At 35.8% G+C, this 110,000-nt stretch overlaps 4 protein-coding genes across 5 annotated transcripts; 2 read left to right on the forward strand and 2 right to left on the reverse strand.

The window, feature by feature from the left end:
- LOC144965067 (immediate early response 3-interacting protein 1-like) lies at window positions 1-4,384 on the reverse strand. Its single transcript, XM_078899965.1, has 3 exons — window positions 4,194-4,384; window positions 560-658; window positions 1-118 (listed from the first exon to the last, which is right to left on the reverse strand). Exons 1-3 carry the CDS (start codon window positions 4,282-4,284, stop codon window positions 63-65), a joined length of 246 nt encoding a protein of 81 aa, XP_078756091.1. The 5' UTR covers window positions 4,285-4,384; the 3' UTR covers window positions 1-62.
- Window positions 4,385-4,577: 193 nt separating this feature from the next.
- On the forward strand, window positions 4,578-17,836 carry LOC144965068 (uncharacterized). Of its 2 annotated transcripts, none has more exons than XM_078899966.1 (9): window positions 4,578-4,668; window positions 6,473-6,624; window positions 7,632-8,165; window positions 8,779-9,000; window positions 10,087-10,185; window positions 10,607-10,734; window positions 11,822-11,955; window positions 12,240-12,511; window positions 14,608-17,836. In XM_078899966.1, exons 2-9 carry the CDS (start codon window positions 6,534-6,536, stop codon window positions 15,744-15,746), a joined length of 2,619 nt encoding a protein of 872 aa, XP_078756092.1. In that variant the 5' UTR covers window positions 4,578-4,668; window positions 6,473-6,533; the 3' UTR covers window positions 15,747-17,836. The 2 variants fall into 2 exon arrangements, with proteins under 2 accessions (XP_078756092.1, XP_078756093.1); XM_078899967.1 differs by having other exon boundaries at window positions 4,637-4,813.
- A 15,480-nt stretch (window positions 17,837-33,316) lies between these two features.
- Window positions 33,317-69,700, reverse strand: LOC144965069 (uncharacterized). The gene is made up of 16 exons (XM_078899969.1): window positions 69,554-69,700; window positions 64,357-64,527; window positions 63,504-63,694; window positions 57,161-60,747; window positions 52,907-52,965; window positions 50,942-51,011; window positions 49,570-49,618; window positions 48,986-49,151; window positions 47,889-47,942; window positions 45,850-46,076; window positions 44,689-44,732; window positions 42,536-42,591; window positions 41,129-41,221; window positions 39,978-40,084; window positions 39,297-39,417; window positions 33,317-38,904 (listed from the first exon to the last, which is right to left on the reverse strand). The coding sequence occupies exons 2-16, from the start codon at window positions 64,516-64,518 to the stop codon at window positions 38,839-38,841; spliced, it is 5,052 nt and encodes a 1,683-aa protein (XP_078756095.1). The 5' UTR covers window positions 64,519-64,527; window positions 69,554-69,700; the 3' UTR covers window positions 33,317-38,838.
- A 273-nt stretch (window positions 69,701-69,973) lies between these two features.
- Window positions 69,974-94,460, forward strand: LOC144965070 (protein Abitram-like). Its single transcript, XM_078899970.1, has 5 exons — window positions 69,974-70,084; window positions 77,202-77,253; window positions 79,609-79,735; window positions 91,076-91,222; window positions 93,554-94,460. The coding sequence occupies exons 1-5, from the start codon at window positions 70,033-70,035 to the stop codon at window positions 93,710-93,712; spliced, it is 537 nt and encodes a 178-aa protein (XP_078756096.1). The 5' UTR covers window positions 69,974-70,032; the 3' UTR covers window positions 93,713-94,460.
- The last annotated feature ends 15,540 nt before the right edge of the window (window positions 94,461-110,000 follow it).

The raw sequence follows: 110,000 nt of genomic DNA on the forward strand, positions 1-110,000 counted from the left end.
GCATGATCCATTCCTATGTAATCAAATCACTCCATACAACGATGTCATCTCACGGCCATTCATCATCCAAATAAAAGTTTTAAACCTATCGTCACAATGTTCACGCCTATCAATGGAACTGAAAAGAAAAAAAAATACAAATAGAAAAGAGGTTAAGATGATAATATTTTATTTAAAACTAACCCTAACTTAAAATTTGAGCTTTTTTAAAGCGCAATATCCACTAAACATGCTCAAAGCACTTTACAAAGGGTCTGTGACCAATAGCAATACGTGACATGCAAAACGAGACATGAAGCATGTTAGGCGATATTACATATTTTTTCCGACAGAGACAAAGCTGTTAACCACCAGTTACTCATTTTACACCTGAGTACAGTGAGATAATGTAAGTAAAGAGCCTTTTCCAAGATCTGAAAGCGAGTGTCATACCACAAGACCACATAGCGGCACTTTGTCATACCAGAAGACCACATAGCTGCACAAAACCATCTACACCAATTCTATTACTATTACTACATATTTCAAACCAAATTCAAACAAAATACTCATTGCTTACATCTCATAACTGTTCGTATTGACCGGATCAAATTGAGAATCTGTGATTTCAAGCCAGGAGCCTCTCCAAATCCTTGGTGCTGATCAATACCCCATCCGACTGTTGGATAAAAATGAGGACACAAAATGTTTATTTTTTTTATTTTTTAAGGGTTTTACGGCACTTGCAACACATTTAGGTCATATCAGCGCCAGTAAAAAGGAAGAAAATAAGATAGTAAAAAGTTATAGAAATACAATTAAAGTGGCCAAGAAAAGAGAAGACAAAAGGGGAATTGGTTCAAATAGGAAACAGATGTAGATTCCAAGAGCACACTATCAAGGCACTTAGTTTGAGATTACCTAAAAGTCTCATCCAGACAAAAGCACAGGTCCCCACTAAGAGGAATACACTCAAATGTTTTACAAATCGTATATACTATAAAGAAAACATAATACAATGCATAACAGAGAGATGATTTACAAGGAAAAAAATATCATCTCCCAAAACAATAACTATGCATTTGACTGTTTCTCTCCCAGTCAAGGTATCCGGCCAGGGCCAGGACAAAACCAAGTAATCTCATTCCAAGACAAAGACAGACAGCTAGTTGGAAAACAGATATAGGGGGATAGAAGACACAGTATGTACCTCCCTGCCCACTATGGGAGGCAGGAACCCCACCCAGGGACACAAAATGAATCTTTGAAATACAAAACATTAGAACAATAAGCACAAAAAAGCTGTATGCTATAAAAACATCTTTGATTTATAAAAACAACCCCCCCCCCCCCAAAAAAAACAAAAAACAAAAAAAAAAACCAAAAAAAAACAAATATTATTATTTATCCCTGCTTCCCCCCCCCCCAAAAAAAAAAAAAAAAACAAAAAAAAAAACAAAACAAAACAAACTGAAATTAAGCAAACCATAAGCATGGCATGTGCTCAAAACGCTTTAACAAATAGGATGAGACATTCTGCCCATAAGTATTTATATTACAATTATCTTTTCAACCACGACAATGCTTTTACTGGCCACGTATCCATTATAATTTGAGAATGGTGAGAAAACATGAGTAAAGAGGTTCTCTAAGGACGTAACTTTTGAACCTTCTTTACTTGAGTTTTTATCACGCACAATATCCAAAAGATGTGTTCTACAAAGCCCTTTAAAAGTGGCCCAAAGTCAGCAGCAACATTGAATATGTAGGACGTGTCTGGTGCCTGTAAGTTAGGGAGTTGTTACATATTTTCAAAAAATAGAGACAGTACTGAGGGTACTCATTTATTCAAGTGTGATGAGAGAATGTGAGTAAAGAGCCTTTTCCAAGGACTCAAATTTGAACTGCACAGAGCTTTGAGGTGTCCACATGATTAGACCCTATAGGCACATCACCACAAAATTCACAAACCTGTCATAAAACTTTGACAAACTGATATAAAATATTGGTAGTGTTAAGTGCTCTGTAGAGTCTGAATAGCCGTAGTCTTTTGTTTCTAATTGTTGTATTTCGATATTTTAGTTCCTCTTGTATTGTATTGGTCTATTTATATAGTTTGGGATCTGAGCTGAATTGTTGGCTGACGGGTCATTGACAACATGCAGGTCTGATTCTGATATCTGATAAACCAAATTGTTATGGGCTCATTGTTGTAGTGTATTGTAAAACGGAAATGCTCTCAAACCAACACAAAATATTGTCAATTGCCATTATTACAACAATGTTAATATGGGCACATAATTGCAAATTGCGTTCGGCAATCAGACCTGATAATAGGCTTTTAATGAAATCGGGCCGAACGAGGGGCCGAACGCCGAACCCGAACGGATATAGCCTTCTCAAGTGACCATGAACGAGATCTGGATAGTGAAGACTCTCAAGCGGTATGCAGCATCGGATCTAAGGTCACGTGATAGAGGATAGCTGTTGGCTTCAGCTGACAAGAAACGGAGAAGGAAAGAATGGAGACTACCTCAGGCCTCCATCTACCATGTGTTAGGGGAGGGGCAAGGTCAGTGTCATTCAATAATTGTGCATGTGGCGCTCTATACGGAGAGAAAATTATAAATTGATTACGGGGGAAGGTGGGGAGAGGGGGGAGGGGGGGTTTGCCCCACAAACGACCGAGGTGTTGGGCTTCCGGTAGACCATGTTACGAAATCAAAGAGAAAAGGCCGCTGGTACTTGGATGGTGGAAATGGTTGGGGGGTAGTGACAATCAGCATGGGATGTATACATTAACATTAATAATATAGGTAATAGATGACCAGGGATGTGTCTTGTTTGTATATGTTTGTGTGTGTGTGTGTGTGTGTGTGCGCGCGCGTGTGTGTGAAAGGGATTACACAAAAACACCTTTCTCTGTAGCTTCCAAATGATTACGTATCCGATAAATTTGAAAACCACATTGTTTGAATCAGCTTGCAAAAAGGAGAACATTTATCTTTGTTTCACAAAAATAGGTTTAGAAATAAAAATTTTTTCTAGTAGATTGATTTAGAAAAAAATATTGCTCAATTTTTAAAAATTTAATGATAGTTTCTTTATTTTCCGGTCGATTTTCTTGATTTATATCTCATTTTTCAATTCTCAATGCGACCAGCACACTGATGTATCTTGTGTGATTCAAAAGCGTTGTTTGTTTTTTTAATATATATATATATATATATATATATATATATATATATATATATATATATATATATATATATATATATATATATATACTGAGAGTCCTGCCTCACTAATTTATTCCTGAGCATTGAGATGGTGACGCAACTATTACATACAAGACCTTGCAGTCGAGTCGGCAGGGGTTTTGGGTTACACAACCACTATTTACCCATCGGTCAGCGGTACTCTTTGATGTATACAACACTTACCGCCTTTACGAAAAGCCGCCTGCCCATAAATCAAGAGATGATCTCCTAACTGTTCACAAGCGAACTGTCAAACGAGCAATCGATGATTGGATAAGAATCTCAAGATCTCATATAATAAGGTAAGTTTTGGAGAGGTGATATCCCCCCACCTGTCATCGGACAGAACTTTCATTGCGTTATATCATATAAGCTCCGCCTCCTCTTTCTATTCCGGAGTGACGAGATTAGACGAGAGGACGCGAGAAAAAATTGAACACGTTATCGGTAAGTCGATTGGTCGTCCTGCTTCGGCGTGTAACTATAACTCGGTAATAATATGTGCACCCCTACTAGAAGTAGGTCTAGGTCATTACTTGAGGATTTGTAATTTACTACAGAAACAAAAATTGCAAGTATTACAAATTACAAACAAGTACAAGTACAAGAAAATAAATAGAATCAACACAGCCCCCCCCCCCCCCCCCCCCCAAAGAAAAACATAAAGAAAAAAAAATCAACAAAGAAACAAAAACAAAACAAAAACAGAATATCGAAGTATTAAACGACTGGACTAATAAAATTCAAATGGCATTATCATTTTTATGATTATTGTATTTTAACATTTGCAATTTACATCATCAACAATTGTCAGTTCAGTAATTAAATTAAAATGAAAAGGAAGAGCGAAAGTGAAACTAAACTGGACTAGGAAGATAAGAATCTGTTGTGGCTGTACTTAAAGTTAAATATATACATTGTACGAAAAAGTTCATATTTGTTTCAACACTCGACCTTTTGCGAGAAATCTTTCTTCGTGCAAGATACAAACAGCGTTTAGACATAAGATGACAGCTTCGATGAGAGAATAGAGACCGAACGCCATGTTGGCAACGGAAGTTATTGGTAGGCGTTACCCAGGAAGACTTGATAGACAGTTAAACGTAAACAAACGGTCTATGATTCTAAATGGAAAGAAAAATTGTCTGATGATATAAAGCTCAGTGAAACAAAAACATAAAAAGCTGAACAGTTGTTGAATATATCATCTTCTGAATTCTTGAAATATTTAACACATTTAAGAAAAGGCAATTTGCCGCAACGGTTTTATTAATTTCCGCACAATTTGTAACCTTTAATAAGTGCAAGATTAACTTTGTTAAGTGACTTAACGCATGCGCACTTTATGTATAATCAAATCCGGTTGTTTACCTTCTCGATTTTTTCCCTTTGCTGGCAGACAACACCAACGATTAATCATCATCATAAGGTTTAGTAACAGTAGCAAGTAGAATCTTACTCTTAGATCAAAATATGAAATTAGATGCATTTTGGAACGAGGATTCAGTAACGAAAATTTGCAAGTGCAGGACAAAAATACGTGAAATAATAATTGACTGTAATTGTAGGACCAAGTGTGTAGATATTCGATATATTTTTTTTTGTAAACAAACAAAAAAGTTGGCGAATAATAATAACAGCCAAAGTGCGGGGTTGTGTTGGCATCTCATGATTGCTAAGAGAGATTTTTTTTACACTTGGACTCAATTCAGTGGTCAAGTCTACCAAATGTTATAATCACAGGTCGCACATCGCATCTTCATTCAAGATCTTCTTTCTACTTATACTTATTCCTATCCCACTCCTTGACTTTGACTCCTTCACTTGTCTTCTTTTTGTTGCAGAGTTTAAATGTTCATGACATGGCTATGTCTAGGAAATGTGTTAATGTTAAGATTTAATATGATGGTAGAACCACTCCAATACATGTTTTGATGCCAGTTTTTAGTTATAAACACACAGGAAGTTTATTTATGGAGATTCTATATAACTCTATATATATAAAGAAAAGTTACATAATAAAATGTACAATACGATAATAATAATAATTTCACACTAGACTTCTATTTTTATTATGTTTATAATATTCAACAAATAACTTCTATTTTCTGAATATCTCTGCTATGTCAAATACATGCAGAACATCAATGAGCATATCATTATTTTCCAAATAATAATAACATGGCTGATAATTATCTGCTAGATACATATGAGATATGGGAATGATATTTATGCTCTTTTCAAGTCTTATATTTTGGAGCAGTATCCTGACGACTCAATGGTTTTTGGATACTTTCATCACTCCTCGTATACTTAAACGCTACCCAATATTTAAATTTGATGGTTTTCAAACTTGGTGTCCTAAGTTAAGTTATATTTTATTCTGGTTAGAGAAAACAACCAAATTGTTCATTTGTGGAGTCGATGTAAATATCTCAGTTTAGTTTTTGATTTGATGTAATTGAATGACTAAATAATAATTTGTTGTATTTTTTGTTGTTGTGGTTTTTAAATTCTTCATTACTGTTAGCATTAATAAGATGTTTTACTTATTTTCTTCGACTCTCCTTTATTATTTCTGTATAATCTTCTTCGAGTGATTTCCAAGGCCAGATATCACGGTTAATAGCTGCTGCTTTGATTTTAATTTATTTAATTATATGCTGACAATGCACGTGACAGAAGTACAAAATTCCCACTTTGCAGATGCAGTGACTGCAGTTCGATATATATTAAATTCTCTATTGTGGGAAGTTTATCCATTAAAATTTTAAAAAATTACGTCAGGGGTAGAAACTGCTGTAGAAATCACTTGCAAATATACTACTGTTTTATTCATTTCAGTACAAAAGCTTTACACAAATAGCATATAATCCATCTCTTTGAGCTGAAAAAACAGGAATAATCATGAAATTACCGTCTAAAATGACCTAATTATGTTGATTGCATTATTAAATGTCTTAATAAAACAAACTAACAAGGATTTTCTTTTCTCAGAATATCTACTATTTCACTTCACTGATTTGCAAAATAATTGATGATTTATTTTCTGACTAAGGAACTTTGCTTTTATGAATCATTCATTATCACTAATATTGAGAACTTCAGCTTTATCAGCTTGCATTTTATAAAAAAGATAACTTGTAAGTTGTTTCATTGGCTTTTGAAATATGATTATGTAAAGACCGGTATGATTAGGTTCGATAATATTTTTTGTTTCCTTTTGTTTTCAGTTTTGTTTTTCTTGTGGCATGAGTTGTGAAGCCTATATTCATCATCATCATCATCATCATCATGGCTGGCGAAAGGAGTCGGATGGTAATGCTGGAGGAATTCATGCAGAATACAGGCACTGACAGAGATAAAGCTATAAACATTCTGAACCGTATGTATCAACATCCAACATCTTTTGTACTTTGTCTCTCTCAGTAATTATTCTATCCATTTCCAAGTGTGTGTTTTTGTCCGTCATTATTTATGAAATTTGATGTAGAAGATTATGATCCTCTTCCTGACAATACTTTTGTAAAGCTGAAGAAATATATAAGCCAATTAACATATATGTTAATTGGCTTATGATACTGTGCTTGATTGTAGGGGGTGAGGAGGCTGACTGGATTAACATTGAGTTCTTGGGTTTGAATCTCAATTTAATTATCATTTTTTTTCCTTTCAAGAAACATAGTCCTTATTACATCTTGAAATATTGGCTGGTATAGATGGTATTGCTCTTGTTTTAAATATCATTTTATTTAGATTTTTTATTGAAACATTGTTAGTTGATATTCCTTTCCTCCAACATTAAACATGAGTTGTTGTACCAGTAGGGTCGCGGGTTTGAGCCCCCATCGCCGCCACAAAGTTTTTATTCTCTGTTGACTTCTGGCACTGTCCTACTCACTTCATTACATGTTATTATCAACATTAGTGCCTGCTCCACTCACTTTTCTGAATTAAAATTCACTCCAACTACGGGAGCATACTCAATGTCTCAATCGTTTCTATGTTATCTGTTTGTGTTGAGAATATTGGCTATTACGCTTAAATGCTGGCCAACTAACTTTTGTGTGTGTTTAACCCATGACCTCAAGAGGTCGGGGAGAGTGGCTCTAGATAGACTAGAGTTTGAAGCGACTTGTTTTGGGGTCGTGGATAGCTCATACGGTAGAGTCACAACCTCCCCGGCCAGGCAGAGTTGTCGTGCCAGTAAGGTTGCGGTTCAAGCCCCCATCGCCGCCGCAAAGTTTTTATTCTCTATTGTCTTCTGGCACTTTCCAACTCACTTCATTTCTTGTTATTATCAACATTAGTGCCTGCTCCACTCACTTTTCTAAACATGATGGTAATGTCTTTCCAAACTTTTATTCTGTTTATTTTTGTCTTCTATAAAAGGGAATCAATGGAACCTCATGAACAGTTACAGCGAAATCGAGAAGATGTGTGTATCCTCTGGTCATAGAAATATTCCTCACAGTCAGATTAGACAGCAGTCACAACCCGTGGCTCCAGCTGGTTACAGTGCCATTGAGACAGGGTTGGGCACTGCAGTCAATCTGGACAACAGAAAAAACCTGGCTCGTCAATCAAACATATCCATTCAACCCTCTCAAGTGTGTCTTCCTTCCAATACGTCTACCAGAGATGCTGCATCCAATTATGGAATTGAAAACTTGTCTGTAAAATTGCCTTACACCAAAAATTCTACCCTCGAGTCCAGACCCGTGCCTGCCTCAGCCTCCGTTGTAAGTCAGCAGTCTTCTCAGGTTAGAGGGACCGAATCGTCTGGCAACAACCAGTCCAGAGTGTCCGATCCTTCCCGGCTGTCGGTGACTGTACCTGGCAACAGCGGTCAGAATAAAGATGACAGGCATGAAGAAGAAGATGTCTTTGATGAAAATTTTGTTTCTAAGAAACAGTTTAATCCCAGTAAGTATAATTTTATTATTTTGTAGGTGATTCATAAAGTTACAAAAACACAAAGCCAGTTGCCCTTCTGAGCCATAAGGCCCATCGGGTATGGGTTTATTCTGTGCGGCTATGTGGTCTTGTTTGTATGACCCTTGCTTTCGGATCGGAAGGTCCATGGTTCGAGCATGGCTTGGCACATAGTTGAGTCCTTGGAAAAGGCTCTTTACTCACATTTTCTCACATACTTAGGTGTAAAATGAGTACGTGGCCATTAACAGCATTGTCTGTCAGAAAAAATTTATAATATGTCCTAACAGGCATAAAATTTCGTTCTGCATGTTACGTGTTGCTGTTGGCCAGGGACCCCCATTTAGTGGATATTGCGCTCTTGCGCTCTGTAGAAAAATCTGTGTCGTCTATCTGGAATTTAGTAATGTATTTATTGTTTTTTGTTATTGGCTGAAGACGGGTTTTGAGCCTGAAACATTCCGTGTTTGGTATTTTGTTCTTTTTTAAAGCTGTTATATTCATTTTTGTGAATATATGGCACATTTTGAAATTCAATGAGTATAGGAAATGCGTTGTATAAATGCGTATATATTCATTTTATTTCTATTCTGAACTATTCCAGGTCCAAGACTAAAAAGAGGTTTTTCAAACATCATAGAAAATGAGGATATCGTTTCAGAGGCCCGTCACAGCGTCCAGGCCGATATTCAGAAAGACAGTCATGACAATATGTATATACAAACTTTCATTCTTCCAAACCTGTCTCCGTATAAGGAGGGATTCCGGGCTTTTGTGCAGAAGGAACTCATTGAAACATCCACTCTTGTGTCTTTGGAACAAGCAGGTTATTTTATTGTTTTGTTTTCAATGTACAATTGTTAGACAATCTTATAAATTGATGGTTTTAACACTCTCCTTACCAACTATAGGAAAATAGTCACATTTTTTACGACACAACCAGCACTTTTATCATTCAGATTTCTTTTGTAAATCATACAATTTAAAGACAAATGTTTTATTATAGCTATAAAAACGTGACACTGTGTTGTAGAGTTCATTTTGCTGATCAATATTATGTATAGAGTGTATTTGTTGCTTTTCTGTTTGAGAAAAAAACAACTATTTTTGTGTTGGGTGGGTGTGAAATTTTGGGGAAAATTCTGAAAATTGTAGGTAAGGAAAGGGTTAAGGGCAGGTATGGCTATCCCATAATTCTTCAAAACTCTTATGTTTATGCTCAGTTTTATCTAAATTTTGGAAGTAAAATGAAAGTCATGGAAGCCATGTTTTATTTATCCCACGATGTCAGTGTATCGTGTTATATCTGGAAATTCGCGTGAGATTTATATAAAAGAAGTCTATCGTATTACAAAATAGCATCCAAGTAACTTTGTTAAAACCTTTTTATGATGTGGGATAGCTCACTTGTCTTTAAGAATAACCAAATACAATGAAATCCTTTGTGAAACAGTCAAGTGTTTGGTATTAGTTTTGGGAGATTAATTTTTTTCCCCTTGCAAATCATTTCTCTGTTATGTATTGTATGTTATGTTTTCTTTTTTGAATATATTCTGTAAAAATTTGAGTGTATTATGATTGGGATCCTGTTCTGGTGTCTGGATAAGACTTTTAGGTGATCTCAAACTAAGTACACCGATAATGTTCTCTTGGGATCTACATCTATTCCCTATTTGAACCAGTTCTCTTTGTCTTACCATTTTTTGGGTACCTTTACTTGTAATTTCAGAATTTGTTCTTCCTTTTTACTGGCGCTGAAATGACCTAAATGTGTCACAAGCACCCTATAACCCTTTAAAAGAAAAGCAAAAAAAAAAAAAAACCCCATGTGCTCATCATTGAGTTTGCACTGTAAGGAATAGACAAGTTTGCTAATTATTTTGTGTTGTTTTCAACTGCTCCTCATATTCAGGTCGTTTAAACTGGTGGGCTGAGATGCGAGTCAGTCAACGCTTGATGCCCATGGCCACATCGGGAGATGGGAACTGTTTATTACATGCTGCTTCTCTTGGTAAGAAACATAAAGACAATTTTGGGATCTCCAGAAGTGGAGTGGTCTGACAGTATTTTAAAAATAAAAGCCAATTAATGTCACTTAAAAAAAAAAAAGGTACAACCTTGAGCTTTTATATAGTGCAATATCCACTGACAGTGCTCAAAGTAGATTGTTGAAACTTATGTAGTTGTTGATACGTTTGACATTGAGTCTTCTTATTAATTTTTAAATGAAAAGAAGGATCAAGACTGCCCTGTAGTTTTTAAATTGATCGCTGTCTAAATTTTTATTTTTCAAGAGTGGAGTAGTTAGAGCTTCCTTGAAGCAGGCTGGAATGTCTGCATTCTCGATAGACCTATTTGCAATCAAAGTGGTAGCAGGTGGGACTTCCTTTACACAAGTTTTTCAAGAGCTACTTTTATATTTTTATTTGTAGCCATGTGGGGGATCCATGACAGACAGTTGATACTGAGGAAAGAGTTGAATGAGACACTCACCAGATCCAGGTATAAAGATGCTCTCTACAGAAGATGGCGTTACCAGCAGACCCTCGGGAATAAAGAGGTTGGATTTCAGATCTTACTTTCTTTTCAATATTTGAAACTGTGGCTTATATTTTAAGGAGAAATAAAAGTGTGACAATGAATGAATGAATGAAAATGGCTGTGCTGATCCTACGGACGCTTTCCATGAATGTGTGTCGGTCTGTTTCTAATATTCAGTTAGTAATTTGTTTCCATAAATGACAAGTATTAGTATTATATTAATAGGTAAAATATACGAGGCTGTCTCAAATAAACTTGAGCTTTATATTTAGTTATATTCGAGAATCGATTGTGCATGTGTGTGGTTGTTTGTGCATGTGTATATAGCCTAGATGAGTGTGGGACATGGGTTGTGTATGTGCATATGTCCACAATACTATAATTGTATTTTATATTGGCATCAATGTGAACCAGAATGAATTTCCATTTCTTTGGATAATAAAGTTTTATTATAATTATATAGTGCAATATTCAATAAACAAGGGGCCTTTAGTCAACAGCGACACTTGTAGGGCAAGACGTGATGTGTGTTAGGCCGAATTACAATTTTTTTCCAACTGAGACGGCCAGGTACTCATTTTACACCCGAGTACAGTGATTGAGTGTGATTAAAGAGTCTTTTCCAAGGACTCAATTATGCACCCTCTCAGAGTAGCACTCTAACCGAGGACCTTCCGATCTGAAGGCGAGTCTCATACCACAAGACCACATAGCCGCACAATAGAATTAAGAGGCTGTGCCTCGTTTTGTGCTGTTCCCTTATATATGAGTCACATTTACTCACTTTATCTTTCTCTCAGTCGAAATCAATCTGATAAAAAATGTTGATATGTGATATCATGATTGATTTATTTCATTGTAAACAGTTCAGTGTAAAGCTCACTTCTTTATTGACTGGGAAAGCAATAACAAACATGATAAAGTGTAAGATTGATGGTTAGTAATAACAGAACACCTCTGTTGCTGACAAAATTACATTTGACCTGAGATAACAACTCATGAGATAACTGCATAACAACTGCAATCTATTTAACATTTGAGATGTTGAAAACAATATAAAAAGAGATAAATAAATTAGCCTTTTTTTGTTTTTGGATTTCTTTCAGTCTGGCTTGGTGTTTAATGAGGCAGAATGGAGAGCAGAGTGGGACAATGTGCTTCGCCTTGCATCACCCCAGCCAAGGGGTGCACGTGACCCAAACCGACAAAATAATTGTTGTGATAGTCCTCTAACCAAGGGGTATGTGACAGTCATCCGTTTTTGTCTTGGTACTTTGACTAATTTTACCAAAATTTTACCAAATCATTTAAAATGAATTTCTTTCTTTCTTCATTTTCAGATGTTAATAAGGCGCTATATAATAATAATATATTATTATTAATAAGCGAAACTTTATCTTGTGTGGCAAATAAAATTATCATTATGGCATCAGGCCATTTTCTATTAGCATTTAACATACTCTGATATCTTCTTGCTGCAATGAGAATGTGTGACTGTTAATCTTCTTTGTTTTATTTACTCAGCTGTGAAGAGCCTGTGGTGTATGAAAGCCTTGAAGAATTCCATGTGTTTGTCCTGGCCCATGTTCTACAGCGGCCCATCATCGTAGTGGCTGACACCTTCCTCAAAAGCTCCAGCGGTGAAGCGTTGGCTCCTATTCCTTTTGCCGGGATTTATCTCCCCTTTGAAGTCCATCCATGCTACAGGTCTCCATTACTCCTTACCTACGATGCTGCCCATTTTTCTGCACTGGTTCCAGTGGAGCAGGACCCTCAGGCTTATCCACTTCTTCCTGGTGAGTTGGTGACCAGAATCGTTATCGCAAAGGCCTTTACCATACTGCATTTCGAGGAATCATTCCTGTTTTTTTCAGAGGGAATTCCCATGATCCCGTCCATTACTGTAAAATTCTGCAATATTAGAATATTACAATGTGGCACAGAAATGTTATCTGCCTTAGTTTTACAGGAGTGAACATGTTGTCAAGAGAATGTATTTTCTACAAGCAAAATTTCAAGGAAAGCTAAGCGTGCATCTAATGAGAGCTTGACATGTTGTAAACAATAATAGACATAATGTAAATAAAATAGCATCTTTCTTCAATATATATATATTTTTTCTTTATTGTTGAATTTCATTGTTGATTATAACTACCACATCTGTCACCTCATAGAGCATATTTACCCTAATTTACATTTTTAATAACAGTAATACTACTACTACTACTACTACCACTACTACTACTACTACTACTACTACTACTACTACTACTACTACTACTACTACTACTACTACTACTATTACTACTACTACTACTACTAATAATAATAATAGTAATTATAAATAGTAATAATGATAATGATAAGCATATTTCTATTTTAAAAGATAATTGTGTATTCTGATCTTTTAAATGTTGTTGATATGAGTATTTTAAAAAAATGATGTATATTGATTGCCATAAACTAGAGGTGCCTAAATGAGCCAATAAGATGGAGACAAAGATAAAGTGAGTAAATGTGACTCATATATAAGGGAACAACACAAAGCAAACGCCGTTTCGGCCTTTGACCTTCTTCAATTAATCACAAAATATGTTAAATGTATTAGATTGTCATAATAGTTAAAACATTATAGGTAAAAATTTACTCACTTTATCTTTCTCACCATATTGAATGCCATGTATATTGTGCACCTAGAGCTATATTTTATGGGACAGGTGCTGTATAAATAAATTTCATTATTATTATTATTAATATTATTATTATTATTATTATTATTATTATTATTATTATTATTATTATCATTATTATTATTATTATTATCATTATTATTATTATTATTATCAAAATCATCATCATCATCATTATTATTATTATTATTATTATTATTATTATTATTATTATTATTATTATTATTATTATTATTATCATTATTATTATTATTGTTATTATTATTTTTATCAATATTAACGACTCAACTCAAAAGATACATTGGTACAGCCTTTTTTTCAAGAATTGTTAGGATCATTCCTCTTTTACACCAGAAATTGAGATGCTCGGATTCGTTGACAACTTTCAAATCTTGTTTAAAGTTTTATCATTTTACGCCATAAGTTGCAATACTATTATCATATTTTGTTGTTGTTAAATTAAGTTCGTATCACTTTTCCATCAACAATTGTCTTACTGTAATATGTTTTGTTTTATATTACTGTAAAGCGCTTAGAGCCGTGACAACGGGGTAAAGCACTATATTAATGAAATTTATTATTATAATAGAAATTCCTTTATTTCGGTATCTTGATTTCCTCCTACCGACTTTTTAGGGTATGGGCCTCAGTTATCCTGAATATTTTCAGCTTACATCAAATCCAGACACGCTGACTAGTGGTTGGTGGGAGCGACTGTCAGAGTCTTTTTATTCCCATAATTTGTCCCTCTCTGGTGTCCTTGCATTAGAATGAAATAACTAGGATGACAGCTTTGGGTTCCAGCTGGGTCTTGATAGCTCAGTTGGTAGAGCACTTGCTTTACAATCTCAATCAATGGGACTGGTATTTTCAGGTATAAAGTACTTTACTTTTTGAGAGGCAAGTTCCTGTCCAAAGGGTATAAAACAATTTGTTATTGTACTTTACTAAGGCAAACTTTGGCTTCGTGGGCCTTTGAATGACCACATAGTGTAAAATGAGAATAAAAAGGTAACATTTTTTGGGGATCATCATGTTTTATATGTTAAGTGTCGCTATTGGCTTGATATCCATGCTAAGTGCTCATTAGCACATTTAGTGGATATAGGTATAAAAGCTTGCATATTTTTATTTACTTTTTTTTTTATCAGCAATTATGTAATTGCTAAAATCTATGTTTTGTTTTTGTCTTTTTTTTTCAGCTGCAATCCCCCTTGTGGATCCCCAACTTAAACTGCTGCCTCTCCACTTTTGCGTGGATCCGTTATCCAACATTAGCAAACACGCTCCTGTTGAGTTGACCCTGGAGGACAAGGTGAATCTGCTGAAAAAGATGCTGGATGTAGAAAAAATTCCATTGTATACCACAGATCTCAACGGTGATAGTGACATTGGCTCTTGTGGCTCGCACGAATCAGATGAAAGCGGCCCTAATTCACGAGATAAGGACAAAAAGAAAGATGATAAAAAGAAACAGGGACAGACCGTAGCCAAGCAATTTGGAAGTCTGGGAAAGACAGTTGGTAAAAAATTGAAACAGTTGGGTAAAGGAAATAGAGAAAAGCCAAGACGTCCCAGCATCACTCAGAGCACAGCAATAACGTCATTAGACCATTATAGTCCTCGTGATGTTGTTCTGGTTGCCCGGTTGTCTGAGAAGCGAGGAAAACAGCAGCAGGAAATGGTACAAAATTATCTGCAAGATGCCCAGGCTCGTTTTAAATTAGACCATGAGTTGAAAAGAAAAAGCGACATTGAATTACGGAGTAAAATAGCCCCTCATCCGGCTGCCGCATCGACCACCAATTGCAAAACCCCGGGCTGCCCGCTGATCGGAGTCCCTGAGGCTCATTTCTACTGTTCCCAATGCCATGCAGCTCGACAACGAGAAACTCAAGATTCTCACTTGGGCGTTGGTGTCAATCAGTACTCGTACAACACTTTTCCTGGTCGGGGCTGTCAGCAAAATTTGTCTCCCGATGAAATTTTCTGTTACGGCAACTCCAAATTTTACACGTCCAGTAATGAAGATGTAAACAATCCCAGTCAGCCAGGAAATTTGACCGTACCAAAATCTTTGGATTCGCAGACGTCTCGGTCGAGCGATAACATAAACAAAGTTAGAGGCCGATCTCCCTCTCCTGGCTATGATAATGTAGAGAATAGAAAAAGCAATGTAGTTTCTGTGAGCAATACATCAAGTGAAGAAACGAGAAAATGTACAACTGCTGGATGTGAGTTTTATGGAAGTCGTGCCTCAGACTACTTGTGTTCCAAATGTTATCAGAAAAAATACCAAGAAATCTTGAATCGAGCTACTCACCATTCAACAAATTTGTGATTGTATATTATCGATATATTATTAATATAAAATACTGTAGAATCTCTCTAAGCATCTTGGACCCTATTGATGAAACTTTATCCTGATTGATTAAACAAAAAAAATTCTGCAGGGTTCTGGTAGGTTGTTATATAAACTTGTCATTTATTACTTGATTATTGTTACAGTGAATGACATAATCAGTCGGATGGTGAAAAGGTTTGAACTGAGATATTTCCAAGTTTAGTTAGAAGGTCAATTTTTTAAATCAAAAGTGAGTTCTTGTCATAAATCATTAAATCAACCCTTTTTGTACATCTTCAGTAAATATTTTTACAGCTAGTCAAGTTGAAAAAGTATGAAATTTGAGAAAAGTTGCTGGATACCTTTTCCATACAGACCATAACTTCATGAAAATTTACTCAATTTACTTCAAATAAAGATTAAAATGCTCTGGGGAGCATATTCTTTCAAAAAATGCAAATCCAAAAATGTTCACCTTCCGACTGATTATGTCATGCACTGACACAAATGGCTATTAAAAAGAATTAATGACATAGTCATTTTAGCCAACAAGTCTTATTTTTAAATTTCCTTTAAAAAATTATTTATTGGCAATTTATTGTTTTTATAGCCAGGAGATTAAAAATCTAAAACAGCTAATTGTGTTGTAAGTTAAGATAAGTGAATCATAACATGTGAATTTTTTATTTGTCTTCTCATGTCCTGATGTTTTAAAAAGATGTGTTTCTCTAAAGGACATTGCGATCATTGAAGAGCATAGTAAAATTTCTATTTGCTCTGATTATGTTTCGGCTAATCAGGTTTGTTGTGGGTTTCAGTCAAGGAGATTCAACGATATCATATTATGCATATTGAATCTAAGTCCAGGTATAATCTGTTCAACATGAAATTTTTTTTTTTTTTTTTTTTATCGTTTGATTGAGTTGAGGACACAAAGATGACTTAATTCTTAGAAAATAACTTTGAGTTGACTAAAATCATTTTGTGCTGAACTGACTATAGTTACAGTCTTTACTAAACTTGCCTTCCAAACTTGTAGAGCCTGATGTGTCTATGTTTGTACTGTTTGATTTGCTATGATGAGCTTATCTGGCAGATAAAACATCGTGTTACCATTAGTATGACTAGCGGATTTGACTTCATAGATGTGATCACTTGTTGTGTCGATATTTTTATTTGTCAAATGATGAGTGATGAGTTCATTGATTCATATAACAGTGGATTCTGTTCAAAGCGTGCTGTCTCTGAGAGGGATGAAAAACACAGGCAAAATGCTTAATTTTTACATCTAAAACTTTTAAAATCCATACCGTCCCTGATGTTTAATATTAGTATTAGATCTGTAAAAATTCTGAAATGCCTCTCAATTGACTTTATCCATTGTAATTATAATGGATAGGTCATGGTATATCTTCTGTGCTATTTGAACCAATTCCCCTTTGTCTTACTTTTTCTTGGCTGCTTTAATTGTAATTCAAGAATTATTTTACTATCCAAATTTCTTCCTTTTTTACTTACTGGTGCTCCAAGTGCCGTAAAACCCATTAAAACAAACACGAACAAATTTATTGAAATTGATAGTCTATAGTCACTTTGATATGATGGAATGCCAGGTCGATGAATTCCCGTTTGATACAAATTGCAGGAAAGCCAAAAATATGCATTATCATATTTGTAACCCGTCAATTCAAAACGGTATCATGTCCGGGTGATTCAGAAAAAAAAATCTCAACATCGCCCGGGATTGATATCAGCTCTTTGTGTGTGAAGTGAGTGTTCTACCAACTGAGCTATCAGACCCACTCGAGTCTCGTACTTTTTTTTGGACATTCAATTTTTAGGAAATAACTAAATCAACCCGACTTAGAACTGTTTTGAGGCAGTGGGTCCTACCTGTGTTGTTGGAATGTATTTTGTTATTTTACATTGATTACTATAGAAATGTGTGATCTACAGAAATAATATGCACGATTTATCTTGTTATTTATTATGCATTGTCCTTTATCTTGTCATATCAGGTTTTGAATTTTTGTTTATCATTATTTATTTATTGTTTCATTTTCTTACATTGGTTTGTTTAACAAAAATTGATGCCATTAAAAAAAAAAAAATTTCATCCATCAGTGCTGATGGTTTTGCTCGGATTCTCAGAAATCCTTGATTTTGGAGTCGAAGGAGGAATTTACTCCTTAAAAATTACAATCAAATGTACTGGCAGTGAGAGACTTGAAGTGTGGTGGGACAAATAAGTGCAGTTTCCCCACTCTCCACAAGTTAGCTAGAGTATCAATGATAGTTTATCATCTCAATTGCTTTAAAAGTGGGGGTTAGTGCAGTAAAAATGGGGCTTTATGGCAATCGTTCAAAGTTTTCCTCCTTTTTTCACTTTTAGTTACTATCAGCACTGACCTCTGTATATCAATAGGGACATGTCTAAAACCTTAGGTTCTAGGGTTCAGAGCCAAAGTGGCTATTGTGCTGCTAGAAGCTGAGGTTTGTGAATAAGTAATGAACTAAAAAGAATACAACAGCTGAATTGAGGAAGGTTCTTTGAGTCTGAAATATTACAGATTTGATTAAGAAATTAAGGAGCAGGCACCAGTGTAAGATAAAGATCCAAACAAGTGTACATGAAAGGTACCAAAGCAAGAAAGAAAAATACAAGATAAAACAAAAAAACATCCCAAAAAACCAATATACCTCGACTGGGGATCGAACCTCAGACACAGGTTTTGAGTCTGAAATACTACATATTAAGCGTTTTGTTCTATTTTGTGTAAAGCTGTTATATTCATTTTTGTTTGTTACTTTTTATGGCAAAAAATCAGGGTACCTTTTCTCTTTCTTCTATTTGCTTGTCTATATCTGTAGTCCTTTCTTTATGGCATTGTGTTTTTTTTTTATTTTGTCATATTTGAAACTATTTAGTTTTGCCCGGGCTTTTTTTTTGGCTGAGAGGGAGACTGTCAAATGAATATGTTTTTAAAAAAAAATTTTTGTGTGGAGATTTTTCAGACGATAATTTCTTATCTTTTGATCTCATTCATTATTAAGGTTGCAATATAGCCACCATTTGTATGCATCCATATTTGAGTGGCGCCTTTTGACCTCCCATGGTGGGCAGAAGGTCAATTGCTGTGTCTTCTATCCCCCTATATCTAAATATCTGGGTTGCTTTCCGTCTTTGTCTTGGAATAGGATTACTTGGAAAACCAAGTAATCCCACTGGGTGGGGTTCCTACCTCCCATAGTGGGCAGGGAGGTACTTATTGTGTCTTCTATCCCCCTATATCTGTTTTCCAGCTTGCATTCTGTCTTTGTCTTGGAATGAGATTGCTTGGTTTTGTCCTGGCCCTGGTCGGGGTCCTGGCTGGGAGGGAAACAGTCGAATGCATAGTTATTGTTTTGGGAGATGATATTTTTTTCCTTGTAAATCATCTCTCTGTTATGTATTATTATATTTGTTCTAATTTATAATGTAAGCATTGGAGTGTATTCCTCTTAGTGGGGGCCGTGCTTGTGTCCGGATGAGACTTATTGGTGATCTCAAACTAAGAACATTGATGGTGTGCTCTTGGAATCTACATCTGATCCCTATTTGTTCCCAGTTCCCCTTTGTCTTACTTTTTCTTGAATGCTTAAATTGTAATTCTAGAACTTTTTACTGTCCCATTTTCTTCCTTTTTACTGGCGCTGATATAACCTAAATGTGTTGCAAGCGCCGTAAAACCCTTAAAAACAAACAACAAGTAATCCCATTGCCTTGGCCTTTGCCAGAGGTCCTTTGGTTGAGAAGGTGCTGGGGCTTCATGGTCTTTTTGGTAAGACCTGTAGGTCCCTGGTTGAGTCCTTTGAGAAAGCTCTTTACTCATTTTTAAAACTCATTACAAAAAAAATTATTATTATATATTGCGTATTTCATATATTAGTGCTTAAGGTTTTCCTCGGGTCTGCGGAAATCCGCGATTTTTGGGGTCATAGGAGGAAATTCCTCCTTTTAAAGATTACATTTTCCCCAAGCAATTGTACCGGCAGTGAAAGATTTATATATATATATATATATATATATATATATATATATATATTATATATATATATATATAATATTATAAAATAAATAAGAACACACATTGTTCTGCGACAGAATAATGTGTGTTCTTATTTGTTTTATATGCTCTAATCAATGTTATCGAGCACTCTCATACCTACAAGTACCCACCAACACTCATATATATACATATACACACATATTGCAAGTACCTTGAACTCCTTAAACCAAACAAATCTCATCAGAAGGTTGACACTGGTTGTACCCATAAATGAATTGAGATTAAAAAACTTTTTCCAAGAATGTCTTTTATAAGTATGTTATATTTTATTTTGTTTGCTATTTTTAGCGTATAATTTTGTAATTATCTTTGTTTCAAATATGCATTTGTACGTGTCATGAAATTTATATTCTGCTGTCAGTTCCATTATGTTATACACTAAATTTTTACACTGCTGATTTGTAGAGTTAACGTGACAAACAATCTCGATTGTTAACATATTACTGAATGGCTAAAATTGATTTGCTTTGAGTACATTGGATGAATAGAATTTTTAAAAGAAAGAGTTCTGGCTTGAACTTTGATATGCATTTTTAACATTCCAGATCAGTATTTAGCAAAACTGACACGATATTCAAAATGGTTATAGGGCAAAAGTGGTCAGCGGCTATACAGTAGAATCCATATAAAGCCAACACTTCTGGACCAGAAAGATTGGTTGAGTTTAGATCAAGGTTGAGTTTATCCATTATCAATGGAATTCACTTAGATAAGAAAAAAACAACCAAAAAAAAACCCACAGAAATTTTGGACCAACGAGAGATGTTGGCTTTAAGCAAAAGTTGACAGTAAGAGTGTTGACTTAATGCAGATTCCACTGTACTCTTTCAGTCTTTGAATGTTTACCCAGGGTCGGTAGGTTATTCTGTTTTATAAAGTTTTTCAAAATGTCATTCAGATGCGTTTTTTTTCCACTCTGATAAACGTCTTTCAATAAAAGATCATTAGTTCAAATAAAAAGGATTAACATGAAATTCTCTTACTCTTATCATGTGATGAACGAAAATGGGCTTTTTTCTTTTGTTTAAGAAGTTGGAACATGTGAAGACTACAGGAGAAAAAAGAGATACAACAAAGATAAAAAAAAGGAAACTGATATTAATCTCGAACCATTACAACGGAGAAGAAAGCGTGTCTAAGTAACAATATTTTGCAAAGGCCTAAACGATCAAGTTAAATTACCCCTCAGTGATATTCAACCAAATAAGAGGACGTCATCCAAATTTATGGTTCCCCACTCAAGAGTGGATGCCCACTTGTACTCGTTCATACCATCGACATTAAGACAGGGGAAAAGTCTCACATCTCCAATGAAAGAAAAATACTGAGGTCTGTGGAATCTTCAAAATTTGAAGTTACAGACTTAAAAGGAAAAAGAAGAAGATACATATGTCACTCTGACTGTGTTTTGAGAAAACTCAATTTTAAATTTTGGAAGTCTTTTATTCAGAATGGGATTGTTTTTGTCAAGGTTCAAGCCAGACGGTTATTTTTTGTTCATCATCCTTTATAACGCGTTTTAATGAACATTCAGTTATTCAGATGAACTGGTTTGAGAAACAACAAATGAAGTAAGTTCACATCACTGTCAAAAAGAGGAAAATCAAAAAAAACGGTGTCGATTTTCTTAAATTCAAGAGGTAGTTTTAAAAAATTTTTTGTTTGTTTTGTTTTTGATTTGGGATGCTATAACTATATGATTATAGTTATATTATGAATCCTGGGAAATAGCGTTATGTCTGAGAATCGAACCAATTTCCTGAATTCAAATTTACAATCTTATTTTTGCATATCTCATCTCATGTAGTTCCATATCTGAAGCAGACGTCGGAGGTCATCTTCCGCCAAGCTGATCTATCTCTTGCCAATTCTATTAAAGCAGCGCCACCTTTCTCAGCTTCATCTGTCCAAGTTCTTATCCCTTTCAAATACGTTATTCTTTGTCTTCCTCTTATTCTTTTTCCATTCATCTTTCCAGTCAAGGCGAGTATTTCCAAACCAGGGTGGCGGATAATGTGTCCTAAAAATTCCATTTGGCGTTTGATGATTTTTGTTATCAGTGATCTTTTTCTGTTTGCCATTTCTAAAATTTCTTCATTTCTTTCCTTTCCATCCATGACACCCTCATCATTCTTCTGTAAAACCACATTTCCACTGCCTCCAGTCTTTTAACCATGGTCTTGTTTATGGTCCAGCTCTCACAACCATATAGCAGCACAGACAGTACATAGCAATCCAGGACTTTGATTTTTGTTTTCATGCTAATATTCCTGTTTTTCATAATTGTATGCAGCTGGTTGAATGCATTCTTCGCCATACCTATTCTTTTCTTTATTTCACAATCTGATTTTCCATTGGATGTTACATTGAAGCCTAAATATTTGAAACATTCAACTTGTTGTATTGTTTGTCCTCTGCTTGTTATTACACAGGCTGGTGGGTTATTATTTTTAGATACCGTCATACATTCTGTTTTAGATATATTCAGTTCCAGTCCCATATTTTCACTACTCCTGACTACAACATCCAGTAATTCTTGTAGTTCATGTTCAGATTCTGCCAGTAGAACCGTATCATCTGCATACCTCAGATTTGTTACATTCTTTCCTCCAATACACACCCCCTTCTTATGTTCGATATCTCTTAATATCATTTCACTATAGAGGTTGAATAAATCTGGAGACAAAACACACCCCTGCCTAACTCCTCTTCTAATAGGTGTAAAACTGCTTAGTTCGTTGTCAACACGCATTGCTGCTTCTTGTTCCCAGTACAAATTCCGTAATATTCTTAAATCTTTACCATCAATGTCCAAGGATGATAGAATTTTGAATAGTTTTTCGTGTTGTACTTTATCAAAGGCTTTTGAATAGTCGATGAAACACATATACAGATCTTTATTTACTTCAATACATCTTTCCATCAGCATTGATAATGTGAATATTCCATTTCTGGTACCCTTGTCCTCAACAAAACCAAATTGCATATAGAAGGAATTAAATTGACGTCACTCAGCTCTTTGTTATTGTTTTTAGCCAGTCATTTTTATGAGTCAAGTTTTCACTAAATTTTATCAGTCAGACTATAAATGTTTCAAGTTTACACATAGTTATGCGTATTGGCTGGTTGATGTTGTGAGTATTTTACCTAAATGCTTAGCCTCAATAAACATTCTAGCTTATTTGAGGTCCTTGTCTATGATTAAGATGTTGATTTGCACAAGGAAATTAGTTAAATAAGTTTAGAAATTAAATTATTAGTAATTTTAGATTAGTAAATTATTAGAATTAGTTAACGTGCATTGAAGACGAATGTGAAAAGAAATAAACCTTTTTTTTTACTCATTTTGGTCAGGTAACTTTTATTTCATATCAAGATAGATTTAGATTTTAGAGGATTGCCAAAAGTCTTAACATGAGAGAACTGTAAAGAAATTTGTGTTCTTTTAAGTTAATGGTCGTCTTATGGGAGGCAGTGTGGCTCAACAGTATAGTCTTTGCTTCGTACCCAAAAGGTACTGAGTTCAATCACCTGCAGCTGCGTGGTGTGGCCTTAAGCTTGTCACCTCGCCCTAGCTCAATTTGCGGGGTTGCACTGCGGCTGACGCCTGGGTTATTCCCGTCTTCCCTTGGAATAGACTCTAGAGACAAATTTCCCCTATGGGATGAATAAAAGTAATTTAATTTAAATTGATTAATTAATTCATCAATATTTTGGGTTTAACATTTTTGACAAAAAGGGGGAAAGGTTTTTTTGTCAGTTTACAGCAATGTTGATTCAGAAATAGTGTGGAGCGGACACTTGTATTGATAATGATGAGAAGTATAGGGTATGGAGAAGTGCCAGATGAAAACAGAATAAAAAGTCACGTGTGGCTGGATAACTTAGTTGCCAGTGTGAATGCTCACTGTGTTCTCTCTCCCGGCTTGGCGGAGGGTGTCCTATCAATAGGATCCTGAGTTTGGCACTGACCCCATTATTTTTTATTCTCTGTTTTCATTTGGCACTTCTCCATATCCTATTTTTCTCATCATTAGAGAAATTGAATTGATTGTAACATTATGACGATTTATGCAAATGTTTTATTTTGTTTTTCGTTTAAAGCAATAGCATTCTTTTTATTTACCTTTATGTATGATTTCATTCTTATTTTTATTTATGATTTGACAAGTGAGCTATCGATATTACTTTGTTTACTCACCTGTCAATCAGGCATTGAATTATAAATCTAGTTTAAGTGTCCTTTTATGTTATGTATCAGTTCTTGACCTTCTCGAAGTGGGCCGAGGTCACTTATGCTTTGTCTTATATTCCCTTTTATCTGTAATCAAGGTTGCCAATTTGGGAGGCAAAAATTTACCAAACGTTTACATGATCGCATCCACAGACCACTATCTGAGCGTTGAACTCCAGCAAAAAGACATTTTGTACTTTTTTTCCGTTCAGCAGGATTAGAAAATATACTGAGATTTTTTTTTAACATACTGAATTCAGTAAATAAACTGAAAATTGTTTTCCCTTTTCATGTGGCTCTCTTCTTGGTCCTGGCGGGGATCCTTAGCTGTGAGAGAGACAGGAAAATATATTGTCTCTTTTTTTTTTCTTTCGAGAGATGATATTTTTTTCCTTGTAAATCATCTCTCGGTTATGTTTTATTATTATGGTTATTATTTTTTAATAGACCTATATTGGACTACTTTGTGTAAACCTTCATATCCTTCATATTGGGATCATTTTTTGTGCCTGGATGGGACTTTAAGGTAATGTCAAAATAGGCAAATTTGGTAGATTGCTGTTGGAATATTCTGTTCCCTATTTGAACCAGTCCCCTTTTATCTTTCATTATTTTATGTCAAATCTAAAGAGTAATAAACAAAAATGAATATAACAGCTTCAAAAAACGAACAAAATACCAAACACGGAACGTTTCGGGCTCAAAACCCTTCTTCAGCCAACAAAAATAAATAAATAAAGACATAAATACATTACTAAATTCCAGATAGATATAGTAATGTATTTGTGTCTATTATTTTTTGTTGTTGGCTGAAGAAGGGTTTTGAGTAGGTCAATGAATGCATAGGCTACTGGGTTCTACAATTGTCTATGATTTACTTTCTCTTTCTCACCCCCCCCCCCCCCCCCACCACTCACCCCTCTTGATCATTTGTCTAGTTCAAACCAAATCAAACTGTAGAAGTAAATGTGCTTTTTTGTGTCGAAGGTTTTTAGTGTAGTGAAGCAATATATTCACAGTCGCTTATTATTATCCTCAAACTTTGAATATATATCATGTTATTTCATTGTGGGGTAGGTATCTTAATCGCATTACTGTTATTATTATTGTTATTATTGTTATTATTATTATTATTATTATTATTATTATTATTATTATTATTATTATTATTATTATTATTATTTAGACAAAAAATATCGAAACAATTGTGTCACTTGCACATTCAACATATGAATATAATAAGATTTTCCTGCTCGTGGCCAGGTAAAATCATATCATTTAGATATTCCTGCTCGTGGCCAAGTAAAATCATATCATTTAGATATTCCTGCTCGTGGCCCAGTAAAATCATATCATTTAGATATTCATGCTCATGGCCCAGTAAAATCATATCATTTAAAGATTCATTTGAATTAGATAATGAAGCAATCTGGGACGTGTTAGATTGAGACAGTTCAACTCCAAATAAGTTTTTTATTTTTTAGATTTAGAGGCTATTCAATTCTACAAAATGTTGAATTCTTTGCTTTTGATATGAACAAGATACGTGCAAATATGCAATTTATTGACATGCACATATTACGGCAGAATTAAATTTGAATAGCTTTTCTGTATCATTTATTATTCTATGATCATCTGGGCAGTTTATATATATGTTGCAGACTTTTAGATGATCACAACTTAAGTCGATACACAGATAGTATCTGATAGCATGAATGCTTCTGGAGTCTACTAAATTGATCATCTCGGGTCTTGTTATTAGTACGATTTCTAGTCTTAGAACGAATTATTGTTGGGGGATTCGTTCTCATAAAGCCCCTCTGTTAGACTATAAACGTTAAAGGTTACATATCGTTTTCTGTATTGGTAAGTTTGATGTGATGGCAGAACAGGTGAATATTTTAATTTAACCCATAGTACCAATAGCCTTCACTCATAGTAGGGTGCCCCATTTCCTATTTGGACCAGTCCCCTTCGTGTTCCTTATTCTTGGGTGCTTTTTTATTTTTATTTAATAATAAAACAGTTAAAAATATTTCTTATTATAGTCTAAGATGAAAGAGCAGCAATGACAATAGTCTCCAGAGAAGAAAATTTGATGATTGAACAAATGTACTTAATTATAATCTTCAGAATTTAAACACGACGGACTGGGTGGGGTTCTTAACCTCCCATAGTGGGCAGGGAGGTACTTGCTGTGTCTTCTATCCCTCTATATCTGTTTTCCAACTTGCTTTCTGTCTATGTCTTGGAATGAGATTACTGTAACTGTGTCTCCTATTCCTCCTTGTCTTTGTCTTGGAATGAGATTACTTGGTTGTGTCCTGGCCCTGGTCGAAGTCCTTGGAAGTCCTTGGCTAAGGGGGAAACAGTCAAATGTATAGTAATAGTCCTTAATCATCTCACTATTGTAGTATTTGTTTCGAATCTATTGTAAATTTGTAAATATTTTAGTCTACTCTTTTTAGAGATGATAATGATAATAATAATTTTAAAAAAAAAACAAAAAAAAAAAAAAAATAATAATAATAATAACAATACTAATACTAATAAAATAATAGTAATAATAATAATAATAATAATAATAATAATAATAATAATAATAATAATAATAATAATAATAATAATAATAATAATAATAATAATAATAATAGTGATAAAATAATAATGATAATAATAATGATAATAATAAAAATAATAATAATGATAATAATAATAATAATAATAATAATAATAATAATAATAATAATAATAATAATAATAATAATAATAATGAAAATGAAAACTTACATAACGCTATAATTCTGAGACATGAGACTCTAAGCACTTAAATCCTTTGCAGGTGTCTGGATGAGACTTTTAGATTATCTCACATTAAGTACACTGATAGCATTCTCGTAGAATCTACAGTTGTTTACTAATATTTCAATATAATTTAATGGAAAACTCTAAGTAGTTATAATTTGTCGAACTTCTGGTCTTTTTTTCTTTAAAAGAAAATATTGTTATCTACCCAATGTCCTGCAAGGTAGACAATCCTCTCGTCTTCCATGTTACACGAAAGAGTTGTTAGCTTTAAAGTTTATTACCCCACATTTACTTTGTCAATATGTAATTGTTCTTGTTTTGCCCCAACGTATTCTTATTGTTCATGTTTTTCCATCTTTTGTAATGAGGAAATCCCTTTGTCTACCCTTTGAACTTATCCAAGCATCTTTTAAAAAAAAATTATATACATTTTAAAGAACCTCCTATGAAGAATGAAAACAGATTGGTCCAGTCGACTGGGTGGGGTTCCCATAGTGGCAGGGAGGTCACTTTCTGTGTCTTCTATACCCTTATGCATGTTTTCCAATTGCTTTTTGTCTTCGTCTTGGAATGACCTGGGAGGGAAACAATCAAATATAAAGTAAGACTTTTGGGAGATGATATTTTTTGTATTATCATCTCTCAGTTATACACTGTTATTTTTTGTTTTACATCTATAAAATGGTTTGGAAACATTTGAGTGTTTTCCTATTAATGGGATCCAGTGTTTGTGTCATGATCAGACTTTTAGGTGATCTCAGACTAAGTACATCTGTTCCCTATTTGAGATTACTTGATTTTGTCCTGGCCTTGGCTGGGAGGGAAACAGTCGAATGTATAGTTATAGTTTTGGAAGATGATATTTTTTTTCCCTTGTAAATCATCTCTCTGTTATGCATTGTATTATGTTTAGTTTACATATTATATTATATGATTTGTAAACATTTGGGTGCTGGGTGGGGTTCCTGACCTCCCATAGTGGGCAGGGAGGTACTTACTGTGTCTTCTATTCCCCTACATCTGGTTTCCAACATGCTTTCTGTCTTTGTCTTAGAATGAGATTACTTGGTTTTGTCCTGACCCTGGCCGGAGTCCTTGACTGGGAGGGGAACAGTCAAATGTATAGTTATAGTTTTGGGAGATGATAATTTTTTCCTTGTAAATCATCTCTCTGTTATGCATTGTATTATGTTTAGTTTACATATTATATTATATGATTTGTAAACATTTGATTGTGTTCCTCTTAGTTGGGACCTGTGCTTGTGTCTGGAAGAGACTTTTAGGCGATCTCAAACTAAGTATTTTGATAGTGTGCTCTTGGAATCTACATCTGTTTCCTATTTTAACCAATTCCCCTTTGTCTTCCCTTTTCTTGGGTGCTTTAATTGTAATTCTAGAACTTTTTACTATCCCATTTTCTTCCTTTTTACTGGCGCTGGTATGACCTTAATGTGTTGCAAGCGCTGTAAAACCCTTAAAAACAAAATAAAAACAAAAACAAACATTTGGGTGTATTCCTCTTAGTTGGGACCTGTGTCTGGATGAGACTTTTAGGTGATCTCAAACTATGTACTTTGATGGTGTGCTCTTGGAATTTACATCTGTTCCCTATTTGAACCAATTCCCCTTTGTCTCACCTTTTCTTTTGTGCTTTAATTGTAATTATAGAACTTTTTACTATCCCATTTTCTTCCTTTATACTGGGCGCTGATATGACCATAATGTGTTGCAAGTGCCGTAAAACCCTTAAAAACAAACAAACAAATGACCTAAATGCGTCACAAGCGCCATCAAAACCCTTAAAGACAAAACAAAGCAAGCAGGAGTTGAGTGTGCCCAACAGCACTTAATGTAATTTTTTTTCTGGCTTATCAGCTTTACAAATATTCATTTCTGTACAACAAATTAACCAGGAAATGTTTTTGTTGAGAAATGTCACTGTTGTTGCTGGTTGACGGATAGAGGAACTGGGTGGGGTTCCTGACCTTCCATTGTGGGCGGGGAGGTACTTACTGTTTCTTCTATCCCCCTTTTTGTTTTCCGTCTTTGTCCTGGAATGAGATTACTTGGTTTTGTCCTGGCCCTGGCCGGATACCCTGGCTGAGAGGGAAACAGTCAAATGTATAGTTAGTTTTGGGAGATGACATTTTTTTTTTCCTTGTAAAGCATCTCTCTGTCATGCACCATATTATGTTTTCTTTACATATTATATATGATTTGTAAAAATTTGAGTGCATTCCTCTTAGTGGGGACCTGTGCTTGTGTCTGGATGAAACTTTTAGGTTATCTCAAACTAAGTACTTTGATAGTGTGCTCGTGGAATCTACATCTGTTTCCTATTTGAACCAATTCCCCTTTGTCTTCCCTTTTCTTGGGTACTTTAATTGTAATTCTAGAACTTTTTACCATCCCATTGTCTTCCTTTTTACTGGCGCTGATATGACCTTAATGTGTTGCAAGCCCCATAATACCCTTAAAAACAAAACAAATAACAAACATACAGTCTTTGAATTGTTTAAAGACCTCCGTCAAATGTAACAAATTGCATTTTGAATTTAAGCAAATATCAAATATAACTGTAGTCATTTGTATTAATCCTAAAACTGTTATAGGCCATGACTTAGATAAGTTACTGTTTTTATCATTTTTATCCGAAGTTTTATCTGTTTTTGTTTAGTGTTGACCAGTTTCTATTTTAGACAAATTAGTTGTAATCGACTCCATCCAATGCTTCTACCATTTATATCTTTGTCTGACTGACCTGTCTCATTGAATGAAGGTTTTTGTGATATTGATTCTATTTTGTAAAGGTGGAATAAAATTTTGTCTGTCTTGTCTCGATATTGCCATTGCCGTTAGTGATCCACGTAAAGATTATGCGTATTTTTATTGATATTTATTATTACTATTATTATTATTGTCCCTATCATCAATTTATGTCAATGATAATGACAACAGAAATACACATGAATAGACATTTACTTCATAGGTAGTGCGGTGCTGATGTATTCTTTTCCATTTTTAACTCTTCTTTTGTTTATTACTTGTCTGGTCATATTAAACCTGTGATAGTTTTGAAATATAATAATTGTAATTTCTCATGATCCTCCAGAGTCTTGTGTTGATTCTTTATCCTCGAATATATTTGACTTGTTTTTAAAAAATTCGAAGTGGCAATTCGGACACAAGTCTGAATAGTCTCCCATGGCTATTCAGACTCAAACTCCAATGTGCTTGCGTGGAACTGATAAAGAAATAGAAAAAGAGTTGAGAAGAAATTTTGTTTTGCCCATATGACACTGACTCAGCTCCTACCCCTACTTTGGATTGTAGAAGGATTGTTGCCAGTCTCACACTATCAGAATAGCCCTTATGTAATTTTAAATTATTTATTTTGTTCTGATTTTATTTGGACATTGTTTTATGTTGTTAAAACAGCTTTGGATTTATAACAGTTACTTTGACTGAATTTTGTTTCTTTTGAAGAGTTTTAACCCTTTTCTTTTAAATTTCTTTCTGGACTTCCAATTGATCCATGATTTTGTCTTTCTCGTCAAATGAGCGGGTTTAGACTATCTGTTGGTAGTTACTAAAATCGTAATTTTGATTTGCATTAATTTTATGCAATGATCAATAATTAAAATATCTTTTTTAAAAATCAACAAACAAAAGCTATACTCCCTCAGGAGACTATTCAGACTGAGTCCAAATAATCTGCTGGTTGCAAATGTGCATTGGAATTTGTGTTCAAATAGCCATGGCAGACTATTCAGACTCGAGTCCGAATAACTGTAGCCTTTTAAATTTATAATATTAATACAAGTCAAAGTGATACTAGGCTGCTAGAAGCTGTGGCCTGTGAAAAGTTATAAACAAAAATGAGAATAACAGGTTTAAAAAAGAACAAAATAACTAAACACAGAACATTTCGGGCTTGAAACCCTTCTTCAGCCAACAACAAAAAAAAACAATAAAAACACAAATTTATTACCAAATTTCTGTTGTAGATCTGGAATTTAGTAATGTATTTGTTTGTTGTTGTTGTTGGCTGAAGAAGGGTTTTGAGCCCAAAATATTCCATGTTTGGTATTTTCTTCTTTTTTTTTTTGAAGCTGTTATATTCATTTTTGATTCATAATAATAATGCAAGTTTTCTTGGCAGTAGAGAGGCCTGTACAACGAAGAAGTAAAAAAGAAAAGTAATCTGATGAAACGAAATAATTTTATTTCAATTTTTTCTCTCTCTTTGTTATTGGTAACACATCTTGTTCATGTGTTTGTCAGTTTTCAGGGGTTTTACACACTTGCTGCATTTCAGGTCATTTTTATCACGCCGACATGCCTTTTACATTGAACATTTCCAAGGACTAAGAATTTTAGGATTCTAATTGACTTGTATATACATTTTTAATTCAATAAACTTCTTAAAAACAATGTTTTGTTGCAGAACTAATGTATAAAGGAATTTTAAACATTAATTTAAGGTACTTAAAAACAAATTGGTAAATTTTAAAAGTATTTACATAATGTCTGGTATGTTATTACCCATGAAAAATACATACGAATTTTCTTCCAGTTTCAAGCTGGCAGGTGTGTAAGTGAAGAAGTGAGAATAAAAAAGAAAAAGAAAAAAAAACGAGCTTTTATATTGCACAATATCCACTATACATGCTCAAAGTGCTTTACATGGGGTCCCTAGCCAACAGTAACACGTAACATGTAGACCGAGGCGTGACACCTGTATGGCGATATTACATTTATTTTTTCCAACAGAGACAACATTGTTAACGATCAGGAACTCATTTTTACACTTGAATATGGTGAGAAAATGTGAGTAAAGAGCCTTTTCCAAGGACTCTAACTATGCGCTGCTCAGAGTGGGACTTATACCCAGGATCTCCAGTTGGAAGCAAGTGTCATACCACTAGACCACATAGTCGCAAGAAGGAATAGAATAGACTAGATTTAATCTAGCTGTCAAGCACAGAGAAGAAAAATAAAAATAAGGGAACCAATTTAACACAGATTGAGAGCTGTAAGAGCGATCTTTCATTATGGCCAGTCTGAAATAAAAAATATAAAAAGTTCTCATCAAGGTCTGCACCAAAAATTTACATGGAAAAAAAACAAAATTTCTCTATAAAAGTAAAAGATATATCCATCCAACTGTCTCCCTTTCATCAAAAGAATCCAGGCAGGGCCCAGGTGAGACCAATAATTGATTCCATTCCAGAATCAAGGCAGAAAATCACAAGAAAAGGACAAATAGTATTTGGAGACAGCAAGAAGCCCATGAGAGGGGCTGTTTGTCCTCTCATAGTGGGCAGGAGGTCACTTGCTGTGGCCTTTATCCCTCTTTATCTATTTTCTTACTTTTTCTGTCTTGGAATGGACTGGAGTCCTTGGCTGGGAGGGGCTGCCATATCAGACCATTCATTTACCGTCGTAGCCAACCATTAGTTGTGTTTAATTATGTTTTTAGGGGTTTTACGGCTCTTGCAACACATTAATTACGGCTCTTGCAACACATTAAGGTCATATCAGTGCCAGTAAAAAGGAAGAAAGTGAGTTAGTAATAAGTTCTAGAATTACAATTAAAGTACTCGAGAAAAGGTAAGAGAAAGGTGAATTGGTTCAAATTGGAAACGTGTAGATTCCAGGAATACACTATCAAAATACTGTGATTACCTAAAAGTCTCATCCAGACAGATGCACAGGGCCCCGCCAAGAGGAACACACTAAATTGTTTACAAATGTAAAAGGAAAAATAATGCAGTGCATAACAGAGAGATGATTTACAAGGAAAAAAATATAATTTTCCTATCCCAAAACTAACTATACATTTGACTGTTTCCATCCCTGCCAGGGTATCTGGCCAGTGCCAGGACAAAACCAAGTAATCTCATTTCAAGACAAAGACAGAAAGCAAGTTGGAAAACAGATATAGTGGGGTAGAAGACAACAGTATGTACCTCCCTGCCCACTATGGGAGGTCAGGAACCCCACCCAGTCAACCATTAGTAAATCATGGTGCATGGCGAAGTGATAAGAATAAGCAGAGATGTATTGATTATGCGAAACAGCGAACACGCCTGTAGTGAAGATAGATACACACATACGTAACTGTTAATGTCATTGTCATAGTGAGGCTGAAGAAATCACTGATGGCTTTTTTTAAAAACAACTTTAATCTTAATTAATCTTTTTTTTTTTACGTTGGCTGGGTGAAATGAGTTCGAGGAAACCCTATTCCAAGTAAAAATTAGTTCGAGAAAACTGTGCTGGAGTATATTGATTTGTATGAAAAATCTCAAATTTTTAATTCGGTCTTTGGCATGTACTAAAGGCATAAAGTCCACGAGGTCATTCTCAGAAAACTGTAAGCCACTTTGTAAATAAAGGGACAGAAAACACAATTGAGACATGCTTTGATTTTATTGCAAAAATAAAGGCACAGTTTTAATAATGCACCATATAAACAAAGATTAACAATACTATGAAATTATGAATTAGGTAACAGTTTTCACAATTCATGCTCAGGTAAATTTGGAGAACAGAAATTATAAATTCTTTGATAACGGTGAACTGCTCAAAGGAATCGGCAATTGAACAAATTTGTTCACAATTTCCAATCATACCGAACTCAAAAATAGTTTAAGAGATTGTAAAGTGCTTTGATCAAGGATGTCCTTTGCTAAAAAATTTTCTCGTAAGGTCAATATATGAAAAATTTTGCACAAAGCTTCTTTTCATCAAATTATACCAACCTTAAAGCATAGAAAAGGATACATTATAATTATATCCATCTAGCTTCCCCTTAACTGTTGCCTTTAAACACCCAATACTTTCATCTTTTAAAAAATCAACTCACAAATTCCGACCAAAATAAGCCGGAAAATGTCAATAAGCTGATTGTTTGTTTTTAAGGGTTTTACGGCGCTTGAACACATTTAGGTTATATCAGCGCTAGTAAAAAGGAAGAAAATGGGATAGTAAAAAGTTCTAGAATTGCAATTAAAGCACCCAAGAAAAAGAAAGACATAGGGGAACTGGGAACAAATAGGGATCAGATGTAGATTCCAAGAGCATACCACCAATGTACTTAGTTTGAGATCACCTATAAGTCTCATCCGGACACAAGCACAAAATCCAACAAAGAGGAATACACTCAAATGCTTACATTACACATTCAAAATAACAAATATAATAATACATATCAGAGAGATGATTTACAAGGAAAAAAATATAATCTCCCAAAACTGCATTTGACAGTTTCCCTCCCAGCTAAGACTCAGGCCAGGGCCAGGACAAAACCAAGTAATCTCATTCCAAGACAAAGACAGAAAGCATGTTGGAAAACAGATATAAGGGGAAAGAAGACACAGTATGTACCCCCCTGCCCACTATGGGAGCAGCTGATTTTTCAGCTTTAGCTAGAAAAAGGGCACCTCTGTTTGAGCTTCCGACCAAAGGCGATGAATAAATATGCTTTTTCATTGTTATACAATACAACCTAAAAACAACAAACTTAAATTGTTATTTATAACTATTTGACAAAACTCAAATCCAAAGATTATGATAAAAATCTGTTTTCTTTTCATTCTAAATGAAACTTTACTGTCAGGACCCAGGAGGTTGTTGTATCCTGGTAGAAAATTAATCAGACAAATTTCTCTGGTTAACGAGTGTGTATTATATTCCTGAAACAAAAGTTATAACCTTCGTCAAGTTTCATTGGGCCTGGAATCTTTTTAGTTTTATTGCAGTGCCAAAAAAAAAAAAAAGGTGATGCTGTGTGATCTTGTGTTATGACATATGACCTCTGACCCATCAGTCCCTGGATCGAGTCCCACTGTGGACATCACAAAGTTGAGTCCTTAGAAAAAGCTTTTTATTCACATTCTCTCACAGTACTTGGGTGTAAAATGAGTAACTGGGCCAGTTACACTGTTTTACTGTGTCAAAAAGTGATTTGTAATACTTTACAAACATTCCGTTTCATGCGATCTGACAGACATCTCGAGCCCTGACTTAAGAAGAAAGGTTTTCAATAACTTAAATCTTGATTGAGAACGACTTTTTAAAAAAGCCATTAAAACATGGAAGTGTGTGTGGTGACCATTGAGATCAATATCAATGCATTCTTTGAAATGTCACGACACCTTGCACTTACACATGTTGACGTAAACAAAACATTTAAAGTTAAAGAACAAATGCCTAATTTTGGCCAAAAAACTATTGCTATAAATCCGATCTGTAAATTGGAAGACATTAAGACCCTATGTATTCAAAATTGAAGGCACATATAATTCATATAATATAATATACGCCAACCCAGGGAAAACACAAGTGTGTGAATTTCACCTCAACAACCACCAAGCCCACAAAAAACTTAACATCAAGTGGAATGGCCAGACATTAGAGTACAACTACCACCCAGTGTACCTCGGAGTGACGCTTGATCGGACTCTGTCCTTCAGAGAACACGTGAGGAAGACCAAGGCAAAAGTGTCCACGCGTAATGCCCTCCTTGGAAAGCTGGCAAACATGAACTGGAGAACTGACCCTAAAACTCTCAGGACCACAGCATTGGCCCTCAGCTACTCAACTGCGGAGTACTGCTCAGCTGTATGGGCCCGATCATGCCATGCCTCCAAGCTAGACCCTGAGCTCAACAACGCCTGCCGGATCGTAAAGGGGCAGCTGAGAGCAACACCATTACCACTGGTCTACCGTGCAGCAGGAATAGCCCCACCACACATCCAGAGGGAAACTCATGCCCAAATACAAAAATACAAACAGGAAATGGACCAGAGACACCCCCTTCATGACCACAATTGCCCCAAAAGCAGGCTCAAAGCAAGGAAAAGCTTCCTCACAGTAGAGAGCCTTCACCCAGACCACTCAGCATTCTACCGCCTGGACAAATGGGTAGAATGGGACAAGACAGCAAACGATGCCCTCCAGCCCCCAACAGAAAAGCTCCCAGCAGGCACAGACCTCAAGAGAAAAGACTGGGTGGCGTTGAACAGAGCTAGAGCAAAGGTGGGAAACACCGCCACCAACCTCTTTAAATGGAAAATCTCACCGGGCACTGAATGCCCATGCGGTCACCCCAGACAGACCATGGACCACATCCTGTCCGAATGCTCGCTGGGACCTCACTGCACCAATGCTGACCTGAGGGAATGCAACCAGACTGCCCGGGACTGGCTGACTCACTGGCGCGACAAGATATGATGATGATTATTATAACAAGCTGCCTTTTCTTCAATTCTATTGCTATTGGTACCATATAATACTCTGCTATTAGTACCATATAATACTATGCTATAAGTACCATACAATACTCTGCTATTAGAACAATATAATACTCTGCTATTAGTACCATATAATACTCTGCTATCAGCACCATATAATACTCTGCTATCAGTACCATATAATAATACTCTGAAAAGTAAAACCCCAACGAATTCTTTATAATTTTGGTCAGAGAACTTATTTATTGATATTGACATCAACAGTTTTAAGATGACCTTAAACTTGTCTCAAATCCAAAACTTATCAAACAGGCCTGTAAACGCTCATTTAAAAAAAAAGTCTGAAAATTTTTAGCCATTACCCTCATAACAATTAGAACGTAATACGTACTTTACTGTTTACTGATTATAGATATGATGTGTACAATTGCTTGGAGACAATAATGCAGAGACATCACAGGAATTTCAGACACCATTCGGAGGAATTTTTGCTCCGGCAAAACCAGAGTTTTGACATCACTAAATAATGGCATACTTTAAGTAAGTAGATAAGACACAGAGAAAAAATGTAATTACAATATGAAGATTTTATGACAAACATAGGGAGACAAGTGATGCCAGATAGACATCACGATGATATTTTAAATTTACTAGGTTCAACAAGGGTTCCAGCCACTCTCTTTGAACTTTCTCTGTGTCTGGAGGCACTTATATGACTTGGGTACATTTGGTGCTGCGCCATATGGCGACTCCTCTATCCACACTACTAATACTAAACACCTGAAACACAGCTGGGGCTGCCTGTTTTTTCTTCAATTCTTATATAAGAACTTTATGATATGTCTTGGCATGTCCAGTCAAACAGGATTTGCCTCTACTCTTTCACCAGAATTCAACCGTCGTTTTAAAACAAAGTCCAAGCTCTGGGATTTTTCAGATGCAATCAGACAAAAAGTTGCAGATTGAATCTCTCTCGTCCAGCAAAGACCACTTAGGTCTAAATCTGTTTTTAACAGATGCGTCAATTGTCTTGATATCTGCACTGCGATCGATGTAAGTCTCGGGCATTAAAAAAAATCTTGATAGGTTATCCGTAACAAAACAAATGACGAAAACAATTTGAACTTAGCATATGGTCCATCTAGCACAGGGAAAAGTAACGATAATAATGATGAAAACAAAATAATCGAGACAGTTTCGTGGAAAAAAACAAACATTGAGGACCGACTTCGGACATTGAGTAAATGCATCATTTGCAATTCAGTTTTTCAGACTTTTGATATGAAATTTGGTCTATGCTCCAGATAACAAAGATAAATAGCAAGCAGCGAGCTGATCTCAGATCCATGACCTGTGACCTTGGATGACAAAAGTAGTTTCACTATACAGAGCACGATCCTCATCTATAAAACCCATAACAGAAATAACTCATTTTTGAACTTTCCCGATAGTCTAAATTTAGATTCACAGGATCATGGATAACGATCTATTATGAGGCTTTGGAGTTTCCATGAAGGATAATAATAAACGGTTTCCATGTTTACAGGTGAAAGACTGAAAACTGATAATTGTTAAAAATCTGATATCAGCCTTTGGGCTGAAAATTTACAGGCCAAGTCAGTGATGTATGCAGATTAAGTACTTTGATCTAATCAGTAAATAATGGTCGTTGCTTATCAAACATTGATAACAATAAATGGGAAAGTAGGGGGAGGGGTGAAAGGATATAACATATGAAAACAATACAACTAGTAATGGTAAATAAAGTAAAGTAAAATATACAGCTCGAGAAAGGTCATCACATTGTAAATATAATTAAAAATCACAAATTATGTACAAAATATTAAATAACGGGTGTGTACTGTAACATGAAAAAAAAATAGTGACTCTGTGTCAACATAAATCGAAAAAGTCAAGAAATGATTCTGTGACAGACAAAGCAAATAGAAAAATACAAAATAAAAAAAATAAATAAAAATCTGAATAAATTATCCATCCTGGTGTAAGGCACCTGTCAGCCACTGTATCGAACACAACTCAAGTATTTCATCATCAGAGTAGTTTCTTTCAATTAGTTTTTAGGGTTTTTTACAGCGCTTGCGAAGGACACATTAAAGTAAAAAGGCAGACAATGAGATCGTCAAAAAAGTCTGGTAGATTTATTAAAAGCACACGAGAATAAGTAAGACAAAGGGGAATTGGTTCAAATAGGGAACAGATGTAGATTCCAAGAGCACACTATCACTATCAGTGTATTTGTCCTTTTGGCTCATTTAGGCACCTCTAGTTTGAAATCACCTAAAGGTCTCATCCAGACACAAACATGGGATTCAACCAAAAGGAATACACTCAAATGTTTACAAAACACGATATTAAAATATTTTTTTTTATCAAAGTCCATAATGGAAAGATGATTTACGGGGAAAAAATATCATCATCTCCCCAAAATAATACTAAACATTTGACTGTTTCCCCCTTAGTCATCAAGAACTTTGGCCAGGGCCAGGACAAACCAAGTAATCACTTTCCAAGAAAAAGATAGAAAGCAACAAAGAAAGTAAATTGGAAAACAGATAAAGGGGAATAGAAGACACAGCAAGTGCTAATTCGTGAATTTTTCACTTGAGGAGATAAGGAAATCTGGTATCTTGTCCTACAACTTTGTGCTGACATCCGATTCACTTCCCAGAGACTTTATTAATTAGGGAATCACACAATTCTGTCAATTCTGCATTTTCAGCTTTCTGTCAATGTGAGGAGAAAAAAAAGAAAAGAAAAGAGAATTAATAACCATTGCAGTCTTCTGAACACACGTGAAATCAGCGAAGAAAATGAAAACATTATTGATGGAAAAATATGGGTTGATTATTTAGATTTTAAAAAAGACCTCTGAGCTGTCATAAATAATAATAATAATGAAAATAATAATAATAATAATAATAATAAAAAAATAATGGTAATAATACTACTAATAATAAAAATACTACTACTACTAATAATAAAAATAATAATAAAAATAATAACAATAATAATAATAATAATAATAATAATAATAATAATAATAATAATAATAATAATAATGATAATAATCACAATAATAATAATACTCCCATCTATCAACCAATCTATCTCTCACCTTTCTTTCAAGGCTATCTTTCAAACTTCGAACTTCCATTTCTTTCCTCTTGAGAACGGCCTCAAGTTTGGCAGCCTCTGCCTTATGAGATGCATTGAGTTTCTCAATCTGATCCTCTTGTCTGGGTGGAATAGAAAAAAATAAAAATAAATAAAAGTATAAAAACTTGCTTTGTTGTTTTGCATGTTTGACAGCAATTGCAACACATTTAGGTCAAATCATCATAAAAAAAAAAAAGCAACATGATGGAACTGACAGAAACGAATAAGATCAAGAGTTCAAGAGGACAAAATGGGTCAACAAAAGAAATTTGTCTAATCGTCTGGTTTTACCCCTCTCCTTACCAACTACAGGAAAATCCTTACGTTCGTTAGGATACAACCATTTTTCTCATTAAAATTTCTTTAGTAAATCATAAAATTTAAAGAAAATGAACAGCTTGTTGTAGAGCATGTTTTGATAAAGAAATTATGCATCGGAAGAACCTTACTGCAATTATTATAAATAGTATTTTTTTAAATTTTAAAACATCCTGAAAAAAACAAACAAATATCTGACCATAACTTTCAAAAGGTTACAACATCTTGGAGTTTGTTTTTTTCCGGGTGTTTTAAAATAAAAAAAATTATTATTTATTTTTACAATGATAAAAATAGAAGTGAAGAGGTATAAAATACTGACTCAGATAATTTTGTTTCCGCAGATTCCTTCATCTTCTTCATTGCCTCTGCCTTTTCCTTGTATTTGTCATGGCTATCTTCTAAAGAAGTTTTCAGAGTTGCCTCATTCTGAAAAAAAAAAAACCCAACAAAAAAACAACAAAATGTAGGATTGCAAATAAATAATGAACTAAAGAGTCTCTACACATTATTATTATTATTAATATTATTAGTTTTTAATAATAATAAAAAAAATTCCCTTTATTCATCCCATTGGGGAAATTTGTCTCTAGGGTCTATTGCAAGGGAAGACTGGAATAACCCAGACGTCAGCCGCAGTGCAGCGCCGCAAATTGAGATAGGGCGAGGTGACTTGCTCAAGGCCACACAGCGCAGCGGCGGGTGATTGAACTCGGTACCTTTCGGGTACGAAGCAAAGGCCTTACCGCGGAGCCACGCTGCCCCCTAATTGACAGCTCTGTGAGGAGATATCACATTATTTTTAATTAAGGAGGTTATGTGGACTTGTGGTATGATACGCTTTCGGATTGAAAGGTCCTGGGTTCGAGCCTCGCACGGCGCATAGTTGAATCATTGGAAAACTCTTTACTCACATTCTCTCACCGTACTCAGGAGTAAAATGAGCACCTGGCCGTTAACAGCATTGCCCTGTCGGAAAATTTTTTTGTAATATCGCCTTAACAGGCGTCATGTCTCGTTCTACGTTAAGTGTTGCTGTTGGCCAACAACCCTTTGTAAACCGCTTTGAACACCTTTAGTGCATATTGCGTTATATAAAAGCTAAAAAATCCATATCGACGGCAGATGGTAGAGAAATAATATTCAGCACATCCTAACTGTTTAAAGATCTTGGAATGAATGAAGACATGCAGAAAATCTCTCTGCTATTCGATCAAGGTGTCTTTTAGTGATGTATTTATGTTTACATTAGATTTTTTATTTGTTTTTGTTCTTATTAGCCAAAGAAGGGTTTTGAGCCACTACTACTTCTATTAGTACTACTATTACCACTACCATTACTATTGACACGCTCATAAAGAGAATACAATTATGAAGCTTGGAGTAGTGAAAATAAAATACAATACCATCATAAGCATCAATGAGAACTAATGATTTAATGTGCTACTTTTGAAAACAAATACATTGACATACCGCTGCACTTTGGACTAGAGCACTCTTCAGCTTCTCACAGCGATGGAAGAGATCAGCAAACGATTTATCCAGTCTCTTGTAATCTTCTTTTGCCTTAAAAAAAAATTTTAAAAGACAAATGAGCAGACTCGCCAACCAATCACAACCATTTCAAAACATTTATATTTTCCCCAATATTTAGCTGATTTTCTCATATTTCCCCCCCTAAAAATCATATTTTCAACATCGCAACTATCCATATTCCAAATTTAATATTCGCTGAATTTATGGAGAATTATCGAGCTGGTGGAAGGGGGGAAAACCCTGTAATTCCTTTGGCAATCATCAGTCTAGCTACTCAGGTTCACATCAATATCTTGAACTCTTACAATATTATTATCCCCCCCTCCCCCCTTTGATATAAATCCCGACTATTTCCATTTAGCATATTTTGGTTAACATTCCCATACTATCACTAGCTTGTATACAGGTGGATGCCCAGATCAGATGATGGAGCACATCCTTAGAGTTAGAGAATGCCAGGATGGGCCCAGCTGCACTGACCATGACCTAAGAGTCTGCTCCACAGATGCTGTGGAGTACGTTCGGTGTTGGAGCGACAAGCTATGATGATGATATTTTGGATCTCAAAGCATATTTAAATATAAATCAATAAATCATACTGGTTTGCAAATCTGAGTTTGAGATCACCTAAAAATCCCATCGAGACACATGTACAGGATCCAACTTTATAAGAGGAATTCACTCAAAGTTTACACATAATATTTTTTCACTTTTTATTTTTATTTGTATTTAAAAAATAAAAAGAAGGTCGCGTTGGCTGGGTCATGTGGCCAGAAAGAAAAAAGGGTCACTTCCCAAGACAGCCCTGTACTGGACAGCAGATGGAAAGAGAAAGCGGGGGAGATTCAATGAAATCTGGAGAAGGGTCATGGAAAAATAAATATAGGAAGCAGGCCTGTTCTGGAATACAGCCACCACAAAAAATGGAGATATCTGGTGGATGCCCTATGTGCCTCAAGGCCTAAGAGGATTAAGCTTACACATTATACATTCAAAACTAAAATATAACAATACATAGAGATTTACAAAGAAAAAGTAACACCTCCAGAAACTAACACCATCCATACATTTAACTGTTTGCCTCTCAGCTATGGATTCCAACCAAGGCCATGACAAAACCAAGTAATCCCATTCCAAGACAAAAATAAAGAGCAACTCAGAAAATAAATATAGGAGAATATAAGACATAGCAAATGACCTCCTGCCCCCCATTGGGAGGTCAAATGACCCCATCCATCCAATATAAATATAACAAATCAATAATAACCACCAACGTCATCTATATCAGGGAAATGAATTCTACAAAATAAAATAAAGTAATGTAAAAAGCTTAATCTAACTCACTTGAGTGCCGTCATGCGTAAGCAGGTTTACTCTTGACTCTAACATCTTGTTTTCATCTGGAAACAACAAAGAAATTAGAGTTGTTGAAATATGATATATATGCATGATGAAACAAGTCTTAATATCATCTTACACCTGTAGGATACATTGAGAAGAAAGTAGGGTGGTTCATTTTATTTCCAAAGTATTTAACAAATAACAATATTCATAGGCTACATTCAGAAGAAAAATTACACTATACGTTTAGTTAAAAAAATATTACATCCACCAGCCAAATAAAACGTACCAACACAAAACTATGTGTAACCTTAATCGTTTATAGTCTGGTCAATACAATTTAGTGAGAACTATCATAAAAATTGGCTGACTAAAAACGATAATAAAGAGCACAGCAACGTCAATTTTGTTCCTTCTATAGGGTGGATCATTTTAGCTCCAAAGTATTTAACAAATAATTTTCATAGGCTACATTCAGATGCTACACATTTAGGTAAAATACTAACTCCACCAGGCAGATGTAACGGACCAACACACAAAATTATGTGTAACATTAAACGTTTATAGTTTGCTTGATATAATTTGGTGAGAAGTAATCATCAAAATGGCTGTCTAAAAAAACAATAACAAAGAGCTGAAAGATGTCAACTTCATTCCTTCTATTTCCAAAGTATTTAGTAGATAAAAATAATCACTAGCCTACATTGGGAAGATAGTAGATAGGGTGGAACATTTTATTTCCAATGTATTTAACAATAACAATATTCATAGTATCTTATCATTTAAGGGTTATTTACGCCAGTTGACCTTTGAATACCCCGTATATCTAAATTTAAATATAACTGTGCTGCTATGTGGTCTTGTGATATGACACTTGGCTTCGGATCGGAAGGTGTTGAGTTTGAGTCTAAGTCCTTGGAAAAGGCTCTTTAGTCACATTCTCTCTACTGTACTCAGGTGTAAAATGAGTACCTGACTGTTAACAGCATTGCCTCTGTCAAAATATATTGTAATATCACCTCACATGCATCATGTCTAGTCCTACATGTTTTGTTGTTGGCTTAAGACCTCTTGTAAAACTCTTTGAGCACCTATCAGAGCGGGACTTTTTTTTAAAAAAGGGTTTTGCGGCGCTTACAACATACTAAGGTCATATCAGCGCCAGCAAAAAGGAAGACAATGGGATAGTAAAAAGTTCTAGAATTACAATTAAAGTACCCAAGACGAGGTAAGACAGAGGGGAATTGGTTCAAATAGGAAACAGAGGTAGATTCCAAGAGCAGACTATCAAAGTACTTAGTTTGAGATTGAGATTATCTAAAAGTCTTATCCAGACACAAGCACAGGTCCCCACTAAGAGGAATACACTCAAATGTTTACAAATCATATATAATACGTAAACAAAGCAATACAGTGCATAACAGAGAGATGATTTAACAGATGATAAAAAAATATCATCTCCACAAAACTAACTATACATTTGAGTGTTTTCCTCTCAGCTAGGGGATCCAGCCAGTGCCAGGACAAACCCAAGAAATCTCATACCAAGACAAAGACAGAAAGCATGTTGGAAAACAGATACAGGGAGATAGAAGACACAGTAAGTACCTCCCTGCCCACTATGGGAGTGATCTAAAACTTCCAATCCGAAGGCGAGTGTCATACCATTAGATCAAATAGCTGCACAATATCTGGCTACAAGCATGTATGGATATTGAAGCAGAACTAGAGCAAAATGGGCGACATGCATGCAACTTGTTCTGTATGAAAAGTAAAACTGGCTCCAAATGGCACAGAGGGAATAAATAAAATATAGTGGAAAAATCAGCAGAAGTACAATTTATTAATGAAAAACACTTTTTAAAAAACAAAAAAAAATTCCCTTTATTTATCCCACAGGGGAAATTTGTCTCCAGAGTCAATTCCAAAGGAAGACTGGAATAACCCAGGCGTTAGCCGCAGTGCAGCGCCGCAAATTGAGCTAGGGCGAGGTGGCTTGCTCAAGACCACACAGCGCAGCGGTGGGTGAATCGAACTTGGTACCTTTCAGGTATGAAGCAAAGACTGTACTGCTGAGCCACGCTACCCTCTATGGTCACTTGATTTTATTTCACTGCCCACAAAACAAAACAATAAAAAAATCCATAAGTATTCACCTGACAATTTTTTGATAAGGTGGACATAATCGTCAAACAGCATCCTGAAATAAGATAAAAATAAAATATTACAAAGGAAGAAGATGGGATAGTTTTTTACAGTGCTTGTAACACATTAAGATCATATCAGCGCCAGTAAAAAGGAAGAAAATGGGATAGTAAAAACATTTTAGATGTACAATTATAAGGATCTGAGGAAAAAGTAAGACATAGGAGAAATTAGGTACAAATTAGGAACAGATGTAGATTCCAAGAGCACACTATAAGTGTACTTAGTTTGAGATCACCTAAATGTTTCACCCAGACACCAGCACAAGATCCCACTAAGAGGAATACACTCAAATGTTAACAAATCATATGTTAAAATAAAATTTAAAAATTTACAAAACAGAGAAATGATTTACAAGGAAAAATATATCATCTCCCAAAACTATAACTATGCATTCGACTGTTTCCCTCCCAGCCAAGTACTCCGGCCAGGGTAAGGACAAAACAAAATAATCTCATTCCAAGACAAAGACAGAAACCAATTGGAAAACAGACACAGGGGGATAGAAGACACAATAAGTATATCCCTGCCCACTATGGGAGGTTAGGAACCCCACCCAGCAAAAAGATCAACACGTCATCGATACACATACACACATTCCAACCTCCCAGGAATACAAATGCTACAATTCTCACAAAATTTTTGTTTTAAATGTTCCTTTGTATATTGTTGTGCTGACAAAGGGGTTGTACCTGAAACGTCCATTGTTTGTATTGTTCCCATCCCATCCGAAGTCTTTCCCTTTTCATGAATAAAAACTTAATACCGACAGAACTAAAATTAAAAAAAAAAAAAATGAAAAATTGAGCTTTAATATAGCGCAATATCCACTAAACGTGTTCAAAACGCTTCACAAGGGTCCCTGACCAACAGCAACACGTAACAAGTAGTATGAAACATAACGCCTGTTAGACAATATTACAATTTTTTTTCGGACAGAGACAACACTGTTAATTGCCAGGTAATTATTTTACACCTGAGTACATTGAGAGAATGTGAGTAAAGGGCAATTTTCCAAGGACTCAACTATGCACTGGGCAAGACTCGAACCCAGGAACTCCCGATCTGAAAGCAAGTTTCATACCACAAGACCACATAGCTGCACAACTCACTTGTTTTTCAGAAGTTTCGTCTTGAGAGAATCAGCCTTACTGGAAAACTTTTCTTTCTCTTCCACCAAAGTCTTCATTTGATTTTCCATTTCTTCCACGATTTTAGCATGTTCCTCTTCCTTTTCCAGTCGCAGTTTTTCAAAATCCCTGTCCTTCTGAAGTAACCTCTCTTCATAGTGTAATGTCAATTCCATTTTCAATTTAGTGACGTCTGCCTCTGTATAGATCTGACAAGAAGGAAATGCAAATACAAACTTTGATCATACCTTATATTCAAAGTTTCCATCTGACCAGTTCAGCAACCCGATCACTGCTGAGTGGCTCAGAATTTTTAAATAAATAAATAAATAAAAAGAATACATTGCCTTACTATTGAGTAATCAGGACTTATCAAAATAAATATTGGACATGCTCAAAGCACTTTACAAGGGATCCCTAGCCAACAGCAAAACTTAAAATGTAGGAGAAGACATGACGGCCATTAGGCAAGATCATATTTTTGTTTTCGGACAGAGACATAGCTGTTATCGTTCAGGTACTCATTCTATAGCCGAGCACGGTGAGAAATTGTGAGTAAAGAGCCTTTTCCAAGGACTCAAACCCCAGCCCTTCTGATTCAAAGGTGAGTGTCTTACCACTGACCATATTGCTGATTTTGTGTGGATCGAATTAATGAGACTATCAGGATAAGTTGAACTTTTTCATTCACCACAAAATATTTTTACAATCACGCATTAAAATCCATTACTTTGAAGGTGGAAACCTTTACTAACTTTAAGTTTATTCCAGTTTTGACCTTAAGTTCACACTGACAATTTCTACTGTATAACTGAACTGCCTTTTTGTCTTTCGTAAGAATAAGTTACTAATGTTAGTGAGTAATATTGGTGTAAGTATGTGTATGTATGTTCGTGTATGAATGTAAATGTATCTGTGATTGAGTTTGTGTGCATGTGTATGTGTTTGTTTCTTCACACGTATTCTCAAAGTTGTCAAAAAATGAATGTTTGAATGACATTTAATATTGTAAAGCGCAGCTGAGCACTTATGTGGAAGTTGAGCGCTATATAAAATAAATTATTATTATTACTAACGTAAATGTAAAATAAAGGATGGGATAAATCTGCCAATAAAATTGAGTCTACATAAAAATCAGACTTGCCAATTTCTTAGAAACAAAACTTGGGAAAATAGAGAAGTGACAATTAATGATGATGATGATACTGTTTTTCTGTTATTTTATGATGATGACGATGATTTATATTGTGATAATATGGTGACGCATCAAAAACTTCAGCTGGAAATTAGGGAAGTCAGGAATAACAGCAATAAATATCAGGAGCTTTCAAATGAAATTGCAGACCTGTCAAATTGAAAACTTTAAATTTAGTAATTTTTATGTCAATTTTTAGTAATTTAACAAGGACATTAGTAATTTCTGAAATCGTATACGAACAATCACAATTTGACATTAATGATCACTTCAACATTACATCGTAATGCTTATGCGCTGTAGAAATGCTTTATTATTATCATCATCCTCATTGTTATTATTATTATTATAGTTATTACAGATATTACCATCATCATCGTTAATATCATTATCATTATCATAGTAGTAGTAGTAGAAGTAGTTATTATTATCATCATTATTTAAGTATTACTGAGAATTAAAAATTCGTAATTTTCCATACAATTTCGTATTCTCGTAACTGGATCAGAAATTTGTCTAAAATTCGTAAGGCTCGTCAGGTATGAAATTGGGGAGACTGGCAGATCTGAAATAGATAAAGCCACGTCTCTCCAACCCAAACACCTCTGTTCCCAGGATTCTGTCCGGATCACAGAGACATGCTGATAGTGGAATCAGTCCAAATAAATTTAAATTTAAAAAAAAATCAAAAAAAAATCAGGCCCCAGACAACCTGTCCGGATAATGGATACATCCGGATTGTGGGAGAAGCGACTGTATATACAAAAAAAAAAAAAAAAAAAAAGCCAGACTTATCCAAGGCCAATCAGGAGATAAACTGACTTACAGCCCCAAGCTCCACCAAACGAGGTGCTGTTGATGAGAAAATTTCGTTCCCAGGCTGAAAAACATGAAAAGAAATTTTTTAAAATACTAAGATTTTAAAAATTGTGCATGACGAGTTTGCAATGGTGTTAGCTAAAAAAAAAAGATTGAATGGTTAAGATTTTTTTCTTTTTCAATAAATGAAAAATAAATAAACAAGCAAAAAACAAACAGACAAACAAACCCAAAACAAAATAAAAAGTTAACCTGTACATAATGACATGATCTGGGCATTCTTAGATTGCTTGTGCCTAGGGGGGGGGGGGGGGGGGGGGGGGGGGTGGGGTGGTGTAAGCATTCGCTTCACACACAAAGGGACTGAGATCAATCCCGGGTGCAGTCGGGATTTTTTTCTGACCCCCCCTGTCGACCCAGCAGTGAATGGGTAGCTGAGTCTGATAGATTTGGCTGAAAATACTTTGCGATAGACTAACATCCTATCCAAAGGATAGCAAGCAATTAATTGCTATTGTCCGTTTCACGCTATAGAAACTGGGGTAAACTCTGGCTCCATGGGCCGAATGACTCTGAAGGACTATTTGTGTCTAGGGGTTTTGATGATGTAGGAGGATGGAAATAGTATTTTAAAATAACATAACTTTCAGCCAATACAAAAAAAAAGACAAATGGTGGATAGCTCATACATACAGTGACGCTCTCTCCGGCCAGGTGGAGCTGTACCAGTAAGTCACGGGTTCGAATCCCCATCGCTGCCGCGAACATTTTAAAATTCTCTATTGTCTTCCGGCACTTTCCTACTCACTTCATCAATTGTTAAAAGAAGACGAGCAACACTTAACATTAAGGATGAGACATTTTACACCTGAGTACAGTGAGAGAATGTGAGTAAAAAAGCCTTTTGCAAGGACTCAACTATGTGCCACTCAGAGCGGGACTCGAATCCAGGACCTTCCAATCCAAAAGCGAGCATCATACTACTAGACCACATAGCAGCACAAAGATAAAATTTCTATAGTAATATGTCACTAGTAATGTTCCCTGCAATGACAGAAAAGAAAACATAAAAAACAAATAGAAAGAACAAAGTCAAGGACTCACTTCTTTCATTACTTCGTGTGTATCCAGGTTGAGCATCATATCCACCTCATGGGCAGGCGACTCTTCCTCAATGCTTTCTTTGGCAATCCCTGGCACCCTGGTGTTGACAGCCGGACGACGAGTTGCTTTCTTGGGGGGTGTGCCAAACAAACACACTCCATCATCACTGGAATTATAACAATATAATAGTTATAATAATAATTATGATGATGGTGTGATTAATAATAATATTAAAAATGTAATAATAATTTGGCAAATCGGATATATTGTAACACTAAGGCTTCGAAACCCGTATTTATGCTTTCATTGTTTTTTGTTGTTGGCTGAAAAAGGGTTTTGAGCCAGAAACATTCCATGTTTGGTGTTTTGTTCTTGTTTGAAACTGTTATATTCATTTTCTGTTGATTATTTTTAATGTTTTGGGACTTCTCAATAAATCTTTGAACATCTGGTATTCAAAATATCTAAAAGATAATAAAAATAAAGCTGTTTTGAAGTGGTTCAAGTTCAACAATTTTGTTTAGGTACCACTTAACGGCTGCAAATTCCCACCTACGATATAGAAAAACACAATACCACTATACCTGGGTGCGCTTGAGCCTTTAAATATCTCAGACACTCTAGGTGGTCTTTCTGAAAGTAACCAATGAAATAAAAATGTGGGAGTGGGGTAAATAATTAAATTCACACTGAAAGAACAAAAGAAGAAGAAGAAAAAGAAGAAGAAGAAGAAGAAGAAGAAGAAGAAGAAGAAGAAGAAGAAGAAGAAGAAGAAGAAGAAGAAGAAGAAGAAGAAGAAGAAGAAGAAGAAGAAGAAGAAGAAGAAGAAGAAGAAGAAGAAGAAGAAAAAGAAGAAGAAGAAGAAGCCTGCAAATAATTTTTCAAAATTGTCTGAAATTTTCTTTTCACCATCGGTTACCTCAGCAGATATTGATAATCGCATGACATGTCAGATATCCTGCTAGATGTATCAATCTGATAACTAATATGTATACATAAAGGCAGCCCCTTTGTACCGTAATTCAGTCTGGCCTTGCACTATGGACAGTAAGCTGTCCCAGCAAAAGGAATTTTTTTCTGACATTATCAGAAAGAAAATCTCAATTTTTGTCTTTAATTTCTAGCCAAGTCCACTTGAATATATCTTTAATTTCTATCAAGCGAAGGTCGCTTCTACAATCTACAAATATTTTGGGCATGTTTCAGTATAGTTTAGTTTGTTTTTGTATTTCTTCCTTGTCTTTAGGAGAAAGCGGCTCAATGAGATTTTTTCTTTCAAATGAAATAAAGAAGAATTGAGATGGAAATCGGCAAAACAACAACAACAACCGTTTGGGTACCGAATGAAATATTTGCTTTTACATTAAAGAATTGCCAAAACACTTTGCAGACAATGTTCAGATGAACAATTGTAAATAACAAAGAGACAATTATGTCGATATTCTTTGTCTGAACCTGTTACAAAGAAATATAGCAAATTGTGTGTAACGACATACAATAAGACAGGCCACGAATGAGTGTTGGACAACAGGCGTGCTAGATCAAAGAAGAAGAAGCAGAAGTGATTGAAATTAATAAATCAATAAAAATTCAAAAGAAAGAAGGAAAAAAAAGATTGAGTGAAAAAAGAAAGAAATTTCAAACTTCTTTTATATACAGATTTTCAAAAACATAGATCAATTATGTAGTGCTCTATCCACTAAACATGCTCAAAGCACTTTACAAGGTTACAAAAATCATGGTTTGTTTATTAGAACTTACATTTGCTAATAATAATAATAATGTTAGTAATTGTAGGAAGAAGTAGAAGTAGTAGTAGTAGTAGTAGTAGTCGTAATAATAATAATAATAATAATAATAATAATAATAATAATAATAATAATAATAAATAAAATAAAAGAAAAATTAATAAGAATGTGATACTGTAAAGTTTTAAAACAGCTAAGTAATTCTTACTTGGACTGCCCCTCTTCTCTGCAAGAGGATCAAACTTGAGGAGAACCGATCCCCTGTTCAAGCTCCTTGCCTGTGAAAATAGAGGAAGAGTTTGATTGATGGCATTGCACACCCAGAAAAATTCAAACTAACTCTCTCTTTACCAGCAATTTTCGGAATCTTTCCTAAAAAATAAAATGTCATAAACACCTAAGACAGAAGTAGATTTTACTGAATCTCAATTTGTATCGAGTCAATTCATCTGAGTCTTAAAAGACAAAAATGGACAAAAGGTAGTAGGCATCCGTCTCAAGAAACAATGGTCAACACCCTGTAAGACTTTGATCTCATCAGTTTGGTTGAGAACAGATGAGTGTTACTCAGCAGCCCGATCCTTGCATTATAGTCTCTACACGTAGCTTGACTGTGTGTTTGGTGTTTGGTTATGTTGCCTCACTTTCCTCCTCATGGGTGCCAGCAGGAAGAAGTGCTGAAACCTGAAACTAAAATCTCGACACTTTGCCAAACCTGAAAATGTTCCTACTGAAAATGCGGCCTAAACTTTACTCTTATTTCATCACCGTTTTTATACCATTATTAAATGATTACACAGCAAACATATTGACACAATGAGCAGACTTGCCAAATTGAAAACTTCAATTTTAGTAATTTTAATGTCAATTTTTAGTAATTTGACAAGGAAATTCGTAATTTCTGAAATTGTGTTTGAACAACCACAATATTATTATTATTATTATAGTAGTAGTAGTAGTAGTAGTTCTTCTTCTTGTCATTATTATTATTATTATTATTATTATCATTTAAGTATTACTAAGAATTTAAAATTCGTAATTTTCCATAAAATTTCGTATTTGGCAATGAAATGTGTCTAAAATTCGTAAAATTCATGATTCAGCATGTATGCAATGAGGAAATTAATTTGATTTTAAAACCAACTTATAATACACAGTGAAATACTCACACTGAAACCAGAGGTATTTGACTTCGAGATATCGCGAAACCGGAATTCCGGCATGAACCGGAAAACTGGCACCCTCCTTTCTCTCCTCTCCTCAAACTTTTCTTCTCCTCTCCTCACCTCTCTTCACTCCCTCCCTCACCGCATATCTGCCATCTTAAGGAAAAAAACTGTATGTGGCCTCTTATTACAGGTAAACATAGTATTTTTCCTTAAGATGGCAGATATCTCCAGCCAACGTGGTCATCAGCAAGCGATTCCCAAGAGTTTGAGTTAATACCTGTCAGTTTCATGTCTATGTCTTGCTTGCAGAAATGCATCCAGAAGCTAGTTCACTGTACATGATGTCTTTGGCTATGCGCCCATTATCCATCCTGTGTATATGACCAAGCCATTGCAAACGTCGCTGGCAGAGTATGAGATGCATATCAAGGGAGTTCACTCTGTCTAGCCGACAGTGTTGGTGAATCTGTCCTGCCACTTGATGCCGAGAATTTGTGGAGGACAGCGAACGTTAAAGTATTCCAGACGGTTCTCCTGTCTGGCGCATGTTTTCCAGGATACACTGCCATACAGTAGGCTACTGAGTACGTACGCCTGGTAGTTTGGTGTTCAAAGTGAGTTGCTTGTTGGTCCACACACTCTTGCTCAGCTGTGCCATGACAGTGACAGCTTTGGCGATGCACTTGTCTAATTCTGCATCCCAAGTGAGAGGTTGGTGGTGATGGTTGTGCCCAGATATGTGAAGTGATCAGTGACTTGTAGCTCCTCGTTGTCAATGCAAATTGCTGGTGTAGAGAGGACATCCTGACACATGACATTTGTTTTCTTGATGCTGATCGTCAGACTGAATTCCCTGGGAGAACCTGTCCATCTGAGTCTTAAGAGACAAAATTGGACAAAAGGTATAATGAGCAATATCACTAATATGAGAAAAAATGAGCAATATCTCTAATATATGTGAACCAAATTTCATCAACATACATGCATAACCATATTATACTCACCATTTCTTTTGTACCGAAATCTTTCTCGAGCTTGTCAAGAAAATTTGCTGAATTGAAGGCTGTGGAATAAAATTAAACAGGTTAAACGAGTTATTAAGAAATACAGACCTGCCAACCCTTCATATTCCAAAAGTGGAATCAGAACGTCAGAAAATAGGAATTTGAGACAAAAAAATAGGAATTTCTTATCAATAGATAATTCTGTATTGAAATGACCACCACCTTTGCCACCTAACACATGAAGGCAGTATTCAGACACAGCTGGAAAAACTACATATCACATCTATTAGGTAATGGAATGGGGAAGGGGGAAAGGAGTACAATTCATTTTCCTACTTAGCTCCCTTTTGCCAATCATTAAAAAAAATAAATTCACCTTTGACCCCCCCCCCCTCTTCTTTTTTTTTCTTCTTCTTCACAGCCGTTTAAATAGGGCCCAAACTTTCACTTTAGTTACTTCTTCCCTCACTGGCTACCGTCGGGTAATGTAAACAATCCACCGTCAGCCACAGTGATAACAGCTGTCAAGACGGGGTGCATTGGCAATAAATTATGTCTGCAGGTAAATCTCATCGCTTTGAATTTCTCTCAGGCAGAGAGTAGTAGAAATCTCATCAAATACTCAAATTTCTCAGCCCATTGTGGACGCAGCATCTTTTTCATAATTTTAAAACATATATGGATTCAAAGACCAGCTTTTCCTCTACAAGACGCAATTATTTTTATTTACATCATTAAATGATAAGCTTGTGTTTTGCTCTTTTGAATAATCAGAGTTTTTTATGAAATAAATATTAAAATTATAAGTTTAAGAAATATTTAAAAATTCAAAATATCAAACCAACACTTTTTACCATCAAGTGTGAGGGATCAGAGAAAAGTAGATAAAATTATCTTTCATATGATATATACTTTATTATGTAGATTCAGGGATTTAAGAATAGAGGGTGTGGAAAGGAATCTTGATAATTATTTTTGTTACCAACAAAGAGGAGAATATTTCATTATATTTTAGAAACCCAATAATAAAACTAGATAGTGATGATAAGAGACATTTATTTAGTTTGATTTCATTGAATTTAAGCGGAAATTTTAGATATTTCTTAAATTTACTTATTTAAGTTCTGTTCAGGTTGTGGAGAGACACACTGAAGACGGTCATCACACCAGTACAAATGAAATATGTCGAATTTGTTGTGAAAGAGTACAGAGCCGTGCTGAGAGGATTAAAACACTCTAGACGTTATCTACAATTGACTATAAATATAAACGTGAAATTTTGATATATTTAAATATTTCAATTTGCGAGAAATGTATCTCACTGATACATAATTTAAAGAAATGCGATGCAGGTATTGATACCTTTGGTTCTGTGAGAAAACTCTGAACAAGAAACAATACTTAATGAGGTGAATATGATCCTTATCTTTCACCAGTGATGTGCTATATGCAGTCTATATGGCACACAAATTAAAAGAGGTGCAAGTCAAGTACATAAAAAAAAGTAATGGGCATGGATATCTCAAAAATAAGGTTATGAAAATTATAAGAACTCTTTAAGATTTTCTTAGTGGTTTTGATGGTCTTTAAATGAATGTCCTTATATAACAATTTTTAATGGAATTCTTATAATTCGTTGATTCTGGGATAAATATAAGTGAATCACATTTGACTATGTTACTGGTTTATTAAAAAATTTATATTAATACAATGCTGTGATTGGATTTCAATTTTACCTTACTCAAAATCCTGACTTTTACGTACAGGTGACCTGATATCTCAAAAATGCCTTAATCTACTGGTATAAAATTTATATCTCTACATTCTACAGATATTCAACATCATTTCCATTACTTTTGTTTTAAAATCTTAAGTGTTGAACATGTTAAAATGTTCTCTTAAAAATTTTAATTCACTTAAATTTATGTATCAATTTCATGAGTTATCCCTCTTGCTTTTTAACACCATCATAATTATGATTAAATAATCAATAAAAACTCCGTTAATAAAGTGTTCGGTAGTATAAAAATATTTTTGCTACACTTAATAACGGCATTACTACATTAGTTTGAAATTCAGAAAAAATCGATCAAAACGGCGAAAAAATTGTCTCCCTCTCTCAGTGTAAAGCTATGACTCATCATCACTAGACTGGCTAGATTTACCTGGCGAACTAAACTGAAAGCGATAAACGCCTGTGTCTTACCATCATAATCATTAATTTTTGAAAATCGGAATTTTAGAGACAATGGCAGAATAGTGGAAAAAGAAGAGTGAAAATAGGAATGATTCCGCCAAAAGCAGAAGGGTTGGCGGGTATGGTAATACTGAGACATAAAAATGCACTACTGATTTTAACTATTGGAAAAATATTTAGGGTTTCTGTAGCCTTTTAAAAAATTATTTTGTTTTTTTTTACTGTTAAGATTCTACAATTATTATCGGTAATAAGAAGTTTGACCTGGTGCGTTAGTTTATATAAGGAACAGTAATAATGTAATGATAATAATAATAATAACAATAATAATAATAATAATAATAATATATATAATAATTATATTATTGTTGTTTGTTTGTTTTTAAGGGTTTTACTGCGCTTGCAACACATTAAGGTCATATCAGCGCCAGTAAAAAGGAAGAAAATGGGATAGTAAAATGTTCTAGAATTACAATTAAGGCACAAAAGAAAAGGTGAGACAAAGGGGAATGGGTTTAAATAGGGAACAGATGTAGATTCCAAGAGCACACCGTCAAAGTACTTAGTTTGAGATCACCTAAAAGTCTCATCCAGACACAAGCACAGGTCCCAGCTAAGAGGAATACACTCAAATGTTTACAAATCATATAATATAATATGTAAACTAAACATAATACAATGCATAACAGAGAGATGATATACAAGGAAAAAAATATATTCTCCCAAACTATAACTATACATTCGACTGTTTCCCTACCAACCAAGGAACCTCAGCCAGGGTCAGGACAGAACTAAGTAATCTCATTCCAAACAGGTATGGGGGGATAGAAGACACAGCATGTACCTCCCTGCCCTAATTATATTATAATTATATAAATAAAAATATAATAATAATAACAATAAAACCTAGAAAGGGTGACAGTTAAAAGAAGAAGAAATGGGAGGAGGAGGAGAAGATGAATAAAGAATACAGAGGATCACATTTAAAAAGTGCAAGTTTATTTATTATTTTTTCTTTTCATCCGCTGACAATAGAAAAAAAAAAAAAAATCACATTTTCCGTTAGGCACTAATGAAAGAAGGTGCTAAGCTACTAGAAGCTGTAGACTAAAAGGTATTGAATGAAAATAAGCGGAATGCTTAAAAAAAAAAAAAAAAAAAAAAAAGCAAAATACTTTACATGGAATATTCCAGACTCAAAATCCCTCTTCACCTAACAAAATCAATTAAAATGCTAATACTTCACGCAAAATCTAGAAAATTGAGAGAAAAGGTCTCCATACTTCCAGTCAGGATTAGCGGAGACAAAAAGCATTCAACCTTCAAAAACTTGAGCTTTTATAATATAGTGCAATATTCACTAAACATGCTCACAGCACTTTGCCACACTCAGATTCTAGCATGCCTTTTGGCTTCTCCCGAGAACGTGCTGGAATCCAGCAAGTGCAATACCATTATTACGGATTTTATGGAAAAGACTATTATACAAATGTATATGTATCTATCACTATCATTGCTGAAGGTGACAAAAAGTGAAAAAAAAGGAGGAAAATTTTGAACGATTGCCTTAAACTCCATTTTTACTACACTAGCCCCCACTTTTAGAGCAATTGAGACAATAAGACTATCATTGATACTTTAGATAACTTCTGGAGAATGGGGAAACTGCACCGATATATGTTCCACCACACATTAAACCCTCTCATTGCCAGTACATTTAACTGGGGGGAAATTCCTCCTCTGACTCCAAAATCGTGAACTTTCAAGGATCCAAGGAAAACCATCAGCAGTGCATTACAGACCCGCCTAATATAACAAAAGAAGTTCAAAAGCATCTCTATGTCATTAAAACTTATTGAAAATGAAAGTTGATGCCAGACTACATAATTTTAATCAATTCAAAGTGTTATTTAATCCCTATGAGGGTAAATTGTTGATTTTTAAAGTTAACTAAAGCAACTACAATTTTCGTCTCCTAAAAATTATGAATTTTTCGATTTTTAGGTAGGCAGATCTGGTATTATTGACAAAAAATGAAGCAATAAACGGTAGCCTACCTTCAGTAGCATCGATAAACATGCAATCATCAAATTCATCTGTATCTGGCTGGGACGACGTCTCAACACAGGACTGTCTGTCAACTTGAATTTGAGCTCCAGATGCTTGGCTAACCAATGAGGCTTGCTCTTCTCTCTGCTGTACAGGCATGGGTTTGACAAATACAAAGTCATCAATACAACCAGACTCAACTCCTTTGGAAGATGTTTTCGGATTCTCTACCGTTACCCTCGAATTATCATGGACAACAGTGTCAATATTCATCTCTGTTTCACCATTACTCTCAAGCAAACCATTGCTCAGATCAGTTGCCTCACATTCTTTAAAAGTGTTCTCATCAACAAGAGCGTTGGTCTCCACATTTTGGACGGAATCATCAGCCGTTTTTTGTTCTTTGCTCAAGTTGTCAAGTTTCATTGCTGTGACAAGATCATCAATATTCAATGAAGCTTTACTTGTGTCCTTTGATGGTTGAAGAGAGTTTTCAATTGTAGCATCATTTTCCACAGGTCCTGTGTCATTACAGGAAGTGACTATCTTATCCTTTGCCTGAAACAAGTCAGATACTACAGACTGGCTCCTTGGGGAATCAACCAGAGGGCTCTTGATATTAAACAAATTTTCTTCCTCTGGAACTTTGACAGGTGAATTTTCAAAAGATTTGAAGTCATCGTCGTCTTCATCTGAGGATTCCAATTCATCCGGTTGAGCTTTGTTTCCAGTTTCATTAATTGCTGAGTTAAATTGCACCTCATTCTCTTTTGAGTCACTCACTGGAGAATTGGCAACTTTGTTCTCTGTCTGGAAAGGATTGTCTTCAACCAACACTTCTGAGGTAGTCTGTATATTATCATCAACAGTCTCATGCACCCCATCATCTCCAATGGAATTTTTAAATGGAGAGTTTACAGTCTTACTTGAGGTTGAGAATGGGTCATCAGTTTCAATGCTCTTGCTTGAATCATCTGCATCTTTAATGAATGGTAATTCATTTTTATTCTTCAATGGCGAGTTGACAATTTTACTTCTAGTTGAGAATGGATCTTCACTTTCTTCACATTCATCATTACCATTTATTGCTTCAGGCGCTGTCTTAGAATCTTCGATCTCATCCCTCTTTGGAGAATTGACAATTTTACTTCTAGTTGAGAATGGGTCCTCATTTTCTTGGTCCACTGTCTTTGGATCTTTGCTATCATACCTCTCTGGGGAATTGACAATTTTACTTCTAGTTGAGAATGGATCTTCACTTTCTTGGAATCCGTCCTTACAACCTGCAGTTTCCTGCACTGCCTTTAAATCTTCTCTTCTATTCTTACTTGGGGAATCAATAATTTTACATCTAGTTGAGAACAGATCTTCACTTTCTTGGAATCTACTCTCACAATCTGTAGCATCAATTATTTTCATTGCTTCAGTCTCATTCCTTACTGGAGAGTTCATCATCTTGTGTTTTGTTGTAAATGGATCTTCACTTTCTAGACATTCGTCTCTACACTCCACAATCTCAGTATTCATACTTGGATCTTTATCTTCATTCATTATTGGGGAGTTGACAATCTGACTTTTAGTAGAAAATGGATCTTTATCTTCAGTCATTACTGGGGAGTTGACAATCTTACTTTTAGTGGAAAATGGATCTTTATCTTCAGTCATTACTGGGGAGTTGACAATCTTACTTTTAGTGGAAAATGGATCTTTATCTTCAGTCATTACTGGGGAGTTGACAATCTTACTTTCAGTGGAAAATGGATCTTTATCTTCAGTCATTACGGGGGAGTTGACAATCTTACTTTTAGTGGAAAAAGGATCTTTATTTTCTAAAGATTTATCCCCAAAATCTGTATCCTCAGTTGCAAGATATTCACCCCCATTTTTCGTTGAATTAACAACCTTACTTGGAGTGGAAAATTGCTCCTCTTCGTCTTTGTATTCTGCAAATGACTTTTTACCTTCAATACTCTCCTTCACTGGAGAGTTCATCACTTTACTTTTGGCTGTGAAAGGATCATTTTCTTGCATATTATTTTCATCTTTTTTCATCAGATCCTCTCCTTTTTCCTCTTGGGAGTTTGTAACTTTACATTGATTTGCAAATGAACTCCCAATGGCCAAATCTTCGTTGTTAGCTGGGGAATTCATAATCTTATTATTTGTCAAAAATGGGTCACCAATTTCCATTTCATTTCCATGCCTTGTTGGGGAATTAGCAACTTTATTTGATGCTGCAAAAGGGTTATCCGAATCGAAATTTTCCTTTGTCACAGTGCAATTCTCAACAATTGTAATCTCCTTAGACAATGGACTACGCTTCACATCATCTTCAACACACTTTGTCTGACTTTCGTTCAACACAATTGGGGTATCAACAATTTCACTTGGAGTAGGAAAAAGACACCCTGTATTTAATTCAGCAGCCTTTTCCATTGGATCTTGCAAACTGTTTGACATTGGAGAATTTACAATTTTGGTCTTGGTCACAAACGGGTCCACCAAATCAAACTCAACCTCAGCCATTTTGTTCTCTTCATCTTTCTCTGAAGAATTCATACTGATACTTTTATTTTTTGTTAAAAGCATTTCTTCTTCAGTGCCCCTAACTGGTGAGTTAATAAATGCATTTTTAGAGACACAATGATCTTCGCTTTTCAAATCTATTACAAATTTAGACGTTTCTTCGGTCAGCTCCTTTGATGGATAATTCTTAATTTCATTCTGAGTCGCAAGTGGTTCATCTGCATCCACACTGCTGGCTGATGTCACTTCATCCATCTTTATTGTGTCTACATCTCTACCACCATCAACACAGAGAGGATAATCCATAACTTTGGATTTAGTAGCAAAAGGATTTTCATTTTCAAAACTTGCATTGTGCTCCATCTTGTCTCCGCCTTTGGCCTTTATAGGTGGAGAGTTAGCTACCTTGCTTTGAGTTTTAAATGGGTCATTTGAATCATCACCCACAAAAGCAGTTCTTGAAATCGAGTCTTGAATTACACATTCATCTAGAGACTGAGCTGCATTATTGACCTCAGACTGCTCTTCCACATTCCCATCTTTACATTCAGAATTACCAACAATGATTTCATCTTTAGAGTTTGGAATTGATGCAGCAGATTTACTTGGGAATGAAATTTCCTCATCCTCGACATCTTCATCATTTTCATTGCAGGGTAATTGAGTTTGTTCCTCATCTTGTTTATTTGACAGCCAGTCAGGAAAGTCTTCGATTGACTCGACTACAACTGGGTGATTCTGAGCTTCAGAAGAAACTACAATCTGTTTGCCAAACTGTATTTCATCATCATCATCACCTTCCGCCACCACGTCGAGCTCTTTAACATGTGAGATCCTATGACTCATCACTGCATCAGATGACATTTGACCCATTTCAGCTTCAAAAGAAAGAGCAGCATAACCATCCCCTGAAGCAAGATTTGCCGTTCCATCAGCAGTGTGACTTGAAGCTGTTGATTTAATATCCAGAGTGCCCAAAAGCTCAGAAAGTTCATCCATATCAGACACGGTGGAGATGGCGTTTGTATCAGGCAGAGCAGAGCCAGTATCTTCCACGGCCTCTGGAATCCTGAATGAAACAAAAATTTAACTTTTAAAAATTGAATAATTCCATGAAAAGAATTGCTTTTTCTTCTCAAATATAAACTGTAAGGATTCAAGATTGAAAATTCTAGTCTTCTGTCAAGTCATTAAAGATCTGCATATGTGGGAAAAATGGGATAGTGAAAAAAACCATAGAATTACAAGTGAAGGTACCCAATAAAAAGAAAGATAAAGGGGATTGGTTCAAATAAGGAACAGATGTAGATTCCAAAATCAGTATACTTAGTTTGAGATCACCTAAAAGTTTACAGATTACACCCAAAAACAAAACAAAACTAGCAATAAAAAAAAGCAGAGATGATTTACAAGGATAAAAAAATCATCTTTCAAAATTAATATTAGTCTGTTTCACTATGAGCTAAAGGCTCCAAGGGTCAGGATAAAATCAAGCACTGATATTGATCCCCGGTGAAGTTGAGATATTTTCCAGCCCGTATTGACTGGGTATCGAAGCCTGTTAGGTCTGTAGTACTTTGCAATAGACCAGCCTCCTATCCAAAGGGGAGCAAGTAATTCCTATTATCCATTTCACGCTGTATAAAACTGGAGTAAAAAACTGCACCTGTATGCTTCACCAAACATCAACTCTCTCATTGCCAACACATTGATGGGGGGGGGAAACGTAATTTTAAAAAAACAGGGGTGAGAATGACTGGTCACAAAAAAGGAGGAAATTTTTCAGGATTTTACGGCGTTTGCAACACATTAAGGTCATATCAGCACCAGTAAAAAGGAAGAAAATGGGATAGTAAAAAGTTCTAGAATTACAATTAAATCACCCAAGAAAAAGTAAGACAAAGGGGAATTGATTCAAATAGGGAACAGATGTAGATTCCAAGAGCACAATATCATAGTACTTAATTTGAGATCACCTAAATGTCTCATCCAGACACAAGACAGGTCCCCACTAATAGGGATACACTCAAATGTTTACAAATCATTTTACAAGGAAAAGAAATATCATATCCCAAATCTCTAACTATACATTTGACTGTTTCCCTCCCAGCTAGGGTATCCAGGCCTGGACCAGGACAAATACAAGTAATCTCATTCCAAGACAAAGACAGAGAGCAAGTTGGAAGTTGCAAGGGGGATAGAAGTCACAGTAAGTACCTCCCTGCCCACATGGGAGGTCAGGAACCCCACCCAGATGATTTGGTGTTTGTAAGTAGTCGTGGTGGTAGGGATGATGATGTGGTGTTTGTAGTAGTAGTGGTGGTAGGGATGATGATGTGTAGGTAGTTGCAGTAGAGGTGGTAGTGATGATGATGTGATGGTGGTTGTAGTAGTAGTGGTCTTAGGAATGATGGTGTGGTTGCGGTTGTAGTAGTTGTGATAGGGATGAAGATGTGGTGGTGGTTGTAGAAGTGGTGGAAGAGATTATAATGTGCAACCGGTTGTAGTAGTTGGGGTGGTAGGATGATGATGGTGTGGTGGTTGTTGTAGTTGTAGTAGGGATGGTGATATGATGGTGGTTTTAGTAGTAGTGACGGTAGGGATGATGATGTGGTGGTGCTGTGGTTTTGGCAGTGGTTGTAATAGTACTGCTGATAGGGATGTTGATGTAGTGGTTGTGGTGAGTTTTTTTCTTTTCATTTTTTAAATATTGAAAAGGCGGAATTGTGATGGCGATGGGCGGAGATAAACCACCATTTAGACAGAAAATTCTCAACCCTGTAACAAGGAGGAAATTCCTCCTTTGACCCCAAAATCGCAGTTTCACAAATCTGAGGAAAACCATCAGCACTCATCGCAATCAGTATACTTGTTTTTGCTCATGACGTAAATTATCAATTGTGTGGCTATGTGGCCTTGTGGTATGACACTCGCTCTCAACGCATAGTTGAGACCTTGGAAAGGATTCTTTACTCATATTCTCTCTCCTTACTCAGGTGTAAAATGAGTACCTGGCTGTTAACAGGGTTGTCTTTGTCGAAAATAATTGCAATATCGCAACAGGCATCCTGTCTCGCTCTACATGTTACGAATTGCTGTTCGAGAGGGACCCTTTGTAAAGCGCTTTGAGCACGTTTAATGCATATTGCACTATATAAATGCTCTATCATTATCATAATTGGAAACAAGTTCAATTTGAACTCTTACTTATGATTTTTTTTTTCTTCAGCTACCATTCATTAATGTGTTTACAAATAGTGCTCTATGATCAAAATTGAGTAGTGCATCGTTGACATTGGTGTGCACTGTGTAAAGAATGAAAATTGCAACAAAAGGACTAGAGTCAGAGCTATATTAATCATAAATAATGAATTTATCACTCACTTTGAAAGGGGGGGGGGGGATGTGTATACAAAGCGTGTGATGAAGCGGAATAAACGGTAACATTACTTAATTTCAAAAACACATAATAGAAAAGAAATAGTGCGGCTATGTGGTCTTGTGGCATGACAGACACTTTCTGACCGGATGGTCCTGGGTTTGAGCCTCCCTCAGCGCATAGTCGAGTCCTTGGAAAATCCTCTTTACTCACATTCTCTCAAATTACTCAGTAGTAAAATGAGTACCTAGCCGTTAACAATGTTGTCTCTATTGGAAACAATTGTACCACCCAATGGGCCTCATGTCTCGTTCAACATGTTACTGTTGTCCAGGGACCATTTTGTAAAGCATTTTGAGAAAGTTTAGTGGATATTGCACTACTATATAAAAGCTCAAGTTTTAAAAAAATATTTTTTATTGGGTTCAAACATCATCAACACTCACCATTTATTCTCAATGTCATGTATAGGCAAGGTTCCCACCAGATCTTTCATAATACTTTCTGCATTCTTCACAGTTGTCAAGTGGTCGTCTCTGATCACGACACAATTTCTCTCAATCCACCTTTCAGCGGAATCAAGGTGACGAATGACCGCATACGGGGATGACTGAGGAGTTTTATCACTCGTCATTTCCTGAAAATTAAGTGTAAAATTTGAACAAGGATCAAACAAAAGAATTAAAAAAAAAAAAAAAAGGAATTTATCGATTGTTATCATTCAATGAATGGAACAAAATTAGCAATGACATGAAGATTTTAAAAATATAAACAAATAAGCAATAATAATAATGTGGACTAGGTGACCAAGTGATTAAGGCATTGACGTGCGGAAGGGGGGCATTATTATTTTTTTACAATTAATAATAATGGTGATAATAATAATAATAATAATATAGATGATAATATAGATGAATGATAATGATAATAATAATAATAATAATAATAATAATAATAATAATAATAATAATAATAATAATAATAATAATAATAATAATAACAACAACAACAAAAATAACACAAGGATAATGATAAAAATAGCCCATAATCCATCATGTTCAAAAGTTTGCGATTAACGATGCTCCAACTGATAAAAAAAAATAAAAGGGTTGCCTTCTTTTTAAAATTGTACAATACAATAGTCTGGCAGGCTGCATGTATGTCTCATTGAGAGTTGAATTGCAGTTACTTCAAGAGATTGAAAAAGAAATTGCAACGCTACATACAGTATGGTGTTAACTGAAGATTATATCCAATTATTTAGACGCACACATGAGGAAACAAGAATATACTTTTAACCTTCATATTTCCAGATAGTCGAGAGGCATCATTCAAAGGCTTCAGTGGATTTTTATCGATGCTTCGACGCTGAGAATTACTGAGGATGTCATTGCCTTTCCCCAAGGCACTGGTTCCAACATGGTCAAAGGCATTTTCATCATTTACTGGGCAATCATCCATTATTCAGATCTAGTGTAAGAAGAAAAGGTAACAAAAATTGAACTGGGACTCAGAAAAAATATGAAACAAACAACATAATTTTTTCTTTCTTCATTGAGCATTTGCATATAGCACAATATCCACTAAACATGCTCATAATGCTTTACAAGGGAATTGAGACATGTTTTAGATCTCTGTTCTGCATTGCGGAAGCTATTTTCTATTAAGGGATTAGCATCTTTTTAGAAACACAAGGGAAACAACAATAACAGTTTATTCAGTTTGTTGGTTACAGTCCCCCAATCAATCTGAAAATCTTTTGTAGATGAAGAATGATTATTCAGTGTAAAGGTACAGCTCTCTCTCTCTCCTCTTGCAATTCCTTATCCGTATCCTCTTCCTTCAAAGTATACTTACTCACAGGCATCGCCTTTTTAAAAGCATCCAATCAAAAGCCATTTTTAATTAAAAACCAGTAGAATTGAACTGGAAACGAATACAAATACTATATAGTGTAAGTATCTGTAGATGCACTAACATAGTAGAGACATGAACCATGCATTTTAGCCTAAGTCATTTTAGATTATTTTCAATGAGCCAGTGAGCGTAACTTGACTTGAAATTTAAAGACTTTTTTTTGCTACCACTTTAATCTAAGACCAGGCCTGTAAATGGTTGGTGAAAAAATTGTCTGAAATTTTTGAACACGCGAAAATAGACACAACAGGACAAAATATGGACACAACACAGATATGACACGTCAATTGACTAGTCAAATCATGTCACTTTCCCCTACTTATTTTTATTTATAACGAGGTCCTTATTTTATGGTACCAAAAAAAAAAAAATCCCAATTACTTGAGGGCCCAGGTCTGAGTTAGTAAAATGAAAGGAAGAGAACAATTCCTACCCTTTTGAATGATGTGTATCTCGGGCTTGACACAGGAAGCTGCGTATCTTCGCTCCTGTTTGTGTTAAATGTTTACGCTGATTCTTTCATTTATTTGGATTAATTCTTATAGAAGAAGAAGAAGAAGAAGAAGAAGAAGAAGAAGAAGAAGAAGAAGAAGAAGAAGAAGAAGAAGAAGAGGAGGTGGTGCCGTCGTGTGAGAACTTTCGAGGAAGAATATATATTTCGAAGAAAAATAATTATTTCGCATAATTTTTTTTTCCGTCTCACATCCGGACGGAACAAAAACAAATATAGAGACTGAGAAATAAGAACCGGAGATATGCATGTGTGTCGGTAGCAAAATAGAGAGGAACCTTCCGGTCCGGTTCGACACACTTCTGTGCGTGCGTTATTTACTGACTAGGTGTGTGTGTGATCGTGAAGACAACTCGCGCGAACTTCGCGATCCACTCTCGTTGGCTGTGGCACAGAAGCCAGGCAGTGAATACATACACGTCTAGCGGAGCGTGTAGGTGGCATGATAATATTATAGCTAACAGATAGACGGTAAGTTTTGTTTTGTCTTTGATGTGACAAATGAATTTTTTTTTTTTTTTAAGTCGGCATTTGAAACAGAATAAAATCTTTTTTTTTTTTCGAGGAACGAAATAAAAGTCTTTCAGAGCTGCCAACCTCATCTGATGAGAATGTGTACAATGGGACCTCAAAATGGGGGAGATTTCATAAAAATTAAAATCGGTACAATCCTGAAATCGACGGAAACTAACCATTGTGAAAGCAAGAGGAAGGTATACTTTCATAAAGTCACACCGCACAAGCTCAATTGCAGCAACAATGATATTCCCAAGACTATAATCCAATCCTCTCAGAATTCTACCTCCCAGCATGAAGATCATAATTGGTCAAAAAATATATGAATATCCACTTGGTCACCAAGGGCTCTCAATAGGCTAGTAATAATATGAATAACAGCGTAACACAACATCCATACATTGGAAATGGGTACAATCTTGGGGGAAATGCGTAGTACAAGCGTAAAATCGCTGAAAATGCATACAATTCCCCAATTTTTGCGGTAGGTTGGCAGCTCTGGTCTTTTATTTTATCTTTTATTGGTACTGTTCTTCGACGTTACGAATTTTATTTTTACAGTTTAAAAAAAAAAAATATTAGCACTTAGAGCAAAATCGTACTGTCGGAAATCCGACAATAGTAATAGTAATCGGACTGACTATTTTCACCGTACGGTGAAAATAGTGTTTTAGTCTATTTTCACCGTACGGTGATAATAGCCTGCCAGACTATTTTCACCGTATGTATTAGCCAATCAGAAGCCAGGATACTAACTGTGCCTCTGCATCCAGTCCATTAGAATTCGACCCGACATCATTTTCTTCCTGCGTGCTGACCAGTTTTTAAAAAAAGAAAAAGTTTGCCGAGAACAAGGGAGGCCTCCCAAAAGCTCCTCGTTATAGCATTTCTTTCACTTTCAATTTGTATTTTTCACTTTGGACCTTTTGTCAGACGTTTATTTATTCAATTTGATATCAAGTTAAAAATTTCCTAATTTGACCATTGTTTTGATTCTCGGCCGCCATTTTGATTTGTGAGGTATTGAAAGGCAGTGCAAAGCAGTCCTAGGGTTGTTTTTTTTTTCTTGTTAGGGGTAGTTAAAGGTACTAGGTTGTATTTTTTCTTAGGAGCGAATATTTGGCAAGATGAGCTTTCGGAAGGACTCCCAAAGCTATAATAATACAGGCGGGAGGGCGGATTCAGAATTGGTTACAGTTACCGATGAAGCTTTACAATTTCGTGGCGGCGATGGGATCTCGAACCTGCGACCTTTCTGGTACAACAACAACACCTGGCCGGGGAGGGCGTGGCTCTACTGTATGAGTATGAGTCACAACTCGAGAAATAGTGATTTCAATCTCTATGTCTATCTTGAGCCGCTACCACCGACTTGAGGTCATGGGTTCAACACAGCAGACAAACGCCGCGAAGTATGTTAACCCATAGAGGCCCGCTTCCCCTGGAGTCGCCCGCGACTGTTGAGGCCCGCATCGCCCGTCATCGCCCGCGGCCCCCGAGAAAAAATGGATCATGTTTACTTTGTTATTGCAACGAATCACTTCGTTTTATTCTAAACCGGAAACATTGTAAACGTAATGCGATCGTTCTATTTCCGTTTCCTTTATACCGCACGTTTATATAGTTGATAGCAAGTGAGTAATCGAATTCAGAAAAATGGCATTCCCGTACCTCACTAGTTTGTTGCGTGGCGCTAAAAATGATGTTATGGAGAGTGGTGTAGACGATGAAGAGGATTTTGGAAATGAAAGCAATATCGAACTAGAAAAAGAAGATGTAAACGATGGTGGGGATGGACAAGACGAGGCGTTAGCACCCGATCAAGGTGATTCGAACACTGAATCGGAGTCCGAGATTGACGAAAATGACGGGAATGGGGGTGCGGGGAACGAGTTTTTTTTTAAAATATTTTTTTTCCCAATTTATTGAAATCAAAACATGTCATGTTATATATCATTCGAAAGCAAATTTATCTGGCTATAAAAAGGAATTAAAATTATAATTTTATGTCATTTGGTTCTCGTTTAATAATTTTTAAACTTTGTGTTGGTATTTTTTTCTTAAGAGTTATGCCCCTTACACTGGGCCTCAGCGGAATTTTTTTTAGTAAACACCGGGCCTCTATGGGTTAACTACCAAGATACCATTATCACCATACGGTGAAAATAGTGTGTCAGACTATTTTCATCATACGGTGAAATCGTCCACCAAGATATTATTACCGTACGGTGAAAATAAGTCTCCCACAATATTATCACCGCACAGTGAATATAGCCTGCCACACCGTTATAGTGAATATAGTCTCCCACACTATTATCACCGTACACTGAATTATACCCTTCCACACCATTATCACCGCTCGGTGAAAATAGCGGGTTCCAATAGTAATATAGTAGGCACTTTGATAACTCCAGTCCAGTGGCCGCCGATAGGCTCACTGTAAGGTGAAACTCGTTTTTTGGAACTTTATTTTTGACCCTTTACTGTGTTGGTCACCATGGCGTTATTTGTGAACCTATGTGACTAATTTTGGTATCATTATAAAGGGCACAAAACAAGCTTTCTAACGATGTATTTCATTCTTAATTCCTGATTGTATTTCTCAGAAAGCTTATGTAACAAAAATTTATAAATTTTTGAATTGCAAGAACTTTTTAAATTATGGATACATTTTAATTATACTTCATACATCGATAGACAATTATTTGAAGAATATCTCTGCCAAATTTCATCAAAATTGATACACTCGCTCATGATTGTATTTTTCCCGCCACCAACCCCCCTTTTTAGGACAAAAACCTCATATTTTTTTCCATTTTCATTTATCCTTATTTTTTTCCAAACTTTCCATAGATGAAAATGATTTATATGAAAATAAAGCTTATATTCTGACCTTTAAAATGATATCTAACACTTGCCATTTATTTTTTAATTGACACAAAATTACTGAAAACAATAAGTGGGCCATGTTGACTGCAAGACTCAAAATTTCCCGATAGCCGCGAGATGCTGGTTTTGAGGCGAGGCAGCAGTGAGATCACAGATTCTCTCTGTAAAATTGACAAAAAATTTCAGTAGAAAAATATAAATAACTCTGAACCGTAAGTCGTAGAGAAACAAATAAGGTATCAAATTTTATGTTTTTTTCAAGTCCCATCCCCCTGACTGAGTCAAATCAAGATATTTTGAGTTTGTTGAAAATTTTATCAAAGTGCCTAAATATAGACGGAAGAGTTACACAGCAGGCCTGTAAGAGTAAGACTTTGCAAAAAATATAAAACAATAAGTTTTACTAAACCAAATACTATGTTGCAAAAGCAACAAAGTTCCTTCTTTCACTTGGACTATGATAAAGATATTAGATGGGCATGGGATCTGTTAGTAATAATAATATAGGATTGACACACTGAACTGACACACACCCCTTGGCCGCCAAGTTGGCCCTTGTTGGCAGGACCTCACTAGACTTGCAAATGTTTTTCTATTAGCTAAGTATATTGCTTTGGTAATGCTGAATGTAGACAGTTAATATGAAACATAGAATAGAGTTACCCTTAGTGACTAATTTGTAATCTTCACATTTACGAGGGCGAAGCCAAATTTAGGAATAAATGTTGACGTCGTTAGACAAGGTTACCAACTGGACTGGACATGGAAAAATATGAATTTGAATTTATCCGCTGTATCGATAAAAGTTGTAATCGATATTTATAAGCAATGTTTTGATTGCATGAAAAGTGTCGGTAATTATCGGAATTATGAGTGCAGAAATAATGATAGAAAATTATACAATGTTGCCATAAATCAATGCAATATATTATTTTTATTGTTTAATTGCCGTATGTTGATATAAATGAAGACAAGTACTCCTAATAAGACACACAATAATCTGATCGGCGATCAACTTTTAGATAGTCGAATACATCGTGAATTAGTTGGGACTTTAAAAATCTTTCCAAGTAGAGAGTTTCAAAATAAACAAAATCCATCACCGGCCTCGCTGGTGATTTGCCATTCACTATTGTTCAACAATGAAACCTCCAAGTGTTGTAGAAAGATATTTTCAGTGTCGATATCGAGCAGGTGAGATTTATAACTTGGCCCATTCTTATTTCGTCTGCTCCCGTCGTTCCTACTGATTCCTAGAGTCTTCCACTCAATGAATGACTCATCATATCCATACTCATACCCATACTACTCCACTCACTCTCAGTCTCAGACACTCAGTCGTAACTCGTACTCATCATACTCATAATTCTCCTCTGATTCTCTCCTGATTCAATCTTCTTGATCTAAATTCTAGAAATATTTAGGCAGTGACAATAGTACTCAATATTATTATTCAATATTGATATTGAATCTTCTCGCTCCCCTCACCAGGAAACACAAAACTTGAACTTGAATGAAATATCGGACATCAAAACTTGTTCATTTTCGATTTGGATTTATGTAATTTCTGCCTTCGAGAGGATTCCGGCTTGTGCGTGTACTTGAGATATCTAGTTGAGATAAGTTAGATACTTATCAGATTGGAGTGAACAACAAGATACAGTGATACAACTTAGATAGATCTAGTCATTTAACAAGTAAGAAGATGAGCTTAAACAGCAGTAGTAGGAAATGTAGATCTGGCAGTGCCAGTACTAGTAGTGGCAGTAGTAGGAAAGAAAGCCCTGCACCGATGAGTACAAATAAGGAAAAAGCAAAAGCTGAGACTGAGACTTGCGGAAAATGTGAATATGTATGCAAAGAGATTGAGAAATGCTTACAGTGCGAGCTCTGTGACCAGTGGTTTCATACCTTGTGCGAAAAGATAGATGATGACACCTATCAACTGTTGAAGAAAGACTCAGAAAAAGAATGTCCGCTGCTGCATTACTACTGCTCTAAGTCCTGCAACAAAGTGGCCTCAAAGTTCTTGGGCAATTTCATGCAGCTTGAAAAGGAAGTAGATAAACTCAGGAAAAAAGTAGAAGACGTAGATAAAAGTGTGAATATCATTCAAAAAGGTGAATTCACAGAGGAGATGATAGAAACAGTGAAATCAACAGCAAAGGATGAGATAGAGGCCTACCCTATGTCTGAGGCGAGTGAGATTAAGGAGCGACTCAAGAGAAGTACAGAAGAAAAGTCAGATAGAGTAAGACAAGATATAAATGAAATGAGGAAAATTAATGAAACTGAGGAGAAGAAGCAGGCAATGGTGAAAAAGAACCTGGAACTAGAAGAAGATAGAATTGAAAGGGCTAAGAGAGTGAAGAATGTAATTATGTACGGCATACCAGAAGCAAAAGATGGCGACAACAAAGAAGATATAAGAAAAGCCCAAATGGTACTCAAAGAGTTGCAGGTTCATGGAGACAAAGACAGCCTAAACCCTATAGAGCAAGTGATCAGATTGGGCAGAAGAGAAGATAGACCAAGACCCATGAAAATAAGTCTGATGTCAACGGATCAGCGTAACACTGCTCTTAGGAACAGCAAACAGTTGAAAGACCATAAACGGGAATGCTTACAGAAGGTGTATATTGGAGCTGACCAAACAATTATGCAAAGAGAACAGGCCAAGGAGTTAAGAGAGGAGCTGAAGAGAAGACGAGAAGCAGGGGAAGATGTGGTCATATATAAGAAAAGGGTCATTTTCAGGGAAACGTTTAGTGAACAAATAAGAAAGACAGACAGCGATGTTGGAGGAAATGACTGGGACTGGGATGAGGAATGACTATATTGGAAACGTGTCAGTCCAATTGCCCAAAATGTTTCTGAGCAAGGACTCGAAGACAACAAGAAAATTCAAAAAAGAGAAGTACCAGTAAATGATAAGGAGGGGCAGCACGTGAATATGAAAAATACTCTGAAGTTCATGTACACGAACGCAGACAATGTGATGAATAAGAGAGAGGAGCTAAAGGCTATGGCAGAAGAAGAAGATCCAGATGTGATAGCAATAACAGAAGCTAAGCCAAAGAATGCAACAACACACCCAACCATAGCAGAGTTAGGTATTGAGGGATACACTATAATAGCTAGCAGAGATTTTGAAACTTCCGGCAGAGGAGTATACTTATTGGTGAGGGAGAACCTCAAGGTTAACCCCATAGAGGAACTCACAGATCACGACTTTAGGGAGAGCGCTTGGTGCTCGATTGGAGTAACTGGACAAAGTCAGATACTAGTAGGAGTGATTTATCGGAGCCCAAATAGCACAGGAGAAAATAATGAGAGAATGTTGGAGATGATAAGGAGAGCATCACAAAAAAAGTATTCAGAGATAATTATTATGGGAGACTTCAACATGCCGGAACTGGAGTGGAAAGGGATGGACGAACCAAAAGAGGGAAACCTGGAGGAAAGTTTCATAGAAACCATTGAAGATTGCTACCTACAACAGATAATAAAAGAACCCACAAGACAGAGAAAAAACCAGAAGCCCAACGTATTGGACTTGATATTGATGGAGGAAGAAAATGACATAATCGACCTAAGACTGAGCCACCCACTGGGAAAAAGCGACCATGCCACCATATTCCTAAAACTGAGGGCGACATCAGAGACTGTAGATGAAAAACTGACACTCAGATATAGGAAGGCTGATCTAGAGAGTATGAAAGAGGAACTGGGGCATATCAAATGGGAGGAAATACTAATCGAGGACACCGTAGAAAACAACTGGAGTAGATTTACCAGAGTACTTAACCAATGCTTCGAGAAAAACATCCCGAAAAGCAGAGGGAACCGGGTTGGGAGAAGAAATCAACCTTGGATGACGCAGGAAGTGAGAGAGGCATTACGGAAGAAGAAGGCAGTAAATAGAAGATACTCTAGAAGCAAAAAGGAAGAGGATTGGGACAAATACAAAAGAGTGAGAAACGCAACTACTAAAATAGTCCGACAAGCGCATCAAAAGTATGAGAACAAGATAGCAGAGGAAACGAAAGAAAATCCTAAGGTATTCTGGAGTTATGTAAACAGTAAAATGAAGACAAGACAGGGAACCTGTGACATAAAAAAAGAAGATGGCACTTGGGCATCTGAAGATGAAGACAAGGCAGAGGTGCTAAATCTCTTCTTTGCAAGTGTCTTTACAGTGGAGAACCAGAAAAACTTGCCAGATATTGCTAAAAGAAGTAATATAGATACTACACAATGGCCGATTACTGAAGAGAGAGTAATGAAGAGACTACAAAACCTAAAGGAGAGTAAATCACCTGGACCTGACAAACTTCATCCTTACATCCTAAAAAACTTAGCAGAGCAGCTAGTAGAACCCCTAACCAAGATATTTAACCAGTCGATGAAAGAAGGAAGACTACCAAGGGAATGGAAAGAAGCTAACGTCACAGCCATATTCAAGAAGGGAGACAGAAAAAAATCCAGAAAACTACAGACCAGTGAGCCTGACATCTGTCGTCTGCAAGCTCATGGAACAGCTGATTAGAGAAGAAATGGTTGATCATATGACCAAGAACAAACTATTCAGCAAAGATCAACATGGTTTCATGGCGGGAAGGTCTACAGTAACAAACCTACTTGAAACAATGGATGACTGGACGAGAGACCTGGAATTAGGCAACAATTTAGATGTCATATACCTCGACTTTAGAAAGGCATTTGACAAAGTTCCACACTGGCGCCTAATTAGGAAATTGGAACAGTATCAAATTAATGATCAGACAGTCAAATGGGTCCGAGATTTCCTCAAAGATAGAAGACAAAAAGTGATAATGAATGGAACAGCATCAACAGAGAGACTGGTAACAAGTGGAGTTCCACAAGGAAGTGTACTGGGGCCAGTTCTCTTCCTGATTTATATCAATGACTTGCCAGACAATCTATCATCTAAATGTAAAATCTTTGCCGATGATACTAAGCTCTATGGAGTAGCTAATACAGAAGAAGAAAGAAACACCTTACAACAAGATTTGAAAAAGCTTGAAGAATGGTCCGAAATATGGCAGATGGAGTTCAATGTAGATAAATGTGCAGTTCTTCACCTAGGAAAAAAAAACAGAGAAGCAAACTATATAATGAAAGAAAAACCCCTGCAGAAATCCAATGGGGAAAAAGACCTAGGAGTATTTATTGATAGGAAGCTAAACTTCAAGAAGCAAATTCAAGATGTTCAATCTAAGGCTAGTAAAACACTCGGAATAGTGAAAAGAAATTTCAAGAATCTGAAAACAAAACACATGACTACCATCTACAAGACTATGGTTAGATCAAAGCTGGAATATGCTAACTGCATATGGTATCCGAAGTTTGAGGGAGACAAAGACTGTTTGGAAAGAGTGCAAAGGAGAGCAACAAAACTTATCACACACCTGAAAGACAAAACCTACTGTGAGAGATTGAAAGAATTAAATCTCCCGACCTTAGATTACAGGAGAAGAAAGGGAGATATGATCCAAACATATAAAATAGTAAAGGGAATAGACAGGGTAGAGGCAGGATTCCTTAAACTAAACAAGAACATTCAGACACGAGGAAACAGCAAGAAACTGAAAAAAGAACGTTTTAAAACAAATGAAAGAAGGAACTTTTTTTCATCTAGAATTGTAAATAACTGGAATAAACTGCAAGAAACCACAGTATCAGCAAAAAATTTGAATAAATTCAAAGCAGAGTTGGAGATAAGCAACACCCTAGGAAACAAGTTCAATTATAAAAATTGGTCCAATCATTATAATAGATGAGGAGGAGCGAAGGAGACTACACCAAGTCTAAAAGCTCTATAAAGAGGTATCCAGGTATCATTCATTTTAGCTATAACAACTATGGCTTTTCCTCCTCCGCCGTCCATTTCTCATTGATGCTCACTCTAAATTGATGAAGTTGACGTTGATGTCGAAGCAATAACCATAAAATAGGCATTGGTGGTTACACAGGAACGAGGTCCCTAACTTAGCCCTAACCATCTTGCTTTGTTTACACACAGAGACCATGACCATGGCTCATGGACGATGACCAGATGGTTTAAATTTAAAAAGCAAAAGTTAAAGTGGGTTCTTCTGACCAGAAGAAGGCCACTTGTTGCGTCTGCTACCCACTCTATTTCTATCAATCTGTATTCTGAGTTGCATTTGCATCCTATCTTTGTGTTGGAATGAGATTACTTGGTTTGTCCTGGTCATGGCTGGAGTCCTTAGCTCATCCCTTAGATCACTTCATGATGAGAGCGAATGCTCGAAACAATATTGTAGAATTTGATCATACTTGAAGTATTTTATAAATAGCTCCTTTTATCAAAGAGTTGAGCACTATTATTTATAAATTTTTATGGTTTTTTGTTTATATAATATATATATATATATATATATATATATATATATATATATATTATATATATATATATATATATATATATATATATATATATAGAATGACCATTCTATCTTATGTTATTTGATTTTGTACTCTATTACTACTTGTCGCTACCATCACTTTTTAATTGTATGCAAGTCTGTGTGTCTCTGTGGTTGATTTCAACATTCCTTTACTATGACCAGTAGTACACTGTGTGTTTGTGTGTTGTGCTTTTACACAGGTAGCCTATTTTTATCTTCGGCTGTGTGTACCGACTCCTGGCTTGATAATATATTTTTGTATGTTTTCTTTCACCACTTCACATCGTTATAACTTCATTTTAACAACTATGATCGTTTACAAATTTATATCACTAATTCTGGCAAATGATAGCTTTTCAGCCACATAACTTGTCATCTAGATCTACTTTGTTCTTCTGTATATTTAATAATTGTTACTTAAATATTTCTTACAGCCCTAACGTTAATGCCTTTGATTAATAATTACAAGCTAAACATTTACTCTTTATCTCTGCAATATTCTATGATTGATTCTGTAGCATAACTCTTTGGTTGAGACTAATTCGTCCCTTCATACACGTCCTATGTTATTTGCATTTTTGTTTTAATCATGAAGATGTAACCAACTCGATCAGGTTTTACTCACTTCAGTAGAATGTATCACTTTAACTGGACCAATGACGTAAGTGCTTTCCCGGAGGTCCACGTTAAATCTATTTTTGACTGCTACTGCCAATGTTATGATATAATGCCTATAGAATACAATACAAAAGAATGAACTGTTCCATTGTTCTTGAATAAAGACTTCATCACTACACATCCTGGCCTTTGTTGTTTGATCGCCTCTACTACTCTAGAGTGGATGGGCTAGGAATCGGGTAGACTATGGTCTCTCTGGACTTGACTGTGGTGTGTGCTCTTCGCTCATGAAATCAACTCCCTACTTCTACTTCTGACACATGAAGTCATGCTACTATCAGTAATACTAAACTGTCACTTCATTGTCTCGATCTATCTTCCTCACTTGAGCACCACTGCCGCGGTTACAGTCTGGGACTCCTAAGTTGACCCCGGGACTGAATCCATTCCCTCCCATGGCCTTTACACTCTGCCAATACTACCACTCGCCATCATCAACTATGATAACAATAGGGTAAATGCAAAAAATGGAGAATCTACATTACATGGTACCTGGGCACGAGTTTCAGGGCCCATTGGGCAAGGTGCACAGTTATTCCTTCATTCTCTTCTGACTTTGATTTATTTCATTTTTCCCTTTCTGCCTTTTGTGTATTATAAATGAAATTTAAGCAATGGGCACACCAATACCATTCTATGACGTTTCCCGTTATAAGAGAGATGATATACAAAAAAAAATGATTATGCCCTTCCGCCACAGCATCATAAGATATCATTGTCTAGGCATTCCACAAAGGAATATAGATAATTCATCAAACAAGATGTCTGATGTCAACAGGAATCACCCAACTGAGCAAATTGGGGGTTAATAATCTTATGCAGAGTTACAAAAATATATTCTTTCCAAAAACTAGCGAAAAAAATTCCAAATATATTTTTTTGGCATCTTTTTTTTCTGCTAAAATTCACATTAAATATATAATAAATCTTTGGCTGGCACAGTTTTATACACACTTTCTCTTTCTTGTATTTTTCTTTCTTGCTTTGTATGGTACTGTTTCACACACACTTTTTCAGATCTGTTTCAACCAGTGCCTGCTCCCTAATTTATCAATGTTGTTATGCCACGCAATTCCACCTTTTTTTATTTGTTTATTATTATTATTATTATTTTTTTTGTTTCTTTTAGTTTCTAAAGTTGATGAATCAATTTAGAAATTTAATTAATGTACTTTCAGATGTAGAAGATAAAGGTGGAGAGGACCAATTGATTCTGACTCATTCAAACAGGTATGCAGATGCATTTTAAAAATATACAGTCACAGAGCTGCCAACCTACCGCAAAAATTGCGGAATTGTACGCATTTTCAGCGATTGTACGCTTGTACGCATTTCCCCCAAGATTGTACCCATTTTCAGTGTACAGAGTTACTTGAGAAACCTTGGTGACCAAGTGGATATTCCTTTATTTTTTGACCAATTATGATCTTCATGCTGGGAGGTAGAATTCTGAAAGGATTGGATTATAGTCTTGGGAACATCATTGTTGTCACTCACTCACTCACTCACTCACTCAATCTCCAGGACCAGCTAATTGTTGGGGGGACATGCAGGATGCAGACTTCACAACCTTACGTCATTCGTCACGGTCTCTGGCCTTTTCCAGTAGGCTGTTGAGATCCAGGCCTGTCCACTCTTTGATATTTTAATATGTGCGGCTATGTGGTCTTGTGGTATGACACTCGCTTTCGGATCGGAAGGGCATGGGTTCGAGCCTCAATCAGCGCATAGTTGAGTCCTTGGAGAAGGCTCTTTTCTCATAGTCTCTCACCGTACTCAGGTGTAAAATGAGCACTTGGCTGTTAACAGCGTTGTCTCTGTCCAAAAAAAATTGTAATATTGCCTAACAGGTGTCGTGTCCCATCCTAAATGTTAAATGTTGCTGTTGGCCAGGGACCCCTTGTACTGTGCTTTGAGCATGTTTAGTGGATGTTGCAGTATATAAAAGCAAATTTTAAAGCTCAATTTTTAATACAGTGGAATCCTGATAAAGCCAACAAAGACTTTATCCATTAATTCATCGAACACACGTAGATAAAGTACAGAAAATTTGGGACCAAAAAGAGGTAATGCTTTTATGTGGAATCCACTGTATTTGATTTGATAGAGTAGTTTTTGCCTGATGTTTCCAAATTGAATCAGGCAAAGAAAGATCTTATAACATTTCCCATAAATTTCTAAAGTATTGACATAGAATCTCTTAACAATAGAAACTCTGTGAGGGGTATGTGGTCTTGAGGTATGACACTTGCCTTCGGATCAGAATGTCCTGGGTTTGAGATCCGCTCTGAGCGGTGCATACTCGAGTCTTCGAAAGGACTCTTTACTCACATTCTCTCTCCCTACTCAGGTGTAAAATGAGAACCTGGCCGTTAACAGCTTCGTCTCTGTCAGAAAAAGTATTGTCATATCACCTAACAGGCATTATGTCTCATCCTACATGTTACGTGTTACTGTAAGCTAAGGACCTCTTGTAAATTGCTTTGAACATGTTCAGTGGATATTGTGCTATTTAAAAAAGCTCAACAACATTGTGACAGTTTATCACACCTCCATAAATATTCCATTATTTCATGGAAATTTTAAACAAGGAGATAAATGTGTCAAAATTAAACACTGACTATTATTGATCTTACATATGATATATAACATAGAATGTTTAATATTAATATTATAGAATTTAGAATGTTGACGTCAACCAAAAATAATTACTGTCGCTTGTCAACAACTGTTGATGTGAATACTACTACTACTACTCTCTCTCTCTCTCTCTCTCTCTCTCTCTCCCCCTCTCTCTCTCTCTCTCTCTCTCTCTCTCTCTCTCTCTCTCTCTCTCTCTCTCTCTCTCTCTCTCTCTCTCTCTCTCTCTCTCTCTCTCTCTCTCTCTCTCTCTCTCTCTGTGGGGTTCCCGACCTCCCACAGTGGGCAGAGAGGTACTTGCTATTTCTTCTCTCCCCCTGTATCTATGTTCCAATTGCTTTCTGTCTTTGTCTTGGAATGAGATTACTAAGTTTTGTCCTGACCCATGCTGGAGTCCTTGGCTAGGAGGGAAACAGCTGAATGTATAGTTATAGTTTTGGGAGATGATATTATTTTCCTTGTAGATCATCTCTCTGTTATGTACTGTTATTTTTTATTTTTAACATATGATTTGTAAACATTTGAGTGTATTCCTCTTAGTGGGATCTTGTGCTGTTGTCTGGGTGAAACATTTAGGTACTCTCAAACTCAGTACACTGATAGTGTGCTCTTCGAATCTACATCTGTTCCCTATTTCTACCATTTCCCTTTGTCTTACTTTTTCCTCAAGTCCTTGTAATTTGTACATCTAGAATGTTTTTATGTCCAATTTTCATCCTTTTTACTGGTGCTGAACTAAATGTGTTGCAAGTGCCGTAAAACCCAATATTACTAAAAGCACATTGCTTTTGTTGAGAAATAAACTGCAATCCAGTCAATCTTGTTCTATCCGAGTTCCCTTTCTATTAGGTGAGTTTTTTAGTCGGATGATAATGATAACTAAATGAAATAATATTAGTGTGTTTTTGTTTATGTTTTTAAAATTTTTGTTTTGTTTTTCTTTAGGATCAGTGTAATATGTATTGCGGACTCCCATCCAATTCTCAAAGAGAAAAAATCTGTGTCATCCGTCGATTTTCACGTGGATGGAATCAACAGACTGGCCATTCGAGTCTCTGGCAAAGGGAAGAAGGTAATGGAAATACACAGTGGGTAATATCACTATTAACATAGCTAGCTGTCAACCGTTCCGTTAAAAACGGATTTGTTCCGTATTTGACTTCCTGAGTCCGTAAGTCCTTATTTTTAGTTCAAAATCCGTATTTTGTAATTTTTGACTAATTTGTGGTAAACAAGGCATGTTTTGATCCATTATTATTACTATTACTACTACTATTATTGTTATTATTATTATTATTATTATTATTATTATTATTATTATTATTATTATTATTATTATTATTATTATTATTATTATTATTATTATTGGTGTCCAGTGAGAGCATAATCTCCATTTGTGTAGCTCTTTAATTTGAATTATGCCTCTATCATAAATGATTTTCAACAATGATTTTCAACAATGAATAATATAAGACTAGAAATCCAAGATGGCGGCTCATTGATTTCTCAAGGATTTTGTGATCAGATTATTCGAAGTTAACAAATTTTTAGAGGAGAAATTCAGTGAAATTCTTAATATATTTTATCTGTGTGATATAAATTTATAGTTTTAATCATTTTGAAGTGAAAATGTCAAAGAATAAGAATAAAAAAGTCAATGGAAAGACTTCTGAAACTGAGGTTGTAAACACCCAAAATGGCGGAAAAAACAAATCATCGAAAAATGTTACTATTGAAGTTGATGAGTGCAAAGTATGTCACCAAGAGTTCAGTGATCCAAACCATGAAATGATTATTTGTGACAGATGTGATTGCTATGTTTGCAGAGTTTGTAGTGAAATAACAATAGAACAATATGCCCTCTTGATAGATGATTCCTGCAAGTTTCACTGGTTTTGTGAGGAGTGCGAGCGACCAGCTATGTCAGCAGTCAAAAAAGATAAATTAATAGAACAGAAATGCAATGAAATCCTGGATGATTTTAAAAGGAATGTTCTAGAAGATTTGAAGTCCCAAATTTTAAATCTCAGGGAAGAAATTGATACTTTGAAAAGAGATAAGAGTGTCCCACGAAACCCAACAGCAAATGCCCAACAAAGTTATGCAGAAGAGGTTAGAAAAGACTTAGCTAGCCAAGTGACAGCAGAGAGCAGAGAGAGAAGGAACTAGCAGAAAGAGATAGGAGGAAGAATAATATTGTCTTTTTCGGTATCCCAGAGAGCAGTGCTGAGGAACTAGACCAGCGTATTAGAGATGATAAGACCTTTCTCATCTCGCTTTGTAAAGAAACTTTAGACACTGATGTTGACATATCAACCTGTAAGCGCCTACACTCCAAAGCCCCTGGTACAAGACCTCTTCTGATATCAATTAAGAATGAGGAGCAGGCTTCTGGAGTTCTGAGAAATGGTCGTAAACTCCGCCAATCAGAAATACATAAAAATATTTTTAAAAAAAAGGATTACACCCCTTTAGAAAGGGAAGAGATGAGGAAATTGGTAGAGATGAGAGACAAAAAAAGGGAAGAGACAATACAGAAAGGGGGAGAGGAGAAGTGGACAATATGGAGGGGGAAAGTTGTAGATTCCAATCGAAGACAGGGCAGGCCAGCAGACAGAAAGAGAGAGGAGGAGGAAAGAAAATAACCAACGATTTTAGTTCTAATGTACAGAATGTTTTTAACCCCCATCAGACGGACAGTTTTAAGTGCTTGTACAAAAAATTAGACCGTCATCGTACGGACATTTTAAAGTGCTTTTATACAAATTCAGATTCTTTTATTAACAAGAGAGATGAACTTTTATTAACGATTGATGCTGAGAGTGTTGATGTTATAAGTATAACTGAAGTGTTACCTAAAAATCAGCAAAGAGGTAAAATCGAGCCGGTAGAACTTCAGATTCCAGGCTTTGATTGTTTTCACAATATTCAGGATAAAAGTTGTCATCGTGGTGTAGCCATATGGGTTCGTTCAAAGCTAAATGCTCAACCAGTCAAGTTGTCAGACAACTTGTCATCATCCAAAGAATCCGTTTGGTGTGAAATAACACTTAGAGACAATGATAGGATGTTAGTTGGCTCGGTTTATCGTTCACCGAATAGCTCTTTTGAAAACAATGATAAGATTAATGAACTTTTAGTTAAAATGACAGAAGGCAAATCACATGTTCTAGTTACGGGAGATTTTAACTTTCCTGAAGTAGACTGGGCAAACGAGTTATCCCCCAAGGACTCAGATCACTCTGCTTCTAAATTCATGGAAGCTGTCAGGGATTCATTCTTAACACAGCACGTTAAGCAACCAACTCACTACCGTTCAGAGCAAACCCCAAATATTTTGGACCTGGTTTTTACAAATGAACATTCAATGATTGACTCAATAAGACATGAGGCTCCACTAGGCAAGAGTCACCACCAGGTTTTATATTTTGACTTTAGATGTTACACAAAGAAATGTTACTCGAACGAACCCCGCTACTGTTTCGATAAAGGCGACTACAAACAGCTTTCTGAATTAGTCTCAGCTGCAGACCTAACACAAAAAATAATAAACCTATCTGTATTCGATGCATGGACTATTATCAAATCTGAAGTTATGTCTGCAGTGGACATCAGCGTACCAAAAGTTAAAAGTAGTTCAGACAGAACTTCACCTCGGTGGATCAATCCTACAGTCTTGGCAAAACTCAAGAAAAAGAAGCAAGCTTACAAAAAGTACTTAGAAACTAGAGAGGGTGCAGACTATATTAATTACACGAGGGCCAGAAATCAAGCCAAAAGCTCATGCAGAATTGCTGTAAAGGACTATGAGAGATCTATTTCTCGTATGGCTAAAGTGAACTCGAAAAAGTTTTTTGCATATGCTAGAACAAAAACGAAGACTAAAGACGGTATTGCGGATTTGTATGATGATCATAAGACAGCCTCATCTAACATTGACAAAGCCAATATTCTTAACAAGTTCTTTAGCAGTGTATTCACCAACAAGGATCTTACTAATATACCTACATGTGAAAGAAAAAGTGTAAACAACATACTATCAGATATAGAATTCGACAAAGACACTGTAAAGAAGAAACTAGACAAACTCAATATGAACAAGTCCCCAGGACCTGACATGTTTCACCCCCGCGTATTATGTCAGTTGTCAGAAGAACTCTCCGAACCATTAGCGTTACTGTTCCAAAAATCACTTGACTCAGGAACTCTTCCACCCGATTGGAAAGAAGCACAAGTTACACCGTTATTCAAGAAAGGAGACAAGAGTAATCCGGGCAATTATCGACCAGTTAGCCTCACCTCAGTGGTTTGCAAAATAATGGAGAGCATTATTAGAGACTATGTCATAACTCACCTAAAGAACAACAAGTTACTGTCTGAATGCCAACATGGCTTTGTTTCTGGCAGGTCATGTTCAACTAACCTCCTAAAGACTTTAAATGATTGGACAGAGTTTCTCGACCAAGGATCTTCGGTTGACGCAATCTACTTAGATTTTGCTAAAGCTTTTGATTCTGTTCCCCATCAAAGACTCTTAAACAAACTGGAAGCTCATGGTGTTCAAGGAAATACTCTAAGCTGGATTAAGCATTTTCTAGTAGGCAGGAAACAGAGAGTTAGCGTGCAAGGCACAGTGTCAAATTGGACAGAAGTTCTTAGTGGAGTGCCACAAGGCAGCGTCTTAGGTCCAACTCTTTTCGTAATCTTCATTAATGATTTACCAAGTATTTTGTCTAGCTCATGTTCAATGTATGCCGATGATATTAAAGTATACAGAAAGGTAAACAATCTAGAAAATAGAGACAGTCTTCAGTTAGATATTGACAATCTAGTCAACTGTGCAGACGATTGGCAACTGAAGTTCAACGCTGGAAAATGCACAGTGCTACATCTTGGAACGAAAAACAAAATCTTTCACTACGATATGAGACAGCATCACTGTAGCGACAGAACAGCTCTGAATAAGTCAAAACTTGAGAAAGATTTGGGAGTACATGTTGATACTAAATTAAAATTCTCAAAGCATATAGAAACACAAGTTAATAAGGCAAACAGAATCCTTGGACTCATCAGAAGATCTTTTACCTATTTAGATGCAGCAACTATGAAAATACTATTTACTGCATTAGTCAGACCCCATCTCGAGTTCAGCAATTCAGTATGGTCACCACAATTTGAGAAAGATAAGAAACTTATTGAAGGCGTGCTTCGCAGAGCAAGAAAAGTAATTCCTGGGTTGAAAGATAAGCAATATGAGGATAGACTGAAACGTATTGAAATTCCAAGCATGACATACAGACGAGTACGAGGTGATATGATTGAAACATACAAGTTTACACACAGTTTGTATCAAGTCGAGAGTAAACTTTTTGTGTTTGCAAACAATGGAACCAGAGGTCATAATTACAAGCTGCATAAACCAAGGTGTAACACATCGCTTAGGCAACACTACTTTAATCAACGTGTGATCGACCGCTGGAACAGTCTCCCTGAAACGGTGACCAATGCTCCAAGTGTCAACGCCTTCAAAAATAGCTTAGATAGCCACTTAGCAGATTACATGTTTAGCATAGTTGAACCGCCCATTAAGATCCCATCAAAGGGTTAGACGGATATATACAGGTCAAAAGATCTGTTAGGGTTAGGGCCTTCAATTTATCAAAAAGTTTATATATTATAGATACAGGTCAAAAGATCTGTTAGGGCTTTTTATTGACTTTTATCTCGATGAACTGAATGCCAAGATCAGCAAAGGCACAAAACGCCTAATACGCTGGAAAACTATACTATACTATACTATACTAATTAAAAAAGTTCCATTCGTTTATATGATGCCTGTATTTTACTCAAACCTTTCATAATGTATTGGAGATTTGCATAGAATATGGATGTTAGCCTCGATATACTTTGAATATTCTAAGACAGTATTGATACTTTCACTATTTATTACAAATATTATTTTAATTAAGAATAAAATTAAATCCACATCTTTGATTGGCAGGTATTCAATCAGAAAATCAATTGCTTATATAGATTAAACATGACAATGATTATTTCCCTTTATTAATTTATGAAATATATAAATTTAATCCCTTTAAAAACATCTTCATCTGATTTTAATTATTTTTTTTTTCAAGCAAGCTTTTGTAACGGTTTAGGTTCAAGAAAAATAAGTATACTCCACTTTTAGGTGTGTTTATCTTGTCAAAGTAAAGAAGTAGGAACTCTCTAATATTTAGTGGTGCATTTTACTATAACTACGATTATTGTGTACTACTTAAAGAGCATTATGTTGCATGAAAGAAAACATATATGCAATCGCCTACTTTTTATCTGAACTAACCTAATTTTTACCCCAAAACGCCCTCTCAAGTGATGTACCAGGTTGGCAGTTATGCATTTCTAACCATCCTAAGTTATTTCATTTATTTTACAATTGTACTTCTTGTGTATTGGTCCTTATCAAAGTTGAGGCAGTTGAATTCTTTCTTTATATTGTCTGTTCTCATTGTGGAAAGTGTCATTTTAACGATTCAAATGTGCTGGTACTAAACCCGATAATTTAGCAAAATTTGGATTGGCCTCTGTGATCTCAAACTTGTTAGTGTTAGCAATAGTTATTAAAAAGGCTGACTTTTATATGTTGCGATTGGATGAAGCACACGTCGTCCCCTCATCCCGGGACAAATGAGCGTTCCTTATTTTATTTTTGAAAAGTTGGCAGCTATGTCTTAATATAAAAATGAAGACATTTTATAACATTTTAAAATCTCCATTTTGCTGGAATATTTCTAGCTCTCCTTAAAATATATCCAAGTAGGCTTCACTTTCCAAAGTTTGAATCGATATCAGTGTTTCTCTGCATTTTATGTACAGCAATTTGTTACTTATTTTGGTTGGGTAGTGGACAGTGTGGCTCAGCGTTACGGTCTTTGCTTCGTACCCAAAAGGTAACCAGTTTGATTAACCGCCTCGTTGTGTGGCCTTGAGCAAGTCACCTCGCCCTTGCTTAATTTGCCGTGCTGAACTGCTGCTAATGCCTGGGTTATTCCAGTCTTTCCTTGGAATAGACCCTAAAGACAAATTTTCATTGGGGATGAATAAAGGGAGTTTATTTTATTTTTATATTTAGAATTCCCCTGAGCTGTTTCCATGGAAACAGTGTAAGATAAAGATCTGAACTCGACTGATTTTTTGGGATGTTTTTTTTTTCTTTCCTCATTTCAAATATAAAAATGTAGCAACTCAAATGTCTTCGTCCTCGTCCTCTTGTGTTCAATGTTTGTGTTCGTGCAATGCAACCATTGGTTTGTGATTGTATTTTTGACAGGGGATATTTTATTTTTTTTTCTGTAAATCTTCTGCCTGTTTGTTCTTGGTTATTTATAATTGAGCTTATGATATCTTTAGGTTATGATTTTGATTTACATTTGTACTATTTTTGTTAGATTGCTTGTTTTTTTGTTTCAGCGGTCTCTCATATAACCTCAATTGTGTTGGAAGAGACCTAAAGCAACAAACAAACAAAAAAAGGTATTAAAATTGTTCCAACTATCGGGCGCCTCTGTGGTGTAATGGTGGCACATTTGACCAGTAATCAGGTCTGAGGTTCGATCCCCAGTCAAGGTTGACTGATTTTTTTTTTGGAGGGTTTTTTTCTTGTATTTTTATTTCTTGCTTTGTCTGGCACCTTTCATACACACTTGTTCAGATCTTTTTGTTTCTATGGAAAGCCTCAAGTTTTTCTTCTTCGCTTGTCTTTAGTGCCCATGTTCCACAGAGAGATATCAGTTCACCGCTGATGGGTATATTTTTGTCCATTGTAACGAACTTTTTGTGTATTTTATAAAAGATATTTTTCTCCAATTAAGATGGAATCAAGGTGTAGCGTATACACGAAGTGTGGGATTAACCGATGTGCAATTAAGCAGAGTGAACTGTAGTAGTAATAGTAGTAGTAGCAGTAAAAGTAGTCCAAGAAGTAGTAATATGAGTAGTTGTAATGCAAGTAGCATTAGTGATAATAGTCATACCACTGAAAAGCAACGGTGAGGTGAAATTTCAGCTCCATGCGTTTCGGGTTTCCTCTTTATCAACTCACAGAAAGATCAATAAGACACAGTCGAGATGGTTATTTAAGATACCTAATCATGTATTCGACATAATGACCATTCCTATCTTGTGATTTGTGTCTTATTGATCGTCTTATCTGTTGATAGAGGGGAAGCCTGAAACGTCCACACAGTAAGTCTCTCTGTTAATAAACTGGAGCTGATATTTTATACCATCATTGTCTTTCAAGTAATTATTATACAATTTTAAAATTTCTGCATTTGAAATTTTGACAAGTTCCCAATTACTTAAAAAAAAACAACAAATTAACTCATTCAACCCTAACACCATTTATATCCGTAGTTTACCCGGGTTACTTTTACCCCATGCCTATTTATTGCATTTTTCTGAGACAGATTATAGGCATACAGTGCACTCTGGATACGTCGACGTTGCCTAAGTCGATTTTTACCCAAGTCGATTTTTTTTCTTGGTCCCTCCCCCTTCTTCCTATATAACATTAGTAAAAAAAAAAACTCCACATAAGTCGATGTCGCTTAAGTCGATGTTCTCATCACTCATGACTACAAAAAAAATCACAAATAAACAAGTATTTCCATTGGTTAAAAAAGCTACCAGTAAGAATATTAAGTGGTTAAGAATATCCGTGAACGATTGGCGCACATCGATATGATGTAGGTGCTTTGCCTGACGTCCGTGTTCAATGTACATGAGCAGTATTGAATAACTTTAATTTCTCCATCTCAAATTTTACATTGTCGCAACTTCAAGTTCAAGATTTTTTTGGTTCTAATCCCAGGCCATCCTATGTAATGGCCCTCTTAATTAGTATCAATTTTATCAAGAGGAATTCAAGTCAAGTCTACAACTACAATGGCAAACCTATCGCGGAAAAGGAAGATTCGATGCATTTGGAAAGTTTGGCATGCGACAGAAAATTATCGCTATTTCTGTCTCGACGATTTTACAAGAAGCATGACCTTGACCTAGAGGCGCCTACCCTTCCGCTTTTCGCGGAATAATGTCACTTAATTGGTATACATTCCACATTCAAGGCATTCTCATCGAGGAAAATTTTTTAAAAAAATCTCTAGCGAAAAAAAAGTGAGCTATGGCTTATTTCGTCATCTCTTATGGTCAATCAACACACATTATGTATGTCTGATTAGTCTCTTCAAAGTGTGTGCTGCTGATGTCGGATAATATTATATGTTTGGGAGGGGGGTTGACCGAAGTATTATTATTATTATTGTGACTCCAATTCGTGAGGTCAATGACCTTGGTAATATTATATGTTGGCTTCAATCGGTAATAATATTATTTGAGTACGGTCAGCTTCTTTCCCTATTTAATTTTAGCCCTGTGTTCGTGTGTGTGTTGTGTGTACCGGCACGCGCGTTTGCTTGATTAGGTGTGTGTGTGTGGGGGGGGGGGGGGGGGGGGAGGGTCCTGACAAGGTTAAATCCATCCATTCAATGCTTTGCTCTCAGACGGCCAGGACCTGTGTGTTCTCTATTATTATTTGACCCTATTCTTAGTCTTTACACAATCTGTACATTTTTTACACATTTTTTATTTTTAATCATTTGAGTACTTTTGGATTGTCTATTACATTTTCTGTTGCAAAGTATGTCATAGTCAAAAACAGTAAGTTAATTCCGCTTTTTTATCTCAAATTCCGATTTTTATGTATTCTGATTCCTCTATGGGACTATTGGAGGTAGGAGCCTCTCATGACCACTACAGAGACCGCGCGATATGAAGGGACATACTTATTCTAGATTGGTTTGCTTTGTTCAAATGAGTTTTTGCTCATTTGGTTACACTCCGGTTAAGTTGATTTTCGGATAAGTCGATTTTTTTCTCGGTTCCCCTGGGCATCGTCTTATCCGGAGTCCACTGTATTATCAAAGCTAATGTTTTGAGTTTTTACATGTTAATGGTAGTTGAATAAAACTATCGATGTACATGCTCATTTTTAATACATTTTTTTTCTCTCTAATTTTGAAAAGTACCAAACATATCTAGGATTGAGTGAGTTAAGAAACTAGGGAGCAGGCACCGGTGTAAAATAAATATCTGAACAATTGTGTATGAAAGGTGCCAGACAAAGCACGATAGAAAAATACAAGAAAAAAAAAAAAAACATCCCAAAAAATCAGTCTACCTTGACTGCGGATCAAACCTCAGACCTTCTGATTATCGGTCATACACACTTGTTCAGATCTTTATTTTTTTTTACCTTGTTGGGTTATATTTTTTGTTTGAACGTATCATGTAAATATTTGAGAGTATTCCTCTTAGTGGGATTCTGTGCTGGGTTTAGGATGAGGCTTTTAGGGGATCTCTAACAAAGTACATTGATGGTGTGCTCTTGGAATCTACCATTTGTTCCCTATTCGAACCAATTCCCCTTGTCCTACTTTTTCTTGGGTGCTTTACTTGTAATTATAGAAATTTTTTGACTATCCCATTTTCTTTTGGCTAGGGCTATTGGTCAGTACTGACTCCCAGGCGCTAGCACATGCGGGTCAGTACTGACGAACAGACGCCAGTGCCTGGAGGTCAGTACTGACCAATAACCTGGTGTCTATTGGTCAGTATTGAACAACAGGTGCCACCGCCCACAGACAACCTCTCTTCGGTCTGTGCCACCGCCCACCATTTATCAGCACTGACGAACATCGGACCTGTTCGTCAGTGCAAAGACCTCTTCGCACTTATTCGTCACTTCCAAAAGTATACGATTAAAAAAAAAAAACAATTAAAATTCCAGGCTCTCAGGCCAACTTATCCGATTGCACACAGTAACACTTGGTCACCTAGATAAGTTTGATTTCTAACGCGTTAGATGCCGTTGGGGCAACGATATGACTCGTTATTTCAAGCCACCGTAAGATTCTATTTTATTTTATGTTGTCCATTCTATTTCTTTGGGTTATTTTGTTTTTATTGTTTGTTTTTTTCCCCGTATATTTTCGTTATAGCTTTATTTAAAGAAAAATAGAGGAAAATGTGTTATAATATTTCCTGTTACGATTCTTTTATAATACTTTGTCCATTCTATTACTACTACTACCACTCACTACTACTACCACTACTGCTACTACTACTACTGCTACTACTACTACTACTACTACTACTACTACTACTACTACTACTACTACTACTACTACTACTATTACTACTACTACTACTACTACTACTACTACTTATATGTCTTTTATCTTCCATTATTTTCTGGAAGGTTCTGTTCCCTGACGCTGACCTTTTCTTATCAATCAGATCACCCCCCTGGGGCACCCTATCCTCTACCCACGCTGACATTTCATTCATACTGCAACCTCAACCACCATTGAGTACAGACGACAAAGTTATTTTTCATTATATTTTATTTGTTTTCCACGTTTATTTGTGTATTGTGTTAATGAATGGTTTGTACCCGAAACGTCCATTGTCTGTTTTGTTCCCATACGAAGCCTTTCATTTTCACTCTTTCGTTAGTATTTTACGATCACCGGCTTCAGGCAGCCCTTACCGTTTTCTACTTTTCCTGTCTCAGTAAGATGCGAGCAAGCCGAATTTCAAATGACAGGAATGAAGAAAGACGAGACAATGAAAGAGCTTTCACTTTCAGTTCTAGCGCCACGCATCAGTGCAGTGAGCATGCGCGTTGGATGAACAGAAATATAGGGCTTCCAGTTTGGCGTTTCAACACCAAATTTGGTCTTTTTCTCAGGATTGGACAATTTCACTTGTTTAATTAATTGATATATTTATTAAACAAATCTCACGTAAACCGACAAAAAGATTTAGTGAAAACAAGGGCTTCCCTGAGACTAGTATGGGACAGGAAATGCTGATTTATTTGTCGTAGAGCAAGTTATTTAAAAAAATGGCATTTTTTCATAATTTTGGTACCGTCAACGCCCGTGGCCAGGTCATAACTGACCAATTGGCATCAGTACTAGTAATAGTAATAGTATTAGTCAGTACTGACCCCCAGACGCCGGTGCCTGTTCGTCAGTACTGACCCGCAGGTGCCAGCGCCTGGGGGTCAGTACTGACGAATAGCCACTCCGTTTTCTTTTTTTTTCACTGGCGTTTATATGACCTATAGATAGTGTTGTCTCTGTCCGAAACAAAAATGTAAAATCGCCTAACAGGCGTCATGTCCCGCTCTACATGTTGTTAAGTGTTGCTGTTGGCCAGGGACCCTTGTAAAGCGCTTTGAGCATGTTTAGTGGATATTGTGATATGTAAAAGCTCAATTTTTTTCAATTTTTAACTGTAAATGATTACTTCTTTTTTTCCCCCCACTACTCCACTGGATTGCTAGGGTGCCCAGTCTGTGAAACCCCAGTCAGCCCTCTGTCAAGTGACCTGTAGTGATGGAAGCTGCTACAGGCTCCGATGTTGTGTCAAGGGTCAGCTCATCGAGGTCAATGAAAACCTTTGCAAAAACCCCCAGCTACTTTCTGATAAGGTTGGTTATGTTGATCTGTTTTAATTTTAAGACTACTTTCAGGAATTTGAAAAAAAAAAAAAAAATGTAAAAAACCCCCAAAAAACAGGGATGTCCTTTTTTTTTTTATCTGGTTAGAGTTGTAAAACTGACTTTTTGAAATTTTCCATCTGTTTTTTATTTTTTATTTTTTTTTGGTAGAGACTTGATTTTAATTTTTTTGTTGTAATTTTTTAAATTTGATCTTTTGTTTCCAAACATCACATTTTTATTTGTTTAAAGGCAATGGTTGTAAGGCGATGCTAGATGGATATGCGTCCTTTTTATCATGATATAAAGGAAATACCGTACCATGTGATGAAGAGCAGCTTTGCGCGAACTATTTTCATAGGGTCTTTCCAGGCAAAAATTTCAGACTTTTTTCTTTTGTTTTGAGCAGAGAGAATCACGGGGAAAAAAAACAAACTCTTGGAATACCCAATATGTGACATGATGTTGCAAGTTAAAGCAATGTTGACCCTGGCTACTGTTTGGATGGGTGACAATGATTGCAAAATCTGGCCCAGATGTTGCATCCTTGGGTAAGATACTTTATACGCAGTATCCATTTGACAGAGATGTGATTGAGTACTTGGCCATCGTCAGTGATGAATATTGTGAGAGTGTCTTTACAAAATGGACGCCATCTGCCAGGTGACTTGTAAAATACAAGTTGGCAATATTTTCATATAATTGATATTGAATGAGTAAATAAAGCATTGTGAAGTTCATTGAACATGATTAATCAGTGGAAATACGCCATGTTAATGTTTATATTTAATTTATTTGTCAAATTGATGCTCTCAAACATATTTTTAGGGAAAAAATCAGTTAGAAACTCAATATCTGTGAAAGTGTTATGAGGCAGTGCAAGACAAAGCAGAAAGAATAATACAAGAAAAAAAAAATAACATCCCATAAAATCAGCTGTCTCAACTGCTCCTTAACTTGTCAGTAGTTGGTTGTTACTTTTGACTTTGTTCTTATTTCCCTTTTTTATTACAGTGGAATCCGCATATAGTCAACACTCTTAAAGTCAACTTCTCCTTAAAATCAACACATCTTGTTGTCCCAAATTTTCTGCCATTTTCCGGCTTTTTGCCAATTGACCGGATCCTCTGAATTCTACGGTTGTGATGGTCCGATGCCAGCCAGAACTTTTTAAAAAAATTCAGCACTTTCTTTTATCAATTTAGTTAAACATTGGTCCAGTGTTCTTTGTGCATTATCTACTCTTAAATTCAATAACAAGTACATACATACTTTTACCACCTAGTTATATGCTAACTTATCATGTCTGTTCAACACGTCTGTACAAAAAATTTCCTATGGGTGAATAAAGTATTATTATTATTATTACTATTATTTTTTATTATTATTATTATTATTATTATTATTATTATTATTATTATTATTATTATTATTATTATTATTATTATTATTATTATTATTATTATTATTATTATTATTATTATTATTACTATACTATATACCGTAGCAGTAATCCACTTCACTATTTTGAAACCTTTCTCAATGGCACATTCGTGCAAATTATTAGGCTTTTTAAAAATGTGTCAGGTGGCATCCCAGCTTTATATAAGTGTATATCATTGATAAAGTCAACCTTGCTAAAAAATCAACCAATCTTTCTGTGTTGGCTTTATCAGGATTCCACTGTACTTATTTTTTGTTTCCTGGGTGGGGATCCTGACCTCTCATAGTGGGCAGGGAGGTACATGCTGTGTCTTCTTCCCCCCATACCCGTTTTCCAATTGTTTCCTGTTGTTGTCTTGGAATGAGATTACTTGGTTTTGTCCTGACCCTGGCCGGAGTTCCTTGGCTGGGAGGGAAACAGTCAAATGTATAGTTATAGTTTTGGGAGATGATATTTTTTTCCTTGTAAATCATCTCTCTATTATGCATTGTATTATGTTTAGTTTACATATTATATTATATGATTTGTAAACATTTGAGTGTATTCCTCTTACTCTTAGTTTGGACCTGTGCTTGTGTCTGGATGAGACTTTTAGGTGATCTCAAACTAAGTACTTTGATGGTGTGCTTTTGGAATCTACATCTGTTCCCTATTTGAACCAATTCCCCTTTGTCTCACCTTTTATTTTGTGCTTTAATTGTAATTCTAGAACTTTTTACTCTCCCATTTTGTTCCTTTTTACTGGCGCTTATATGACCTAAATGTGTTGCAAGCGCTGTAAAACTCTTAAAAAAAAAAAAAAAAAAAAAAAAAAAAAAAAAAATTTTTTTTTGTTTTCTTCACTCCGAGTCCTGAATATTGAATGAACTCCTTTGCAGCCAAGTGGGACTGGGTACATCGCAGTCATCCTTCCATATTTGAAAACGTTTGACGAGGACATGAAGAAACTGAAGTCGCCAGACGATTACCTGTCAGTATTGAGAGAGCGGTCTGCTGAGACACTGGCCAAAGATGCGGAATCCCAGTCGTCTTCCTGACGTAATATGTGTCTATATACAGTAGTAGCATATATTATGTTTGTATGAGCTTGTATGGGAATATTAGGGCTGCCAATTCTACGCCAAAAAAAAAAAAAATCCCAACATATTTGTATGTTTTTTTCACCTTTGTAAGATTGTATGCTTTTTCTCTCAGATTGTAGGTTTTTTTTCATGAGAATCAAATCTATACATTTTTATATGAAAAGTGTTTTTTTTCTGTTTCTCATTATTTTTATTTTTTTAATGTGTTTTTTTTTTTTTTAGCATTCTCCTCACTTCCTGCAATATTTGATTTAACAATTGTTGTTTGAAAGAGTTTAATTTTCAAGTTTTCCTTAAGCTTGTGGATATTTTTTTTACCCACACAATCTTGTTATAAGAATTTTTTTTTTTAATTGCTCAAACAAACAGCAGGGAATAAGATGACTTAAGGGTGGTTCATTTTCAAATTGTACACTTTTTCTCCAAATATTACTCCTTTGTTTTGGACAAGCAATCTAACGCTTTTTCTTTTATTGGGCTTGGCAACTCTGGAATATTGAGTTTAAAATCGGGGTAATCAGAATTGGATTCAATAGTCTGATGTCACGTCCGCCCATCAACAAGCAGCTTGGTTCTAAACAAAGAAAATCGGAACTTTTTATTAAAAGAACTTTTTCACATGTCATGTGATCAGAATGTATCAAAGTCAAAACATGATCAGATTGAGAATGTTTTTCTCCTCTGGATACACTTTTATGCTCGTTGATGGCTATATATATATATATATATATATATATATATATATATATATATATATATATATATATATATATATATATATATATATATATATATATTATATATATATATCAAGGACACCTACACCACACAGGTGTCTTTGATATATATTGTATTATTTCTGCCATTGTAGATAACTGAGGTGATTGATTGTTATTTGACTGTAGACAATTATTGTATATTCAGATGTGTGTTCATTTGCGACTTAGTTGTTTTTATATTTGTTTCCTGCTGTTTGTCTTCTTCTTCTTCTTCTTCTTCTTCTTCTTCTTCTTCTTCTTCTTCTTCTTCTTCTTCTTCTTCTTCGTCTTCGTCTTCGTCTTCTTCTTCTTCTTCTTCTTCTTCTTCTTCTTCTTCTTCTTCTTCTTCTTCTTCTTCTTCTTCTTCTTCTTCTTCTTCTTCTTCTTCTTCACCACCACCATCTTCGTCATCATCATCATCATCATCAAAGTCACCACCATCAGTATCAGTATCAGAGCCATAAGCCGTGGAGCTGGAGTTTTTCACATTTGTTGCAGTGTTAAAAAGACAGTGACATTTGTTGGATACTCTCTTGATAGCTCATTAGTCTATTGCAAAGTACTTTCCATCAGATCTGACACACCTAGCTACCCAGCATTGCTGGGTGGAAGGAGGAGCCAAAAAAAAAAAAATAGAAAATAAAAAAGAAGCAAAAAAAGAAGCAAAAAAAAAAAAAAACCCCTAAACTGTACATTGGAAGAACTGGAAGTCATGCCAGAACTACAAAATGTCATAAAAAAGAGAAAACTCAGTTTTTTCGGTCACATACGCCGAAACTCATGCATCCTAATGAATGATATGATACAGCAGAAAATGTAGTGAAAACGAAGAAGAGGAAGACCTATGCTATAGTTATATTAAAAAAATATCCTAGAATGGACAGGTATGAGTTGTACGATATCGTCAACAGACGGGAGGAATGGGCAGACTTTGTTATCGCAGAGTGCGGGCAGCCAACGTCAATGAGGACGACGCTTGATAGTAAGTAAACTGGACATGGGACTGGGACCAATACCGGTCCATTTACCTTAACTTTAAGGTCTGTGCTCCACCATGAACCAATCAAAACTTCCTATTGGGTGGTTTCCTGACCTCTCATAGGGTTCCTGTCCTCCCCATAATGGGCAGAGAGGTCACTCACTGTGTCCTCTATACACTTTTATATCTTTTTTCTGAGTTGCTTTCTGTCTTTGTCGTGGAATGAGATTACTTGGAGCCGTTGACTGGATGGGAAGCAGTCAAATATATAGTATTAGTTTTAGGAGGTGATATTTTTTTCCCTTGTAAATCATCTCTCTGTTGTGTATTGTTAATTATGTATTCGAGATTACTTGGGTTTGTCCTCGTCCAGGCCGGAGCCTTTGACTGGGTGGGAAGCAGTCAAATATATAGTATTAGTTTTAGGAGGTGATATTTTTTTCCCTTGTAAATCATCTCTCTACTCTCTGTTGTGTATTGTTAATTATGTATTCAAGATTACTTGGGTTTGTCCTCGTCCAGGCCGGAGCCTTTGACTGGGTGGGAAACAGTCAAATATATAGTATTAGTTTTAGGAGGTGATATTTTTTCCCCCTGTAAATCATCTCTCTGTTGTGTATTGTTAATTATGTATTCGAGATTACTTGGGTTTGTCCTCGTCCAGGCCGGAGCCTTTGACTGGGTGGGAAGCAGTCAAATATATAGTATTAGTTTTAGGAGGTGATGTTTTTTCCCCCCTGTAAATCATCTCTCTGTTGTGTATTGTTAATTATGTATTCGGTTTTGTTTTGGATATCCTGTAAGTATTTGAGTGTGTTCCTCTCCGCGGAATCCTGCGCTGGTGTCAGGATGAAACTTTTAGGTGATCTCAAACTGAGTACACTGATAGGGTGCTTGGAATTTACATCTGTTCCCAATTTGAACCAGTCTTTGCCTTGCTTTTCCTTGGCTACATTTTCTTGTAATTCAAGAGGGGTTTTTTTACCATCCAATTTTCTGACTTTTTAACAGGTGCTGGAATGACCTAAATGTGTCGCAAGCGGCTATGTGGTCTTGTGGTATGACACTCACTTTCGGATTGGAAGGTCTGGGTTTGAACCTCGCTAGGCGCAGAGTTGATTCCTTGGAAAAGGCTCTATACTCACATTCTCTCACCGTACTCGGGTGTAAAATGAGCACTTGGACGTTAACAACGTTGTTTCTGTCGGAAAAATGTCATATCGCCTAACACAGGTGTCAAGATATGCGTGTGACTGTTGTGGTGCTTTCGTAGTCGAATGAATGAACTTGTGTGATACCAAAAAAACTATTTTAAAGCACCTCTGAGTCTGAGCACTATTTGTGGATACTGGTGTTTTATCAAATCATAATGATGATGATGTCTTGTTCTACATGTTATGTTGCTGTTGGTCATGGACCCTTTGTAAAGCGCGTTGAGCACATTTAGTGGATATTGAGCTATAAAAACAAAAACAACAAGAAAACGCAAGCGCCGTAAAACCCTTATAAGCAAAGACAAATCGGCAGAACCTTCTATCATAATTGTAAACCTTTCATTATGACCAAACTCAATTGTAGCCCAATTATTCCTTATTATTAATAAAAAAAAATTTGCTTGATTTTAAAAACAGCTTTGTTCATCTTTTTCAAAGAAAGATTGCTGCAATAACCAAATCATTGGTTGCAAAAGAGCCCAGTGAATTTTTCATTTTGATCGAAAGATATCAACATACACTCAACAAACCTCTTTATGCCGTCATCTGTTATACTGTCACCGCCAACCTTTTGCCTGAAGCGGATCGTAATATAAAAATAACAAACAAATTTGTTTAAGCGCCATCAGCCAACCGTTTGGCGAGAACAATTTATATAAATATAATTTTTAGAAATACTTACTATACCTATATAAGTGGAAAATGGAGGGCAAACGAAGAAGGGGAAGACCTAGGCTAGGTCTAGTTAGATTTTTAAAAAACATTCTAGAATGGACAGAGATGAATGGAAGAGAGTTACAATATGATGATACCGTCAACAGACGAAGGGAATGGGCAGACTTTTGTCATCACAAAGTGTAGGCAACTAACGTCAATGAGGACGACGCTGGATAGTAAAAGTAATACTTTACCTCCAATGCTACCCAACAAAATTGTCTTCCAAGTTGAACTAATTAAGTTTCCTATTCACCCAGAAGCGTTTTCATTTGTTTGGTGTTATCTGTGCTGGTATTATACTATGGAATGTTAAAATCACCAGCGATTGTGAAATCACTCCTTATCTCATTAAAGTGAGCCAGAAGCTCCTTGAACTCTGTGATGAAAGTTCTAAAAGAGAATTTGTTGTTTTGAACGCGTTTGGGGTGGTCTATAATTACAGGCAACTCCAATGGTGGGCAGGGAGGTACTTCTGTCTTCTATCCCCCTTTATCTGTTTTATAGTAGCTCTTTGTCTTGGAATGAGATTACTTAGTTTTGCCCTGACCCTGGCTGGGAGGGAAACAGTCGAATGTATAGTTATAGTTTTGGGAGATGATATTTTTTGTCCTTGTAAATCATCTCTCTGTTATGTACTGTTATTTTTTATTTCAACATATGATTTGTAAACATTTGAGTGTGTTTCTCTTAGTGGGATCTTGTGCTGGTGTCTGGGTGAGACTTTTAGGTGATCTCAAAATAAGTACACTGATCGTGTGCTCTTAGAATCTACATCTGCCCTATTTGAACCATTCCCCTTTGTCTTACTTTTTCCTCAAATCCTTTTAATTGTACATCTAGAATGTTTTTACTATCCAATTGTCTTCCATTTTTACTGGCGCTGATATGACCTAAATGTGTTGCAAGCGCCGTAAAACTTTTTAAAACAAACAAAACAAATACAGTAGAGCATGCCTATAGCGGGACTTTTGGTCCCAGCAGAAAAATCCCGCGGTAGGCAAGTTCCCGCTATAGGAAAGCCGGGGAAAATGTCCCAAAAATATACACGATTACCTCCCTTGAATGTCAATAAAACTAACGTGACCCATGAGCCTTGAAATGGACTATCTTTGGTTCACTTTTTGTTTTTGGTTTTTTTTTTGTTTTTGTGTGTCTTTATTTTATTTTTATTTATTTTTTTTTTTTTGGGGGGGGGGGGGGGGGGGGGGGGTCTGAGGTTTAGGCAGGAAGGACTGTACTGTAAAGTGTGCCCCTTCCTCCCAGAACGTCTCATGGGCTTGGGGGAATCACACCTGATGGTTGTCTTTCTAAACAGGCTTGAAGAAAGCCTTGATGCTTGACTGTTTCTTTGACTTTGTGACGATCTCATAATCCCTGCAAATTTGCGATTTCGTCTTCCTTTTCTTGTCTACTTCGTTGATTATTTCAGCTTTCAATTCGAGTGAGAAACATTTCCTCTTTCCTTTGGTAGCCATTGTTTCCTCAGGATTTCTCTTGATACGAGTACTAAAATAGTAAAAATAATACGATTCGAACGAGTGCGAGTGATGCGTATGCTTGAGCAGCAACAATTGCAATGAATGAGGAATGGCCAGCGACATCTATAGTCCTAGGGAATGGCACAATAGGGCTGATCTGGATTAAAATGTACACACCACCGCGTGCGTACAAACCTCTTCTCTCTAATTGGCCAAGGGCTTTACACACGGCGTTAGCTTGTGCAACGCATCTCTTTTAACCCTCTTCTTACCAGCCTTTTTCAGGATTTTCCCCAAAACTTCACATCCAACACACACAAAAATATATTTCTTATCACTCAGACATAACAGCAGTAAAATTCTTGCGATACATAGTTTCTTTAGCAAAACATTCTCTACAACACACTGTTTATTTTCTTTAAACTTTATAATGTACAAAAAAAAAAATTGAATAATAAAACTGTTACTGTAGTTGTATCATAACGAATGTGACGATTTTCCTATAGTTGGTAAGGAGAGGGTTAAATCAAGTTGCCCAACTTTTAATCACCGCAAGACTGACCAGTCAACGCATACAATCATACAAAGAAATAGAGCGAGCGGCAAAAGAAGTGCGGGTAGACACGAGAGGTGTGAGTGAAGACACGAGCGAGACAAAGGCAGACGGAGGCGTGTGTGTTAGAGAGAGACAATGCCAAGTGCCAAGTCTACGTCACTCGCTGAGTCACGGCGCGTGAAAGATTTAGCCGATCGATAAATTCTTGGCCCGACAGCTCGCTCAATTTTTCCCGCTGTAAGCAAGTTCGGACCTTTCCTTGACCCGCTAAACCCAAGCACAGGTAAATGAATTTATATAGTTAAAAAAAGCGGGGTTTGTGTAAGGTCCCGTTGTAGCGATGGTCCCGCTGTAGCGGGTGCCGCTATGGTCATGCTCTACTGTACAGGCAAAATTATGATTGTTGTTTGGGCGAGTCAAAGAGAGCATGGCAGTTTCGAACGTGGTTGAATCGTATTGAATTCTCAATGTGACATTTGTAAGTGCTGAGAACTGCGTCACCTTTCGTGTCATTTCGTGGGAAGGATTGTGATTTGTTGTAGCCCGGTGGTGTGACGTTGGTAATTACGGATTCATCTCCCTTTTTCTTCAACCAGGATTCGGATACAAAAAATTATCTATATCCGTTTCAGTGTCACAAATTAATTACTTCCGCTATTTCGTCGCTTTTGTTTCGAATTGATCTTCCGTTTAGGATACCAATAATTAACAGGTAGATAACCACGCCTCTCGGACAATCGTCATAATGTAAACAATGGTAGTGATTGGTAGACACAGCAAACTACACAGGTTTTACTATCGACGGTATGTGTCTAAATTAAATTCCCACTGTTCAACCGCTTGGTCAATAGAACTTACACAGAATGTATAAATGTAACCGTTTAAAATTTGATCGAGAAAATCGTGTGATGGCTAGTCACCCATCTGGCGGTATAAAAACAATAACAATGATCAGAGAGAGGGCGATTTCATTCACGTTACTCTTTATAAACAACCAAATATGTTTGTCCGAGCACGTGTGAGGGTGTGTCACAAATTTTAAGTTTTGATTGGTCAAAAATCTACTGGTTAATTTAAATCGTGATGTGATGGTCGTTATATAATTGATGTCCATTGCACTAATGGTGATCATTTTTGCCGACTGGCGGTGTGATGAGCACTCGTTCCTGTCATATAAAGATTGTGTCGTAGTGTGTGTTGTCCTATGATTGTGTTTATTGTACATTCTTTGCCTCTCTTTGCTCTCTTCCCACATCTCTTCCTTTTCTTTGCCTCATGTTGAAGTTGCTGTGTCTACTTAATCCTATATGGTCTAGTGGTATGACGCTCGCTTTCGGATAGGAGGAAGGTCCTGAAGTTCGAGCCTCGATCGGCGCATAGTTGAGTCCTTGGAAAATGCTCTTTACTCACATTCTTTCACCGTATTCAGGTGTAAAATGAGTACCCGGCTGTAACCAGCGTTGTTTCTGTCGAAAACAAAATTGTAATATCGCCTAACAGGCGTCATGTCTATATATTACATTTTCTTCGGACAGAGACAACCCACTACGACTTATAGTTTGACGCCATTTTCTAGGTTTTTGCACCATCTAGAGAGTTGTTAGTGTTAGTAGTGCTCAAGGAAACAAGTGACCCCATTGGTTGAACTATTGAATACGACTCACGATTTGTTTTCTTTTGTTGCCAAAGACTTGTCTTTTGACGTAATTTTTTAGTCAGCGCCAGACTAAGTTTACGATGGATACGGTCCCAGTGTCAGTCTATAAGTTAACAATGGCTACGGTCAGGGTATAAGTTAACGATGGCTAACGGTCCCACTGTCAGTCTATAAGTTAACGATGGCTAACGGTCCCAGTGTCAGTCTATAAGTATAAGTTAACGATGGCTACGGTCCCAGTGTCAGTCTATAAGTTAACGATGGCTAACGGTTCCAGTGTCAGTCTGTAAGTTAACGATGGCTACGGTCCCAATATCAGTCTTTCAGATAACGATTGTTACGGTCAGTCTATAAGTTAACGATGGCTACGGTCCCAGTGTCAGGCTATAAGTTAATGGCTACTGTCCTAGGACTTCATATAGATGTCGCTGCTACTGTCCCACTATCAGTCTTTCAGTTAACGATGACTACGTGAGGCTACAAGTTAACGATGGCTACGGTCCCAATGTCAGTCTATAGATAGTATGCAGATGACGTCACTCAGGCCTTTGTTATTGTTTTTGCCATCCGCGTTTGTGAGTTGTTCTCACTAAACTGTATTAATCAGACTATAAAAGTTCATGGTTACACAGAGTTTGTGTGTTGGTCCGTTATACTTCCGGATGGCAATGTTGTGAACTCCTTGGCCAAGCGCATTCTATCTATAGATAGTATGCAGATGACGTCACTCAGGCCTTTGTTATTGTTTTTGCCATCCGCGTTTGTGAGGTGTTCTCACTAAACTGTATTAACCAGACTATAAAAGTTCATGGTTACACAGAGTTTGTGTGTTGGTCCGTTATACTTCCGGATGGCAATGTTGTGAACTCCTTGGCCAAGCGCATTCTATCTATAAGTTAACGAGGGCTACGGTCCCAGTGTCAGGCTCTAAGTTAACGATGGCTACGATCAAATCCGGCCAATTGCCTCGTCATTCACACATTACCTGGAAACAACAATTATAGCCTGCTGACACACTGACCTCATACCTTCAATAGGTTAAGGTGACCCGGTTACATTCACTATGTATAATCTACACACACCACAGTAAAACCACCAGGTCGTATAGTCTTACCAAAACAACATCCACGACCAACATACCTCTATCGCCGTTCATTATCGTACATTCTGCGTGAGAATTTAAAGGATTGTAATGGCTTCACTCGACGTACACTTTTTTGCAGGTCTGATAGCCCAATTAATTAGGGGCTCATTGTTGAAATGGAAATCTCAAAAGATGACGCAAAATATTGTCCATTTCAACAATGTTAAACGAGGCCATTAATTGCGTTCGGATGTCAGACCTGCATAATATGTTCACGTCGGCTTCACTTTTATCGGTCTATCTATCTATCTATCTATCTATATTATATATATATATATATATATATATATATATATATATATATATATATATATATATATATATATATATATATCTAAAAAAACAAAAACCACGAAAGAATAGTGCTCAACTTTAATATAAAAGGAGCTATTTTTAAAATATTTCAAGCATAATTATGATCAACTTCTACAATATTGTTTCGAGCATTCGCTCTCATCACTTCCTGATGAGAGCGAATGCTCGAAACAATATAGTAGAAGTTAATCATAATTATACTTGAAATATTTTATCTATCTATCTATCTAGGCAGATATATAGATAAACAGACTCACACACACACACACACACACACACACACACAGAGAGAGAGAGAGAGAGAGAGAGAGAGAGAGAGAGAGAGAGAGAGAGAGAGAGAGAGAGAGAGAGAGAGAGAGAGAGAATCTGAAATCAACATGGTTGAGACGAAAAGACTGAGGCTTGATGGTTTTCTTGGCAGTGAGATTTTTATATAGCGCAATATCCACTAAACGTGCTCAAAGCGCTTTACAAGGAGTCCTTGGCCAACGGCAAAACTTAACGTGTAGGAGGGGACATGACGCCCGTTAAGCGATATTACAATTACAATTCGAACAGAGACAACGCTGTTACAGGCCAGGTGTTCATTTTACACCCGAATACGGTGAGAGACTGTGAGTAAAGAGCCTTTTCCAAGGACTCAACTATGCCCCTAGCGAGGCTCGGACCAAGGACCTTTCGATCTGAAAGCGAGTATCATACCACAAGACCACATAGCCGCAGTGGACCAGACCATGGGGTTTTCATGGGATTGTCTATCGATATCAACTTAATTTCTTCTTAAAACAATGGGGTTTTCATGGAATTGTCAAACACAATCTACCGAATTCTCCCCTAGAAAATGGTGTTTTCGTATAAACGTTTAAAACCAAAAAAAATATAAAAATAATCTTCCTTTAACAGAGGCGTTTGCATAAATAGACGTCTATGAAAATCTAAGGAATTTGTCCTTATACGAAGATGTTTACACACGTCTCAGACTATTGAATTCCCCCCTTAAACAAAAGTGTTTGCATATAAACGTATAAAACAATCTACCGAATTTGTCCTTAGACGAAGATGTATTACTGCCAAGGATTACTATACTGTATAGTTGTCCTTGACTATTGCATATAAACATTTAAAACAATCTACTGAATTCTTCATTAGATAATGGTGTTTGCATATAAACGTCTTGCATCTAATAAAATCCTTTTAAAACAAAGGTGGTTCCATATAAAATAAACGTCTAAGGGACAGCCTGGCTCAGCGCGTACGGTCTTTACTTCGTACCTGAAAGGTACGGAGTTCGATCACCTACCACTGCGCTGTGTGGTCTTGTGCAAGCCATCTCGCCCGAACTCAATCTGTGGCGCTGCACTGCGGCTTCCTCCTGGTTTATTCCAGTTTTCCCTTTGAATAGACCCAAGAGACAAATTTCCGCTATGGGATGAATAAAGAGAATCTATTTTTATTTTTTTAAAAACAACAACAATCTATTGATTTGTTCTACTGAATCTGTCCCTATACAAAGGTGGCTGCACCTTTGTAGAAACGTCTAAAACAATCTATTGAATTTGTACCTCTCTAAAACATCTGTTGAATCCGCCCCTATACAAAGGTGGTTGCATAGAAACGTCTAAAACAATCTATTGAATTTGTTCCTCTCTAAAACTTTCTACTGAATCTGTCCCGAGACAAAAGTGGTTGCATAGAAACGTCTAAAACATTCTACTGAATCTGTCCTTATAAAAAAAAAGTGGTTGCATTGAAACGTCTAAAAGATTCTACTGAATCTGTCCTTATACAAAAGTGGTTGCATAGAAACGTCTAAAAGATTCTACTGAATCTGCCCTTATACAAAAGTGGTTACATAGAAACTTCTAAAACATTCTACTGAATCTGTCCTTATACTTATACAAAAGTGGTTGCATAGAAACGTCTAAACATCCTACTGAATCTGCCCTTATACAAAAGTGGTTGCATAGAAACGTCAAAAACATTCTACTGAATCTGTCCTTATACAAAGCTGGTTACATTATATTATTGAGGTTTACGGTCAAGCAAGTGGCGTGCATCGCAGTTTGATTTGGCTGTTGATATATTATGATTATTACGGAGATGCAAGCCTGCTAAGTATTACAAACATTTGTAAAATTACGAAATTTTGTCTCCAATTTTTCAGAACTTTATAAACACCTCAAAATCATTAAAATTTGTTCAAAATGAAAGTTGATACCAGACTACATAATTTAAAAGAAATTGAAGTGTTATTATATCCTAGCGATGGTAAATTGTTGATCTTTAAAATTAACTACAGCGACTTCAATTTTTATCTCCAAAAAATTACGAATTCTAATTTTAAAGACTGATAACATCTATAACACCTAAAGACATCAGCAGTACAGTGCAGTATATATATATATATATATATAATATATATATATATATATATATATATATATATATATATATATATATATATATATATATATATATATATATAATTGGGGTTTTATAAAGCGCAATAGCCACTAAACGTGCTCAAAGCGCTTTAAAAGAGGTCTTTGGCCATCGGCAACCCATAACAAAAAGGACGAGACATGACGCCTGTTAGGCGATGTTACATTTCCCCCCGATAGATACAACGCTATTAACGACCAGTTACACATTTAACAACTGATCACAGTGAAATAATGTGAGTAAAGAGCCTTTTCCAAGGACTCAGCAATGCGCCGATTATAGAGCGGGACTCGAACCCGAGATCTTCCATTCCGAAGGTCAGTGTCATACCACAAGACTCCATTATCGCATCACAAAACAATAGAGGTTAGCGAAGGCATCGCAATATTTTTTAAAATGTCATAATATCGAAGTCCGATGACACAAGATCACTATGACAGAGGTAACCCATATTCTATGACCTAAAACGAGGAAAGAACAATGTGGTGAAATGATAACAAACGTCGAATACCTTTCTTTTTTTCTTTTTTTTTTTTTTCCTATTCATAATTATTGTAACTTGTCTGGGTCAAAAAGACCCCCGAGTTAAAAGAGACACGACCAGTTCGTTGGTTTAACGTTGTTGTCACTGTAACTCCAATGCGAATGTTGCTGAATCAATGTTGTCGCTGCAACTCTTTTGGGTTTTTTTTTTTTTTTTTAAAATAGTTTCATGCATCGCTTTGCTGCTTGGTGGCAATGTGGTATGACACTCGCCTTCGGATAGGAAGGACCCGGATTCGAGTCTCGCTCTAATATTGGAAAAGGCTCTTTACTCACATTATTTCACTGCGCTCAGAAATCAGCGCATTGTTGTCCTTGGGACAGGCTCTTTACTCCCACTATTTAACTGTGCTCAGTTGTTAAATGAATAACTGGCCGTTGTCTGATTTGTGATAATGTGGTATGACACTCGGCTTCGGATTAAAAGGGCTCGGGTTCGAGCCCCGCTCTAAATCGGCGCATTGTTGAGCCCTTGGAAAAGGCTCTTTACTCTCATTATTTCAATGCGCTCCGTTGTTAAATGAGAAAACTGGCCGTTTCCTGATTTAGTGGTAATGTGATATGACTTTCGCCATCCTACCCGTTAGCCTCTAATTCGAGCCACACTGTAAATGGCTCAGAGTTGAGTCCTTGGAAAAAGCTCCTTTCATAAAAATGTGACATTGAATGTGAGCTTCAATCTAATGAACGAAAAGAGATCATGTGAACGTTTCGGTTTTCCCTTTTACTTTTATCAACAAAACAGGATGAATGAAAGGAACACTACAGACGAATGATAATAATAATAATAATAATAATAATAATAATAATAATAATAATAATAATAATAATAATAATAATAACAATAATAATAATAATAATAATAATAATAATAATAATAATAATAATAACAATAATAATAATAATAATAATAATAATAATAATAATAATAATAATAATAATAATAATGATAATAATAATAATGATAATAATAATAATAATAATAATAATAATAATAATAATAATAATAATAATAATAATAATAATATTAATAATAATAGTAACAACAACAACAACAACAACAACAACAACAACAATAATAATAATAATAATAATAATAATAATAATAATTATAGTAATAATAATAATACTACTACTACTACTACTACTACTACTACTAACTACTACTACTACTACTACTACTACTACTACTACTACTACTACTACTACTACTACTACTACTACTACAACTACTACTACTACTACTACTAATAATAATAATAATAATAATAATAATAATAATAATAATAATAATAATAATAATAATGATAATAATAATAATAATGATAATAATAATAATAACAACAATAATAATAATACTACTAATATATATATATATATATATATATATATATATATATATATATATATACATACATATATAAAGAGAGAGAGAGAGAGAGAGAGAGAAGAGAGAGAGAGAGAGAGAGAGAGAGAGAGAGAGAGAGAGAGAGAGAGAGAGAGAGAGAGAGAGAGAGAGAGAGAGAGAGAGAGCTATGGATAAGTTTATACCGCCAACTAAAAATTACAATCTCTAGTCGACCATTGACCATAATATATATATTCACACTATCCAGAATAACATGGAGAGAAAGATAAAGGGAATAAATGTGACTCGTATATAAGGGAACAACAAAAAACAATAACGTAGTTCGGCCTTTGGCTTTTACCAAGTACTTGATAAAGGCCAAAGGCCGAAACGTCGTTTGTTTCGTGTTGTTCCCTTATTTGTGAGTCACATTTACTCTCTTTATCTTTCTCTCCATTTTATTGGCTCATTTAGGCATCTCTACTTTTCGGTTTTATCCAGAATAACATTTCCTATAACCGGTCACTCATATTCACAATAACTGAATTTCTAATAACCAGGTTCAACTCTATCATCGATTTAAATGTTGGTGATGTTGAGTCTAAATTTACCACCATTTGCAATCAACATTTAATTAGAAACCTTAAAGACACCAAGACACATCTTTCGCCAACCCATGCTTTTACGTTCAAAATAGCTGTGGGTTAATATCCTTCATAGCTCAGGTGCCGGATTTAAAATAATCTCGATCAATTCTATCCACGGCATGGCTTTTACATCCCATTATTGTAATTTCCGAAATTCTGCTTTCTTGATTACACCCATACAAACGCGAGACTGAAGCATACAAACGTTAGATAGATCGAATTCATTCGTCAGGCCATTTCACTTTTAACATAATCGCTAATGACTTCGCGTATCTCGTCTTTCCGTGGACACATTAATATTTCCTATAATGTATCCGATCCGAGCATGATGGTTTCAAAATGCCATATCACCATGTGGGCGGCCATGACACGCAATTTGATTGGTCCGTAGATTTAAGAAAAAAAAACCCAGTTCTTTTGAACTTGTTAATCCCTGGCACTTTAACCCGCGGAAGTCGATTTTAAATTATCTTGGCGTGGACAAGAAATAGAGTCCGAAATTTTATGAGAAAATTAATGATATTATAAATATAGCTTTTATTAAACATAATAATAATAATAATAATAATAATAATAATAATAATAATAATAATAATAATAATAATAATAATAATAATAATAATAATTAATAATAATAATAATAATAATAATAATAATAATAATAATAATAATAATAATAATAATAATAATAATAATAATAATAATAATAATAATAATAATAATAATAATAATAATAATGCTGAAAACTTATATAGCGCTATAACTCCGAGTCACCAGATTCTAAGCGCTTAAATTACAAATTACTTTGGCTGAAACATACTCATTCATACACACACACACACAAACACACACACACACACACACACACACACACACACACACACAACACAAACCAGACACCTATCTTGCTGGACTACACCTGAGATGTTTGTGATGTAGGTTGAGTGGCGCAGCTGGGAACGACATCCCCATACCGCGAAACCATTGGACTCGAAACCCACATCAAGTTCAAAACCCCCCCACGACAATGCCATCGCCCTGAAACCAGAAGATCATAATTTACACAAGGTAGGTATTCAGTCCCCGGGAAGAGTGGTGTTACACCTCCAAAGTAGGGAGCGGTATATAGAACGTAGATGACGTCACTCAGGTCTTTGTTATTGTTTTTTGCCATCCACGTTTATGAGTTCTTCTCACTAAACTGTATGAACGAGACTATAAAAGTTCATGGTTACACAGAGTTTTGTGTGTTGGTCCGTTATACTTCCGGATGGCAATGTTGTGAGCTTTTTAGTCAAGCGCGTACTATTTATACTAATGAAAGAGTGGTAATGGAGAGGCTTCGGATGGGAACAATACAGACAATTGACGTTTCGGGTACAAGCCCTTCGTCAGCACAACATTAAACAAATAAACGTTGAACGTACATTTGTTTATCGTTGTGCTGATTAAGGGTTTGTACCCGAAATGTCCATTGTCTGTATTGTTGCCTCCCCATTATCACTCTTTCGTTAGTATCCTTACAACTCAATGAGATAGGAACCAGTTTTTTGACGTCACACTTTTGTTCCCGCTTCATGACGTCAAATGTACCGGTTCGATCTGAACGTTAATACGTGAAAAATCTTAATTAAGACTCTATTCAGGTCAAATCTTTAATACGACCTGATTAATGTCAAACCCTTTCAAACGTCCTTTCTAATGAATCTTTCATGTGGTATAGATAGTATGCAGATGACGTCACTCAGGCCTTTGTTATTGTTTTTGCCATCCGCGTTTGTGAGTTGTTCTCACTGAACTGTATTAACAAGACTATAAAAGTTCATGGTTACACAGAGTTTGTGTGGTGGTCCGTTATACTTCCGGATGGCAATGTTGTGAACTCCTAGGCCAAGCGCATTCTATCTATAATGTGATATAGAGAAAATTACAAATGTCAATGTTTTGAATTGACTTTTTATTATTAATATAATGACAATAATGATGATGATGATGATGATGATGATGATGATGATGATGATGATGATGATAGTGGTAATGGTAATAGCAATAATATTTTTTAAAAAAATAATAATAATAATGATAATAATTAATAATAATAATAATAATAATAATAATAATAATAATAATAATAATAATAATAATAATAAATAATAATAATAATAATAATAATAATAATAATAATAATAATAATAATAATAATAATAATAATAATAGTAATAATAATAATTAATTAATTAAAAAAAATAATGATGAGAATAATAATGGTAAATAATAATAAAAATAATCTAAATAATTCTTTTTGATACCGACCTCTCTCTGATCATTGTTATTGTTTTTATACCGTCAAGTGGGTGACTGGTTATCACACGATTTTCTCGATCGTATTACGAAACCTTTCAGTTTACGCATAGATTTCTGTGTTGGTTTTATTCACCAAGCGGT

The sequence above is a fragment of the Berghia stephanieae genome, chromosome 2 (assembly GCF_034508935.2).
Source record: "Berghia stephanieae isolate SIO BIC M18660-M18661 chromosome 2, UCSD_Bste_1.3, whole genome shotgun sequence".
Classification (NCBI taxonomy): domain Eukaryota; kingdom Metazoa; phylum Mollusca; class Gastropoda; order Nudibranchia; family Aeolidiidae; genus Berghia; species Berghia stephanieae.

Excerpts from the sequence above, each read along its gene's own strand:
- LOC144965068 (XM_078899966.1), top strand. The coding sequence starts at position 6,534 with ATGGCTGGCGAAAGGAGTCGGATGGTAATGCTGGAGGAATTCATGCAG. Across the intron at positions 8,166-8,778 it reads TAAGAAACAGTTTAATCCCA|GTCCAAGACTAAAAAGAGGT; the intron begins GTAAGTATAATT and ends GAACTATTCCAG. Across the intron at positions 11,956-12,239 it reads GATAGTCCTCTAACCAAGGG|CTGTGAAGAGCCTGTGGTGT; the intron begins GTATGTGACAGT and ends TTATTTACTCAG.
- LOC144965070 (XM_078899970.1), top strand. The coding sequence starts at position 70,033 with ATGAAACCTCCAAGTGTTGTAGAAAGATATTTTCAGTGTCGATATCGA. Across the intron at positions 70,085-77,201 it reads TCAGTGTCGATATCGAGCAG|ATGTAGAAGATAAAGGTGGA; the intron begins GTGAGATTTATA and ends ATGTACTTTCAG. Across the intron at positions 91,223-93,553 it reads CCCAGCTACTTTCTGATAAG|CCAAGTGGGACTGGGTACAT; the intron begins GTTGGTTATGTT and ends ACTCCTTTGCAG.
- LOC144965069 (XM_078899969.1), bottom strand. The coding sequence starts at position 64,518 with ATGGATGATTGCCCAGTAAATGATGAAAATGCCTTTGACCATGTTGGA. Across the intron at positions 63,695-64,356 it reads GACTATCTGGAAATATGAAG|GAAATGACGAGTGATAAAAC; the intron begins GTTAAAAGTATA and ends CTTAATTTTCAG. Across the intron at positions 40,085-41,128 it reads CTCTAGTCCAAAGTGCAGCG|AATGAGGCAACTCTGAAAAC; the intron begins GTATGTCAATGT and ends TTTTTTTTTCAG.
- LOC144965067 (XM_078899965.1), bottom strand. The coding sequence starts at position 4,284 with ATGGCGTTCGGTCTCTATTCTCTCATCGAAGCTGTCATCTTATGTCTA. Across the intron at positions 659-4,193 it reads AGAAAGATTTCTCGCAAAAG|TCGGATGGGGTATTGATCAG; the intron begins GTCGAGTGTTGA and ends TTTATCCAACAG. Across the intron at positions 119-559 it reads AATACGAACAGTTATGAGAT|TTCCATTGATAGGCGTGAAC; the intron begins GTAAGCAATGAG and ends TTTTCTTTTCAG.